Below are 144,179 nucleotides of genomic sequence, written 5' to 3' on the forward strand. Positions count from 1 at the left end.
TGCGTTTTCATCTTGCACTGGGTTCTGCATGGTTTGTCACGCTTTGGGTGACCCGCCTCCCTGCTCCTCACTGCCTCATTTCCTACCATCCTCTTTCTCCTCCTCGCTCTGTTCCCACTGGACACCCTTCTGCTCCCAAATGCTCAGGAGGGCATGACCTGGGAAGGGGTGGCTCTCTGAGGCTGAGGCAGCCTCTGAAGTTGCTGGAAGCTGTCTGCTGACCACTCTCTCCATGGCTGAGCGGCAAGGCTCTCCTGGAAGGGGCTCTGGGTGGCACATGTCCATGTCCACTATTTTTTTCTCTCTTTAACTATTGGTTTAACATCTCATGGTAACACATCTTTGGGCCAAACTTTAGAATGTTGGCAATGAGGAAATGAGGCGGTGCAATAGGGGAGGAAAAGTTTGGGTTTGGGAGTCAATGCTTCATCTAATTGCTGTGTGGCCTTGAGCAAGTCACTGCACTTCTCTGAGCCTCAGCTCTGTTTGATGTGAAGCAAGGACAATAGTGTTTCGTTCCTGGTGCTGTTGTGAGGATGAAAAGGTTGGGGAAAGGCTCAGGACAGGGCCCCACACCCGGTAACCATTCAGAAAATGGTCCTGGTTATCAGCATATCAAAACTCAGAGTGAATAATGAATGTTTGTGGAAAGAAAACAAAAGGCTGCCTTTTCCCTGGAGTCAGTTTGTCTCCTCACACCTCCCAAAGCACTTCACGTGGATTTCTCACGGTCTGCTTTTGCTATAGCTGCTTGTTTTCTAGCCTAGAAATAGCTACTTCCCCACCTGTACAGTCCCAGGCTCTTGGTTGAAAGTGACAAACCAACTATAGACTCAAAGCGGCTTAAGAAAAAAAGTGTGTGTATGTGTGTGTGTGTGTGTGTGTGTGTGTGTGTGTGTGTGTGGTTTATGTAAGTGAAAAGTTTTCTTGTTTTTTTTAGTATGTTTTTTATTGATTCTTAGATAGAGAAGGAGGGAGAGAGATAGAGAGATAGAAACATCAGCTCTGACTGGGAATCAAACTGGCAACCTCCTGGTTCATGGGTTGATGCTCAACGGCTGAGCCACACCGGTTGGGCATAGGTGAGAAATGTTGAGAGAGGTTGAGCTTCAGGAATGGCTGGATCGTGTGTGTGTGGTTTATCTAAATGAAAAGTTTTGAGATGGGCTGAGCTTCAGGAATGGCTGGATCCAGATGTGTTCGCCAACAGTGAGCTCTGTCAGTTGGGGTCGCCCTCTGTGGTGGCAAAGACAACCCAGCTTTTCCTGGGCTTCCATTCTGCCAGGGCGGCAAGCCGAGTGGACAGAAGCTGATTTTCTTATGGAGCCCCAGCACAAGCTGGGGTTGACTCTGGTCGGCCAGATGTGGGCCACATGCCCATCCCAGAACTAATCCCTGGGGCCCAGGAAAGGAATATACTCACTGCCCAGCCTGATGCCTCTACCACTCTTATTGGGGCGATAGAGACCCACTCCCTCTTGAGTCACATGGAGACATAGTGGGGGAGAAGTGACACCCCAAAGGAAAGCCACGGTGCTGTTACCAGAGGTGGGGGGATGGACAGTGGTCAGGTACAAACAACACCCCTCAACATTCCCGCTGTTTCTGTCCACATGCCTGGTGCTCGATATGTGTTTGTCAAATGAATGAGTGGTTGTACAAGTAAACCACGAAAGAAAGAGTTCATCTGGTTTATGAGAAAGAACATGATCTTAGGGATACTTCATTCGGGGCAGGAAGACAGCTTCTGATTTTCCATGTCCTGCCCGTTTTCAGTCTAAGCTCACAGACTGGCATCATTTCAACTTCAAAGCCTTGATTCCACCTGTCCGAGCGCGGAGCGCGGCTGCCTCACAGGTCATGTCCCACGTGGTCCCTGCCAACCGCAGGCCCGGGCAGAGGAGGGGTGAACCCAGCCTGGCTCACTCTGCCCCGCGGGAAACGCACAGGAGTCCTCCACCCAGGGAGATGATGAGCAGGGGCTGCGGAAGGCGCTGTCACGCTCTCTCCTCCCCATCGGTGGCCCCAGCAGGCCACACGCTCACCCAGTTCCCCTTCTCATCAGGAGCTTCTGAAGATCCTCTTTACACTCAGTCACATGCAGAGTTTGTGCTGGGGATGCCTGGAGCCAGGTGGGCTCAGGAGCCTGGCAGACGGGCACACATGCTCGGTCAGAGGGGGCACTGGGACTCGCCTGTAGCCCACTGTGGCCCCGTGAAAATGAGAGAGCAGTGCAGATAAACCTTCGCATATTGTCAAATAGACTTTTAAAAAAATTTTAAAAATATTTTTATTTTTATTGATTTTAGGGAGGAAATGAGAGGGAGAGAGTTAGAAACATCAATGATGAGAGAGAACCATTGATCGGCTGCCTCCTGCACGCCCCCTACTGGGGATCGAGCCTGCAACCCAGGCATGTGCCCTGACTGGGAATCGAACCCGGGACCCTTCAGTCCGCAGGCCGATGCTCTATCCACTGAGCCAAACCAGCTAGGGCTCAAATAGACTTTTTAGAGAATTTTAGGCTCACAGCACAATTGAGTGGAAATCACAGAGAATTCACATGCACACCCTGCCTCTCCACGCACAGGCTCCCCCACATCAACTCCCCCCACCAGAGCGGCACATCTGTTACGTCTACAGTTGACATTAGGGTTTGCGCTTGGTGCTCTATAGTCTATGGGTTTGGGCAAATAAATAAAGACATAATCCACCATTCCAGTATCACCCAGTATCATTAAGGATTTTCAATGCCCTAAAAATCCTTTGTGTTCTGCCTAGTCCTCCTTCCCTCCCCTTGAACCCGTGGACACTACTGATCATCGTTTCGCCTTTTCTAGGCCTTTCCAATTTTTATTGCTTTTCCTAATAATATCCACGGTTTCAGCTGGATTGATAGCATCCACTCTGCAAGGTAGGTGCCCAGGCCAGTCTGGTTAAATATTTTGAATATTATTCCTGAAAATATCCTTTTTTTAAAAAATGCTGATGATAAATTTTAATTTTATGAAAACACCATGCAGGCCAAATAAAATAGGCTGCAGGCTGCATTTCGCTGGCAGGCCACCGGTTTGAGATGCCAGATGCGGGGAATAAGAAGAGTGAGGTTGGTCTGCAAGACCTATCCCAGCTCTGCCACTTCCTAGCTGTGTGACCCTGGGCTAGTCCCCTTGCCTCTCTGAATCCATCTGTCTAGGGAAGGGCTTGAGCATGTGATTAGGGAGGTGGGGACACACCCAGTGCCAATCTCTAAGGTTTGATGTCCTGGAATTTTCACAAGTTCCCTCCAATAGCAGTGTGCCCAACAAACCAAAACACAGATGTATTTCTCTTGAAAAGTTCAAAGATGATAAAAATATCAGTGATCCCTGGAAGTATATAGGGTTTCGGGGTAGAGAGAAGAGAGAGACTGGTGGATTGGGACTAGATGTCAGTCTGGCTGGGCAAAGGAACCAACTTCTCTGCATCCCAGAAACCCTCGTTACAACAACCATCTTGACGAGGGCTCGCACTGATTCTGGGCTTGGAGCCAGGCTCTGGAGCCAGGCTGCCGGGGGTCTAATCCCAGTTCTGCCAGGTACTAGCCGTGTGACTTGAGCAAGCAACATAACCTCTCTGTGCATCAGAGCTTCAGGGCTGCTGGGCTGTGTGATGGTGCCCCCTGAACCGGGCGGTGCGTGGCTGTCCCTGGTGGCCCCGAGGTCCTTGTTGGGAAGACAAAGATAATATCTATGAGGGTTAAATGAGTGTGAAGCAGTGCCTGGCACAAGGTAACGGCTTCCTAAGTGGCCACCAGGAGAAGTGTTAGTATCTCTGTGCCATGTGCTTGACCTGCACCTAGCACTAATGTAATCACCCCATTTTAAAGAAGAGGAAACTGAGGCTCAGAGAGGGTCAGTAACTCACCCAGGGTGACTCAGCTAGGGAGTGGCCGGCAACGACAACAACAATCAAAGCGATAATGTAACAAGATTGGAAACATCCAATACTGAGTTAGCGCCCAGTCGGCACATGCTGGGCCTGCTGCTTTAAGCGCATTAGCTGGAATCTGGCTCCAGCACCTTCTTACTGCTCCTTCCCCACAGCCCTGCTTCCACTCCACTTAGAGGGTCAGATCCAGGCAGGCCTGCAAGAGCCTGAGTCTAGTTCTCAGGGTTCATGGTTAGGTAGGTGGTGGGGCACCCTGGCCCTGTGACCAGAACCTCACCCCTTCTTCTCCTTTTATCCTCAGATTTCAAAGCACTTTACACTCACTCTAATTAGAGAAGACACCTTCTTGCACTCCTGAGAGGCAGGTATTTGTAATTAATTACCTGACCCTGTGAGGCTGCAGGGCATGTAGGCATCGGGACTGCACTCATGACTAATTCTAGGGTATACTCACAGGATGTGGCCAGGACAGCCTTGACCGCTACCTTCTCGCAGGCCCTCCCAGACTATCTGATCCAAAGTGGTTCCCTCCTCTGTCTCATGCACCTGCTCCGTGTAGTGCTTATCAGGTTTTTAAAAATTGGGTATTTATCTAATAGTATATAGACTTAAAAGAATAGCAGCAGCTACGTTTATAGAACAGCCACTCTGTGCTGGTTCTGCACTTTGCTTGTGTTGACCTCATGGGGCACAGAGAGGTTAGGTAACTTCTTCAAGGTCACATTGCTAGTGAGGAAGTGGCATTTCATTGCTTACCTGTTTGTTCATTTGTCTGAGTATTTGGTGTTTGTCTCCCGACTCACCTATCCATCCAATCATCTATCCATCCGTATGGTCAACACACTTACTTAACAAACACTACATGCCTGGCTGGGCTTTAGGACCTGAGCACACAGAAGTGCCCCTGTTACTTGTGGCGTCTCGGTGCCTGGTACCATGTCTAGCACGGAACAGGCACTCAATGAATACTTGAAGACTGAATGAACTCAGGATCCTGTGCTTAGCCAGTGTGACAGCACGAGTCTCTGTGTAAACACAGGTGTCTCTTTCTGTGCCCCAGGGAGAAGGAAAACCACACTGTCGGCTCTTTCCTAATCACCATGCTCCCCACATCGCCACACCTTCGCTCAAGCTGTTTCTTCTGTGGCCTTTCCTTTCCCATCATTTCGACCCGGGGTTGGTAAACCACGGCCGGGCGGCCAAATCTGGCCCATCACCTGTTTTGTTTCTTTAAATATGATTTTATTGATTTTAGAGAGAGAGGAAGGGAGATAGAAGTATCGATGAGAGAGACACATTGATCGGCTCCTTCCTGCATGCCTCCTAACGGGGATCAAGCCCACAACCCAGGTATGTGCCCTTACCGGGAATCAAACCAGCAACCTCTTGGTTCATGAGCGGATGCTCAACCACTGAGCAACACCAGTTGGGATGACCGGTTTTTATATATAAAGTTTTATTGGAACACAGCCGCATCTGTTGGTTTAAGTATTACCTATGGCGGCTTTTGGACTCCAATAGCAGACTTGGGTAGCTGTGACAGAGACCGGTGGAGCCTAAATATTTACTGTGTGGCCCTTCACGGAGAAGGTTTGCTGACTCCTGATCTAGTTGACTTTTCTATGTCCTTTAGGAATGAATGGAGATGCCTCCTCCTCCAGGAACTAATCTGTGATCTACCAAGTGGGGTTAAAGGTCCCTACCATGTGTTCACACAGCCCCATGCTTCCCTCTAAAACTATGTTTCTCAACAAATCCTCACTCCAGGAGCCTTTTAAGATCCCCCCCCCCCAATTTTCCATCTCTCCTCCCCCAATGAAATTTGAATGCACAGATAAACTGTATACCTACTTATGTACTGTGGTCCTTTGTAATATCTATGACTTTTTTTCCCCCCATGCTAACATAACTATTTTTTTTAAAAAAATATATTTTTATTGATTTCAGAGAGGAAGAGAGAGGGGGAGAGAGATAGAAACATCAATGATGAGAGAGAATCATTGATCAGCTGCCTCCAGCATGTCCCTTACTGGGGATCGAGCCCACAACATGGGCATGTGCCCTGGCCAGAAATCGAACTGTGACCTCCTAGGTTCATAGGTCGACGCTCAACCACTGAGCCACGCCAGCTGGGCAACATAACTCTTATTACCTTGTATTTATTCAGTCGGCCAGAATGTACTGAGCATCCACTACATGCCAGCCCCTGTTTTGGACACAGAGGACAGATGGTGACTGTAACAGACACAGCCCCTGCATCTAATCATCTTCATGGGAATGGTCCTTCACCAGACCCTGAGCAACTTGGAGGCAGAGATCTGGCTAATTCAACTTTACGTAAGAATCGTCTCCCAGAGCCTGGCACATAGTAGGTGGTTAATGAATTCAACAACTTGTTCATGCGTGTAGTTATGGAAATGTAAAGGCGCCAGAGGGCCAGCACGATAGGAAAAAATAAAATTGCATTGGAATAGAAACAGAGATTATCAGGTTGATGGTCATGCTTTGGAGATTTTCAATGATGACTGCCAGTCACTCAGTTGGTCAACAAACATTGAGTCATTGCATCAGCTGGGCCAGTAGGCCATGGCTGGGCACCATCATGCCCAAGGCTCTGTGACATAGATGTCTCAAACTGCTAGTTCCGACTATGGATGTATATGTTGGTTGTTCTTGACAGTTGGTCACACACACAGAGAAACTAAATTGATTGGCAAACTTTAGAAATTGGGCGGTTGGGAACAATCTGACAGACCTGGGCCTGCATTCCTCGTTGGCAGGAATCAGACGGAGCTGAGCAGCAGCTGCCCTGTAGATGGGACACACACTCCCCATGTGTCCCAGCCTCCACCTCTCCCTGCTGTCTGCTTGACCTAGAGACAGGGGTCAGTTGCTGTTCAGCACCATGTGGTTTCTTTATACCCTTCACTCCTCTTAGGCTCCTAAAGGCTTTAGAGGTTTTGATCCCCAGGGTGTGGAGGCAGGAGGGTCACAGAGACCTGAGGGCGTGTCTATGACAGTGACAGAGTGTTGGCTCTCAGCCCCAGCTCCTGCCCTCCCCTGCTCTGCTCTGTATCTCCCTGCAGAGCTGTCTTTTCCCACTTCCCTTCCCTCTGGCTTCCCTGGGGGTCTGGCCTATGGGAGGCCGCATCGAGGCGGCGAGTGGAAGGGAGGGAAAGAGAGAAGCCCCTCTCTGTGCCTTGGGCACCAGACATGCTCCTAGGTGCCTGCACACTCTCCCTGGTTCTAGCCCTCACCCAGCTGGTTTCTGGGCGTCAGTGACACCACCGTGTCTCCTGTCCCGCCAACCCCAGGGATTGTAGCAGCTTCCTGCTCTGGATTGTCTCGCCCTTCTGCGGCGTCTCCACCACGTGTAACCAGTCCGCTTGTCGGACCCTCTGTTGAAGGATATGACTGTATGCCTGGAGGCAAGTGACTTCTTTCTGAGAGATATGCTCAAGGTCTGAGTCCTCTGGCACCGCTGAGGGGAAGGGACAGCACTGCTGATCGCCATGACCCCCACTGGCAGACTACGGGAGGCCCTGGCGGGGCAGGAGGAAAAGGCTCTTCTGGAGTTGCTGGCGTCAGACACTTGATGAGATGGGGCCATGGAGTGGGATCAATACAGCTGTGGCGGCACAGGGGAGGGGAGGCTGGAGCGTCCAGCTGGAGTCTTTTTCTGACGCTGGGAGAGCCCTGAACTGGGAGGCCAGAGATAAAACCTGGCACCTTCCCAGCACTCGATATAGAACTCATTAGGGGACTGGGGCTGGCCTTGGCTCTTGCCAAACTGAAGACGGGGACGGAAGGGGGAGGGAAAATTTTATGGGCATATCTGTTATATTATAAATGGTGTAGCCCAGTTTCATTCTTTCTTGAATTCAGGAATTTGCAACCTTGTGCTCATGGTGATCACATTGGTGGAGGATGACTAACTACTAAAAAACAAAAAGGAACTATGCTGAACGTTCCTTTCGCTTCCTTTTGATGGACAATTCAGGGAATTCTTCACTGGCCATGAATGCGCATGCTGGTGCATGTGTGTGTGCTCCACGTGTTTCTACAGAGCACCTTGCTGGGGCTGTTAGAAAATGAGTGTCTACCGTGTGAGTAACAGGGGCTCTGCAGGGCAGCTCAGTCTTTGGGAACAGACATCTCTTCAGCCCTCTGGTCATTATCTGTCCTCCCCACCAAGGGGACAGCAACACGCCTACTTCGCTCCCCTTGTACTTAGAAGCCTGACACATAGTAGGTGGGAAAGTATTAAGAAAAGTCTTGGTACACCATACACCAAAATAGACTCAAAATGGATTAAAGACTTGAATATAAAACCTGAAACCATAAAATGCCTAGATAGAAACATAGGTGGTAATTGCCTTGACATTGGTCTTAGTGATCATTTTTTTGAATTTGACAGCAAAAGCAAAGGCAACAGAAGTAAAAATAAACAAGTGGGATTATATCAAACTAAAAAGCTTCTGCGAAGCAATGGAAACTATCAACAAAATGAAAAGGTAGCCTACTGAATGGGAGAAAATATTTGTAAATTATGTATCTGATAAGGAACTAATATCCAAAATATATAAATATTAAAAATGGTGGCAGAGTAAGTGGAAGCTACACTGACACTCTCCCAGGACTAAACTAGAAATACAACTAAAATACAGAAAAACCATCCTGAAAAATCAACTGAAGACTAACTAGAGAGAACCCTGATAACCAAAGATATGGAAAGTGGAGACCACATAGAGACTGGTAGAAAGCGCGGAGACACAAAAGGGATGGTCAGGCTCCCACAGACAGCAGATGAAGGTCCGGAGGGATATCTTAGCTGTGGGGGGTTCCAACTGAGAACTCTGGGATCTAAACTCCAAGCCTGGTTCCCCAGCCCAGAGAAACAGAATTGATAAAGGTGCCCACATAACATCTGGCCGTGAAAAGCAGCAGGTTTGCTGTCTGCCAGCCAGATCCTGGAAATGCAGGCACCCTCTTAGAGGGCCAACACACAAAATTTCATTTGCAGCCACTCACCTTGGGTTCCAGCCAGAGGGAGGGCAGAGTGGACTGGAACTGTGTGAGGAGAGTCTGGGGTTGGAGCTTGCAGGGCAGCTACCCTGGTTTCCTGTGCTGAGTCATTCCCTCACACTATGGAACTTTTCTATCCAGGTGGTTTTTGCCCGGGGGGGGGGGGGGGGGAGGCAGTTGCCCCACCCTGTTGGAAGACCTTTTGTCCCACCCTGTGGTCAATAGCCTGAGGCTAATCAAAACTGAGTGTCAATTGGACTGAAGGAAGAGATGGATCTCTGGAGGCTTTGAGTCTTTGCCTGATTTCCTTCTGGGCCCGGGGCTAGGAAAAGCAGACCCTGGAGCACATCTTGGTCCTTTCCAAAGGCACTCAGCCCTATCAGAGGGAGCCACAAGCAGTGGATTGCTGATAGCCCCAAACAGGGTACTCAGGGTCAGACAGAACAGCGTCTGACATTGTCCTGCACTAGAGATTGGGAGTTATAGCAGATATACCTATACAAACCCAAACAGGCAGCCAAACTGGGGAGACAAAGAAAACAATCCCCAAATAAAATAACAAGAGAATTCTCCAGAAGGAGAGATAAATGAAATGGAGATAAGAAATTTATCTGATATAGAGTTCAGAATAATGATGACAAAGATGCTCAACAGCATGAGAAAAGATATAGTAACTATGAAAAAGACCATTTGGAAATAAAGAATAACCTAGCACTAATAAAGAACACCTTGGAAGGAATACACAGCAGATTAGGGGAAGCTGAGGATCAAATCAGTGAATTAGAAGACAGGGTAGAAAAAAAATCACTTAATCGAAGAACCAAAAAGAAAAAACAATTAAAAAACATGAGGACAGCTTAAGGGAGCTGTGGGACAACATGAAAATGTAACAATATTCACATAATAAGAATGCCAGAGGGAAAAGAAAGTGAGAAAGGGATAGGGAACATGTTTAAAGAAATAATGGCAGAAAACATCCCTAACCTGGTGAAGGAAAAAGTCAGAAATGTCCAGGAGGCACAGAGAGTCCGAAGCAAGAAGAACCTTAACAGGCCTATGTCCAGACACATCATAATTAAAATGCCAAAAAGTAAAGACAAAGAGAGAATCTTAAAGACAGCAAGAGAAAAGCAATTTGTTACCAACAAAGGAGTTCCCATAACTCTGTCAGCTGATTTCTCATCAGAAAATCTACAGGCCAGAAGGGAATGGCATGAAGTATTCTAGGTAATGAAAAGCAAGGATCTGAAACCAAGATTACTATATCCAGCAAGGCTATCATTCAAAATAGATGGTGAAATAAAGAGCTTCCAAGACAAAAAGGGCTAAAGAAGTTCATCACCACAATATCAGCACTGCAAGAAATGCTAAAGGGACTGCTATAATGAGAAGAAGAAATAGAGGGAGAGAGAAACATAGGCATAAAGAATTAAAATGGCAATAAATAAGTACCTATCAATTATAACCTTAAATATAAATGGATTAAATGCCCCAATCAAAAGACATGGGGTAGCTGAATGGATACAAAAACATGAACCAATTATATGCTATCTACAAGAGACCCACCTCAGAACAAAATACTCACACAGGTTGAGAGTGAAGGGATGGAAAAAATTTTCCATGCAAATGGAAACAAACAAACAAAAAAGCTGGGGTAGCAATACTCATATCTGACAAAATAGATTTCAAAATGAAGGCCATCACAAGAGACAACAAAGGTCAATATATAATAATAAAGGTATTGATCCAACAAGAGGATATAATCCTGGTAAATATATATGCACCCAATATAGGATCACCTAAATATATAAAAAACTTCTAGAAGACTTTAACAGGTTAGCAACAATACAGTCATGTTAGGGGACTTTAACACCCCACTGACTTCACTGGATAGATATTCCAGACAAAAAATTAACAAGGAAACAGCGACTCTAAAGGACATATTGAATCAGATGGATTTAATTTACTTCTATAGAACATTTCACCCCAAAGATGCAGAATATACATTCTTCTCAAGTGTACATGCGTCATTCACAAAGATAGACCACATATTAGGACACAAAACAAGTCTCTACAAGTTCAAGAAGATTGAAATCTTATCAAGCATCTTCTTGGATCGTAATAGAATAAATTAGAAATCAACTACAGTAAAAACACTCAGAAACATTCAAACACACATGGAGGCTAAATAGCATGTTATTAAACAATAAACAGGTTACCAATGAGATCAAGAAAGAAATAAAAGACTTCCTGGAAACAAATGAAAATGAACACATAACAACTCCAAATCTCTGGGACATAGCAAAAGCAGTCCTGAGAGGGAATTTCATAGCACTATGGGCCTACCTCAAAAAACAAGAAAAAATAATAACTATTTAACCTTACAACTGAAAGATTTAGAAAAAAACCAACAACAAGAAAAGCCCAGAGTAAGTACAAGGAATGAAATAATAAAGATTAGAGCAGAAATAAATGACATAGAGACTAAAAAAAAAAAAAAAATACAAAAATCAATGAAACCAAGAGCCGATTCTTTGAAAAAAATAAACAAGATTGATGATCTGTTAATTAGAATCATCAAGAAACAAAGAGAGAGGACCCAAATAAATAAAATCAGAAATTAAAGTGGAGAAGTAACAACGGACACCACAGAAATAGAAAGGATTGTAAGAAAAAACTATGAACAACTATATGTCAACAGGCTGGGCAGTGTGGATGAAACGGAAAAATTCCTAGAAGAATACAATCTTCCAAAACTGAATCAGGAAGAAGCAGAAAACCTGAATAGGCCAATGACAACTGATGAAATAGAAGCAGTAATTAAAAAAAAAACTCCCACTAAACAAAAGCCCTGGTCTGGATGGCTTCACACGGGAGTTTTACCAAACATTCAAAGAAGAACTAGTACCTATCTTCTTCAAACTAGTCAAAAAAAATTCAACAGGAAGGAACACTTCCAAGCTCTTTCTAATTCCAGCATTATCTTAATTCCAAAACCAGATAAAGACACCACAAAGAATGAGAATTACAGGCCAATATCCCTGATGAACATAGATGCTAAAATCCTCAACAAAGTATTAGCAAATAGGATTCAGTAATATATTGAAAAGATCATACACCATGACCAGGTGGGATTTATGACAGGGATGGAAGGCTGGTAAAATATTCACAAATCAATAAATGTGACATATCACATAAACAAATTGAAAGACAAAAATCACATGCTCATATCAATAGACAAAGAAAAACCATTCAAAAAAAAATTCAACACCCATTTTTTATAAAAACTCTCAGCAAAGTGGGAATAGAGGGACCATATCTCAACATAACAAAGGCCATATATGACAAACCAACAATGAACATGATACTCAATGAGCAAAAACAAAAATCATTTCCCCTAAGAACAGGAGCAAGACAAGGATGTCCGCTTTCACCACTCTTATTCAGCAAAGTACTAGCCACAGCAATCACACACGAAGAAATAAAAGGCATCCAAATTGGAGAGGAGGAAGTAAAACTGTCATTATTTGCAGATGACATGATATTGTATACAGAAAACCCTAAAGCAGTGGTTCTCAACCTTCTGGCCCTATAAATACAGTTTCTCATGTTGTGACCCAACCATAAAATTATTTTTGTTGCTACTTCATAACTGTAATGTTGCTGCTGTTATGAATCGTAATGTAAATATCTGATATGCAGGATGGTCTTAGCCAGTGGTTGGCAAACTGCGGCTCGCGAGCCACATGCAGCTCTTTGGCCCCTTGAGTGTGGCTCTTCCTAAGCCTTAGGAGTACCCTAATTAAGTTAATAACAGTGTACCTACCTATATAGTTTAAGTTTAAAAAATTTGGCTCTCAAAAGAAAGTTCAATCCTTGTACTGTTGATATTTGGCTCTGTTGACTAATGAATTTGCCGACCACTGTCTTAGGTGACCCCTGTGAAAGGGTCGTTCGACCGCCAAAGGGGTCGCAACCCACAGGTTGAGAACCGCTGCCCTAAAGACTCCACCAAAAAACTACTAGATTTAGTAAGTGAATTTGGCAATGTAGCAGGATACAAAATTAACATACAAAAATTGATGAAATCTATATACACCAATAATGAATTCTCAGAAAGAGAAACTAAAAAAGCAATCCCATTTACCATTGCAACAAAAAAATTAAGATACTTAGGAATAAACTTAACCAAGGAGGTAAAAGACATGTCCTCAGAAAACTACAGGATGTTGAAAAAAGAGATAAAGATATAAACAAGTGGAAGGATATACCGTGTTCATGGGTTGGTAGAATTAATATCATTAAAATGTCCATACAACCCAAAGAAATCTACAGATTCAATGCAATCCATATTAAAATACCCACAGCATATTTCACAGATCTAGAACACATACTCCAAAAATTTATGTGGAACCAAAATAGACCCTGAATAGCTGCGGCAATCTTGAGAAAGAAGGGCAAAGTTGGAGAAATCACAATACCAGATATCAAGTTATACGACAAAGCCACCATCATCAAAACAGCCTGGTACTGGCACAAGAACAGGCATATAAATTAATGGGACAGCACAGGGACCCCAGAAATTGACCCAAGCTATTATACTCAATTGATATTTGATAAAGGAGGCAAGAGCACACAATGGAGTTAAGACAGTCTCTTCAATATATGGTGCTGAGAAAATTGGACAGGTACATGCAAAAGAATGAAACTAGACCACCAACTCACACCATACACAAGATGAAAGTCTTAAATATAAGTAGTGAAACCCTAAAAATCCTAGAAGAAACCATAGGCAGCAAAATCTCAGGTATCTCTGGTAGCAATATATTTAAGGGTACATCTCCTAGGACAAAGTAGAAAATAAATGTGACTACATCAAAATAAAAAGCTTCTGCACAGCAAAAGAACCCATCAGCAAAATGAAAAGGGAGCCCACTGTATGGGAGAACATATTGGCAATGATACATCTGATAAAGGGTTAATATCCAAAATATATAAGGAACTCATACAACTTAACAAAATTAAGACGAACAATCCAATTAAAAATGTGCTAAGGACCTAAATAGACACTTCTCCATAGTAGACATACAGATGGCCAAGAGAGATATAAAAAAATTGCTAAAGTCACTGATCATCAGGGATTGCAAATTAAAACGACAATGAGGTATCACCTCACACCTGCCAGAATGGCTACCGTCAACAAATGACAAGTGCTGGCAAGGATGTGGAGAAAAGGGAACCCTAGTGCACTGCTGGTGGGAATGCAGACTAGTGCAGCCACTGTGGAGAACAGCATGGAGGTTCCTCAAAAATTAAAAATCGAACTGCCATTTGACCCAGTGATTCCACTGCTAGGACTATATCCTAAGAAACCTGAAACACCAATCAGAAAGGATGTATGCACCCCTATGTTCATAGCAGCACAATTTACAATAGCCCAGATCTGCAAACAGCCCAAGTGCCCATCAGTAGATGAGTGGATAAAAAGCCATGGTACATTTATACCATGGAATACTATGCAGCAGTAAAAAAGAAGAATCTCTTACTCTTTGAGACAGCATGGAGGGACCTGGAGAGTATTATGCTAAGCAAAATAAGCCAGTCAGAGAAAGACAAGTATCACATGATCTCACTCATATGTGGAATCTAGTGAACAAAATAAACTGATGAACAAAATTGATCCAGAGACAGAGAAGCATGGAACAGACTGTGGAATCTCAGAGGGAAGGTGGAGGAGGGTGGGTGGGTGGGAAGGGATCAACCAAAGAACTTGTAAGCATATATGCATAACCCATGGACACAGTCAATAGGGTGGTGGAGGCCTGGGGTAGAGGGTGGGGATGGGTTAGAAGGGGTCAGTGGGTGGGGGGGGGGGGGAGGAAGGGATATAAGTAATACTTTCAACAATAAAGATTTAATTTAAAAAAGAACTCATACAACTCAATAGCAAAAAAATCAAACATGCGATAAAGAAATGGGCAGAGGATCTGAATATTCTTCCAAAAAAGACACACATGACCAACAAGCACATGAAAAGATGCTCAACATCCCTAATCTACAGAGAAATGCAAATTAAAACCACAATGAGATATCGCCTCACACCTGTTAGAATGGCTACTATCAAAAAGTCAGCAAACAACAAACACTGGTGAGGATGTGGAGAAAAGGGAGCCCTCCCTGTACTGTATATTCGTGCAGCCACTATGAAAAACAGGACGGAGGTTTCTCAGAATAGGAAAAGGAGAACTATCAGATGACCCAGCAATTCCATTTCTGGGTATTCATCTGAAGAAATCCAAAACTAATTTGAAAAGAAGGATTATTCACCCGTATGTTCACTGCAGCATTATTTACAATAGCCAAGACATGGAAACAACCTAAGTGCCCACGTAGGGAAGATCAAGGAAATGAGATACACGCGCGCACACACACACACACACACACACAATGGAGTATTACTCAACCTTTAAAGAAATAAATCTTGCCCAGACAGTATGGCTCAGTGGTTGAGGGACGACCTATGAACCACGGGGTCACAGTTCAATTCCCAGTCAGGGCACATGCCTGGGTGCCCGGGTTGTGGGTTCGATTTCCAGTGGGGGTTGTGTAGGAGGCAGCCAATCAATGATTCTCTCAGTATTGATGTTTCTGTCTCTCTCCCTCTCCCTTCTTCTCTGAAATCAATAAAAATATTTTTAAATTAAATTAAAATTAAAAAATGAAGTCTTGCTATTTGCAACAATTTGGATAGAGCTTGAAAGCATCATGAAATAAGTCAGACAGAGAAAGACAAATACCATATAATCTCACTTACATGTAGAATCTAAAAAAAAAAACACACCAGAATAATGGAGCTCATAGATATAGAGAACATATTGGTGGTCCCCAGAGGTGAGGGTTGGGGATGGGCAAAATGGGTGAAGGGGATCAAAAAGTACAATTATTCAGTTATAAAATATGTAAGTTATGAGGGGTGTAATCTACAGTGTAGTGTTTATAGTTAATAACACTGCATTACATATTGGAAAGAGTAGATCTTAAAAGTTCTCAGACGCCCTAACTGGTTTGGCTCAGTGGAGAGAGCGTCGGCCTGAGGATTGGGGGGTCCCGGGTTCGATTCTGGTCAAGGGCATGTACCTTGGTTGCGGGCACATCCCCAGTGGGAGGTGTGCAGGAGGCGGCTGATCGATGTTTCTCTTTCATCGATGTTTCTGACTCTCTATCCCTCTCCCTTCCTCTCTGTATAAAGTCAATAAAATATATTTTTTTAAAAAAATAAAAAAGTTCTCAGACAAGGAAAAAATGTTTGTCACTATGTATGATGAGGGATGTTAATATGACTGTGCTGACCATGTCACAATATGTGCAAATCATTGTGTTGTACACTTGAAAATAATATGTTATATGTCAATTATACCTCAATAAAAATGAAATGAAATGAGAAGTCTTTTATAATTGGTTTGTTCCCCTGCAGAGTTCTGGTGTGACCTCTGGGATCTACCTCTGAGCATTTGCATATGCTGTTTCCTCTGCCTGCATAGCCCTTCCAGCCCTTTCAGCCCAGTTAATAACCCATTCCCATTCACATCTCAGCTCCAATGTCACCGCCTCAGGGAAGTCTTCCCTGATTTTCCAGACAAGATTTGGTGCCCTGTCACACATCCTTACATCATTCATTCATTTATTGTTTCTTTCCATCACTTAAACATTCAACCACTTATCCAACTCAGCTGTAGCCTTTGTTTCAGGCCCTGGGACACACCCTTGCCCTCGTGGAGTTCACCTTTGAGGATCATTCAATGAACAAGTAAACAGACAAAATAAATTTAGATTGACATGAAGTAAACCACCAGGTTTAAGTGGAAAGAGAGTGACTGGTGGGAGGCGGTGGGGGGCCTCCCTGAGTAGGTAATGTTTGAATCCAGATTTACGTCATGAAGGAGCTGGCTGTGGGAAGGTCTGGGGAAAGCACACCAAAGAGAGGGACTGGAAAGTGCAAAGGCCCTGAGGCAGGAACATGCCCAGCACAATTTAGAAACAGCCAGGAGGCCACTGTGTCTGGAGCACGGTGGGAAGAGGAGCTCAAGACAGGTAAGGTGGTGGCAGGTCGTGCAGGGCCTTTAGGCCACAACAAGGACGCTGCATTTGTCCTCTGGGAGCAGAGGACAGCCATTGGAGGGTTTTAACAAGCTCTTGTGTTTCTTCAGAGACCCAGTGTTCATCAGCACTTGTAAGCCTGCTTTTGCATGACTATGAATTAGAGTGGTGTCTGGTTTTCCACCCGATTGTGAGTTCCTAGGGGGGCAGCCATGTCCCTTCTGGCCCCTGATGTGTGTGTGTGTGTGTGTGTGTGTGTGTGTGTGTGTGTGTGACTTACAGAATGTGTAGGCCTCAGGTTGGATGTCCCCAAAAGCCAAATAAGGATTTAAGTCATTTGTTTGGGAGTTGGTCCCAGGAAGTAAGGGAGTGAGGACCTGAGACAGGGAAGGGAAGGCAGCCATCCAGGGTACATTATGAGCAGGTTACGGGCGCATCCCACTGGGAAATTCTGGGGCTCGTGTTGAACATGCCCCCGAGAGGCAAGGAACTGGGTTTTCATCCACCACCTCCCACCAGCCACTGGCGAGGGCTCCTGCCAGGGGATGAACTCAGGGGCACCTCCGGCTTGCCTTGCATGGGCTCAATGGGCTTTGATGGCCAGAGAGAGCCCTCAGCAAAGAGATGCAGGCACTGCCAACTGGGAGCCATTGGGTTGGCGAACAGAAGGGCGCAGTCTATACTTAAGTAAATGAATGACTGCTTACCGGTAGAGAGAAATGCCTCTGAACACGTTAGCGTGGGCGCCACTTCCTCTTGAATTTTCAGCGAATCCCCGGAATTGCTCAGGGGGGTGGCTTTTGCTCCAGTCTGCTGGTTTTTGTGTGGCTAGGATGGAAAGTTCTGGAAGCCTGCCCTGCCATCCCAGGAGGCTAGGGTTCACCACATCCTAGGAATTTGGGGAACAGAAATTTGGATTTTTCTCTAGGAAGCAGTTTCCTCAACAGTCTACAAGGCTTTATCAGCGTTCAGCCATCTCTTATTCGGGCAGGCAGCTCTGGTGGTGCGGGCCCTGCATTCCAGGAGCAAAGCCCTGCTCTCCTTCCCCCGCCTGGGAAAACTGGACCACATTCGGATGGCACCATGCCCTCCGCCCACCACCCGGAAACTGGTCTGGCTGGCCACAGGGTGGGTGGGGAGGAACGCAGAGCTGTTTGAACATGCCCCTGGCCACCTCAGGAGACGCGGGAGACGGTAGGGACTTCGCTGCAGAAACGGGATGAGATTATAGTTTCCCCTGGTGCAAATCCCTCGCCCCATGAATGGGCCTGTGCAGCCAGAGAGGGTGCGTGATATAAGACACAGTGGGGCAGAGGGACGCCTTTTAGTTGAAGAAATCAAAGAATCCTGCCCATTAGCTGGAGCCCATGAGGCCTCCCACCGCTGCTGGGCACTAGGTCAGTGGTGGGCATCACTCCTGTAGAGCAGGTTCCTTAACCGTGGCAGTGTTGATATTTGGGGCTGGTTATTTAATTCTCTGCTCTGTGAGGCTGTCCTGGGCAGTGTAGGATGTTTGACAGCATCCCTGGCCTCTACCCTCTATGTGCCAGGAGCAGGTCCCCTTTCCCAGCCATGACAATAAAAAATGTCTCCAGACATTACTTAATGTCCCGTAGGCTGCAAAATCACCCCTGATCGGGAACCACTGCATTGGACCCACAAATACTTACATAAGAGCTTACTTAGTTCCAAGCCCTGTGTTCAGTGATTTACATGCATTGAGTCTTCACAGCAAACTTACCAGGTTGGGGCTGGTGTGGCAGCTCCATATTGTCACGGCCCAGCTGCTACTGTTGTTCTCCCCTCCTTAGGTTGTTGGCTGGTCTCATGGTGCAAGATGCCTTGACCTCACATCCACATTCCAGCCAGTGGGAATAGGAAAGGGGAAAGGCTTAGCCCAGGTACAACCTGGAAGTTGTCCATATTGCTTGATCACATCCTATTGGTCAACATGTGGTCACATGGCCATACCGAACTACAAGGAAAGCTGGGAAATGTAGTCTTTATCCATAGAGCCCCATACTCAGTTATGGGTCCTTTACTATGGAATAAGGCAGGATACTAATTGACAATGCAGAGTCTCAACCACATCCTGTTTTATAGACGGGGAAACTAAGGTACAGGGTGGCTAAGTACTCCTCCGTGGACACACAGAAAATAAGGAAGTAAAGTAAGAAAATGTATATAAAGTGCTAGGCACCCCATAGGAGTGTAACGTGGTCCTTCTTGCCACACACCCTTTTAGTATCACCCATTGCAATTTATCGAGTCTCCTTTCATGGAAGATGCTGGAAGTTTTCCTGCACCTCCAGAACTCACGAGTCTCCTTTGACCCCTGAAACCCATTACCTTTAGGTCATCCAAAGTCACCCAAAGGTTTTCTGGATCATTGCTCAAGCAGAGCAAAGGACCTATGGTCCCTACTTCCATCCATGCCAAGATCCCCCTGAACTGTAAGGGAACAGGCCCAGAGAGGGGAAGGGACTTTCCCAAGGCCACACAGCAGACTCCAGGCAGAGCCAGGACTAGGACCTCAGAGGAGGAGCCCGGGAGAAACGCTGTCTTCCAGCTTCTGAAACCTGGGCTGCATCACTCCTCCACCTTCTCATTGCTATTACGGGCCCTTGTTTTAATCCCTTTACTGCTGCAGTTTACACTATGAAGACATTCGTTGTCTACCTGAAAGCCAGACTCTCTCGTTCTTAAAAGCAGAGCCCTGTTTTTTTTAGGAGTAGGAGGCAGTAGGGAGAGATGGGGAATGTAGGGAACTGGAGCATCCACTTGATTGCTGTTCAGGCAGAATATGGACTCAGTACAGTCAAATCTTCCAGTGTTTTAAGGGAGGTAGAAACCTGGGTTTTTATATAAAATCTTTTGATTTGTGAACATTGGCTCAAATTTTATTAAAATGCCATGCACGCCAAAGAAAACACATCTGCAGGCTTGTGGGCAGCCAGGAAAAACCCTCAATTGTTTACCTTCAAAAGAGGAGGCTGCAATAGCTACAAGAAGGGAAACAGAGGGGAGGCTGGGCTGGGGGCATCCTTGGCAACTGCAGAGTGCTTGGGGCTAGCAATCGCAGCCAGTCCCAGGTTCAAATCTCTGCTCATCCAGGTAACTGCTGTGTGACTGTAGGTGGGTTAGATTGCTTCTCTGTTTCCCAAACCATTTAGTGGATGTGAAGAGAGCACATGCTAATTCCTTTCCCTCACCTGGGAAGGGCTCACACTTAGAAGTTCAATTTGAATTAGACTTTCTCAAGTTCTTCCTTCTTTCCCTTTCTGCCTTCTTCTCCTTCTTTTTAAATTAAACAGAGGGAAATTTGAGGGCAGGATTAGGAGAATTGGCACCAGGCCTTGACTCTATTCCAACCTTGGAGTGAAACTTCCGGGAAGGGTCTCTTCCTCATGGGACCTCAGTTTCTCCCTCTGTAAAATGGGAAGGTCTGATTGGAGATTTAGATGCTCTTCTGAGCACCAAGGTCATGCAATTCTGTTCAGCCTTGGAGAGGGGGGATGGGGTGGGGCTAGTGGCCTTAGTGGTGATGGGAGGGGGTCACTGGGGCAGGAGGCTGAGTCAGAGGGCGCTCTTGGCTAGGAGTAAGAGAGGAGCATAGCTGCACACAGAGCCCAGTGACTAGCAAGCCACAGGAAGGCAGCAGCCGTGTCATCAGTGAGCCTGTAAACACCCTCCCAGTAGAGCTAGGTCCCTGCTTGTCTTGGATCCGGCCACAGGCCCATCCCAGGGATTTGGGGTCAAGGCTTTACTAAGTCATCCTGCCCAGAGCATGGAAACCCTGAGTCCCTCCTTCCGGTTTTCTGAGATCTGACCTCTGCTCACTTCCCCCTCACCGTCCTCCCTCTTACCAGGCCACAGTCTGGAGGTTTCTCAAACATGCAGTTCTCTGCCTGCCTCCAGGCCTTTGCACAAGCTGTTCCCTCTGCCTGAATGTTCTCTCCCTCTTCTCTAGGCCTCACCAAGGTAATGCTTCCTTATGGTTCAAATTTCAGCTTAAATATCACTTCCATGGAAAGGTCTGTCTGCCAGATGAACTCAGGCCCTTTTGTGGCCCTTGTCTTGTCAAAGAGCTCCAACTGCCTGTGAGCTGTGTTGATATGTGTGTGTTTGCTCAGTCTGTCTGCCCCTCTCTTGAGGGTCATATCTGTTACCAGAACCCATTCATTGAATGAATGAACAAATGAATGAAGCTCTCTGAAGGGCTCCAGCTAAATTTTGCAAACCCAGAGAGCTCAGTGTCCTCTCAAAGGGAGCAGGTCAAGCCATTCCTCAGTTCAGTCCTCTAGTATCTCCCCATTATACTTAGGAAAAAATCCCTAACTCCACTCTGGGCCTCACAGTGTCCCCCAGGATCTAGCCAGGCTGACTTCTCTGACCTTGCCTCCACCAGGCTGTGCATTCCAGCTCTAGCCACAGTGGCCTCCTTTCTGTTTCTTCACCACACCAGGCTTGTTCCTGCCTCGTGGGGTGCACTTTCTGTTCTCCTTGCCTAGAATGCTTGCCCCAGGCCTTCCCATCATTTATGTCTCAGCCATTCTCCCTCAGGTTACCCTGTATTATTCCTTCACAGCATATGTCGTTATCTGAATTTATCTAGTTTATTTACAAATGTTTGATTGACTTTCAGCTGAGTTCATGGCTGTGCAGAATAAAGACAGCTTTTACCAGCTTCCCTTGCAGCTAGATGCGGACATGTAACCAAGTTCTGGCCAATGAGTTATAATTGGGAGTGTGTGTGGCAGTTTCTGAAGATTCAGCTGTTGCCTTCCCTTTACTCATCCTCTTTTGTGGTTTTTTTCTGCTACCTGGTAGGCAGAGGTGGAGTCTGTGCTGTGACCTCTGTCTTGGATCATGAGGAGGAGGGCTGCAGTCTAGGAATGGCAAGGCGGGAATGGGAAGGAGCTGGGACACTGGGAGCTTTCTGGAGTCTTCAAACCAGCCCAGAACTGCCTACATCTGGAATTCATTCACAAGAGAAAATAAACTCCTCTTTTGTTTATTGCTGATTTCTTAAAATTAAGTTCACTATATTTTATTATGACTACATTTTTATGCCCTAAGCAGTACAAGCTACTATAAAATATCAACTAGAATATACGCTGGGTCTTTTATTTTAAAATGTGCTAGAACCCTAGCCAGTTTGACTCAGTGGACAGAGCATTGGACTGTGGACCATAGAGTTCTGGTTCAATTCTGGTCAAGGGCACATATCTCAGTTGCAGGATCCTCCCAGGCCTGGGCCCTGGTCGGGATGTGTGCAGGAAGCAACCAATCAATGCCTATCTTTCCCTCAAATCAATATTTCTCTCGTCTTTCCCTCTCTAAAAATCAATGAAAAAATATCCTCAGGTGAGGAAATATCCTATCTAATAACAGACAAACATGGTAATTAACCATACCTCTGCTACTCTTCCCATTGGCTAATCAGCAGGATATGCAAATTAACTGCCAACCAAGATGGCGGCCGGCAGCCATGCAGCTGAAGCGAACAGGAGGCTTGCTTGCTCCAGTGATGGAGGAAGCCAGGTTCCCCGCCTGCCTCGGTTTGCTCTAAGCTACACTCTAAGCAACAAAGTTGCAATTATAGGAGCTAAACAAGCTCCAGATACCTGCTTTCAGCCAGCAACGGCCTCAGAGCTGGAGCTGGGCCTCAGAGCTGGAGCCAGCTCTCAGCTCCAGTGACAGTCATAGAAGGTAAATAAATCCCAGAATAAAAAAAGAAAAGAAAGAAAAAAAAGGAGAGTTTGGGAGCTTCAGTTGCCTGCCAGCCTGAAAACAGCCCTCAGCCCCTCACACAGACTGGACAGGCACCCCTGAAGGGGGTGTGACCAGCTGCAAACAGCCATGAGCCCATCATCCAGGCTGGCCAGGCACCCCAGCGGGACCCCCACCCTGATACGGGACACACTTCAGGGCAAACCAGCCAGCCCCCACCCATGCACCAGGCCTCTATCCTATATAGTAAAAGGGTAATATGCAAACTGACCCTAACAGCAGAAAGACTGGAAATCACTGGTCACTATGACACACACTGACCACCAGGGGGCAGACGCTCAATGCAAGAGCTGGCCCTGGTGGTCAATGCGCTCTCACAGTGGGGAGCTCTGCTCAACCACAAGCCAGACTGATGGCTGCCAGTACAGCGGTGGTGGTGGGAGCGCCTCCTGCCTCCTCAGCAGTACTAAGGTCTGCTCCCCACTGGCAAGTGGGCATCCCCCAAGGGCTGCCGGGCTGCCAGAGGGATGTCTGATTGCCATCTGAGACCCAATCCCCCAGGGAGCAGGCCTAAGCCAGCAAGTGGTCATCCCCCGCGGGGGTCCCAGACTGTGAGAGGGCACCGGCCCGGCTGAGGGACTCCTCGCCCCAAGTGCACAAATTTTCGTGCACCAGGCCTCTAGTATATCTCTCTATATAAAAGCCGAATATGCAAATTGTCCCCTCAGGAGTTCAACCAGGAGACCGTGAGTTCGATCGCTTGTATATTTATAAAAGCCTAAGAGACTGTTAAGACTGAATGTGCACTGACCACCAGGGGGCAGATGCTCAACAAAGGCGCTGCCCCCTGGTGGTCAGTGTGCTCCCACAGACAACCTCCTGCAGCTGGCCAACCTCCCGTGGTCACCCTCCCTCCGTCCCCTCCCCCCGCCCCCCTTCTGCAGGCCAATCTCCTGCAGTCCCTCCCGATCAGCCCTGATCAGGACTGGGCACAGATCACCGGCCAGGCCGAAGAACCCCACCTGTGCACAAATTTGTGCACCAGGCTTCTAGTAAATAAATAAAATGTGCTCTATAGGCCTTTATCTATTCTGTCCAGAATTTTTGTTGGAGTGACCAGAAGAGCCCTGGGCCAGAGAGGGGAGGCTACTTGCTTGAGGTCACACAGCAGAAGAGAGACAGAGCTGGAGTTTGACCCTGTAGCACCCATCCTAACCCCCAACCTTAATTTCTCCCAAGTTCCTGGCTTAAGGTGTTTGCTGACTCCTCCAGTTCAGGCAGGACAATAGGCTGTGTGATCTACAGCGATTCTGCCTTTAAAGCCGAGAAGTCCTTCTTATATCTCAGGGCCCAGAGCATGCTGTACATGTGAGAGAAGACCCCAACTGTGGAATCCAGAGGGGCCTGCACCCCAGGTCTGCCACCAGCAGGCTGTGCACCTCAGGGAAGACCTCAGCCTCCATTTCCCTGTCTAGTAAGAGCAGCAGGCAGGTCAGGTGCTCTGCAGGTGACTGGGTGCTGTGTTTAGAGTGTCTGACATCTCAGAAAGCACAGGGTGCTACACCCCACAAAGTGGAAATTTCTGGAGCACAGGCAGTGTCATTGGTGCTAAGAGGAAATGGGCTACTTAGTGCAAACTTTGGAATCAGTTTGGATTCAAATCCTGGCCCCACACTCAGCAACTGCGTGACCCTAAGTGAGTCAATTCCCTGGCTGTTACTTTCCTTAGTGTCCTCATTGGGAAATGGGGATTCATTCATTCATTCATTCATTCATTCATTCATTCCACACACATGTGCTGAGCCCCTCTCATGCCAGACTGAATGCTCCTAGATGCTGCAGATTTGGAAGTGAAGAAATTGAACCAAGTCCTTCTTCTCATGGGGCTGACAGAGTGGGGGAGCCAGACAGCAGAGAAACAGACACACATGTAGCATGTAGGACAGTGATGGTGAACCTTTTGGGCTCGGTGTGTCAGCATTTTGAAAAACCCTAACTTAACTCTGGTGCTGTGTCACATATAGAAATTTTTGATATTTGCAACCATAGTAAAACAAAGATTTATATTTTTGATATTTATTTTATATATTTAAATGCCATTTAACAAAGAAAAATCAACCAAAAAAAATGAGTTCGCGTGTCACCTCTGACACATGTGTCATAGGTTTGCCATCACTGATGTAGGATAAGGATGAGACCCACAAAGCCAACTAAAGCCGAGGAAGGACGGGAAATGGGAGGAGCTCTCTGAGACAGGGTGGTCAGGGAGGCCTTCCTGAGGAGGTGACATCAGGAGAGAGTCTTGGATGGTGTGAGAAGTGAGGTTCTGGGGCAGCTAAGCCTGGTTGCTCTCCCATTACCCTATAACTATTTCTGGGCCTCCTCCAGCTGAAATCTTTCTCAGAGCAGGAACACATGATGGCCAGCTCTATGTCCTGGGCATCAGACACCCTGGCTATCTTCTCCCCCTCCCGCCAGTGTCCAGGCCAGCAGCAAGGCTGCCTGTTCTGGCTCCGAAAGCTCTCTTGAATCCATTATTTCTCTCCATCCACCCCCAGTTCCTGCCTGGACTATTACAGTAGCTCTGTCTAGTCCCCTGTTGCTGCCTCACTCTGCTACTGCCTTTCTTTCCCACAGCATCTGCATTAGTTCACTCTGGCTGCTGTAACAAATTATGACAAACTTAGCAGCTTAAAATAACAAATTTATGTTCTTTTTAAAAATATATTTTTATTGCTTTCAGAGAAGAAGGGAGAGGGAGAGAGAGATTGAAACATCAATGATGAGAGAGAATCAATAATCAGCCTCCTACACATCCCCTATTGAGGATCAAGCCTGCAACCTGGGCATGTGCCCTGGCCAGGAATCAAACTGGAACCTCCTAGTTCATAGGTCGACTCTCAACCACTGACCCAAATGGGTCGGGCATACATTTATTTTCTTATTAGAGTCCCGGTGCATGAAATTCGTGCACTTGGCAGGGGAGGGGGGAAAGGGAAGAGGGGAGAGGGAGGAAGGGAGGGGGGGAGGTGGTCTCTCAGTCAGGCCTGTGCCCTCTCACAGTCTGGGAGCCCTCGGGGAATGTTGGACTGATGGCTTAGGCCCGCTCCCCAGCAGTCAGACATCCTTAGTGCTGCCGTGGAGGCAGGAGAGGCTCCCACCACCACCGCTGCACTGCCCGGCTTCTGTCTGAGCGGAGCTCCCCCTGTGCGAGCACACTGACCACCAGGGGGCAGCTCCTGCATTGAGCATCTGCCCCCTGGTGGTCAGTGGGCGTCATAGCGACTGGTCTTGTTCTGTGGTTCAGTCAATTTGCATATTAGCCTTTTATTATATAGGACTAGAGGCCCGGTGCACAAAAATTTGTGCACTCGGGGGGGAAGGGGGGTCCCTCAGCCCGGCCTGTGTCCTCTCGCAGTCTGGGACCCCTCGGGAGATAACGACCTGCTGGCTTAGGCCCGCTCCCAGGTGGCAGAGGGCAGGCCCAATCCCTAGGTGCAGCCCTGGTCAGGTTCAGAGCAGGGCCGATTGGGGAGTTGGGGCGCCACCCCCTGTCATGCACAGAGCAGGGCGGATTGGGAGGTTGCGATGCCACCCTCAGTCACTCTCAGGGTAGGGCCCATTGGGGGGTTGGGGCACCGCCCCCTGTCATACTCAAGGCAGGGTCGATGGGGACGTGGCGGTGCCACCCCCTGTCATTCACAGAGCAGGGCCAATCAAGGGGTTGGGGAGCTGCCCCCTGTCACTCACAGAGCAGGGCCAATCAGGGGGTTGGGGTGCTGCCCCCTGTCACGCACAGAGCAGGGCCCATCAGGGGGCTGGGGAGCTCCCCCCTGTCATGCACAGAGCAGGGTGGATCAGGGGGTTGGGGCGCAGCCACTCTCATACTCAGGGTAGGGCCAATGGGGAGGTTATGGCTCTACCCCGTCACACACAGAGCAGGGCCCGTGGGGGTCGGGGGGTTGGGGCGCCGCACCCTGTCACACACAGAGCTGCAGGGTGATCAGGGGGTTGGGGAGCTCCCCCGTATCAGGCACAGAGCAGGGTTGATCAGGGGGTTGGGGTGCCTTCTCCTGTCACGAACAGAGCAGGGCAGATAGGGAGGTTGTGGCCCTGCCCTCTGTCACACACAGAGCCACAGGGCGATCAAGGGGTTTGGGCACTGCCTCCTGTCACACTGATCCCTGTGCTGGGAGGCCTCTCAGCTCCGCTGATCCCAGTGCTGGGAGGCATATTACCCTTTTACTATATAGGATAGAGGCCTGGTGCATGGGTGGGGGCTGGCTGGTTTGCCCTGAAGAGTGTCCTGGATCAGGGTGGGGCTCCCCACTGGGGTGCCTGGCCAGCCTGGGTCAGGGGATGATGGTTGTTTGCAGCTGGTCACACACCCTTCAGGGTAGGGGTCCCCACTGGGGTGCCTGGCCAGTCTGGGTGAGGGGCTGAGGGCTGTTTTCAGGCTGGGACTGAAGCTCCCAACTGCTTCTTTTTTTCTTTTTTCTTTTTTATTCTGGGCCAGCTTTAGCTCTGGCTCCAGCTCTGAGGCCTCTGCTGCTGAAAGCAGGTATCTGGTTTGTTTGGGTTCTATAATCGAAACAATGTATAACTCCAGCTCTGAGATCCCGGCCGGCCGGCTGAAAGCAGGTTTCTGGGGTTTTGTTTAGCTTCTATATTTGTAACAATGTTTCAAACTGCAAGCTCAGAGACCGGCAAGCCAGGCGGGGAACGTTGGTTTCCTCCATCACTGAAGCAAGCAAGCCTCATGTTAGTTTCAAGCTGCCTGGCTTCCGGCCGCCATCTTGGCTGGCAGTTAATTTGCATATTGCCCTGATTAGCCAATGGGAAGGATAGCGGTTGTACGCTAATTACCATGTTTCTCTTTTATTAGATAGGATAGTTCTGGAAGTCAGAAGTCTGATTCTCAAAATCAGTCTCACTTGGTTAAAGTCAAGGTGTTGCCCTTTTCAGCTTCCAGGGCTCCCCTGCATTCCTTGGCTTGTGGCCCCTTCCTCCATCCCTCTGGTCTGTTCTGTCTGTCTCTTTCTTGTCTCTGCCTTCCCTTTTTTTGTAATCAACCCTCCCTCTGCCAGCATCTTAGAAGGACTCACGTGATTACATTGAGCCCACTCAGAGAACCCAAGATAATTTTCCCACCTCAAGATCCTTAAGTAAAGTCACAGGTGCAGAGTTCCGTCTGCCATCTAAAGTAACACTGATAGGTTTGGGGAGTAAGATGTGGACATTTTTGGGGGGCATTATTCAACTGACCATAACATCCAAAGAGACCCTGTTTGAATCTAAGTCAGATCCTGTGCCTCTTGTGCTCAAAATCCTCCCATGATTCCCACTTTCCTCAGAGTACATGCAAAACCCTTGCAGTGGCCACACGGCCGTGCACATTGGTGAGTTATTACTTCTCCAATCTCCTTTCCTTCTCCTCTCCTCCTCCCTCACTTTACTCCAGCCACAGACCTTCTTGCTGTACCTCAACACTGCATGGAAGCTCCTGCCTCAGGGCCTTTGCACACACTGTTCCCTCTGCCTTGAATCTTTCACCCTGCCTCTTCCCAGGGCTGGTTCTTTCAGGTCTCCCCTCCTCAGAAAGGCCCTCTTGGACACCACCCTCTCTGTAATGGCCCTTCCCTCTCTCTACAGTCACATTTAGCACACTCTGAAATTATCTCGATCGTCTATTTGTTTTCTTGTGTATTGTCCACAGTTCAAAGGCTGTCATTCCTAACGTTCCAGCAGGTCTTTGATGTATCTCCTGCACCAAGGACAGGGCCTGGCACATAGTAGGTACTTAATGAATTCATGTATGGCCAATTTCAAATGTCCCTCAACACTGCTTTGAACAAAATACAAATTCTTTAAAGGCATTCTGATCTTCCTAGTGACTTTTTTGCCTGATCTATTTTCTCAGTTAATGATTAAAACACTATCTTCATATGTAAAAAGGTGTTGAGGCGTCATTTATACCAGGCAAATAAGGACTTAGAAGGGCCTGGAATAGAGTTAGTGTCTCCTAAGAACTGAAACCATCAGAAGTCACAGTGGGGTCTTCTGGTGAAGAACAGGGGCAATGAGTGGGCCACTGGGGGAGTGGTTCTCTCTCTCTCTCTCTCTCTCTCTCTCTCTCTCTCTCCCTCTCCCTCTCCCTCTCCCTCTCCCTCTCCCTCTCCCTCTCCCTCTCCCTCTCCCTCTCCCTCTCCCTCTGCAAAGCTTCTGGCTCAAGCTTGGCATTGGGCAGCTGCTCAGAAAGTGGGAGCTGCTATCTGGTTAAGAGGGTGGCCAGGTTAGGGTCCTGGCTCTGCCACCTGTTAGCAGGTGGCCTTGGGCAAGTGACTGCAGCTCTCTGAGCCTCAGTTTCTTCATCTGTAAAATGGAATAATAATAACGCTCATTCTCTTGGGGGGTGTCAGGAGGATTGAGACCATGCCCTGTACACACTAAGTGCTCAATAAATGGGAACTTGGAAGTTGAGGATGACAAAGACTCCTGGAAGAAAGTGGGAGCAAAAGAAAGGATGCTTTGCAAGTGCTATCAGGCTTCTCCAGAATGTGTGTCACCGCATTAATGGGGGACACGCTGGCACAACTGTCCACACCCGGAGGGCAGCTGGCTCAGCCCCTCAGTCCTGCGGGGTCATTTAATAATTAAGCTGGATAAGGGATGATGAGGTTGGACGGCCCGCAGTGACCAGGGCCTGGCCTTGTTTGGCTTTGGTGACGCGATGGCCCTGGGATCACGGCCTTCTTAAGCCCATAAACTGGGGGTTGGGCCCTGAGACAGGCAAGGCCAGGCCAAGGTCTATGCTGGTGACCTCATGCTGAGTCCTGCAGGGGCGGCTGCATGAAAGAGAGCGGAATGAGGGCTGTTTTGCACAGTCACTGCCCACTTGCACCGTTTCTTTCCTTCCCTACCCAACACCCTCTTGTGCTCACTTCCAGTTTACTGAGCACTTACTATGTGAAGGCTCTGCGAAAGCTCAGCATATAGATCAACTCCCACCAACCCATCATGAAGGGGGTGCTCTGTCTTCTCCCCACGCGAGTGAGGCTGCCATTGCCCAGGTAAGGAGTCGAAGGACCTGAGCGTGAGTCACCAGACCGTGAGGGCAGAGCCGCGTCCCGGCCCAGGCCTGGGGTCTCCCAAGCTTGCACCTAATCCCCTGCCCCACCCATGGTCTTGCCGCCTCTCCCTTCGCTGTTCCTCCTCTCTGGCTTTATCTCTCCTCCTGGTTTTCTCTGAACAACTTTTTATTTGTCTTCTCTATCTCTGTGTCTCTCAATTTCTGCCTCAATTTCTCTTTTTCATTGTTTCATCCCCTCTTCCTAGTTTTCTGTTTCCTTGTCTGTTTCTGTATTTCTCTTTTTTGCCTCTCTCTCTCTCTCTCTCTCTCTCTCTCTCTCTCTCTCTCTCTCTCTCTCTCCCTCTGTTTTTCTCTCCTCTTCTCCCCCCTTGCCCGTCTCCCTCTGGCCGCCCCGCCTCGCGGCCCTGTCTCCCTGCAGCCAGCCCTGTCCTGACGCCAGCACATTATGTCCCTGGTCAGACCCTGACGTCAGGCAGGGCCTGGCAGGCGGCCACGGGCAGCTGCCGGGCAGGCGGAGGGAGGGCACGCCTTCCCGGTCCCCATTGTGGTGGCCGCCTGCCCAGCCTCGCAGCTCACAGCTCAGGCTTCAATCCCCCAGGCCTGGCCGCAGCTGGCTGGAGCGTGGTGGTGACTTGGGGGCTGCCTGGCCTGTGAGCCTAGGGCTGCAGGTCACTCACCTCTCCCTCCCACCATCCTGATCCCACAAGAGAGCTCCTAGTTGGTCCCAGAGCGGGGACAGTACAGAGAGGGGACAAGGCCTGGAGCCAAGTTCTGGCTGTGTGACCGTGGGCAAGTCACCCAGCCTCTCTGAGCCTCATCTCTCCATAAAAAGAGGCCATCGAGGCACCTGCCTCTCAGGTCCACAGGGAGGGACCCTAGCTCAGTGTCCTCACAGGGGCCCGTGCAGCAGCCCGCATGGGGAAGGCTCAGAGAGGTGCGCGAGTCCGGGTGACGCACGACTGGGGGCCACAGCTGGTGTGGAGAGGGCAAGAACGTGCCATGCGGAGGGGCAAGAACAATAAAAGAGCGCCTCACCCAAAATGCAAACAGCGTCCCCGCCAGGAAACCCTCCCCAAGCCCAGTTGGTCTCAGGCCCCATGAGGGCTTGAAGAAGTGGTTAAAAAAATGTAATATTTCTTGTTTGGTTTGTTTGCTTTTCTCACCCCCCCCCGAAACCCTCCCCCGCCCCCCCCTCCACCACCACCATTTTCAAAGCAATGCAATTTTCTTGAAAGCCATTTTGAAGGGCACCTGAGCATCCTGGTTTAAAGACAGGCTGTGGGGCTACAAACCTGGGTCAAATGCAGCTGTGTGACCTCGGGCCCGTGGCTGCACCTACTGAGCCTCGGGTTCCTCATCCGTCAAAGGGGATAATGAATGTATCTGTCATCTGTCTTAGAGGATCAAGCAAAACAACGTCTGTAAAGCACAGTAGCCTTTTTCTCATCTTTTTTATTCTTCTAATTTATGTATGTATGTATGTATGTATGTATGTATGTATGTATGTTGTTGTTAGTTCTCACTCGAGGATATTTTTCCATTGATTTTTAGAGAGAGTGGAAGAGAGAGGGAAAGAGAGAAAAACATCGATGTGAGAGAAACACATCGATTGGTTGCCTCCTGCATGAACCCTGACCAGGGCCCCCGGCCAGGGAGGAGCCTGCATTCAAGTTGCGTGCCCTTGACCAGAATTGAACCCAGGACCCTTTGGTTTGCAGGCCGACACTCTATCCACTGAGCCAAACCAGCTAGGGCTGTTCTTCTAACTTTAAATACAGGAGATACAGAAAAATACAAAGAAGAAAACAAGGTCACCCAGAGAGAAGCATCCTAACATTTTCGTGGAAATTCGGCTCAGTTAATGTATTTAGATTGCGATCCTCCCATTGCCTGCTTTTTCATTTTTCATAGAAATAAAACCCAACTTGAAGTTTCATTTAAAAAATACCTTTGCTAATTTTATTTTTATTGTTTTTTGAATACACACACGTCGGAAAGGTTCGAAGGGTGTCCAGTGAGAAGAGAAGCTCTTTCCCTCCCCAGCCTCTGGCTCCCCTGCCCGGAAGCCAACACAGTGAGCAGTTCCTTGCGTGTCTTTCCTTTCTTTCCTGGCGTTTAATCATCTTTGGACACATGATTTCCAACCCCTCTATTCATTGTGGGTTTGTTTGTGTTTTTAATTCACTCAATTATAAAGCATGACATTCTAAAAAAAAAAAAAAAAAGGAAAGAAAAGAAAAATTAGAACAGACAAGCAAAAGAAAAGGAAACAGGCAGAATCACCTGCAATGTTACTACCCTTTTAACATTGTGGAGTAAATCCTCGCGGCCTATTTCCATAGCTTCGTGTAGGTGCGCATTCTTGAAGCACAAGTATCTTTCCTTCTCAGTGTTGATCAAAGTCTGTGATGATGTTTGTGCACTGATCTCTGATCATTATCTGTCTTTCCCGTTGTGCTCGGAGTTCCAGGAGGCTGGGGCGGTCCTGCGAGTGTCCCTACCCCCAGCAGTGTCAGCACACAGTAGGCCTGTAAGGAATGAATGAATGAGTGAATTGCCAAAAAGGGATCGCACAATATATCACACTGTCCCGTGACCTATTTTTTTTTCACTCAACGTATCGGCAACATCCCTCCACACTTCTAGCTCAGCAGCCAATCCTCATTTTCCATGTCTGCACGGAGGCACCACAATAAACGTCTTTTTGATGCTGGCCAGAAGCTTCTGCCCCTAACTGGGAAATTCTTTTTCAAACCAGATCTGTTAACAAATTCCACATGATCTGCCCGTGCCCCAGCCCTTTGGCCATTTACTTTTAGCCCGACACTTCACTGGTTTCGTGGGCCCATTGTTTTCTGGGACAAGTCAAGATTTACTGCCCGTCCCTGACATCATGTTTTTCCAGAGAAGCTTGAGAATGAAGAACTCATCCCACCCCCACCCCCACCCCCGTTTCCGCCTGTTAAGGGTTCTGTATATTTGCTGAAGTTGGGAAACTTGGTGTAACCCTTGCCTCCCTGGCTGCCTTGTCACAAATAGCTCACACCAAGCTCATTCCTACCTCAGGGCCTTTGCACTGGTTGCCTCCTGTGCCTGGAATATACTTCTCTCGTGCATTCTTCAGGCCTCTGCTCAAATGTCACCCCCTCAGAGAGGACTTGCTCAACCATTTTTCTGCATTAGCATCTCGAAGTCACTTATCCAGTTTTACATTTCTTCATAAAACATTTCTCAGCACCTGGTTTCGTATCCTATTACGTTGTCTTATGTTAGTATATTGGGGTTTTCTTATTTATTGTCCATCTCGCCCACTATGAGGGCACGAACTTGGTTTGTTTTCTTCCCACAGTATCCTCAGCACCTAACCCAGGGCCTGGGGTATTGCAGCTGCTCAGAAACTATTGGTTGAATCCATCCATGTTAGTTCCAGGGCTCTAAGGTTCCTCCTTCATTTGTCTATTGGCCCGGCCAGCACATTGAGCACCTACTGTGTGCCAGGACCCATCTGAAGGATGTGGTCAGTGGTCCAGGAAACGCATCTACACCAGATAACGGCATCCGATGACTTGCTGGCTGCAGGCGGCCCGGAGAGAACAGGGCTTAGGGCCTGAGGGACATGGGTTCCCAGCTCTAACTCAGCATTTGCCTAGCTGGGTAACTGCAAGGGAGACACACATGAGGATGATTGCCTTGTCATCTTTACTTCTCCCTGCTATTCTTTCACCATAAGTGGAAGAGAAATAAAAAAGTGAGGCCAGAAACCTTTTTGGATTTCTCCCACAAGCCCAGCGTCTTTACTTGGGCACTAAGCTTTGCCCTACTTTCTGGCTGCTCCATACCTTGCATACCTCCTTCAGGGAAGCTCCTATCTTAGTAGCTATACCTTCCAAAGGAAGATGCCAGAAAACTCGCTTTCCCAGCCTCCCTTGCAGGTTGGTGCAAGCGTGGGATTTGGGCTTCATCGACTAGACATGCTGCCAGAGATGTGCAATCAGACAAGAAGCACAGGACAAGAGCTGGGGAGGAGCGTGGGCCCGGCCCTGGACGGTGCAGTGGGAGGGGGCCTCTGGGAAAGGGCAGGCTCGCGGGGGCAGCTCGCCCATAAATCCTGGGTCTCATGCTAAGAACCACCCCATAACCTTGGAAACTAGCCAAGTGGTGGCCTCTACTGCTTGCAACTCAGACCCCCCTGACTGACAGTAGATCATTCTAGGTTCTTCAGCTTCATGGCCAATTATTTCTTAACATTCTCTTTTATTCAAGAACTATTAGAAAATGACTATCCATGATTCCACCTTGGTGACTGGAGGCAAAGGTTTTGAATGTTAGAATTGTTACCCTGGCTCCACCATGGAGCCCCACTTCCCCTGCTTTGGGGAAGGGGGGCATGCATGTCACTTTGGAAAGCAGTTAGGTTACAAGCATGAACGGGTATTAGGGATGCTCATGTTCTTTGACCTTCAAATCCCTTTTCTGGAATTCTGTAGTGAGGAAATAATCAGAAATAATGAAAATGCACAAAGATGTTCACAACAGAGTTATTTATAGTGAGGAGTCAGAAGCGACCTAAATGCCCACTGACCAAGGAATGGTTTCGTTAATTAAGTGATAATCCCCAAAGAATGTGTGTGACGATTCCCCTGGCAAAGTATCAGTGCAATGCTCAGGATTAGGGCCACCTTGGAGTGACTGTGAAATCAAAGTAACAGGAGCTGAAATAAAATAGAAGTTGGCTTTTCTCTTACGTAAAGGAAACGTGCAGGCGGCACTCCAGGCTAGTGGATGACTTCATAAACTACTCAGGGATTCAGGTTCCTTTTCTCTTGTTGCTCCACCATAGCCCAAAATAGCCTCTTAGGTTCTGGCCATTACCTCTGCATTCCAGCCAGCAAGGAGGGTGGGAAGAAGAGCAGGTATCCTCTCCCTGAGGACACTACTTAGAAGTTACTTATATTCCACTGGCCAGAATTTAGTCACATGAACACACCAGCTGCAAGGGAGTGTGGGAAATGTAGTTTTTGGTGTGGTTTTTTTTTTCCAGGGTGAGCACATGCTTAAACAAATGGGCATGGGATTTCTGTTACTAAAGAAGAGGGAAAGATGAGAGAGTTGGGGAGAAGCAGGGGTCTCTACCACAATAGGCAACAATTAAAAATAATGTCGAAGAGGATTTTGTAGTAACATGAAAATATGATCTTGTATAGTTTGGGAAAAGTGGGATTTGAAATTGTATATGAAGTGTAATTGCAACTGTGTAACAAAATTTCAAAGCCGAGGAAGCTACTCAGAGGACAAAACTGCTAGCAAGTTGGCCTTAGTGGGCAGTCCAGTAACAAATTTCATTTTTTTTCTCTTTCTTCTATATTTTCCAAATTGTCGATAGTTGAGCAAACTTAACTCCCCAAAAGAAAGTCTCTGTGCAGATCACAGAATCTACTGGAGCTATAATTTGTGCCATGCAAGTTCTGTCCTCAATTGTGCCAAGGCAGCCAGATGGGGATAGACAAAATGAAATTATCTCTAGGCTCAGGCATGATTGTGAATGAAGTCCAAGGAACCCACAGAAAGCGACTAGAAAAAGAGAGATCTGGGTTATTACAGGTTCGAGCCTCGGCTTTGCTGAAATGCCAGCAACGTGACCTTGGTCGGACCACTAACGTCCCTGTCCCTGCATCTGCAGAGTGGAAGGACGGACAGCATCCATCTCCAGGTGTGAGGAGGGTGGGAGGAGGTGGCGAGGGTAAGACGCGTACACAGATCCAGCGCAAAACCGGAGGTTCTCAGCTGGGAGTGGTTTTGTCCCCCAGGGGACATTTGGCAATGTCTAGAGACATTTTTGGTTGTCAACTAAGGGCGGGGGTTTGGGGGTGCTACTGGCATCTAGTGGATGAGGCCATGGATGCTGCTAAACACTCTACAGTGCAGGCCAGACAACCCCACCTCCCAAACATGCACAAAGCAAAGAATTATCTGGTCTCAAATTTCAATGCGTCTGAGTTGAGAAAACCTGCTCTAAATACACATCGGTTGTTACCACGATCAGGCTTGCTTCCTGGCTTTTGCACAGTAGCGGTCACCTGGCCACACATCTGTGGACACGTGTACTCATGTAAGATGTATTTCCAGAGTCGCGTTAGCACCCCTACTCTGCACTCAGATGCTTTGGCTCTTGAATGCCCCCAGCGGTCTTCTCCAGCTTGTCTCAAGTTCTTAACTAGGAGGCTGACATGCCTGTACCCAGGGGAGCTGTGGGAAGGAGCAGGACAGCCATCAGCCCCCAGTCCAGTGGCAATGCTGCTGCTGCCAGCACGGCGCTTACGGCGCTGCAGGCACTCTACTTAGATCACTCCATGCTCTGGAACCCCCCAGGGCAGGCGCTGCCATCGCCCCCGTGTCACATGGGGAAACAGGCTGCGAGGCAGTACTGGAGCCTGAACGCCCCAAACCAGACGTTCTCCCCACACCTCACTGCTCTGGTGGAGGCTGCACGTCAGAATCACAGGGGGAGCGCTGAAGAAGCCAGAGTCCCAGGTGCTCCCCTGGCCCAGTAAGGCAGCCTTGGTTCTGGAATCAAACAGATCTTGGCTTGAATCTTGGCTCCTCCACCTCCTGGCTGTGTGACTTGGGGCCACTGATGTTATCTCTCTGAGCCTCAGGTTTGTCCTCTGAAAAAAGAGCAGCATTAGTTACTATCTCAGGCGGTGGCCAGGAGGATTTAGTGAATGCCCTGCATTGCAGGCTGAGCATGGGGCCTGGTGTACAGTAAGCACACGTGTGTGTGCGCGCTCTTAAATTGATTCTGATGTGCCCAGCTAGTTGTCCATCCATCCACCCATTCATCCATCCATCCATCCATCCATCCACCCATCTATCCAATCATCCAACCATCCACATTCATCATCAATCCACCTACCCTCTCACCCCTCCACCATTTATTCATCTAACAAACACCTGCCAAGTATTTCCTTTTCGGAAACCCTATGCTGGACTCAGAGGCACTTGAAATAAATAAGACGTGGTCCTTGACACCAGAGAGCTCCCTGAACAGTGAGGGAGGCAAACATGATGGAGGACAGGGACTCATTCATTCATTTCTTCCGCACATATTCCCTGCTGCCGCCGATGCGTCAAGCTGTGTTAGGCCCCGGGGAGCAAATATGAAGGCGCAAGGTCCTCGGGCTCCCATTCTAACGAGACAGAAGTAAATACGAACCAGCCAGGAAGTGCGTGTTCCGTCATCATCTCACTCCGTCAGCACCTCTGCTGATGCCTCCCACCGCCTGGGCGCTGGGGACCCCGAGATGGAGGGGACTTGGCCTTACCCACCGGGAGCACAGTCCAGTGGAGGAGCAAGCCCCGAGGGGAGTTTCAGCAGGATGTGATATGAGCTGCAATTAGCGAGAGGGCGGGGGTCCATAGAAGCAAGGAAGGTGGCCAAGGGAGCTTTCTGGAGGAGGCGGGGCCTGGTCAGAGCCTGAAGGTGGGCCTCACAACTGGTTTGCATCCCTTCCCTTCCCCAACGTGAAGGTCAGACTCAGGGGCCTCCATGACACTCCCCACCCCCCAGCCAGCCCTTGTGAGGATAGGACTCCAACCCTGTCTCAGGGCAAGGCCCTGGGCAGCCGGCCGGGTGAACCTTGGAGACCATCCCACAGTGACCAAGGTCCACTGGTGACATTGAGGTTGTTTGTACAAATGTGCTCCGTTGTTCCAGGCAGTCTTGTTCACAGAAAACAACAACCCCCTGGCACACTCATGGTGGGGCGCAGAGGGGGGCCGAGCGTGTCTACCGTGCCCAGTGCCCCGGGCGTGAGGACACTGGTGCCCATGGGAGGGGACGGAGATAAAGGCAGAGCCTGGCCCGGAGATGGGGGCAGGGCCCCATCAGGTAGGCCCTCCTGGGCTTTGGGAAGAACTCGGGTTTGATTCAAATGGGGAGCATTTGAGTTGGGTTCAAAGGGATTAAAACACAAGATTCCAAACTGCCAGATAGCTTATGCATTCATTCAACCAGTATCTGAGCACCTACTCTGTTCCAGGCACCATTCCAGGCACCTGGGAAGCCGGGGTAAACATAACAGATATAGGCTCTTCCTTCCTCTGAGCAGCGGGGACACAGACCCTAAATCAATGACTCACACAAGGAAACAGACAGCTATAAGCGCGATCAGGGAAGGTTTCTTTAAGGTGCTATGTAAACAGCTGGTTTAGTATTTCATCCAGCCAGTATTCATTGAGCACCATGTCAGGTACTGTGCTGGGTTCAGGGATGAGTAATACAGACCCCACCCCTGCCCTCAAGCAGCTGGCATTCCAGTGGAGAAGACAAACCTATAAATAATCAGCAACCGCACAGTGGGGTAGGCGGAGGGGCTGTGGAAGCAGGGAAGGCTTCCTGGAGGAAGCGGGCGAGCAGGAGTGAGGTGAGAAAGTGTGCAGGTGAGGGCAGGCGGGGTATCTCCGCTTGGTTATCTGCTGGGCCGAGGAAGGAGTGGGGGGAGGAGGTGGTGCAGCCGGGAGAGAAGGTCAAGACCCATTGGAAGGAGACCCAGGAGTGGACACTGCCCTCGGAGGAGCCTCGGAGGGCATCTGCAGGGCTCCCGCGGTCTCGCCATCTCTGCCCGGCTGCCTCCTCCTTCGGTCTCTCCCTGTGTCTTTGCCAGAGTCTGAGCCTCAGATTCTCTCACTGTCTCTCTCAGCCTCTCCGTTCCTCTTGGACTCTCTTTCTCGGCTCTGGTCCTCCTCGCGAGATGTCAGTAAGAGACAAGGATACTAGGAAAAATCCCGGGCGGGTGGGCAGGAAGCGAGGTCAGGGGCACAAGGACAGCTGAGCACAGGGACAGGCGGTGACTAAATGTTCTGTTTTGGAAAGACAGCTCTGGTCAGGGGCGAAGGTGGCTGACCACGAAACCTGATAACCTGGCCAAACTGTGCTCTCGCCAGCCCTCTCGCCAGCAGCCCCATGACCCCTGGAGGCTGCACAGAATTTTTCCACAGGGAGGGGGACTGGGGTAAAATGGCCCAGGGGTGGCTTCTCCTCTAGCCAACGGGACCAACAGGAAGGGACGGAAATAAAGAACAGTGAATTCTCAAGCGAGCCCTCCGTGTGATTTAGAATAGGAAAGCCCTGCTTATCTCTACATGCTTCTCAGAGGTTTAACAATTTATTAAGCACCGCCTGTGAGCCAGGCACTGTGCTGGTACTCACTGCTGAGTCTCAAGTAGAGCATTGTGGTTTGAGACCATGCACGCTGGAGCCAGGCAGCCTGAGTCTGAACCCTGGTTTTGTAAACTACTAGCTCTGTGACCCTGTATAACTTACTAAACCGCTTTCTTCATGCATAAATTGGGAAGAAAATAGCGCCTGTCTCATACATTTGAGATCCAGATTAGTATTAGCTCATACAGGTCAAGTGCCTGGACTGGTGCATGGCACAAAATAAGTACTCAACAAAACTCAAGCTATTATCATGTGAGCCCTGTGATGGAAGAACCAATGCTAAGGAGGCAGAGGAAGCCAGGAAATCCCTGCTTCATCGCCTCCTAGCTCCGTGGCCTTGATCAAGTCTCACAATCTCTCTGAGCATCAACTTCTTACAGTGAAGATGGTCTTGGTGCTCACCTCACCACGCGGTTGAGAGGTTCTGTGTACATGTTGGTGGAAAGCATTGAGGTCACAGGTGCAGAAAATAAGGCCCAAAGATGGTCCTTAGGTTCATTTCCTGTGTCCAGCAGGCTCGGGGTCCCCAGAACACCTATGATGTGCGGGGTCCTGTGCTCTTTCTGTCCTGAAAGACAGTAGCGAACAGTTGCAGAAGAAGGGAACCCCCTTGGCACCCAGCTTTGGTTATCACAGGCATTATCAACCCATTTCACAGAGGTGGAAACTGAGGTTTGGGGAGGGAAAGAGGCTGATCAAGGTAAAAGGTTCACGAGCACCTTATCCTCTGAGCTGCTCTTGATCTGAACTCTGATGACAACGTCACCACTTCCTCTGCCGTCAGAGGCAACTAGAGGCTCCTTCTCTCTCACACACTCAGCTGCATGCCCCTGCCTCAGTGTCCCCAGCACCAGCCCTGGGGCTGGCCTCAGAAATGTTGGCACTGGACAGAATTCACAAGCCCAAAGAGCTGTGCTGTTCCTGAATGACCTCTCTCCAGCCTCAGCCTCAGCCTCAGCCTGTTTCCTTATCCTCTGTCAGCCAGTTGGAGAACTCCTCTTGGCCCTCAAACCCCTGAGCACTCCCCTCGCTACTAAGGCAAGAAGCAGGTGACAAGCACAGGCAGCGTGGAGGAAGGGACAGAATGAGGTCTGGAGCCCCAGAACCCTGGGTCCTCATGCGTGGCTGTGTGACTTTGGGCGTGGGCACTTCTCTCTGAGCCTCAGTTGCCTCGTGTGTAGAATGGGTGCAATCATCATAATACCCACCCCTTCAGTTGATGTGCAGAATGGAAAGAGCAGGGTACAGCCCTAGCCATGGGCAGATGCTCAGCAAGTGACAACTGCCCCTACTATGCGAGCCCTCTCCCTCTACCCCAATCCCTTAAGGCCAGTTTGGCTCCTCACGGTCAATGGTGAGCTTCTCAGGAGACAGTAGAGTGGTTAAGAGCATGACTGTCTGAGGTCAAATCCTGTCTTTGCCACTTATGATCCAGACAAGTGACTTAACCTCTCTGGGTCTTAGTTTTTCCATTCATGAGACAGATGTAATAATAGTTCCCATATTTCAAATTGTTGTGATGACCAAATGAGTGCACACATGCAAAGGCTAGAACCTTGCCAGGCACACGGTGAGGGCTACAGAATGTCTGCTGCTCTTCAGGGATTGGGGAGAGAAGACCTGGTGGCTTCTTACAATTTACAAGGGACTCGGGGCCAAGGATGAAACGGGAGACCTGCGGAGAAACCCCGATCTGAACCAGGAGGGATTTCCGAAAGCAAGGTCCGTCGTATTGGGGAAGGTCTTTGCGCAGGTCCCACGTGGCTCGGGGGGGGGGGGGGGGAGGGGGGCGCGGCTCCACATCCGTCCTCCATGGGAGCCGGCATCGTGCCCGGGCATCTCGAGCATGGAGATGCTCAGCCTGGAACCGGAGTCATCGTGATTTTTTATTTTTATCACACGTGGTCCAGCAGTGTGTCCTGTCAGCTCCACCTCCAAAACACATCCAGAAGGTAGGGTCATGGCCTTCTCCCCACCTTCCCAGTCACCCCCGGTGCCCAGTCACCATCATCCTTTGCCTGGACCATTGCAGTCACCTCATCTCTGGTTGTCCCCTTCCCTCTTTGCCCCTGGCAGTCCATTTCCCACACAGAGTTGGATGTTCTTTCAGAACCGAGATGACCATGCTCTCCTCCGCTCAGGACCTTCCATGGCTCCCATCTACCCCAGAGAAAAGCCCAGGTCCTTCCAGTGATGCCCAAGATGCTGCACGATCTGCCCCCTGGTCTCTACCCTCACTTCCTCCCAGGTGACCCTCCCTCAGGCTGCCCAGCCATCACACATCATCACACATGCCAGGCAGAATCCAGCCTCGGGGCCTTTGCACTTGCTGTTCCTCTGCCAGGAATGCTCTTCCTCCAATTACCCCCATTGCTCAATCCCTCATGTCTGTCAAGTCTGTCCTCAAATATTTGCTCGACAACGTCTCCCCTGGCTCCCGCATTTAAATCTGTGCCTCTCCGAGGCTCTCCATCTCGCTCCTGGCTTATTCGTTTATTTTTTAAAAATATGTTTTTATTGATTTCTAGAGCGAGAGGAAGGGAGAGGGACAGAGAGAGAGAAACATCAGTAGAGAAACATTATCAATTAGCTGCCTCTTGCATGCCCCGATCGAGCCCACAACCTGAGCATGTGCCCTGACCAGGAATTGAACCAGTGACCTTTGGGTCAACATGTGCCCTGACTGGGAATCGAACCAGTGACCTCTAGGTCAACATGTGCCTTGACCGGGAATCTAACCTGGGTCGATGCTCAACCATTGAGCCCCAGCAGCTGGGCCTGGTTTATTTTTCTCCTTAGTACTTAACTGCCATCTGAAACACAATATATTTAATTTACCTATTAATGTTTACCTACCTCTCCGCCCCCAACTCCAAACATGTCAGCTTCATGAGGACTTCCGTTGGGAAGCCAGAGCGAGGAGCAGGTTTTGGATGCGTTCAGTGGGAGTTGCTCTGAGAGCTGGCTACGGCTGGCACAATTCCAGGGACTCGGGGCCCAGCAGAGTGACACATGGAGCTCTGACTTCTTAACATTCTTAATTCAAATGCCGGGACTGCCACGAATTCACCAGGAACTTTATACTTGTGAGTGGCAGCACTCCCCAGCCTCAGTTTCCCCACATGTAAATGGAATGATGATCCCTCCCTCCCAAGGCTCAGTGAGCTAATGCCTCTGAAGCGCCTGGCACCCAGTAGGCACTCAATCAGAGCCTGTTCCTCCCGTGGCCAACCCCTCCTCCCCCCATGCTAGCTGTCCCCCAGGGGACGGTGCTGTGAGCCTTATTTTTAACTGTGGCTCCAGCGGGCTGGACAGCAGCTCTGAAGGCTGTAGGAAGACCACCAGGTGAGCAACACCCCCCAGTCAAAACCCCAGCTGACCACGGCTTGAAAACACCAGGGGAGGCCGCCCTGCGTCCATGCTCTGCCCGGTAACCCTTTGTGCCCAATCGTGTCATGTCACCCGACGCTGTTTATAAACTTAGCGCTGACCTTTCCCGAGCAGGCCAGTGGGGGTGGGGCTCAGCCCAGTCTCCTCAGCCCCACCAGGAACTGTTGGTGGCCCACATTCACACAAAGTCGGGGGTCTGGCCTCTAGCCAGACTTTGCCCACTCGTTTCAACACCTCCGAGTGCTTGCAGCTGACCAGCCCTGGGGTATTTTTAAACCCTGGCCTTGGCCAACCTCTTTGTTACATTCCGGTCGGTCAGGGATTGGATTGAGTGCACGCGGCAGTTAGGGTAGCTGGGCAGTTCCACAGCAACCATTTAAGCCACTTCCAGAGCCTGTGGGCCTACTGTGTGCCCGACCCTATAGAAGGCACGGAGCCCCAGGGGGCTTAATTCACAGAGCCTGTCCTCAAGATGGCCTCAATCTGGTGGGGACACCATGGCAAGAGTTAGAATGGAGGCTAAGATGGCAATGACAACTCAAATCTCTGCAGGACCCAGCGGTAAATGAATGAAGAGAGTCTGGTGTGAGGCAGCAGGGAGGGGTGGGGACTGTGGTGAACTGGGCCAGCTCGTGCCCTGCCTGAAGGGGGTGACTGCCGCTCAGCCTGACCTCTGTCATCATGAGAGAATCGGGCCCAGTGTGCCCAGAGCTTCTGACTGTTCAAGAGAGGCTGCAAATCTAGGTTTATGTGGGATTTCATGCAAAAATCCCTTGACTTTTAAATTTTGGCAACACATTTTTTTTTTAAATGTTAAAAACATTCCGAGAGCCAAATGAAACCCATTTGTGGGCTGGACTCAGCCCACAGAGCCAAGGTGATGGAGGCGAACAGTTTGTGCTTTCTGAGGCAAACAGATGCATTACAACATGTTCAACAAATACCGGCTGAGCACCTACTGTGGGCTCCTCCTCCTAGTCTAGGGGAACAGCAGGGAGCGAGATGGACAATCCTTCTGTCTCCATGTTGCCTACATCCAGTGGTGTGGTGGAGCTGGCTCACACTGGTTCACGGATTCTGCAAACTGGCTGTTCTACACAGCCATCATTTAGAAATTAAATTGTACAAACTTACAAGTGAATAATTATAATAAAAATGAAGGTAACAACTACTCAAAACTCATCACTTTCTATTTTACTATTGTCTATATTCTAGAGGTTATTGACATCTACTATATCATATTGTATCACAGACCATATTACAAGGTGAAAATAGTACAGAATTGTGTGCCGCTGCCCATCTCTTCCCAATCTCACGTTCAATGAGTCATGTTGGCGGCTTGAAATCGGCCTTGGTGGGAGTGTTTACACCACGGAAATTGGCAAATGTAAACATCAGAACTCCCCCTTGCCGAGAGCCAGTGGTTAAACATTTAGCAGCAAACTTTAGCATAAAACAAATGTACTGATAAGATGTAATAGTCAGATAGAAATGATTGCAATGAAGGAAAATAGTCAGTCGAGGGTAGGGTGATGGAGGGGAGCATTTTAGATGGGCAGGTCATAGATATCTTCTCTGAGCAGATGATAGTTGAGCAGAGACCTGAATGAAGTGAAAGAGTGAGCCAGAAAGATATCCGACAGAAGAAGGTTCGGGCAAAGGGAACAGCAAGTTTCTGCCTAGGGACAAGAGCAAGCTTGCTGGTTCAGGAACAGGGAGGAGGCAAGTGTGACAAGAGCAGAGTGAGTGAGGGCAGGAGGTGGGCAAAGGTCAGATCATACAAGGTCTTATAGGCCACATTTGAGGAGGAGGGATTTTATTCTACTATGAATGGGGAGTCCTAGAGGGTTTTGAGCAGGAGTATGATATGGCTTACTATTTTTTCAAATTTTTTTCTCTGACCATGATGAGTGGAGTGGAGCAAAGCCAGAAACCAAGAGACTAGGGAGGGACAACTGGCACAGTCCAGGCAGATGAAGATGGTGGCCACCTGCACTGTAATGGTAGTTGGAAGGGAGGATGGTCAAGGGAATATTCTGGAACCTTTGGTTTCTGGGTATCCATCACATGGAAGGGCCAGGAGGTCACTTCCCAGGACTAAGGGATGAGCAAGTTGAACACAGCATGGTGGGGATTTGGGTGTGTGTGGTGAATGAGTAACCATCCTCTAGGGAGAGGCTTGGAGGACATGGGGTCTGGCCCTGGGACTTGGGCCAGCCCAGTTCCCTCTGACAGTCTGAGGTCAAAGGCATGTTGTTCTGCCATCTACTTGCAATATGATCTTGGGCAAATCCTGTATCTTTCTGAGCCTCAATTTCCTTGTCTGTACAAAGGGATAATATTGGCACTTATACCAGTGTCACTCACTGCCTCCTGGAATTGTTGGGACAAAAGGAGATAAAACAAATCAGTAATTTAGCCCAGTGTCTGGTTCATGCTATACTCCTAATAAATGCCAGCTGTCAATCATTAGTTACAAAGTTATTAATTATGGAGCCCTTACTGTATGCCAGACTTTATGCTGCATGCACTACCGCATTTAAGCTTCATGCCTTCCCTGTGAGTGATGGCTAGCATTACCAGCTCCATTTCACAGACAGGGACTGGCCTCTGAGAGTGGGCCCGGCTTGCCCACGGTAAAATTGCTAGTAGGGGACACAGCTGGGTCTGACCTCAAAACCTGTTCTAGCATTCATTCTGGATTCTGCCTCCTGTGCAATGAATCAGCTCCAGAATTTTGGGAAACAGCAGTCCACATGACCCCCAGCATCTGCCCACACCAGTGGGGGCCCCTGCCTTTCCCAGAGCCAGTCAAATGAGGGTACACCCTTGGTCTGGGGTGTTGACAGGACACAGATGGTGGCTGCCTCAGGGCAGCAAAGGGTCTGGAGAAGCAGAGCATCCTAGGCCAGCCTTGGGCCTTCCTCTTGAATCAGGAGTCCAGCAGGCACTCATGTCCCATCAGTAAACGAGCCCCAAAATAGCTCTTTGGGCCCGTCCAGGGCAACAGGACCAGGACGTCCTGTTCCCACTGGCTCTGGCCAGAGAGTAACCATGTACTTGGCCTTCCCCAGTGCAGTCTGTTGGGAGGGTGGGCAGAGCTCCTCCTGCCTGAGGACTCATGGGAACGAGCTAGGTCCCCAGGCACCAATGCCTGACCTGGGACAGTGAAGCTTCCTGAATATGCTGCTGGTGCAGATGACTGTAGGTGGAACTGGGCCAATGCCTTTTATCTTAGTAGACAGCGCCCCCTCCTCCCGTCCCCCCCCCCCCGCCCCCCGAGAGGTTAAGAACTTGGGCGCTGGAGTCTGACAGATGTGGGTTCAAATTCCAGCTTGGCCCTTTCCTAGCTGCGTGACTTTGGATAAGTCACTTCCCAGCTGAGTCTTGGTTTTCTCACCTGGAAAATGGGGGTAAATATCTCAAAGGGTTGCAGACTCAGTGAGTTTATGCAGACAAAGAACAGTTTGTAGACTTTGCAGATTTATGCCTCTGCAGTGTGAGCCCCACCAGGGCAGGGACCTTTGTCTGTGTTTACTGATGAACTCCAAGGCACGACTATTTGTTGAGTAAATGGATGGATGGATGGATGGATGGATGGATGGATGGATGGATGGATGGATGGAAATGCCAGGCACATAGCAAGTGCATATCTCATTGTCTTCATGGGCATTTGAAAAAGAGAAACCTGGGCATCAGATGTGACTCACAAACAGAGGAGAAAGTTAGAGTGAGTCAAGGGAAAGGAAACCAAATGCCACACACAAAGCACGGGAGCAACCTGCAAGGGAGCTGAGGCCGCCCAAAGCTGGGCATCGTGGGGACGGGAGATGCTGGAGGCACCTGCCTCTTAGCACCGTATCCTGGCGGGCAGCAGCTCTTCACCTGCGGCCAACTGGGTTGTCACCGTGAGCAGGGACGTGGGGACTCCCGGGCTTCTACCCCTAAGGAGCTGATTGGAAGGGGAAGAAGTTGGGTGACTCAAAGCTGCATATGTGTAATAATCAGCAGCAATGAGGATTCACCCTCCTAAGCCCTTGCCCATGCCCAGCACCGGCCTTTGCATGCGCTAATGTCCTGAATTCCCAAGACAACCCTAGGAGACGGGTACTCTCATTATTCCCACTTTACAGATAACAACACCAAGTCCAGAAAGGGGGTGTGGGCTGCCCAAGGTCACAGGGACAGTGGTCAAGCCCCTGCCCCAGCACTCCACACAGGTGACCACATCCAGCTCTCCAGGTGCACAGGCTCCTGTTGCCCGGGGCCTTCCCGAGCTGTCCCTCCCTCGGAGCATCTGCCCTGTCTTGTTATTTTGCCAACATCAGCACTTCCTCCGGCCCCTCCTTGCACACCCTCCTCGGGGAGCTTCCCCTGCCTCCCCACAGGGCGCCTCCCCTACCTCCCCACACCTCCAGCTCCTGCTGTCTTTCCTGGGCTCTGACAGTTGTACACTGGTCTGTCCTGAGGATCTTGGGGGCAGGGGAGAGAGCTGCATTTCCTCTGGAACCCAGAGCCCAGCGCAGAGTGGGCTGTGTCGGAAATTGTTTATGGGGCAAGCACACCCATGGGTACCGCTGTGTGCCAGGAGCCAGGACCCTCAGAGCCTCACATCCAGAATCGCACCTGGGACCGGCGATGGGTGGAGGGGACGCTGTGATCACCAAGTCTCAGGCCACACTCTGGGCCCTCAGTGCTGCTCTGTGCTCTGTTCCCAGAGGCCAGGCAGCGGGGAAAGGCAGGCCTGGAAAAGAACCTGGACCCAGGGCCATTCTCTCAGCCCCCCGACCCCCGCCCCCCACCCCCACCTTAGCCTCTGGCTGTTCGGCAGCCCCCAGGGAAGCTCCCGGAGCCACTGGCCAGGCTTCCTTGGGAGTAACATGGAGGGAAGTCCTCTGTTGGTGCTAATCTTTGCCTAGAATTTACCTCTTCCCAACGTCAAACAGGCCCCGGTTCCTGGCCTTGTGGCCTGCATGGGCCTTGGCTCATGCAGAGATTTCAAACAGCTGCCCTTTGTCATCTCCTTGGATTTGAGGTCTGGGCATTTTTCGGTCTCTGCCTGAGGCTGTCCTGAGACTCCCCAAGCCACTGACAATAACAGCGTCCAATTATCAGACCTACCATGTGCCAGGCCCTTGGTGGGCACCAGCTCATTTAACCCTTAACAATCCCTCGAGGCGGATGCCAGGGCAGATTCAGATTTAGATCGACTGAGGTCTCTTGCCCAAAGTCACACCACCGTGAACCGGCGGCTTCAAAGCCACGCTGTGAACCCTGCGCCATGTGGCTTCTCTCCGTCAGCGGCTGGGTGGGGAGGTATTTCTGTTCTTCACGAGAAACTTCACCTCCTTCCGCCAGTTCACGGCCAGGGCAGATGCCCGAGACCTACACTTCCCATAGTTCCCAGTCTGCGGGCTCCTTCCTGGGATAGGGGCTGAGTTATTAATGGGCCAGAGCCCCTTCTCTCAGTCCTTGTGTGGGGTTCCAGGTGGGGACATCTTCCCGTCTTTCTCCCCCTCAAGTCTCCAAGGAAAAGGCCAGACGGGGTCTAAGGTGGACGTTTCGGGCCGAGTTCAGGCTTTGGGGTCTGAGATTCCACACGCCCAGGGAAAGGGTGGAGTGGCCCAACTCGAATTTGGCTGGTTCTTATCAGCTCCAGAGGCAGGCAGTGAAATCAAAGGAGGACAGGGCTGTTTGTTGACTTTTTTCCTCCTTTTTGGCAAAAGGAATCAAAACAAAGTCTCTGCCCTGCCCACATCCTCTCCCTTTCTCCCTCTTTTCCTCTTCTTCCTCAGGAGCCTGGCAACCCCAAACCCTAAAGGTGAGAGGGCGGGTTTTTGTTACCTCCACACTATTGCCGCCATTTCCCTGGTGTGACTGTACTGAGGCCTGGGCCGTGCGTGTCGTGGGAACGGTGGCACAGATTCCGGCGAGTGAAGAATGGCAGCTCTTATTCTCTCCCTTGACAGAGGAAGAAACTGAGGCACTGAGAGGGGAGCTCACGCTCCAGAGACCATTCAAGGTTCTTTGACTCCCAAGGCCATGCTCTTCACCCTTCCTCAAGCTACATCCCTCCTCCGGAATTGTATCTCCACCAAGAAAAATAAAAGAGTGCAAAGGCGACTAACCGCAGAACTCCAGCTTCAAATGTCCCCTGAGCTCAGCGGCTCCAAACTCCAATGACTTCAGTGCCCAGGCAAGACACAGAAATGACAGAAGGCAGTCAGGTGGGAGGCAGTAGGGAGTGGTGGGGTCTGTGGTGAATTGGAATGCCCCTGAGTTTCGAACCACCACCAGCCCATAGCTGCCTTGGGAAATGAGGGCCCAGTGCTGCCAGGGTTTTCAAGCAAGCTAAAAATACAGATGTTTTCTGTGATAGCCCTGGATTTTTTTTTTTTTATGTGGTGGAAGATAGGAGTCTATTTTTATGTTAGTGATAAATAAAATAAATGGACAGTGTGCTAGGCTGGTCTCCTAGATTAAATATTCCATTTTCCCAGTGAGTTGAAATGCCACTTTTATCATAATCCTCCCTACTGTTCTTCTATTTCATACTTTTCTTTGTCGACTCCAAGATGATCTTATCCAATTAAAAAAATCCCGCAGGTCACTACCTGGAATTACATTACGTTTATATATGTTGGCAGAATTGTCCTTTTAAGGATGTAAAGTTTTCCCATGTATTTACTCTCATCTTATGTTCATGCCCTTAAGGGACATATTTTCTCTTTCTTCCAAAGTCTATTGATTTTTAAATGACGGTGAAATTCCAAACTATTGGAACTGCGGGGGGGGGGGGGGCCAAGTAACACCTCTTATGGGCGGCGTTTGGCCTCAGGGCTCTCCCGTGTCCCCTGAGACTCAGGTGGCCTCACCCTGAGGTGGAGATGGAACACGCTGACATTCGTAGAAAACTAACTCTGTCCCAGGCAGGGAGATCTCCAGAGCCAGAGAAGCCAGGACAGGCTGGGCTGAGGAACTGCGGGTGGAGGCACGGTCTTCCTACAGAGGCTCCAGCTGGCTCATTCCTGACCAGCGCGTTAAAGCAACAATGGAAACTAATCTATTTGTTTGTGTGGTTTTCTTTTAAAGCAAATTTAAAATAAATAATAAGAAAACACAGTCAGTTGTCAAGTTATATCTATCGAGGCCTCCTAGTGCCAGGAGCTGCTCAAGGAGTTGTGGGCGAGAAGCCCAGAAACAGATGGGAAACCAAGGTACATCCTGGTGATGATCGGCCAATGACGAGATGAATAGGAGACGGGATAAAGAGGGGCCGGAGGACCCCTGTAGCCAGGGGCTTGGAGAGACCCTCTTGGCAGAGCTGACATTTTGCTAAGACCCGAACGATGGGAAACTGACAGCCGTGGGACCCCTGTCTCAGTGGCAACCGCGACACCCAGCAACAGCACGGTGACATTTGGGCGTGTATCCTACCAAACTCGACTGCCCACTTACATGCTTATATTTACATGTCTGCTCATTTAATTCCTATTTTACGTGCTTGCATTTTCTAAAATACAAAAGTGGCCACGTGGAGTTTCGTAACCACCTTCTTTTCCTACTCGAAGCCTCCGTTTCCCCATCTGTAAACTGGAGATGATCCTCGTAGCTGCTCCAGAGGGTAAAGATGATCCCCAAGTAGGTGGCCGATGGGACATGATTGATCCAGAGGTTAGCCATGATTAGCATGCTTATTGAATCACTTTTCAGTGGCAGCCCTGAGAGGCGGTGGTTACCGTTTCCGTTTTGCGGGGAGACTTTAAGGCTGAGACTGAGCCAGCTCCGAGAGGGCAGCGTTATTCCCCGGCCCCAGGCTCTGCACCGTGAAACCTCAAGCACCTCGAGCCAGCACTCCTTCCTCCTGGGAGAGGAAACCGAGGCTGAAAGCAGGGGCTTCTTTGGGGTTGTTGTTTTTCCCTCTCTGTGATGCCGTTCATTATTGTGAACATCGCACTTATCTGATGTCACAGGTTTTAGGAACCCAAACCACAGACACAAATACACTGTGTTATTCTTTGAAGGATTGTGCAGTGAGATAAGAAAGCTTGGTGCTGGGGGATATGGCGTGCGAGGACACAGGGCTTGTTTTTGCAAAATTAGGAGCGTCAGGGTTTGTTCTTGGGTTCAAAGTCGTCAGCATCTCTGGTGGGAGCTCAGTCACCGTCACCCAGGCCACACTGTGTGCATGGGGCCCTCACACCTCCCACAGTGCTGTCCGGAGCAGCAGGCGGCGAGCACAGCGGGAAGCGGACCCAGCACCAGCGCACAGCTCCCCGTGTCCTGAGAATCCTGCAGAAACGCTGGGCTGCTGGGCTGCCTGGGAGCGGAGCATGCTGGTACTGCCCAACTTCTGCTAGGTTCTGAGGGAACCCTCAAATCCTGTTTGGTTTTCCTGTGGCCTTTTGAGAATGTCACCCGAGCACCTGAATCCCCGCTCTGACCTAAGTGTCATGAAGCCTGTGAAAGCCCGCTTCCTGCTTCTGTCCTGGCCCCATCCAGACTGTTATCCACACGCTGCCAGAGGGATCCTGTGAAAACCTAGGTAATGTCACCTCCCTCCTCTGCTCAAACCCTTCCTTGGCTCCCACTTTCTTCAGGGTCAAAGCCAAGTCCTGACTGTGTGGCCTATCAGGCCTCTGCCTTACCAGTTCTTTCCCTCTCTCCTGCACCCCCACCTCCTTCATCTCTCCCACTCAGTGCACTGGCCTCCACCGAGACGCTTTTGTCTCAAGGCCTTTGCTCTCGCTGCTCCGGTATGTCCTTCACTGCAATGTCTAAATATCAGAGAAGCCATCCCTGACCCCACAAAATGGTGTCTCTTTCCCAAAATAACTCTCCCCTTGCCCTGCTTTATTTTTCTCCATTGCTCTTTGTCACCACCTGACATGTTTCCAGACACCAGAGAAACATAGAAGTCCTCAGGAACCTAGGTCCAATGACAATAAACAAAAGAATACAAGGTTTGGGGTGTTTTGTTACACAGCACTATTGTCACCACAGCTGACTGATGCATGTAGTGAGAATGGAGATGAGATTACAGTGAGCTCCGGAGAGAAGAGAATGGAATAAAAAAGTCCTGGTTAATAGGGGTGTGGCAGACACTGTCGATGGCCCAACCACAGACATTATCAACTGTTCTTTCTGGCTGAGATAATCCTCTTTTATTTAGGGGCATCAGTCTATATGCTCAAAGAAGGGGCCCCCTCCCTGGACTGAGGAGGTAAGACAGGTCTCAGGACCGAAGCCCACACATTGGTGATGGTAGAGTAGAGAAGGAGAAGAGCACATGTCCTCGATGATGTCTCTGAGCCACACGTATTATCCACCCTTGAACTACTTGTGGAAGACACTGCTCAGTGCCTACTCAATGCCCACTATCCCTTGTTTAATTGTTTACAGAGCCCTGATTTTATTTGGAATGGCCATGGGCCAGCTAAAAGCACTCACTCTCCTAGACTCCCTGACAGCTAGGAGTAGCCATGTGATCCAGGTAGAATCAATGAAAATGAAACCAAACTTGCCCAGCAGAAATCTCAGGAAAGCTTTTTGAAAACAGATAAACATGGCGGGCACACTGCTCACCCCATACCCCCTTTTCCTGCTCATAATGTGGACAGGAACTGGTGGTGAAGTGGCCATTTTGCAACCATGACCAACCATGAGAACAAAAGCCACATGTTCTTGATGGCTGAGCAAAAAGTGGGAAAGACCCTGGGCCCCTGGTGGCATCACTGAGCCATCATCCTAGTGGCTCTTGATGCCTGGATTTCTAGGAGCAGGAGACAACATAAACCTGCCAATGGTCAGGTTTTGTTACTTGCAGCTGAATGCATGCCTGATGGGCCCGCCACATGGTCTCTGCATTTTTGAACATATAAGAAGATGCATTTCCTTAATGATTAAGCCATTTTGCTTTGGGTTTTCCTGTGCTTGCCCTTGAAAGCAGCCTAATGAATACCTGTGCTTTGTAGGGAGCTGACTTCTGATGAGCTGAGTTTTGCAGTGAGTTGACTTCTGATAAACCTGATCTTGGACTTGAGTGAAATGGGGGACAGAGGGTCATTCTTGCTCTTCTTGGAAAATCAGAGGGTGAAAGAGAAGCAGTCTGATTCCCTGAGCATGTTTTTGCCAAGACCAAAAGGACCAAGAACTCAGGCTCTACTTCCACTTTAAATATGTCTGAAGAGTCCTGGCTAACCTGTTTGTTTGTTTGTTTGTTTGTTTGTTTGTTTGTTTGTTTTTGAAGGAGAAAGCTAAGGTTTAAGGAGGCAAATTTACCACGTAAGGCACTCAGCCAGAGTCAGGTCTGCCTGAGTCTGGGACCATCTTTTTTCCCTCTCCTTTCTGGGTCCCTGTCTTCTCATCAGTAGAATGAGATTATTCAAGATCAAAGCTTTTCAAACATTTTGCTTCAAAGTAGGCAAAACCCCTTTTCAGCTGAACCTTTACTTGCTGTCCAACCTATAAAAAAAAAAAAAGATAAAAGAGAAACAGCTCAGAGTGGAGGGTCAAGAGGCCTGCCGTTTCCTCCCGAGCCCCATGGCCTGCAGGCACCGCCTTGCAATCCTGGGCTTGAGGGCAGGCTTTTAGGAAACACCAGCTTAGATTCTCCTGAGGCTTTTGGAGAGAGCTCTGAAACCAAGAGGGGAGTCTCTGATCTTTCCAACATTATTAAAATGTTCCTCAGAGGACAGAACCAAAACAAAACCAAACAAAAGCTTTCCAACCGCGCAAAAGAACAAGGACAGGGCAGTTACTTCCCTTCCATCTCCGGCTTGCTCTTCCCACCCTTCACCCCTCCACCCAACAGCCCCACTGCCACCAGGGCCTTGTGTCTCCCCCAGAGATGGTCTGTGTGTCACACACACACTCACACACACACACACTCACACACACACACACTCACACACACACTCACACACACACTCACACACACACTCACACTCACACTCACACACACTCACACTCACACTCTCACACACACACACTCACACACACACACTCACTCACACACACACACACTCTCACACACACACACTCACTCACACACACACACATACTCACTCACACACACACACACACACTCACACACACACTCACACACACACACACTCACACACACTCACACACACACACTCACACACACACTCACACTCACACACACTCACACTCACACTCTCACACACACACACACTCACACACACACACTCACTCACACACACACACTCTCACACACACACACTCACTCACACACACACACATACTCACTCACACACACACACACACACTCACACACACACACACACTCTCACACACACACACTCACTCACACACACACACACGCGCGCGCACACACACACACACTCAGACACACACACACTCACACACACACTCTCACACACACACTCACTCACACACACACACACACACACACACACACTCACTCACTCACACACACACACACACACTCACACACACACACATACACACACACTGTAGCATTCCATAATCACTGTTTCGCATCTTGTTTTTCTCGGTTAACATTATATCCTAGAGGTTTTTCCATGTCCAGTACTCAGAAATCTGCTTCGTTCGCTTCAGGGGCTGTGTGACATTGGAATACTACTTGATTTATTTGGTGAAAAAGGTCCCTATTCTTGGATACTCAAGTTGCTTCCAGTCTTTTGCTTAAAAAAAAAACCCTGCAATGAAGGTCCTTATGTATGTATCTTGGTGCACATGTGTTCTTTCAGATGGTTGGTTCCCCCCCCCCCAACCCCTTCTCTCTCTGCTTTTTGGCCTATTTTTTTTTTTTGCCTATTTGCATTTTCAAATTTTTATTCCATGAGCATGTCCCACTTGTGTAATAATTAAAAGGATATGTTTACAGGCCCAGGCCTCCAACTTCAGCCAAGTTAGATAAACAGCCCCACGCATAAGCACAATTCAGAAAGAAAAAAACCGGCCTCTGTTGCCGAGGCCCGTCTGGCTGGGAGGCTGCATTTCTGCAGAGTCATGTGCCAAGGCCCAGCCAGCCTGCTGGGACACGTCCTGGAGAGCAGGGTCTGGGTTCCAGTCCAGGCGGTGCATCAACTTGCCAGATGACTCCAGGTAAGTCACAGAGCCTGGCTGGACTGTCAGGAGAGCGTTTCCCCGGCCAGGCTCTGAGTGAAGTAGGATAGGGTGGCTGGGGAGGCCGTGTTAGACGAGGCGAAAATGACCCGGGGTGATGAAGCACTTGCCAGCCTCCTCACGTCCATCCAGCCCAGGAGTCAGTCCTGGTTCCTCCCACCTCCCCTGCAAATATCAGTTCACCCACAAGTACGATGGACTCAACCTTCCAAGCACAGTTGACCCTTGCCCTGGCTGATGTGGCTCGGTGGTTTGAGCATCAGCCTGCACACCAAAGGGTCAGGGGTTCGATTACTGGTCAAGGGCACATACCTGGGTTGCAGGTTTGATCACTGGCCCTGGTCGGGGTGCATTCAAGAGGCAACCAATCAATGTCTCTGTCTCTCTCTTTCTCTCTCTCTCTCTCTCTCCCTCTTCCCCTCCCTCCTTTCCACTCTCTCTAAAAATATCAATGGAAAATATCCTTGAGTGAGGATTAACAAACAAACAAAACACAGTTGACCCTTGAACAATGCAGGAGTTAGGGATGCCTACCCTCTGCGCAGTAAAAAATCCAATTATAACTTTTGACTCCCTGAAAATTTAATGACTAAACACCTACTGATAACATAAAGTCGATTAACACATATTTTGTATGTCATGTGTGTCATAGACTGTATTCTTACAATAAAGTAAGTGAGAGAAAAGAAATGGCATTAAGGAAATCATAAGGAAAGGAAAATACATGGACAGTACTGTACATATTTATTGAAAAAGTCCATGCATCAGTGGACCTACTCCATTCAAACCCATGTTCTCCAAGGGTCGGTTGTATATCTCTGTCTCTCACCAAATTCTCGCCATGGCGCAGCCTTCAAGGCCCTCTGTGATTGGCAGTCCCCTCCTCTCCCATGTCATCTCCCCTCCCCACCCCTCCTGGCACTCTGTGCCCTATCGCACCAGGCTCACCCCCAACCTCAGGGCCTTTGTACGTGCCCTGCTCCTGCACTTGGATTCTTTTCCTTCCCAGCAGGTCCAGGACCAGGTTGAGGCAAATGAGATGCCCAGGATGAAAACTGTAAGAAGACATGCACTCTCAAGGGCCAGTCTACACTGGAACAAGGCTGAGACCAAGAACCCCCTCACATTTTGTACCTGGGTCACTGGCTTCTCGCCCTTATCCTGCTCTGTTTCCCAGAATTGGATCTTATCATTTGGGTCTTGCTTAATCAATCCCCTCCTCAGAGAGACCTCCCTGATCATCTTAGCTCAGGGTGTCTCTGTCACTATATAGCCCATCCCTTTAATTTATTTTCATTATTCTTCTTAAAAAATTATTTGTTTTGTGCCCATCTCTGCCCACTAGGTTATAAGTTCTATGAGAATAGGGACTGTATCTGCCTTGTTCTCAGATATTCCCCCAGCACCCAGCAGAGTGCCACATTCAGGAGACAGTAAATATCCCTGGGATGGATGGATGGATGGATGGGTGAATGAATGAATGAATGAATGAATCAGCTAGTTAGTGGCAAAGCCAGGATTTGAACCCAGGTTTGCCTGTCTGTGAAGTCAGCCCTCCTATTCCTGACTGAGAACTGAAAGGTTGAGATGCAATCAGCGGGGAACCCTGGAGGGTGGCTTGTGTCACAGCCTGTCCTGATGGGAACCCTGCGTCCCAAGGACAGACTCCTGAGGAAACTTCTGGGAGGGGGAGGAGCTTGGCCACAACCACAGGGGCTGCTCTCAGCCTCGGGCCTTCCTGGGCCAGCTGTGCCCGCCCCCCTCATTCTAGTTTTTATTTTTAGCGGCGAGTTTTTGGGCACAGCGGACTCTCCTTAGGAAAAGTCCAACAAGAGGATGAGAGAGGCGGTTTTGAAATCCGGTGGGAAAGTAGGTCAGGCTGGGCTGCTGGCTGGAGTCCAGGCGATAAGCTTAATAACGTGAGTAGCCGTATCCATGACACAATTCATAACTGAGAGGAAACAGCAATTAAGGGGCAATTGTGCAACGTGGGACAAGCCTCCTTCTCAGCTCATAAAAGCAGGAGGAGGAAGAGGCGACGCTGTCATTCTGGGGCCACTGGGGCCCAGGCAGGCAGCCTGCGAGGATTGGGGGCTAACTCTCTACATGGAGGGGCTTTGCCCCCATCTCTCCCCCCCCCCTCAGGCCTCAGGGAACTGGGAGGGTGTGTAAGGCAGAGACTCTCTCCTCAAACACCTACTGAGTACCCAGCTGGGCTCAGGAGGAGCTGGGAGCCGTAAAGCTGGCTTTGCTGCGGTTGGGAGATTTGGTCGCAGCTGCACTGTTTTGATGCTGCCTTGTCAAAATGGAAAACCGCTTTGATTACCGGGTGAATTGTACAACAGACACGCCTGGTCCTCAGTCCACCTCCCCGCCCCCTTCCAGTTACTATGGATTTTCAGTTTCTCCTTTATTCATTCTCTATGATTTGATCTTTCCATCAGCACCCTTTGCTTTATAATCAGTTAAAACACACACACACACACACACACACACACACACACACACACACATAAACGCACGCACGCACACACCATTAAATCCACATTGGCACCTCTTCTCTTCCTTGAACAAGCCAGGCATGCACTGGCCCCAAGGCCTTTACAGTTGCTGTGCCCTCTGCCTAGAATGCTCTTCCCCTCGGTATCCACATGGTGCAGCCTTCACTCCTGCAGGTCTTCACTCAGCTGTCGCCTTCCCAGTGAAGTCTTAGCTGACCCACCTTTTAAACATGGCAAACCCATCTGGGCCCTCGCTCTACCTCTCCTGCTGTATTTTTATCTACATCCCTTACACCAAGTGATCCTCTCCACCTGCTTCTCACTTATTTCCCTGTCTGCTCGGCCCCACCAGCGTGTTAACACCAACAGCAAAGGGGGTTTCGCCCATCGTGTTCTCCGCTGCATCTCCAGTGCCGGGAACTGTGCCTGGAACATTGTAGGCGCTCGGGGAAAAATGGTGAATGGATGAATGGGTGCATGAATAAATGTTTACTAGTACTACCAGCTGATAAAAAGGCTGGCTGTTTGCTGGATTGGTTTGAGGGCTGCCTCAGAATGTCCACGGGTCAAGACCTTCTTAGACGCTGGTGGGATCATTGGAAGTTGGGGTAACAAGAGCTGGTTTATTGGCCCAAGTATTGCAGCTGGCCCCTGTCCTGATTGGTCAGTGCTCAGTCTGGACAGCATATCTCCTCCTCCCTGGGAGTTCCTGGACACCTCAGTTAAGATTTTAAATGCACTGACTGAACCCACCCATGAACATTCCCATGCAAGGGAGCAAAGCTCTGCATGCAAAAGGGGTTCCTTGTGGGACCTTTCACAGTAGTGCGCATACACACACACACTCGCACGCTCACATGCTCACACTTACACTCAGTCAGACCTGACCTCGAGATTCAGACCCAGGGGCACACTCACACACTCATGCAATTAAACTTACACACTCATTTTGTCCTTTACGCACCCAGACACACACATGCTCAAACTGGTTTATATACTCAGTGATGACGCTGCCCCCCTGCCCGGACACCGGACACACACAGATGCCTACTTACTCACACCCATACACAAACATGTCCGCGTGCGCACACTCACTTGCCTTCTGAAAGCCCTACTTTCACTCACTCATCCTTAGGCATGCAGTCCACCCATACACACGGACACAGTGGACACCCCCCCACACCCCAGCCACATCACCTGCCCTTCCTGCAAGCCGAGCCCCAGGGAACCAGCCCTCAGCTGTGTTCTGAGGAGTGGGGACAGAATGTTTGCCCTGACCCCGGTCCACCCTAAATCTCAACTCTGACCTCGGGCAGCCTCAAAGCCGCCTGATGTGGGCAAACTGGGGAGGGCCTGCTTCGTCAGCTGCGGGTGCATGATGCTCACATCAGCCCTGACTGTGCCGCCTCGGGGCACGTCTGCCTGGCTCATCAGTGCCCAGGGCACCCGCCCACTTCCTCCCCATCAGAGGGCAGGCCAGCGCTGGCACCCAGGACAGAGGCAGGAAGCAAGCTGTCCCAGCTGCGTGGCCAGCTGAGGAGCCCAGGACTTGCCGGTGGCTCTGTGACCCAGGTCCACTGGGGCTGGGCTGCCTGTCCCCAAACCCACAGGGGCACTGTGACGTGGACTGGTTCCCAGACCCAGAAATGACGGTAACAGTGACTAATATTTACTGAGCGCCTACTGTGTGCCAAGCACGGCTCTAACTCATCATGACTCTTCTTTAATCTTCAAACCAACTCTACGGGTGGGTGCCACCCCATCCTAGGTGTATAAATAAAGACACACAGAAAGGTTAGGGGACTGGCTCAAGGAACAGGATTTGACCCGGTGACCTGGCTGCAGACCCCTACTCGCAGTCACCCCCTCTCCAGCTTGTTTGTTTGTTGCTTGTTTTGGTGAGTCTCTGATGGTCTTGACTTCTGCACCTCTCACCTCTCTGAATCCTGGCAACAATCTCATGAGCAGGGTGCCAGTATTAGCCCCGTTTAACAGATGAGGAAACTGAGGTTTACATGACTGGCCTGAGACGGACAGCAAGAAAGAGGCAGAGCTGTTTGGACCTGAGTCCCAGGGCTCTTTCTGCAATGCCTGGTCATCTCCCTCCTGTGCCAGAGGTTTTGGCAGGACCAGAGATGGTGAAAAGGGAGCCGGTGGGCTTTTGGTGGCCCCAGAGCAGTCAGAAAAATAATCAGACATTATGCCAATAAAACAACAAACATCGTACTTCTTAAAACAAGTGGGAAATAGTGAACATACAATAGAATACGCAGCCTCACAACAACCTTGCAAAGCAGATGCTGTTTAATTCCATTTTACAGATGAAGAAACGGAGTCCTTAAATGCCATCCCCATGCTCAAAATTTCTAACATACATCGCCTGCCAGGAGTCTCACCTGAACTCAGGGTTGAATATCCAGCTGTGGCTCCACATGCCTAATGGGCAACTCAAGAGCTCCAGGTAAGAAACTGAACTTCTTCTCCGCCCTGCGTGACCCCGCCCCTCCGGCAGCTTCATTGCGAACACACCACCTCTGCCTTCCCAGGGCCGCAGGCCAAAAGCCTTCCAGTCCTCACTGACTCCTCTCTTCCTCACCCATGGGCTGCAGAAGGATCCTATCACTTCACTCCCTCTCCCCGCTCCAAAGCCCCACCCTGGTGTGAGTCACCAAACGCTTGCTTGGATGATTGCCGTGTCTTTCAAACCGTGTCCCCCATCCTGCCATCCCTCCCTACCCGGAGGAAGCCAGGTCGTGTTTCTCCCCTGCTTCACACCCTCCTGTGGCTCCGGGTCACCCAGAGTAAAAGATGAGGTCTTGGCAGTGGTCCACAGGCCCCGTGTGGCCGCCCCATCTTCACCCCCTGACCTCTCCCCTCCATCCACACTGGCATGCTCCCCAATCCTGGAACACACCAGCCACACAACAGCCCCAGAGCCTTTGCACTTGCTGTTCCCTCTGCCTGGAACTCTCTTCCCAGAGATAACAAAGGGGCTCCTCTTCACCAGCCTCAGGTCTTGGCTCAGATATGAATGCACCCAGGGGCTCCATGGCCAGCCTGTTTAAATGAATAAACTGCTTCATGAGCACTCTTGGCCCCACTTCTCTCCATGGCAGCATCACCACTGTGCCCACAGGGCAGGACTGTTTCTGGGGTGTCCATGGCAGCATCTTCAACATCTTCATGTCCTGCTCAGAGTGCTTGCTCAATAAACGTTTGTTGAATGCATGAGTGGGGGTCTGCAAGGGGTTAGCTGACCTCCCCAGGCTGCCAGGTTAGGACATGGTGGAGCCAGGATTTGAACCCACAGGTCTGCGTCCCAAGCTGTGTCCTTAACCTCCTAGGCTAGGGCCTGGTTCCAGGTCAGCACCCCAGAGATGGTGGCTGTCACTGTCAGTGAGTTTTAGGGTGACATATCCATCCTTCCCCCCTGAAAGGGAAGGCTGGGGAGGGGGGACAGATGGGAGAAGGCAGGCCTGCTGTGGCCTCCAGCCAGTAGGAGGTGATTCATCAACCAGGTGACATTCCATCCCCTTCCCCTGAGGACTTTGGCCCAAGATAAAGGGAAGGCCCTGCTTCTGGGAACAAGAAGACAAACCAGCAAAAAGGTGTCCAGGCCAGTGCCTGGGGGGTTGCATGTTTGGGCTGGAGAGCCACAGGGTCCAGTCATGAAGTGGGGCAACCCAGTTTGGGCGGCCAGATTGGCCCCTGAGTCTCCCTGCTGGGGCCAGAGGCTCATCCCGAGTCCTGTTATGGGGAGAACGGAGCAGTGAGCCCCTCCATCTTCCCCGCGTGCTTTTCCGTGGGTCAGAACGTGTGCCCATCGGCAAACGCTTCTGGAAAAGGAACATCAAGGGCCGTGCACTCTGACCAGATGAGCTATATTTGATTTCTACTTTAATTTTTAAAAATTCCAACTATACAAATAATACTCGAATAGAGTTCTGCTGCAGAAGGCTCAAGCGACACACTGTCTACTGTTAGTTTATTGCATCTCTATGGTTGCGTTTGGCTGCAAGTAACAAGTAACTGACTTGGGTGGCTTTGCCAGCTGGCGGCTCCATTTTTCCTGAATAGAAAGGCGTCCAGCTTCCCCGTCCCTTTGGTGTGTGACGTTCAAACTCACTGCTATCGCCGGCCTCACTGCCTGGCATTGTATGCTCAGCCCAGACAGGAGGGCAGGGAACCGGCCAGCCTCGGACCCTCTTAGATCAAGGACATGTGGCTTTCCCAGAGCTCCACGGGTATTCTTCTATTTACATCTTATTGACCAGAATCAGGTCACGTGGCCACCCCATTGGAACTATGTGCCCGCAAGTGGGGCTGGGGAGGCAGCTATTTTATTTGGGCCCATTGGCATCCCATTCAAAATCAGAATCCTGTTAGTGAGGGAAAAAGGCGATGGGTGATGGGCAAATACTTACGGCTCTGCCTCCGATTTGTTTTTTGTTAGCTGAATGGAAACGGACTGTAAATGCGGTGTTGGCCTTGCTTTTGTTATTCACCTGATAATGTGCATTTAGAGATTCCCTTGGTCATTTTGACCCCCTGCATGGTATTCCATGGGACGGCTGTACCACAGTTTACTTACCTAATCCCCTGCTCGTGGACATTTAGCTTCCTCTATGCCAAACAAGGCCTCAGGGAACGTCTCACGCAGCCGCTAAGCCCACGTGCACTGCGACAGAACTGGAACTGCGGGTAGACGTGCACGTCTATTTGAATTGCTGGCAAGTGTTCCCAAATCAACACTAGGGCTTGGCCAGTGTACACTTCCTCCCTCTGTGTATGGGAGGACCTGCTCCCTCCACACTCATGGGCTAGGGTATTATTGCCACTTAAATTTTGCTGGGGGGGAGGGGGAGTGGAATTGTGATGGGGGAATCATTATTTTTGTTATAGTTTGCATTTCCTTGATTAGAATGGGGGAGAAGCCATTTATCATTTATGTATTGGCTATGGGTATTTTCTGATGTTAATTTACCTTTTTATTTTATTTTTTAATATATCCTTATTGATTTCAGAGAGGAAGGGAGAGAAAGATAGAAACATCAATGATGAGAGAGAATCATTGATTGGCTGCCTCCTGCATGTCCCCCACTGGGGATCGAGCCGGCAATCCAGGCATGTGCCCTTGACTGGAATTGAACCTGGGACCCTTTAGTCTGCAAGCTGACATTCTATCCACTGAGCCAAACCAGCTAGGGCTGTGGTCAGCAAACTGCGGCTTGTGAGCCACATGCGGCTCTTTGGCCCCTTGAGTGTGGCTCTTCCACAAAATACCACGTGTGGGTGCGCACGTACAGTGCGATTGAAACTTCGTGGCCCATGCGCAGAAGTCGGTATTTTGTGGAAGAGCCACACTCAAGGGGCCAAAGAGCCAGGGTTTGCCGAGCCACAGTTTGCCAACCATGGAGCAAGGGCTCATTTACCTTTTTAAATGATCCGGCCATTATTTTCTATTGAGTTGCTTTATCCTTTCTGATTGGCATGAGTCCTTTTCTATTCAGGGTATAAATCCTTTTTTTAAAAAAATCAATTTTATTGAGGTCTAATTTATGCACAAGAAACTGCATGTGCCTACAGAGGGCTCCTCAGTCTTGGTACCAGTGGCATTTGGGGCGGATAACTCTTCCTCTGGGAGCCGTGTGTGCATCACAGGGTGTTTAGCAGCATCCTGGCCCCCACCCAGGTGCCGTAGCCCCTCCCCTCCCAGTCACAACCACCACAGGTGACTCAGGGCACTGGTGACTGTCTCCTGGGGGCAAATCACCCCCAGTTTTGAGCCTCTGATTTAAAGTACACAGCTGTTGAACTTTGAGAGATGTGTGCACCCAAACCTACTACTACCTTCAAGATCTTTGTATTTAGGTGGCAAATACTTCCCCAGTCTGAGGCTTGGCTTCAAATCCAAGACCTGCCCCTTCTTATGGGAGTGACCTTAGTAGGGTCACTTCATTACTCTGTGACATGAGGATAATTCTGACCAGGCAGTGAGGTTGTGAGGCTGGAAGGGAATCGCGAACGTGGCTGGCACGTAGTAGGTGTTCAGTAATGCTAGCTCCCCATCCTTCCTCCTATGCACATATTCACTTAGTCAATAAATACTTACTGAGCACCAACCATGTGCCAGGCCCTGTGCTCGGCTCTGGATGCCATGAAGAACAAGACAGGGCCCAGTGCTCAATTGGAGGACACGGAGAGTAAATGAGTAAACAAATGAATAAACAAAAATAACATCTTATAATGATGCTGATCAGTGCTGAACCGTCAATCAGAGGCTGCCGTGTGGTAGACACCTGGGGTGGCTCGTTGGGGAGAGTAAGGAGGTGACATCTAGGTGCAGCAGCAGGGAAGGGAGATTGAGGCAGAGGGAACAGAAAGCAGAAAGGTAGCGAACACCTTTGCAGAACAGCAGGAAGTGCGGATGGCTGGGACAGAGCAATGGGGGCAGAGGCGAGACTCAAGGTCAGGGAGGATAAAGAGGTCGGAGGAGACCATGCAGGGCCTTGGCCACCAGGATAGTTCTATTCTAACATGCATTGGATAGGTATGTATTTTTTTAAATATGTTTTAATTGATTTCAGAGAGGGGAAGAAAGAGGGAGAGATAGAAACATCAATGATGAAAGAGAATCATTGGTCGGCTGCCTCCTGCATGCCCCCTACTAGAGATCAAGCCTGCAACCCAGGCATGTGCCCTGACCCAGAATCAAACCATGACCTCCTGGTTCATTGGGTCAATGCTCAACCACTGAGCCACACCAGCCAGGCAACTGGACAGTTCTTAGCTGGAGAGAGACAGCTCTTCATTCACCAAGCTCTGAGGCCTCACTCCCCACCTAACCCTGGAGAAGACACACTGGACTATGGTCTGCCCCGCTCTCCTGGCCTGTGCCTGGCTGTCCCCTGTCAATGACACTAATAACCAGCTATGGGACCTAAGGCCTCAAAGCCTCTTCACATTCATTTTCCTACTTGAGTCTCATACCAACCCTGAGAAGCCAACCTGGACTGTGGGCACCCATTTCACAGACAGGGAAGCTGAGGTGAAGACACAGAGCTGGAAATTGTGAAGCTGGGACTTGAACCTAGGGTTCTCTCAGCTAAGCCTGCTTCTCCTGGATCCCAGGTCACAGCCCTCAGGATAGAGAGTGAGAAGAGCATTTTCTCTCCCTGCTTAAGACACCCTTGACTCTGGGACTCAAGTCTGCAGTGCTCCTATCAGGCCTTCCCACAGCGAGCTCCTGGCTGCTCACAGGGGAGACCAGCCTCACCCTACCCCCCTCAGGAGAGTAGCTAAGGGCCCAGGAGGCCTAGCTCTGGGCCCAAAGCCAGATAAAATTGGGGGGGGGGCAGGAAGTGCGGTGGGCCCAGAGCCAGGTGGGCCCGGGATTCCAGACCTGCCCCACCAGTGGGCCTTCCTTCTGGCTGTGGACTCTGCCCCAGGACTCCTCAGCTCTCCCACCAGGCAAGATCTTGCAGCCTTAGCCCCAGTGTCTCTTGGGATTTTGCTGGGCGGGGCCCGGCCAGCCTCACCGCCCCCATCACCTGGACCAGGCTGTGAACCCCAGGATTTTATGTGTAATAGGAAGTCAGAAAATGTGTGGGGAGCAGAACTGGGGCCTGCCTCGGTTTCTCCAGATTACACTCTGGCCTCTGCCATCCATTCTCACTCACTCTGTGCCAGGCGGGCTGCTAGACGCTGTGGATGCGACAATGACTACCAAACATCCGTAGGGAGCTCACAGTCCGGCTGGGCTGATGGGCAGTAACCAGATGACACTGTGCTCAATGCCGAGGGTGAGTGTGGCAGGGACTGCCAGTGTCCACCAGCCTCCACAGCAGTGGTTCTCAACCTCCCCAATGCCGGGGCCCTTTCATACAGTCCCTCATGTTGTGGTGACCCCCAATTTCATTGTTACAAGTTGAACATAATGAAAGCACAGTGATTCATCACAAAAACAATATGTCATTATAGATGTGTTTTCCGATGGTCTTAGGCGGCCCCTGTGAAAGGGTCGTTCGACCCCCAGGCGGGGAACCGCTGCTCCACAACCTTTTTCCTCACCAAGTGGGAATGCTGGAGTGTTAGCAGGACACATGCTGCCCAGCTAGTGATACATTTCCCAGCTTCCTTTGCTGTTAGGTGTGATCACATGACTAAGTTCTAGCCGATGGGATCAGTGGAAGTGATGTGAAACCACCCATGCCCTTAAAAAGAACGACCCTTTCTCTCTTCCTGCGGACTGGAAAGTCCATGTGATGGAGGGGCTTGAGGAGCCATGGTGGACTTCCCTGGAAGCTGTGAAGTGAGGATGACAGAGCAGCTAGATAGAAGGAACTGGGATTTCTAGAATAACCCTGCGGAACTAAACCACCAGTCAGCCTTGAGCCTTCCGTGCTGGAAATAAAATGCTGTCCCATTGAACCACTGTGGGTCTCTGTTACAGCAGCTCAGATGGTGGCCTGACTTGTGTGGGGGAGTAAACACATGTTAGGAGAGCCCAGAGGTGTTTAACCTGGCCTGGTGGGGGTAAGTGTGGAGGGCTCCCCAGAGGAGGCAACTTGGAAATGGAGGCTTGACCATGAGAAGGGGGACTTTTCTAGACAGTTTCCAGGCAGCGGCATAACATATCGAGTCACATGGAAATCTAGAGACAAGTGAGAACATGGGGTTTTTGTGGCACCTCAAGAAGCTAGGGATGGCTGCAGTGTGGAGAGTAACGGGGTGCAGGAGAAGACGGGCTAGATGGTGGCAGCAGCCACCTCCAAAGACCCGGCAAAGCCATGTTAAACCCTCTAGAGTTTGCACTGACGGTAAAGGGCAGTCCTGGGAGGTTGAAGCAGGAGGGTGAGGTGATCAGAGCTGCTTCTTAGAAAGACCTTTCTGGCTACAGGATGGAGAAGGAATTTTTAAATTTATTTTTTTAGAAGTTGAGGCTCTGCTCTGTGCCAGGTGCTGAGGATTATCAGTGAACAAAACAGACTTAGTTCCTATCCTTACCGAGTTTGCAGCCTGATGGGATGAGGCTTGAGTCAAATAAGCACACAAATAAATAGGGAGTGTGATAAGGGTGATACAAGGCTGTGATAAGGGAAGGCGCGAAGGCCGGGAGGGGCTGTAAAGTGGGGGTTGACCTGGAGGGGGGAATGAGAGAGGCTTCCCTGAGAAAGGTGAGGGGGGAACCGCAGTGGGAAGAGTTCCGGGCACAGGGAAAGCCCAGGTAACATCAGGGAGAACCAGGAGGTTCGGGTGGAAGAGGGTGGTAGAGATGGAGAAACACAGGCATAGATGTCGAAGGGAAGCAGGGAACCTTGGGGTCCAGCAGGGTTCTGACTTGAGCAAGGTGAGCCACGACAGAGGAGGCCGAGGATGGGGAGATAATTGGAACAGAAGACCCTGAGTACAAACGTGGTGTGTTGGATTTCAGCTCCCCTGAGCCATCCAAACGGAGACGGTGAGCCGGTGGTTTGATATAGAGGTCTGGCATGCAGAGGGACCCCTGGCCAATCGTAGTTGTCCTACCATGCATGGACTCCCAGACCAGAGCGCTCCAAATCCTGGCCTCTGGGGGACCTAAGGCATGCCAGGAACTATGCCGATGGTAGATGCGGTGGCTGCTCAGTCACATCTTTGTTAGCAGGGTCCAGTTTTGTTGGGTGTGCATCTACCTCAGGTGTCCACTCCCCGCTCTATCCTCAGAGTAAGTTGTAATGTGTCTAAGCCAATTGTGGTCATTCTCGTTTCCCTGGCAGGTGGTTGGCTTGGAATTAGGCATGTGATGTAATTGTGGCCAATGGGAAGTCCTCAAGGGGGCTTCTGGGGACCACATTCTCCCTCCTAAAAGGAGATGCGTGGGCGGAGCTACCTCTCCTGTCTTTACTTGATACCCTCTGTGTGTGAGGGCTGGCGCTGCAGCAGCCACCTTGAAATCACGAGGACAGGCATCCATAAATTGCTGAGAAAGGCAGAGCAGGAAAATGGAAAGAATGTGAATTTTTGTTTACCTCTTCATGCCTTTGAATTAAACAGCCTTACTAGATTAAATTACAATTCCCCTTCCTTTTCTTCTCTTTTCCTTTTTACTTGTCTGAAGGTGACCGTGATGGCTGAATTAGTCATGCTGCAAATTTATCTCCAAAGGTTTGTTTAGCCCATCAGAAGCACCTTTCCGCTCGACATAAAGAAAAAAGACAATGAAATGTGCACTGCCGCCCACCCTTTTTGCCGCCTTTAGTCAGTGGTTCTATTCTTGTGGGTGAGCACATTCTGAGAAAAATCTTCATGTGCATGGTCTCACTTAATGCTCTCACTCACCCTCTGAGATTGATATTATTATTACAGCCATTTTTTGCAAATGAAGAAATGGAGGCCCCGGTCCGGTAAGTGAATTTCCCAAGATCACAGAGATAGCAAGTGACCGAGCTGGCATTTGAGTCAAGGCTGGTCTGACTGGCGAGTGCATCAGACCTAAAGCCACAATCTCCTTTTAAAAGTCTTTCCCTTAACACGTTTTTCGTAGGAAACCAGAGCCCTGTTCTCATTTTTCCCTGGAAAACCGTTATTATGGTTGGGGGGAGACTTAGAGTGGGCTGCGTTTCTTTGCGCACAGTGAATGGCTTTGATTATATGTTTCTGGCTTCTTCTCTGAGAAAGGCTGCCATTGGTTATACAATATAATCAAATCATTTCTTATGTAAACAGCCGCCTGGCCCAGAGTCCACGGTGGTTCCATCAGCGGGAAGGTGAAAATGAAACTGTGCTCCCAGCTCCGGAAAGCAATCTGCGATTCAGCAGGAAGAGATCAAGGGTTAATGACATGGAGTTGGGCAAAGGCTGCCGCTGTGGCTCTGAGCATTATCAGGAGGCGGGAAACAAAGAATGGTTGTTAAATCGGTTTGTTACAAAAGTTATTTCCTAATGTAATTCATGAAACACTTGCCAGAACATTAGGCACATCCTTCGAAAGCACAAGGGAACTTAAAAAAGAAAGAAAGAAAAAGTGGCTTCTAAAGTCAACGATGGAACTCTTAGAAAGGGTTATTGCCCTTCATATACAAAGAGCTCTTGCAAAACAATAGGAAAAGGCACTCACCTTATTATAAATTGGCTATTCAGAAGTGAAGAAGTACAAAAGGCAGGCAAACATGAAGACAAGATCCACCTTGTAAGCATGATTACAAGATCCAGTAATCAAGGAAATGCAAATAAAAGCTACAATGACATATCATTTCCCAACTATCAGATTGGCAGAGAATGGCGGTGTGCGCCATGATGTTCAATGGGCAGAAATTTTAAAGCAACTCAGAAATTTAACCTTGGGGCATTTCTCCTAAGGATATAGCAGGCCAAGCAGTCTCTATGGACAACCGTGTTCACCGAAGTGTTGTTTATAATAGTAAAACACCGGGAGGGGGAAACCCAAGGGCTAAGCTACAGAGGATTCATTAAATAAACAATGGCAAGCTTCCATAATAAAATACTAGATTAAAAACAGATTGTATTAAATAAATATAAAACCTTTTATCAAGTTGTATTTAGAAAACTAATTTAAAATGGCAATATAGAGAGATGTCACGACACACAAAAACACTTTCATGAGTATGATCCAGTTTGCACTATGTTGGGTGCGCACATGCGTGTATATTATACTAAAGGATGTGTACCCCGATGTCAGCAGTGTTTATTTCTGGGTGGCGGAATTTTCAGGAATTTTTACTTTCCTGTAAGTCAGTTTCTCAAACTGGGCACTCCTGACATTTTGTGCCAGGTAATTTTTTTTCTCTCGGGGGACTGTCATAGTCACTGTTGGATATTTAGCAGCATCCCTGGCCTCTGCCCACCAGATGCCAGCAGCATCCCTGCCCCTCTGCCAGTCACAACAACTCAAAACCGCTCCAGACTTCGCCATGTCTCCTGGGGACGAAACCACCCTCCGTGGAGAACCACTGCTTTAAACATTTTTCTGCATTACTTAAATATTTTAACAACAAGCCTGTATTGTTATCATAATCAGAAAAAACAAACACATTAAAAAATATTCAGCGAAGTCATTAGTGGCTTCATGTATTGGCCGTGGGTTCTGAATGGAATGCAATCAGAGAGCAGGAAAATCTGTTCTCTTCTTGCCTTCGACACAAGGTTCTGGAGAATTATCTCTGTGTCTGGCAACGTTTTTCCTGGCCTACTCTTTGCGCAAAGAACAACTTATTTTTCCCTCTGAGTCTTAATATCATTAAACTTCCAAAGTGGACGCTTTGACTCTCTTGTCCCTCTCTCTTCCCCGGGCGACTGACTGCTCCGTACAGGGAACAGTCACCTTGCCCTCGGCAGCCCTCCTTCGAGGGGAGCGACTGGCTGTCCTCCTGGCCCCAAACCTAAGCCTATTCTCTAAATCTCACCCTCCGGCCATGGCTAGTGGCTCAAGGATGAGCAGTTCGGTAACCAGTTCGGTCCATTGAGTCTAGAGGCGACTCCACATGTTGGGGCTTCTGGAAAAGAGGCATTTCAAGGACTCCTCAGAGGCCACTGAGACCTCTGCATCTGCACAGAGCGAGGCTGGAATTGCTGTCCCACTTTTAACACCACGAAGAAAGCCAGCCGGAGGGGGAGATCAACACGCAGAATCTCCGCGCTGGTGAGACACCAGGGCAAGGGTGGGGCCCTGATCAAACCAGGCCCGAAGCTCACATTCTGCTGCATTTTTTGTTCATGGAGCCAATAAATCTCCTTTATAGTTCAGCCCGTTCGAGCTGAGTTTCTATGACTTGCAGCCCCAAACTAACTGATACAACTCCCTTTGATGACAGAAATCCCTCCCAAATTTCTGCTTTCATGTCATTTCAGCAAATATGTATTGGTCACTTCTTACGATCCTGGAGGGGCAAAGATAACATAATCCCTTCCCTGACAAGCAAGCAGCCTGGCTGGGGAGCGGGGGCTGGGAATGGAGAGAGGACAACACATAGGCAGTGGATCTCTGCTGTGATCACAGGGACACAGGGACACAGGGACACAGGGACACGGTCCAGACATGGGGGTGGGAAGAGGAAATCCTGAAGGGGAGTGAGGAGAGGGAGCAGGATGTGTGGACAGATGGAGCAGCCTGGACACGAGAGAGCAGTATGGGCTCAGGGAAGGGAACCACCACAACGAAGAGTAGAGCTGTTGAGGGAGGCAGGTATGACCCCAGAGGACTTCAGGGGGCGCTGCATAAAGGGGACCCAGGCAGGGGTTGGGCCCCCAGAGAGAGCCCCGCAGCGTGGAGCATGAACTCTTGCCTCCCCTGTCCCTTGATGCAACCCAGCTGTTAGCAGAGAAGGTGGAGGGCTGGGGAGAGAACACTTGTCAGAGCCCAGCTTTTCCATTCCAAGGACAGAGAAACGAAGGTATAAGTACAGATGACACTTTGTGGCTAACATTCTTCAACAACCTTCATTCCGCACAAGCACTACTCTAGCAGAGGGCAAAGATCAACCTGGGCTCATGGCCTGGCGGGGAGACAGATAATCACCTCATGATTCTAAAAAATATAAACGCCAACCATGCTTTGGGGTCTTCGGGAGGTCAGGGAAGGATTCCTAGAGAAGGTAGCACTAGAGCTGAGCGCTGAAAGCTGAGAAGAAGTTCCCTTGGCAAAGGCAGGAAGAAAGGGATTTTAGGTAGAGGGAACAGTTTGTGCAAAGGCCCTGTGGCAGGAAGGCATGTGTGAAGATGAAGGATTGATATGAACAAGTCCTTTGCATTTACACTATGCTTTTCATGGGTCCTGGAAATAAGCATGTGTTCTTATCATGCTGTCAGGTCTTATTGTCACCATTTTACAGATGAATAAACTGAGGCCTAGAGAATCAAAGTGACCTGTTCAAGGACACACAGCCAGGAAGCAGTAAAATGGGGATTGAGAACATATTCCTCATCCTACCCTGGCATGGCTCTCTAGGGGGTCAACCAGCAGCTTTCTGTCTGACGGCATTTTTCTTCTTTAAGAACTCAGCAGTATTCAAAGTGTGGTCCAAGCGTCCCTGGGCGCCCCCCGGGCCCTTTCAAGGATGTTCACAAGATAATTTGCCTTTTTTTACTCACATTCTCACATGAGTATAGAGTTTGAAAAGTTCATCGACAGGTATTTTAGATTCAAATTGCAACTGAGCTTTAAGAAACTCCCATTGGCGAGTTTCGGTTTAGCATTGAAGGTTACCCACAACTGTGCCCCTTCGAGAAGCCGAGTTTCCGGCAGATACTTCAACCAAAACAGAATATCACAAGGGACCGAAGGCAGAAGCAGACATGAGCATCCGTCCGCAAGGCCAGCCACTGAGAAAGTTGCAAAAATAGAAAAACAGCGCCTCTGCCACTTTCCTCGCTACATTTTCTTGATTTGAAATTTAGCCATTTATTTCAAAAATATGTTAATTTTGTTACATGTACTGAATTTGTTCTGATTTCTAAGTTAGTAAAATAAATATTTTATAAATTTCTTAGTATTAATTTCTCTTGGGAGCATCAATCATTTTTTTTAATGTAATGGAATCCTGAGACCAAATGTCGGGGATTGCTGCAGTAAGTGGCATTTCCTCCCACTTCTCCCCTGCCCTTCGTTTTTCTCCTTTCCCCCATGCCCCTCCCCCACGTAAGGTGGCCTGGGCCAGTCTGTGCCCAGTGTCTCTGGGAAGGGATGGGACACCAAGTCCAGCAATCCCAGGAGGCCTCCTGGCTCCAGATTTTCAAAAGCAGAGGCGAGCAGGAAGAATTCCTATTCATGAAACAGCGTCTCACAGAGCAAGGCTCCCCCATCCAGAAGTAGAGGCAGGGTTCCGGCATGGGGGTGACAGGGGTGTCCCCAGGCCTGAGCCCAAAGAGGCTAGAACTGCGGGAAGGAAAGGCAGTAGCCGGGATCCTGGAAAGGCAGCCTCCAGCCAGCCCCTGGGAGTGGCTGGGAAACAGCCACAGGACCCCGGACACAGGCTACAGGAAGGGGACAGCCATGGCACCATATGGGGCAGCACAGATGGAAACCAGCCTGCCCCAGACCCTGGTCCCGGCTCTCACTCGTGTCCCTAATCCCTTGGCCTCACAAAAACTGGGAACCGTGGAGATGCAGAGAAAAGTCCGCGGAGAAATGAGAATCAGCCACCATTGGAAGTTTCCACCAGCCTGGCAGAATGACGGCACAAAATGGAAATTAAGTTCAATTTGTAGGAAAAAACAACAACAGAAAACAAAACCCGCACAGCTCCGTCTGCGGCCTGGGACTCATACCCACTGCGTGTAAGCCTCACCTGTGTGGAATGTGACCCCTGGCCAGCCCTCTTTCTTGGGCATGAGAGAGGTTGAGTCAGTTGCCCGCGGCTGCACAGCGGAAGGGGCAGGCTGGGATTTGCACTCAGACCCTGACTCCAGCCCCCTTGATCTTGATCACCAAGCTCGGCTGCTAGTGAGGTTGCTGGTCCCCAAGGCCTGGGCAGCTTCTGCCAGAGTGTTGGGCTCGGAGTCTGAGGCTGGGCCTGGCTTACAGCCCCTGGGGTTGGAGGTTTGGACTCCAGGGTCCTCAAATGGGCAGAGGGCTGGGTGGAGTGTGTAGGATGTACAGGAGCTGAGCCAGGCCCTCTTGCCCAGGCCCTGCCCCAGGTGCCCCCTCTGCCTGCTGAGTACCCAGGAGGGCAGGTAGGGCTGGCAAGACAGGTTCTTCCAGGTTCTCTGCCTGAGCCGGTGCTTCCCGCACCCTCATGCTCTTCCTGGAGAGGAAGACCCACAGATGCTCCAGAAACTGGCCCAGAAGAAGCCGAGAAATTGGCCCAGGGTCACACAGGGCGTGTGGGGGAGCCATGCCACACCTGAGAGAGCCTGGCGGGGAAGCGGAGGCCCAGGGGCAGAACGGGGCCCCTGCCCCTGCCCCTGCCCCCCAGTAGAGGGCCCTGCGAGGTATATGGAGCCAGGTCCAAAGGGGTCTTGACCTAGGCTACTTGGTCATTGTCCTTGATGCCCCCCCTTTTCCAAACCACCATAGCTATCAGTTTTATGCCCTAAGTCTCTCTTAGATCAGACCACATCTCCCCACCTCCATGGCCGTGCCCCAGGCCAGCCCCCGTCTTCCACCCCCTAAACCAGGGGTGGGCAAACTTTTTGACTCGAGGGCCACAATGGGTTCTTAAACTGGACTCAGAAGAAGGAGCTGCGGCCGTGTTTCCCGACGTTGCCATGTTAACACTGCTGCTGGTGAAGGAGCGGAGGGGAGAGCAAGAGAACCCTCTGCTCTTTCGGCTCCGTGGGCCGGACAGAACAGCCGAACGGGCTGGATCCGGCCCGCGGGCCGTAGTTTGTCCACGGCTGCTAAACTGTGGCAGTAGCCTGCTCTCTACTCTACCTGTTTCCACCCTTTCCCACCAACAGGCTCTTCTCCCCATGCAGCCAGAGAGATCCTGACAGAACCCAAGTCATATCCTGTCCTTCCTCTGCCTACAACCTTCCATGGCTCTCAACTCACTTTAAGAAAAACTCAAACTCCTCACCATGGCCACCGGCCCTGCCCAGCCCTCCTGTCTTATTACCACTGGCCACCAACGCCTGCCCCCTCCGACTGTGGTTCCAGCCGGATGAGACCATCTTGCAGTGTCTTAATGCCCCATGCTCTGCCCAGAGTCACGCCTGACTCTCTTCAGTATCTCCGGCACCTGCACATTCCCTGGACGTGGGGCATGTTTATTGAGTGACTAACCAACCGCCAGGATGAGCAGGACAGAGAGGCAGAGATGGGGTGAGGCGTGTGAAATGTACACTGAGCCTCTACTCCGTGAACAGAGCAGAACTGTGCCTGGGCTGGTGGAGCTGCCTGTCCCTGGGCCGGGGTGCGGGTTGGGGGAGGGGAGGACTAGCCTGGCAATTACAAGATGGTATCATCAGGTCGCGACGGCAGATTAGGAGAGCACCTGGACAGCTCGGACCCCGCCCGAAGCTGGGAAGGCTCCTCATAGGTGGCGTCGAAAGGACCTGAAGTACAGATAGGAGTGAGCAGGATGAGGGTGGAGGGCCGGTAAGGGGTGTTCCCGAAAAAGAACGGAGTGCACAAGCCCAGTGGTTCCCACCCGGGAGGACTCTGCTCTCCTGGGGGGAATTCAGCAATGCCCGGAGACATTTTTGCTGGTCATGAGCGGGGAGAGGTGTAGTAGAGGAAGCCGGGGGTACTGAAAATGCCCTACAGTGAACAGGACAGCTCCTGCGACAGGGAATGTTCAGTCCGAGGCTGAGTGACCCTGGGCTAGCAGGAGAGCTCAGTATGAGAGGCTGGGAAGAGGCTCAGACAGCAACGGCCTCATCCAGGGATTTGCATGGGGATTGGGGGCAGGGTTTCCAGCCAGAGAGAGGGTTGAGGCTGGGAGGACCTTGCTCACATCAGGGTCCAAAGAGCCACCTTTGGCCACAGTGTGGACTGCACTCTCAGGGTGCCAGGGTGGAAGGGGAGGAAAGACAGGCTGTCCGTTAGCTCCAGGGAGTCAGGAAGGCCTCCCTGAGGTGGTGACATTTGAGCCACGGGTGAGGCGGTTGTGTGATCTGGGAGCGAAGAAATCTAGGTGAAGGGCACAGCAAGTGCAAAGGCCCTGAGGTGGGAACTAGCGGATGGGTCCTGGAAACGGAGGGGAGGCCTTCATGGCTGAAGTGCGGAGATCGCCGAGAGATACTGCCTGGGGCCTTGGAGACAGTGACAGGACTCTTAGGACCCTAAGAGTGAAGGGTCCACTGGAGGGTTTTCACCAGGGCAGGGACGTGGCCTGCCTCAGGTTCTAACAGGGCCCTCTGAACGGTTTATCGAGGCGGGGACAGAAGCAGGGAGACCCAGGGAGATGAGGACAGTTATTCAGGAAGAGTGGGGCGAGGTTTGATGGGGGAAAGGAGAGGAACGGAGAGCTGCTCGGGAGCTCCTAGCTTGCGAACAGGCCTGGACACAGATCCCATGGTGTTTCTTTTCACGTTGTGGCTCCTGCGGGTTGAGGGCTCTGCTGTCTGTGCCTCCTACCCTCCCCACGGGTGTGTGTGACCCAAACACCGCGGCCCAGGACACTTGCTGCTGGGATTCCCCCAATGCTCCCTCCCAGGGTGCACTGCTCCCTCCTATTAAAAGGGGAACCCAGCCACTTGCTCCTCCAGGTCAGAAGACGGTGTCACTGAAAACGTCCCATGTTCCAAAGGCGGGTCTCAGAAGCCTGGGTTTCTATTGTCTGACGGACCTGGGTTCGAATCCTGCCCCTGCCACAGCCCAGCGGGGTGGCCGTGGGCAGGTCCTTCATCCTCAGAGCCTCGGGCTCCTCACCTGTCAGTGGGCAGTGTGCGACATAGCTAGGGTGCTCAATAGTTGTCACTTAACGTTATTATGACTACATTATCATCATCATCATCATTATTATTCAGACACAGAAAAAAATCATTTTAGCTCCCATCCCCAGCTGGAAGGGCTGGTCTTGGCTTCAAATCGCCCTTGACATGTGAGCCGCCGCAGCCACAAACAGCCCCATGCAAAGCTCCCCGGGGACAACCCCAGGGATGCTGCCGTCACAACGCCAGCTTGGGGAAAGCTGTGCTTGCGAGGTGCTGTCGTGGAGAGGGGAGGGCTCTGGAGTGAGCACTGAACTGGCTCCCTCATTCAGATGCTACGGACCCGACCCGGGCAAGTTCCTGAGCCCCTCAGAGCCTCAGGGTCCTCACCTGCCAATGGGAAACCTCGAAGACTTTCCCAGGTCGCTGGGAGGTGGAATTGCCCGCCTCTGCTCTTCTCTTGAGACACGGGAGGTGACGATCCTGCCTTCTGGGGACAGCACCCCAGCCCCTTTGAGGGACGAGGGCCTCTCGGTGCCAGGCACGTGCCACTCTCGTCTCAGATCCTCACATCAGCTCTTCCCCGTCCTCCCCATTGCAGAGGAAGACGCAGAGGATTGACCAGGTGCAGCCACAGTGCCAAGGCCAGGCCAAGATGGGTGCCCTTCCAGACCAGTCTCCCTCTCAGCCCCCCGGGACAGTCACCGGGTCCCCACACCCCAAACCAGGAAGTGGGGCCAGATGGTGGCAGATCCACGATGTCTGTTGCATAACTGAGCGAGGGCAAAAGACGTTGTTTGTAATTAAACGAGGGAACCAGGACAGCAGCAGCCCCCGCAACAGCTGGGACGGCTCGGGAAGGGGAGGCTGCCCTGTAGCAGCCTGCAGATTCTGGCTGGAGTGCGGGGGCAGGAAGCCTGCAGAGGTGCCAGCCCTTGTGTGCCTTCTCCACACAACCTCAGTTCCATCTGTGCCAGCTGCATGGCCTTGGGCACTTCCCCGCCTCTCTCTGTGCCTCGGTTTCCCAGCCAGCAGCAAGGGTAGGGTTTGGCCCAGTTCCATCTTGCTGGTTCCCACCTCAGGGCCTTTGCACTTGTGGGTTTCCCCGCCTGGAAGGTGCTTCCTGAGCCTAGATCTTCCCAGAGAGGCCCTTCTCCTCCTTCAGGACACCGCTGAGATGCCTCCTCCTCCAGAGGCCTCCCATCCACCGAGCCACAGCCTGATGATCGTGTTCTATCTTCCCGTAGCACTCACCAGCGAAATCATCTTGTTCATCTCTGTGTTGACTCACGTGTTGCCCGTCCCAGTCCTGGAACGTCAGCTCCCAGAAGACAAGGGAGTCTGTCACATTCACTGCTGTGTTCACAGCGCCCAGCTCAGCGCCCAGCACACAGTAGGTGCTCAATGAGTATTTGTTAAATAAACAAAGGCCCCTTTGTCCCCTTGTATCTCTCTTTGTTCCACAGCTGTGAGGCCACTTTACAGATGAGGAAGACTGAGGCAGGTGAAAAGGGACATACCTTGCCAGGGACGGCCTCCACAGATAAAGCTCTTACTACATGATACCGCTGAGCCTTATAGCATAATCCACAGTTCCGGGGCCCCGAGGCTGGGCTGCCTACGTTCAGATCTCAGCTCCGCCACGCCGAGGCTGGGTGACCTGAGACGAGTGACTGCACCTCCCCATGCCTCGGTTTCCTCATCTGTAAAAAGGGGATGGTTATACTTCATTCCATGGTTATTACTGCCAGAGTCAAATAAGTTCATACACAGAGCATTGAGGCGAGGGGGGCCCAATCAAGGTCAGATAGAGTTGTCCATGAGAATTAAGGAGGTGCAATGATGGTCCCATTTCACAGATGGGGAAACAGACACAGAGAGGTGAAGCAATTAAGCAATGGAACTGGGTATGGAGCCCATGCCCAACTCTAAAGGCCGCCTTCGTGCAAAGAAGGTAACACGGGGTAGGGGGAGGGGAATCTAGGCCTCAGGACTCTCGGGTAATGGAAGAACAATCACTGCTAGAGGGGAGGGCCCTCCTCAGGGGAGGCGGGATTGGAAATGACTCCATCACGGCCTCCCTGGGGATGGCTGTGCCGGGCCAGCCCCCGGTCCCTGCTGAGGAGCCCCTCGCCACCATTCTCAGTCCATGGGGTTCGAGGAGAGCTGACTTCACCCCTAGCCTCAAGGATGGTCACATGAACCTTGTCACAGAACCCTATGGTCATAGAATCCGCTGGTCACAGAACCTGGCCATGGCCCACTGGGTTTGGTTCAGAGATGGCCACACAACCTAACCTCAGCCAATAAGAACCCGTCCTGGGACTCTCATAGGAAAAGTTGAGAAAAAGCACTCACTCTTCCTGGGTTGCTAGGCTGATAGTAAATAGTAGTAACAAAGTAATAGCTAATATTTTGGAGCATTGGGTGTGTTCGGTGCTATTTAGTGGTTCACACAGATCAATTAACTCAATCTTCCGGAGACATGGAAAACTGATGTCATTCAAGCACCTGGATCCAGCTATGCCTGAAGCAAGACACCACTGCAATTCTTTCTTCCCTTTTTTTTTTTTTTTTACATGACCCAATAAATTCTCTTTTGCTTAAACCAGTTTGTTTGAGTTGGGTTTCTATCCCTTGGAACTGAGAGAGCCCTGACTAATCCACCTGCCTTTGGACATTATCTGAGCTTCTATCTCTCCATCATTACTGTAGCCATCCGTGGTGGCACACCCATTAACTGTTTTATGCCTGTCACTGACTCACAGGTTTCCACTGTAGTTCTGGGTCTGTCCTGCCCATACAGAGGCCCCGGGTCAGCCCCCTTTCCCACGCGCCCCCAGCAGGAGAGTGGGTGTGCGGGGGCGGGGGGGTGCACACCCTGTTCCAGGAAGATGCTCCGCAGGGCTTGCTTTATTAACAGTGTGATGACTGTTAATAAAGTCCCAGTTCCCATGCCAGGCCAGCTGCTTTGCATAGACAGTGACCTCATCCAGTCCTCCCGACAAGGCCATGAAGCAGGCCTTGTCACCGTCATTTTGAAGATGAGGAGCATGAGGCCTGGAGAAGCAAGGCCTGAGTCACAGAGGGCCTGAGCAGAGAGTCCGCACTCCCCAAGGAGCTGTGCCCCTTCCAGGACACAGCCCCTGGACCCGAGCATTAGTCCTCAAGGTCAACTTGGCTTATAATGCATGTGTTGAACCTGTATGTACGGAGAATACATATATGTAGGTATTATACAGGTACGGAATCTATACATGTGTAGAATGTGTGTAATATATGGGTAGATTCTTGTATAGTTTATGTGGAACTATGTAAAGGTAGAATATATGTGTGTATATATAGACTCTATCTGTGTAGAATATGTGTATATGTGTTTATAATATACATGTAGGGTCTGTGTGTATGTGAAGTACATGTGTACTATATCCTATATAATAAAAGGCTAATATGCAAATTGTCCCCTCAGGAGTTCAACCAACCGGAAGTTTGACTGTGCATTATGACGTGCGCTGACCACCAGGGGGCGGCACGGAATGAAGGAAGGCTCTGGCCAGCAGCCCGCAGCCAGGGGAAGAAAGGCCCCGATTGGCCCTGATCATCGGCCAGGCCTAGGGACCCTACCTGTGCACAAATTTCATGCACCAGGCTGCTGGTAAAATGTGTAGAATCTACATGTATGTAGAGTGTGTGTGTCTCCTATATGAATAGAATCTTCTTGATTTCACCCATCCTGTCTCTCTAAGCAGAAAGTAGGTTGGGCAATGAGAGAAAACACTGACCACTTTTTCCCACCACTATTACTACTGCCCTGGGCCAGCCACTAACCTCTCCACTGGCTATCGCGGTCCCCTCCTCCCTGGCTTCCCTGCTTCTACCCACAGTCCTCTCTTCTCCTTGGGCCAGAGGATCCTGTTAGAACCTAGATCGGATCAGGGTCTCCTTCACTCCGAACCCTCCAAGGCTCTCCCCTCACTCAGAGTAAAGCCCACGCCCTCGTAGCAGCCACATGGTCCTGCCTGGTCTGGCCCCTCATAGCCTCCCCGACTCATCCTTCCCCTCCTTCCACCCAGCCACAGTGGCCTCTATCATGCCAGACAATCTCCAGCCTCCAGGTCTTTATTCTGAAGTTCCTCCACCTCAGATATGACTTCACCCGAGTGTCAGCTGAAACATCACCTCCCCAGAGAGGCCTTCCCTGACCACCTTGTCAAAAACACTGCCCTGGTTCCTTCTCACTTCTCACGCTGCCGTGCTGTCCTCAAGATCCTCCCGGCAGCCTTCTGTGCTGGGTGCATTGCCTACTGGCCCACTGCCCGTCTCTCCCGCTAGAAATTCAACTCCACGCGCAGAGACCGTGTCGCCCCCACAGCCTAGCACAGTGCCTGGAACACAGTAGGTGCTCAGCCGTGGCCGATGAGTGAAGGACTGTTAGCCGGTCACAAACGCAGCCAGGAGCCAGGTCAGCCTCCTCCTCGCCACATCTCCTCAGGCCACACAGGATTTTCAGGGCCTCACCTGGTCTCTCCCCGCCACTGTCTTCTCTCCACAGCCCCTCCCTGACCTCACCCCCAGCAAAAGCTCAAACTTCCTCCGGGGGCTACTTGGTGCTGCCCGACTGTGGTTGTATCCCTTCCGGTCCTGGGAGCAGAGAGCGCCATTTCAAAGGCGCCCGGCCCCAGCCCTCGTCCTGGATCACTGCCATGGTTCTCATGCTCAGTGTCTGTCTCATCCTCACTCTGCAGAGGTGAGGCAGTGGGAAGGGAGGGGGAGGAAAGCGGCCCTACCCTGCACGCACATGCGCCAGCTTCCAGAAACTTCCCGGATGGACTCCGGAGCTGACCTGAACCGCAGGCTCCTGCTCTATTTCCTTCTCGTTTGGGGCTAGAAGCGAACACACGGAACCGTCCTCTGCTTGCATTTAGTTGTTTATTTTTAAAAGGAGCAAAAAGGGAAGTGTCAGAGCAACCCCCACTCCAGGGCGGTTCACGCTGAGCCCCAGGAGGAAATTCTGCCGGTGGGGCAGTCCCTCCTGCTCTGTGGGGACAGGGTGTTCCAGGTAGCTGAGCGTCTGGATAAGGGAGGATGACCTCCTTAACTGGGGCACGGAAAAAGCGTGGTCTGCGGCTGACCCTGACCAACCCAGGAGCTCTGTTAGGACAGCATGTTCTATTGTAGCAGCTTTATTGAGATATAATCCACACAGCATACAATTCACCCCCTGAAAGTGCACATTCAGAGTGGCGCAACCATCACCACGGTCCACCTACCTCCCCCAATACCCCGCACCCCCTAGAAGGCACCTCCCGCTTCCCTTCACCCCTGGCAACTACTGATCTACCCCCTGTATCTACAGCTTTGCCGATTCTGGACATGAATGGAAATGGGATCCTACATTCTCTGGCCTTTCTTGTCTGGCTTTCTTCAGGGCTCATCCACGATGCAGCGTGTATGAGTACTTCGCTCCCTTTCATTGTTGAAGAGCAGCCCATGGTAGATAGACCACGTTTGGACCATCCACGCATCGGTTGATGGACGTTTGGGCTGTTTCCACTTTTCGGCTGTCATGAAGAAGGCCGCCGCGAACATCCATGTGCGAGTTCTGTGTGAACGTGTTTCTGTTTTCTCTGGTATCCACCTAGGAGTGGAATTGCTGGGTCACTTGGTGACTATGTTTAACCTTTTGGGGAACCGCCAGGCTGTTTTTTCCAAAGTGGCTGCCCCACTGGACAATCCCACCAGCAGCATAGGGTTCTAATCGCTCCACAGCCTCGCCAGCGCTTGCTGCTGTACATCCTTTCCTTTCGTAGCCATCCTCGAAGGCGTGGGGTGGTAGGCCAATGCTTCTTCTTAATTAGTCAGAAACGCTGGAAAGCTGGGAATGTTGATATAAAGGTCTGGGTTTCTGGCTCCTCCGGAGGACAGTGGCTCCGTGACACGACTGTGGAGCATTCGCCACGGAAGCTGAGGCACGGCCACCCCGCAGGTCACTGCGGTCTGTGCAGCCGCCTCCTTGGTGAACGGCCTGGGCCCCTCCTCCACTTAGGTCTGTGATGCTCTTTGAGCCCAGCTGATGTTCGCACAGGCCATGAACCTTCATCCTTTGACCTTTCTGGAACGCTCAAGCCGACCAGGAGGTGAACTGCAAATGCGTTTGGTTTTTTTGTTTGTTTGTTTGTTTTAAATATATTTTGCCCTAACCGGTGTGGCTCGGTGGATAGAGTGTCGGCCTGCGGACTCAAGGGTCCCAGGTTCGATTCCGGTCGAGGGCATGTGCCTTGGTTGCGGGCATATCCCCAGTGGGGGGTGTGCAGGAGGCGGCTGATCGATGTTTCTCTCTCATCAATGTTTCTAGCTCTCTATCCCTCTCCCTTCCTCTCTGTAGAAAATCAATAAAATATATTTTTTTAAAAAAAAAATAAATATATTTTTATTGATTTCAAAGAGCAAAGGAGATGGAGAGATTGAAACATCAATGATGAGAGAACCGTTGATCAGCTGCCTCCTGCACGCCCCCCTACTGGGGATTGAGCCCGCAACCTGGGCATGTGCCCTTGACCGGAATCGAACCTGGGACCCTTCAGTCCGCAGACCAATGCTCTATCCACTGAGCCCAACCAGCTAGGGCTGCAAATGTGCTTTAACTCAGTATTCCACACTAACACTCTGTATCCTCACCATGGCCCGGAGCGATGCGCTGCCCCTGTATCTGAATGAGGAAACCGAGGCTTCCGGAGAAGAGGGGCCTGTGCTAGGTCGCATGCTGCTGAGGGCCAGGCTGAGACCTGCCACCAGAGGCCCGACCCCATAGCCCGGTGTCGCCTGGGATATCACGAGCCCCGCAAGGCCCTTTGGTCTTTCTCCTCACATCCTGACCCCCTAACTTTGCAGGGGAATGCCCTAGGTTAAGGTCGTCTCCTTGAAACAACTGTGTTTGAGTAAAAAAGCCTGGAAAGGCCAGAGTGTCTCTGCCCAAGAATCTCACACAGTTCTGCTCTGTACAGATGTGGGCATCTCAATGTCACTGGTCAAGTCCTTGGTCAACTGACTGTATTCACTGGACCCCGGGTTCCAGGGGCAAGAACCTTACCTGTTTGTTCACTTCCATGCCCCCTGTGAAAAGCACCTGCTGACACACAGTATATACTACAGGAATATCTGTTTGATGAATGAAGGAACTGATAATACATTTGAAACAGAATTCCCAATTTTTCTCTTCCTAACCATTTTTTTTTTCCCTACAAAGGTGTTTGTTACGTGTTTAACTAAACAGGACTGAATTTCTATACCAGCCTGCTTGGGTTCAAATCGTGGCTCTTCCCCTGATTAGCAAGTTACTCCGCCTCTTTGTGCCTCCTTGTCCTCATGGGGAAATGGGGGCAGCATGGCACCTGCCTTAAAGTTAGTGCAGGACACTGTCAGGGAGGTAGCTATTGTCATCGTCATCATTATTGCTGTTTCCATCTGTGAACCGGGCCAGGGGCTTCCAGCACCAAGGTGACAGGAGGTGCTGCCTCAGGGTGACTCAGGTTCCGGGCTGCACCGCGGAGGGTTCACAGAAAGGGCCACAGTGTCCCCTGAGAAGTGACAAGGAAGCGCCTGGCCGGTGAGCGTGAAGGGAAGTGAATGAATGGTGGTTAGCACGAGCTGGAAAATGCACGCTCGCTGGAGTTGCTCAATCCATCCGGTGGCGGTGAAGCCCGATTTCCTGGGAGAGCCCGGCGCAGGTCCCGGGTGCGAGGAAGGTGCTCGGGGCACAGTGTGCAGGTGCCGGGGCAGGCAGGAGGCTCAGGTCTGAATGCTGGAGGTGCTGGGGGGACTCCCACGTACCTTCCGCACCCCAGCAGGAGGCCTGGAGCCAATGACATGGGGTCTTTGGAAGGCGGAGTGAAGGAACGCCGCCTGGGCTATTTCTGGCTTAATGCGGGTGTCCCTCAGCCTCCTGCCTTCCGAGGACCCGTCTTCTTTCACTTTCACTTTCAAGGAGAAAGACACTTTTCTCCCAAGATGGGGACCCTGGCACCTCCCCCACCTCTACATGTTCTCAGGATGGCATGCTTCTCCTCGCCGCTCCTTTGCCTGCTTCGGCTGAGTCCTTTATTTCCACCCCAGTCTCACCCCTTGAGGCTGCCAGTCTCACTCTGCACCTGCCACCCACACTGGGTCAGCCCGAGTTCCTCTTTCCCTCCCCCCACGTAATAATAACAATGGCAATAATAGTAATAGCTCACGTTTGTTGAGCACTTACCGTGTGCCTGGCATTCTGCGCGTTGTTTTATAGGAAATAACTGATTTAATCCTCAAAACAATCTGTGAAATAGGTGGCCCCACTCACACCCCGAGTTCACAGATGGGGAAACCAAGTCCCAGAGAGGCCAAGTCTGAACTTGACAGAGGAGCTGGCTGGTGGTCTCCTGGGAGTCCTCCTGCCTGAGCCCTGAGTACATTCTCAGGCCGCAGAATATGTCTGGCAGCCAGATGAGGACCCTGGCAGTGAGAGCGAGTCCCTCTCCATTGCTCAGAAGGCAGGTAGGAAATGTCAAGGGCAATTTGAGACAACAACTTATCCATGAGCTTTGGCACATTGGTCCGGTGCTCTCAGCTGTAAGGAATAAAAACCCAACCTATACAACCTATAGAGGCTTTAAATATAAGGACACAGTATCTCTCACACCATTGGAAGTAATACGGAATCAGGGATTGGTTAATTCAACAGCTTAGTGACATCAACAAGGACCCAGGTGCTGGGACTTGAGCTTTGCTCTCCAACTGGCTCTCCTCCTTGGCTCAGGATGGCTGCCACTGCTCCAAACATCACGACTTCTCCCCACCAATATTAGAAAGAGAAGAGCCTGTTTCTTTTTCCCCCCCCTTTACTTAAGAAGTTTCATGCATCATTTTTTAAACTGTTGGTATCATTAAGAACTCTATGTAATGTTTTATAAATGTTCTTTTATATTACAGTGAGAGCATTGAGCTTGAGACATACCCTTTTGACAATTTTTAAGTGCACAATACAATACTGTTAACTACAGACACGACACAGCAGATCTGGAGGACTTCGTTCATCTTGCATAATTAAAACGTAATACCTGTCGAATAGCAACTCCCCATTTCCCATTGAGAGCCACCATTCTATTTATTTCAGTTTCACTATTTGAAATCTGTCGTTTGTCCTTCTGTGACTGGCTTATTTCACTGGGCATAATGATCAAGCAATCCCACTTCTGGCTATTTATGCAAAAGAACTGAAATCAGAATCTCAAAGAGCTATCTGTACTCCCGGGTTTCATTGCAGCACTATTTACAGTAGACCAGATGTGGAAACAACCTAAATGTCCACGACAGAGGAATGAAGAAAGAAAATGTGGTATTTACATACAATGCAATATTAGCCAACCTTAAAAAGAAAGGAAATCCTGTCTTGCCCTAAGAGCAATAAGCCCCTGTCTCTTTTGAAGAGCCAAGGAACAGTCCCCAGATTTCCCAGCAGGTATCATTGGCCAGAATTGAATTCCATGGGCGTGCTAAACCAATCACTGTCAGAGGGGAAGGGACCACTGTGATTGGCTAAACACAATTAGGACCCACCCCTCAGAGCTTGGCTGTTGCCCCCTTCCCTGTGTCTATGGGGTGGTGTGTGTGGCAGAGGACGGGGGTGTAGGGGAGTGTCTGACTACAATGGGGTCTGTTAAAAATGGGAAGTAGGAGGAATGGCCAAAACGAGGAACAGCTCATTACCTCATTACCGCTGTCAGCACATCTACCACTGGGCCCTCCGAACTGCCTCCATTGCTGTGCCTTTGCCCTCATTCTCCTTATAAATTCTGTAAGCTCGCCATGTTCCTCCCATAAATTCCCTCTCTGCTTCCATCAGCCAGACCTCTCGCTGAGACACTCGAATTTCCTAAAGCATTTCCCTCAGTCCTGTTATCACCACAGTATCACTGCTGGTATTTATTGAGCACTTGCTACGTGCTAGGCCCTGTGCAAAGCGCGCACCTACAGCAGGGGACCTCAGCCAGGGCGCTCTGTCCTGCAGGGATCACTTGGTAATGTCTGATGGTATCTGTGGCTGTCGCAATCCAGGGCGGGGAGTCGACTTGCATCTAGTGGATAAAGGAGAGAGGGATGCTGCAAAGCACAGGACCGTCCCGCAACAGAGAATGACCCGGCCCCAAGGCCAGTAGTAGGGAGGGTGAGAAACTGCCTGGAGTTTGAGGGAGTCCTCCTGATTAGGGTACTTCACAGGGAAGTTCCGGTCCAGAGGGACCTTCGTGTCCGGGTTGAAAGGCCTGGCCTTAGGTACTCAGAAGAGGATGGCGAGAAGCATCCTGGGTGTGCCAAGGCCCGTGCTCAGCCTCCGGGGGGCAGGAGGCCCAGCCTCAGCCCTCAGGAGTTGGAGCCCATTTTACTTCCTTAGGTTATTCTGTTTGCCTCCTGCCTTGTCCCCAAACTTGCTTGAGGCAGCCTGAACCAGTGGTCATTACTCAGATTAGAAAAGAAAAAAACACATCAGCTCCATGGGTAGATACTCAAAGTAGTGCCTCCCGAGGAAAGTCACACCGGGCCATGGAGGGAAGGCAAGAGGTATGTGTATTCAGGAGAAAGCTCATGAACTGCAGGAATTCTAGTAGCTGCAAGCAATGGAAACCCAACTCAAAGGGGGTCAGAAAGGGAGGATGAGAGAAAAATGTCCTGGCTTATGTAACTAAGAATTTCAGGGCTACATCTGCTTCAGGCATGGCTGGATCCAGGAGCAACAATGATGTGTTTAGGATGTGGGCCGTCTGCCTCTCTCAGCTCTGCTTCGCCCTGTGTTGGCTGTATTTACAGGCAGTCTTTGCTCCTAGTGGGACACAGTAGCCATGGCTGCTCCTGGCTGACATCCCACTAGCTCAGCCATCTCAAGGTGAAATGTCTTTTATTCTATAGAACTGACTTCCGTTGGCATTGGGTGGATCGTGTGCCCATCCCCAGCCCATGTAGCCAGGGGCCTGGAAAGCTCTCGTCAGCTGGTCTAGTCCAGGCATCTACCCCTGGGCATGGGGTCGGCTCACCTGATCACCATGGACCAAAGGGTGGTGACACCCCAGGGAAAATCAGCGTATATTCTCCAGAAGACGGGGAAATGGGCCCTGGGTGGGCCCAGAGCTCTGCAAATACAGCACCTTCCACAGTTCATCCACCGAATCCAACCAGGACCTGCTTTGAGCCTGGCGTCGAGCCCAGAAATGAATCTGGCACCTTTCTGCCCGTAGGGAGGAGGGGAAGATAGAAATAAGTGTAATTCATAGCACCCTGTGACATGTCCTGGGAGAGAGAAACCAACAAAAGGCTACAGACATTAGCGGTGAGGCCTTTACACTCATCCCTGAGGTGGGGTGAGAAAGGCACCCTGCTGGCAGGAATGGCGCCGGAGCTAAGGAGGTGGGAAGGGACAGGGTGTGTTTGAGGAACCCAGGGGTCGTCTGCTTGGTTGACCGCATGGGGAACAAGGCTGCGGAGGTCCGGTAGTTGGTGCAGGGTTGGGCTAACCCAGCCAAGGTGTTTAGACTTTATCCAGGTGGCAGCAGGGAGCCATCGATGGTTCTAGAGCAAAGCAGAGATGGGATCTAGAGGTGTGTTTTCAATCAACGAGTGTGGAAGAAGAAGGGCTGGAACAGGGAGCGGCTAGGAGGATTATTGTGCGGCTGTTGCAATTGTCCTGGGGCAGGTGCTGGGTGTCTGAACCAGGACAAGGCAGTGGGAGGTGGCAGGTGGCAGCTTTCCTTGTTCACCTGCTTCTAAAACACCTCAACTCAGCACACTCTGAGCCAAGCACAGCTTCTACCCCCCAGATCTGCTCCTCCCCCCACACCCCCAGGATGGAAGATGGTACCATCAGCCTCTCGATTACTGGACCAGAGACCCCAGAACTGTCCTGGACTCCTCTGCTTTCCTGTGACCTCCACTGCACGCCCCACAGGTAACACTGTGGCTTCAACTTTCAAAATACACCCTCCATGTGACTTCCCCCACCTCCGTGCCCACCACCCTGGGCCAGGTCACTGCCCACCCCCCTCGAACTCTCCATCCAGGGTGTTCTCTCCAAAGCAGCCAGAGGGCTCCTCGAAAAAGACACTGTCTGTTCTGTGACATGAATTAGAAAGCAGCTCCTGCACTGTCCTGCTCAGGGCCCTCCTGTGGGTCTTCCTCACAGTTAGAAGGAAACCCAAAATCCCCGCCCTGGCCAGGATCCCTGTGCACCTGGACGCTTGACCCCTTTGTCCTCACCTCTGTCACTCAGCTCACTCAGCTCCACACTGGCTTCCTCACCCTCCGCTAACAGGTCAAGCCATTCCCTACTCAAAGTCCCCGGGGGCCAAGGCACACAGTAGGAGCTCAACACATGTGGGCTGAATGGAGGCCTGGGAGACAGCGGCCTAAACCCTGGCAGCAGGGCGAGGAGAGAGTGCGGCTCCTGTGGGTAGACACCAAAGTTACCTAGTTATGCTGAACAAAGCTCCCTCCCCCGCCCCCCGTGTCCTAGCTGGTTACTGAGGAGGGACCATGGGCACCCCAGCCCCAGCCCCCACATCTGCTGAGCAGCCCTGGCGCCTGCCTGCTGCCTGTCCCCAGCCAGCCTGGGAGTCAGGAGCTAAGGAGGAAGGAAGCGAGGGGACAGAGGAGGCTTGTTTTTTGCCTGGGCCCCATCCCCTCTGCAGCTCCTGGCCCTTCTCCGAAAGTCAGGGACACAGGCAGCCGAGGGGGGCGCAGAGCTGACGACCAGGTGGCAGGGGACTGACACAAGGGCCTTGGCGAGGTCAGGACACTGCCCTTAGCCTCTGAGACCCAAGCCTCTCCTTTCACGCTCCCTTGGAAGACTGGGGATCACAGAGCTGCCTTCTGACACACATGCTGGACCGCCAGGTAGACTGGCACCCGCTAGAGCAGCGGTTCTCAACCTTCCTAATGCCGCGACCCTTTAGTACAGCTCCTCATGCTGTGGTGACCCCCAACCATAAAATTATTTTCGTTGCTACTCCATAACTGTCATGTTGCTACTGTGAGGAATCGTAATGTAAATATCTGGTATGCAGGATGTATTTTCATTGTCACAAATGGAACATAATTAAAGCACAGTGATTCATCACAAAAACAATATGTCATTATATATGTGTTTTCCGATGGTCTTAGGCGACCCCTGTGAAAGGGTCGTTCGACCGCCAAAGGGGTCGCGACCCACAGGTTGAGAACCGCTGCACTAGAGGGTCCTATTTGCTGCTGCCAACAGGGGGACAGGGATCCTGGACAGTGGAGGTGGTTTTAGTTCATCCTGGGGAACGTCCCGACAGTGCGGCCCATTAAAGCCTCTGGATCAGCCACGGCCGGGGGGACACCAAGTCACTGATCCGTCGTGGGGCACAAACCACAGCGCATAGCACCTGCCAGCGCACCCGTCTCCCAGCCAGGACGACTGAAGACGGAAGAGCTAGGCCCAGGGAGCCCGAAGCCAATCTGGACGCAGAGGACACGTGCAGAAAGGGCATGGGGGTCCTGGTTCCCACGTGGCTGGCCGGGTTTGGTGCTTCCAGTTGCCCAGCTCCAAGCCCGTGCCGCGGGTCACGGTGTAGCTGTACTCACGTCCCACCTACTACGTGTCAGGCCGTGTTCCAGCCTTTTACCTGCATCACCGGGTGGCGTTCATTCAACAACAAGTCGCTGAGCACTGACAATGTGCAGGACACTATTCTTGGCGTTAGTAGTGAGCAAAGCACCCCAAAGGTCCTGCTTGCATGGAGTGACACTCACGTGCGGCAGCATATAAACAGGCCATGCAGTGTGTTGGGAGGGCTGGGTGTTTCGGGGAGAGGTAAAGCAGAGAGAGAATGTGTTATGGGAAGGAGTATCAGTGGCATCTTATAATTTAGGCACATTATCATTATCTCTACTTTGCAGGTGAGGAGGCTGGGGTACAGAGAGGCTCTGTGACTTGCCCAAGGTCACATAGCTGTTAAGTGGCAGAGACAGGACTTGAACCTAAGCCCTCTGGCTCCGGAGTCCTGATTCCTGCGAGGAGGAGGACAGCAGGTCCTCTGTCTTTAGCACAGCCCCCCACCCCACAGCCTCAGGACAGAAAGGGACTCGGGGAGGGCCCGGCAGCCAAGGCCGAGGAGGATGACAGCTGGCTTTGGCATTGAACCAGCCCCCAACTCCCAGCCTTGGAAGGCATGTCTCCTCCCCAGGCCTCAGTTTCCACCTCTGTAAAATGGGGAGCTGAAATTCCTGCCTGGAATGGGGCACCTGCCTGGACTGAGGTCATGGCTGTGGGACTGTTTCTCTAAATGGACCTGGTAGCTCCCCAACAGCTGTCACGATTGTCCTGCAATCCACTGTCTATGTGCAGCCAGAGAGAGCTCCACAAAACACAGCCAGACCTTGCCACTTCCCGATGCAAACCCTCCAGAGACTCCATCTCTCTCAGAACGAAGTTCCAACGCCACACCCTGGCCCTCAGGCGACCCTCCACGTCCTGTCCCCTCGCTGCCCTGGCCTCCTGGCTGCCCCTGCACATCCCGGCTCGGCCCTGCCACCAGCTTGTGCGCTTCTCCCCGCTCTGCCTAAAACCCCTTTCCTCACAAATGGGCAACGAATGGGACCCAGCCTGCTCTGCTGTCCCCAGGTGTCAAGAAGCTCCAGGACAGACCCAGATGAAGATGGAAACATGTGCGGACGAGGGCGGACTCACTCAACACACTGGCGCACACAGCCCACCATACACGGAGGTGGAGGCACATGCAGATACACCGGGGAGATACACAGACAGACACAATAGATGCCGCAAGCCGCAAGCCTGCTCAGACACACCACTACAGTGTGCAAGACATGCGTGGGCACACTCAGAGACAGTGTTGGACACGCATCCCCTTCCATACACACACATGCCCACACACACACACACACACACACACACACACACACACACACACACCCTCCTTCAGGGGCCCGGAACAGCCCTGCGCCAAGTGTCCTGGGACAGGGACTGCCTGCAGCCAGCCATGGCGGGAAGGTGTCCCGGAGAACAATGCCTCCCCTCCCTGCCACCTGCACAGACACAAGGAGCCATTGTCAACCTGGTGCATGCCACAGGGCAGCCTCTCAACAGGCTCTCCTGGCGGCTGTGCCTGTGTGTGGGGGCGGAAGCCTGGCGGCTCCCCAGGCCCACCTGCTCCCACCCACTCACCCCAGGACCCTACCTCCAGAGCCTCCTGCCTGGTCCTGCAGACCCTGAGGGCTTAACACCCGGCCCACCCTCCCTCCCCAACTCCTTGGGGCTGACGAACTCTTCCCAAGGCACAGCCAGGGATGACAAGGGGCAGGGCTTGGTAGTCAGAAGTGTGGCCCGTAGATCCCAACACACTCGCTGTGTGACCTCAGGCAAGTCACTTTGCCCTCTGAGCCTCAGTGACCTCATCTATAAAATAGGATCGTGCTATCAGCTTCTCACAGGGTTGGTGGGATGGTAAACTGAGTCAGAGCATACAAAATGCCAAGGGTGCAGCCCCGAGATCCTGGAGAGGCCTAGGATCCACTGCCAGTCCTGTCGCCTCCTTGTCGCAAGGCCTTGGGAAATTGATGTCCCCTCACTGCACCGCAGCCTTCTCACCTGGCAAGGGATGATCCCTGTCCCTTCCTCCCAGGGGTCTCCATTCTGTGAAACCCATACACACAGCTCAGGGTGCATCTGGCCCACAGTAGGCACTCAATCACTGCTGGCCGTGATCATTATCTTACACGGACTGGGGCTTCTTTATTCATTCCGCCCTTCTTTGCATTCATCTGCCCAATGTTTTCTGCATACCTACTATGTGCCGCAACAGGTGCTGAGCATCTCACCCTGAAGTTGCTCTGTCCCACTATGACACTGTGGACCCCTGATTGATGTTTGTTGACAGACTGAATGAGAGAAGGCTATTTGGTGATTATCATCACTTCCAGGCACCCCAAGGACAGCTCAGAGTGGTCAGGTGGCCAGGGTCAGCCTCTTAGTGGGTTGCTGCATCAGGCCAAGACCCTTTGTCTGTAAAGTGGGAACAGGCCACTGATCCCTGTTCCATTAGCAAGGACAGAGCAGCAGGGCGGAGCAAGGGAGAGTGCTGCCACCCTGCCAGAGGCACCCCCATCTTTTCAGGGTCTCTGCTCAAATAGAATCTCCCCCAGGCACCTGTCCCCCCCTGGTAACTCCAGAGCCACACTGACTAGTTTCATCAGAGCACTCACAGCCCCACCTGACTTCAGAGGATGCACTGAGTGGCTTGTCTGGCTCAATGTCTCCTCCTAACCCGGATTTCTCAGCCTCAGCGTCACTGACACTCGGGGCCAGACCAGGCTCTGGGGTGAAGGGCTGTCCTGTGGCCCGTGGGTTAGTTTAGCAGCAGCCTCTGCCCACTAGATGCCACTAGCCTCCCCTCCCCCACCCCCAGCTGTAACACCACAAACACCTCCGACCACTGCCAAATGTCCCTGGGGGACAAAATAGTATTTGGCTGAGAACAGCTGGCTGAGATAATGAACTCAAGGAGGGCAGAGATTTTTATCTGAGTGGTTTCCTGCTGTTTGCCCCAGTGTATACAGTAAGCATTCAAAGCATATTTGTCAAGTGAATCCTGAGCAGATGAATCCCATGGACACAGGCTGTGCCCCTTTCCTGGAATATTCTTCAGCCTCTTTGTCTGGTGAACTCCTACTCATACTTCAGGACCTTAGTAGGCAACATGGATGAGGAAAGTGGGCTGAGCAGGAAGGGGGCAAAGATGAGAGTCCCTACTCTGTGTCACTGTGAAAGGGGCAGCCGTGACCCACTCCAGCTCCTATGCCTGCAGGAACGGGGGCCAGGATAGCCAGATCTTCCCGTTTTTTCAAGTGAAGCCAGAGAAATAAATTTTATGTGAAATCTCCTGGTATTTCGAATGTTTCACATTTTTAAAAAATACTTCACGAGCCAAATCAAACAGACCCCTGGCCTGGATTCGGCCTATGGGTGGCTGGTTGGCAAGGTCTGCTTTAAGAGGTTTAATGGGTACAGTCTCCTTTGAGTCTGATAAAGTGTTTGAAGCAGTTCTCCCTGGTGGCTCGCTCGCTCACCCTCACTGTAGCAGTGTGGGCAGGGTCTGCATGTAGCAAGGAGGTTCTGATGGACAGATGCAAAGCCCCCAGCACTAGGCCCAGCCTATCCTCGGCCAACCACAGGCCCAGCTCAACCCAGAGACTGTGAAAGGCCAGTTTGTGGCTCCAGAATGCCCACGTCAGGCCCAGGGGAGAGCAGCCCTCATGCCGAGGCTGTTTACCCCAGACTCCTTGGGGGTAAAAACAGGGAAACCAAGGCAGGCCTGGGCCCAGTGGCCTCGAGGGCAGCTCGGAGGAGCCAGGAGGCAGACTCCTCTGGAAAGTCCCTCCTAAGGAACTGGTTGGGTGCCAGAGAGAGAGGACACCCGGGGTCTCCTAGTCTCTGAGGCTCTGGCAGCATCCAGCAGCTCCTCGGGCCTCTGCCCTTCCTGGGACAGAACTTTCCAGAAACAGAAGTTGAAAAAGCCCCTCTCTGCACCCCTGGGCTCCCTTGATGGGAACTGTGGGGTTGCAGAAGAGGGGCACGAACCCCGCTCTCAAGGCCCCATGTTGGCTGGAGACCCCCGAAACCAGAGCCAGCTGCCTCCACTGTTCATAACCCTCTGGAGGATCTGAAGGGCCCCACCAGCCATTTCCCTCAGCCAGACCCGAAACCAGCCAGGCCCAGGTCACCACCCACCACCCACCACCACCCAGGAGGCCGAGGCCCACAGACCAGGCTTCAGAGCCTGGTGAGCTGTGTGAGCCCAGACAGGTCACCTGGCTCTCCAGCCCTGGTTCTACGTCTGCAAAAGGCCCCCTTCTGTTGCAGAGTCAACACACACTCGGCACATGGTTGGTGCTGGGAGGGGAGAAAAGATAGTGACATTTAGAGTGCAAGTGCTCTGTGCTGGCACCGAACAGTCTGCACTCTTCATCCTCACCACACACCCCTGCACCTCTTCACTCAGCAAACATTTGGTGAGCACCTACTGTGTGCCAGGCTCTGAAGATGTAACAGAGAATAACAGAACTGAACTCGAACACTTTGGAGCTTAGAATCGAGGGGGTGGGGAGTAAATAAACTCCCAAAATAATAATGTCAAGTAGTGTGTGTATGTGGGGGGTCGGGGGGACGGGATTAGTGCAGGGTAAACAGACAAAGAGTAATATGAGCAATTTAAAAGAGGAGGTCAGAGCTGGACTCCTGGGAACATTGAAACAGAGACCCGAATAGGGTGAAGGAGGGGTATCTGTGGGAAATATGTTGCAGGCAGAGGAAACAACAAGTGCAAAGGCCCTGAAGCAGGGGAGAGAGAGAATAAACAATGAGGTTGTAGGGGGAAGAGGAGGGCAGAAAATGTAGGGCCCTCCACAGGGAGGACTTCGGTTTTTCTGCCAAGTGAGGTTGGAGCCCTGTGGAGATTTTGAGCAGAGGAGGGTCATGACCTGGCTTCCTATTATTATCCCCTCTTTAGAGATGAGGAAACTGAGGACCAGAGAGGTAAAGTCACTTGCCTAAGGTCACACAGCCATTGAATGACAGAGGTGGGACTGGAACCCATATCCATGTGACTCCAAGGTCAGAATTTTAATTCCTCGAATGCCCCTGGTTCTGGCACGATCAGGAGGACGGATCGGGCGGGGAGAGCAGGGACCTCTCAGCGCTGCTCTTTGCAGCTCCTGTCTCTGCCTGGCATGCCGCATCTTTTCCTCACTCGCCCTCGGCCATCCTGTAACTGCCTGGGGCTGGGTGAGCCCCTAACATGGGAGACCCGCCCCTCCCCTGTGCAGACTGGATTTTCAGTGACGGATAAAAGGGGCCATTCAAGGACCCCCAGCACTAACAGAGGGTGACAGGCCAGGGCGTGGAGCCTCTGGGGCAGCTGGGGCTGTCTCTAATTTAGAGTGGCCAGGGCAAGTCCCATGCCTGCTTCAAGGACAATCACTTTCTTTTTCTTGTAAAAGGAAGAGAAATTGTCAGCCGTTTGGTTTCACTCTGAGCTTGTGGATGTCTTTCCAGTAACTGAAGGGTGAGGGGCTGGGCTGCTGCTGGGAGACTGCCTGTGGAGGCTCTGAGGGCCGTGGTTGATGCCACCTGACCCCCCTTACATCACCCCTGCTCCGCACCCCTCCGGCCTCCTCCAATAATTGTGGTGTTTGGTTTCCCTTGACACCGAATGTGAAACTCCCCTGGAGGTAATGCAGAAGGGAATCGTGTCAATCTCTGAACTGTGGTTGAATGAAGGTATTCTTAGGCGCCTGCTTGTGAGGGTGGTGAACTCCTGATGCTAAAAGCAGAATTGCTTTTCAGTAAATGTGATTACTCAAAAGGAAGTTGTCACCGCCACCGCCACCTCGAGCCTCATCTAACTGCCACCCTGTCTGTCAGGCCCAGGGCAGGGGGGGATCTTTCTGTGGCTCCCAAGGATCCTACCAAGCCCCGCCCCCGGGGGTGGGGGGGCAACTCTGGGTGTCCCAGCAGACCCTGACCCACTGAAGCTGAAATTCGCATGCCCACAGCCTGCCCAGGCATCATATCTCAAGGTACCAGCCACCTGCTGACTCAGCACTGGGTCTCCACCCTGGAGTGGTCTTGGCTGGGCTGAGCTGGAGCTGAGGGTGGGGCCGAGGGCAGAAGGGAGAGCTGGTGGTTGACTCTTTTTCTTGAGAACTAGTGTCTATCTTGGCAACTCGTTTATTTTAACCCCTGTTTCCTCTTCTCTAAAATGAGAGGAGGCATAATGACACCCTAATGTAAAGCGCTAAACATAGCAATTGGCCATGGTAGATGCTTAATAAATGGTAAAGTTATTAATAGTGAAAATGACACTGGATTCAAATCAGACAGACCAGAGCTCAGATCACAGCTCCAGAGTCTACTCCTTGCATAACCTTGGACAAGTCTGTTCACCTCTCTGAGCCTCAGCTTCTCCTGTAGGGACACTAATGGTAACTACTGTGCAGGATTGGTGAGAGAATTCAGTGGGTTGAGACACGTAAGTCATCAGGCACACAGTAGGTATGCAGTACCCATGAGTTCCATTCCTTCCCTTTATTGCCTTAGAGAGGCTGGCCCCTGGGCTATTGATCCACCGGAACAGCCCAGACCACAGGTAATAGCTGTGTTCTTCCTTCACTGAGAAATGTCCCTGAAAGTACGTCCCAGAGTCCAGAGGGCAGACGAGGACCAACCAGGCCACCTCGATGCAGCCCATTCGGTACACACTTCTCTGTGAGAAAGGACTCAAAGTAAAACCACAGGATGGCCGATCACAGTCCCAGCCTAGAGGGATCAAAGGACACCTTGCCTGGTCCCTTCGTCCACCTCCACGGCCCTGAAAAGTAACAAGCACATGAGTGAGCACTGAGCTGTGTGTCTCATGGGTCATCTCATTGAGTCCTCTCATTGTGGAAACGGGGGCTTAGGGCAGTGAGAGGCCTGGTAAACTGAGATTTGAACCCAGGCTGCCCCATTGTCAGGCCACATACTTAGCCACTGCACTATGTCGATGCTTGAGATTCAGATTGTGCCTCCATGTTACCAAAGATACAATTCTATTCAGACACATCTGGGTAGAAAAAAAACTGTATTTGTGTTCTTCTTTTTTTTTTAAATCCTCACCCCTGAGGATATTTTTCCATTGATTTTTTAGAGATAGTGGAAGAGAGAGGGAAAGACAGAGAAATATCCATGTGAAAGAAACACATCGATTGGTTGCCTCCTGCATGTGCCCTGCCCAAGGCCCGGGCCTGGAAGAAGCCTACACCCGAGGTATGTGCCCTTGACCAGAATCGAACCTGGGACCCTTCAGTCCACAGGCCGACTCTCTACCCACTGAGCCAAACCGTCTAGGGCTGTGTCTGTGTTCTTTATTAATTTTTTCTATTTTGACATTATTATAGATTCATAAACATTGGAAGCAGTAAACAGAGAGGTCCCATGTATCCTCCCCCCAGTTTCCCCCCAATGATAACATCTTGCAAAACTTGAGTGCGATGTCACAACCGGGATGCTGACACTGATACGGCCAAGGCATTTCCATCTCCACCAGGATCCCTCCTGCTGCCCTTTCCGAGCCAAACCTCCTTCCCACCCCGCACTCCGTCCCTGACCCTTGGCAACCACTAATGGGTTCTCCATCTCTATAATTGTGTGAGTTTAAGAATGTTATATAAAAGGAATTTGGTGGGATTGAGTTTTTCACTCAGCACAATTCCCTAAAGATCCATCCAAATTGTTGCATGGGTCAGTATTCAGTTCCTTTTTATTGCTGAGTAGCATTCCATTGTATGGATGTGCCATCGTTTCTCTATTCGCTATGAAAGGGCATCTGAGGTGCTTCCAGGTTCTGTCTGTTATGAATCAAACTGCTATGCACCCTGGTGGACGGGATTTGGTGTGAAGACTAGTTTCCATTTCTACGTCCAGGAGTGTGATTTCTGGGTCATATGGTAGTTTTTAAGAAATTGCCTGTTTTCCAGGACATGGTACCATGTTACATTCCCACCCGGAACGTCTGAGTGATCAGTTTCTCCAGTCCTCGCCAGCATTTCGCGTTCTCCTTATTCTTTTGGTTTTAGTCACTCTGATTGGTGTGCACTAGCAATATCTCGCTGTGGTTTTAATTTGCATTTCCCTAATGGTCAGACACTGAGCCTCTTTTCGTGCGCTTATTTGCATCTGTGCCTCCTCTTCAGTGAAATGTCTGGTCTGGCCTTTTGCTCATTTTCTGAGTGGGTTTTCTTTTTTAATTGCTGGGTTTTGAGAGTTCTCCATCCGTTCTAGACACCAGCCCTTTGTCAGATATGTTGTTTGTGAATATTTTCTCCCCGCCTGTAGCTTGTCTTCTCATCCTGGTGAAGGGCCTTTCACAAAGCAGACGGTTTTAATTTTGGTGAGGCACAATTTATCAACTTTGCCTTCTATGATTCATGCTTTTGGTGTTCAAGTCTAATAATTCTTTGCCTATATGTGATGTGAGGTAATTCTGTTTCTCTTTTCGTATGGATGTCCAATCGCGACGGCACGGTTTATTGAAAAGGTTGTCCTTTTTCCATTGAACTGCTTTCACCTTGTCAAAAACCAGCTGGGCATGTTTGTGTGGGCCTCTATCTGGGTCTTCTGTTCTATCCCATTGATTTATGTCTATCGCTTGGCCAATACTACACAGTCTTAATCACTGTGTAGTAAATCTTAATATTGAATTGAATGATTCCTCCTGCTTTGTAGAAAAGTGTACGTCGCATTTAAGTCATTGGTAAGTGGGGTGGCAGAGTTCTGCTCCCTTAGAAACAATAAGGCACAGATGGCCAAGGGCCCACCAAGGAGTCATGCTTCTCCTCCGAAAAGCAGAGTTGTAGAAAGGAACTACCCGGTCAGGCAATTACCCAACTGCCTTTGCATCTGGGTGGAAACACGTGACGAGTTCTGGAATGTGGGGGGATATGTATGCATGTATGTCACTCTGGGTGCGTGGGTGCCTCTCCACCATCCCTCCTCTCTTTGGCTGGATGTGATGCCCAGGGTGACCTTAAAAGCTACCAGTTGAAGATGGCAGCGCCCCCATCAGTCAGGAAGCCTGAGTGACCATGCCAAGCAGGGCTTCTCCTCCCCATGCATCCCAAAGATTAAAAATGTCTGCATTTACAAGTGAAGTGTTAGAACACTGTTACGTTTTAAAAGTAAAAATAAACCGTACAACATATAAACTATCCATCCACGTACAGTTGAAGCCATTTCATATACCCCTGGCATGGTCGCAGTCTGGGAAATACATAGTCTACGCCCTGAGTTAGATACTCACCCCACTCCTCCGTCTACAGCCAGAAAAACAGAGCCCAGAGAGGGAAGGGATTTGCCCAAGGTCACACATTAAATCCGGGCTGAACCCAAGTCATTCCACTGGCTAAGTATCACCTCGTTCCATGAACCTTTGATTCTTTCTCTTAAAGGATGGGCAAGTCTGAGCGTGTGTCACCCGAGACTCCAAATGGACGATTATAAAGACAAATCATAATTAACAATCCCTTATGAGGCGGGTCAGAGAGCTTCCGGGGCAGGGTGGCGCCTCTGAGCACTGTTTGGAGAGAAGTAATTTTAAGACTTCCCGCCTTTCATGGGGGCGGGGGGGGGGGGGGGGGGGGAGGGGAAGCAACTGAAAACAAGCCTAATAAACATGGTTCGCGTAACTGTGGCCCATGGAAAGAAGCGCTCACCTCCAGAGCCGCTCAGCCTCTAGGATGTGGGATTTGTCTGTGTGCTAAGGTTAAAGAAAAAAAAAAAGCCAGGAGGGATTTATGGCAAAAAATAACATCAACAACAATAATCCCTTGTGGAACTGAGTGGGTCAATTCCTTGCAGTGCTGAGCTGAGTGGGTCAAAAGGCATCTGAAATAGCAACTTTGGAGGAGGGAGGAGGGAGGAGGGAGGAGGGAGGAGACTCACTAAACCCCGGTGGCAAGCGTGCTGTGCCACTGCGCGTCCTTTAGCCATTGACATTGCCATTCTGTGCCTCAATTTCCCCATCTATGAAATGGGGATTATAACAGCCCCTACCACCTAGGGCTGTTTGAAACCGTCGTCTCCAAAAAAGAACAACGGCCTCTCGAGAAGACTCTGGCGTCCACCCAGGCGGGAGTCTCTGTGCCTTGGCCGTCGTGCCCCACATCACCCACTGTGGACCACAGGAATCCCCAGGCCCGACCTGACAGGCTAAGCCTCCAAGTTAAGTTGCAGTAAAGTTGTGTTGTTGACTCTCCAGCAGCTTCCCGCCTTGGGCTGTAGTGGGGCCAAGCAAAGGAGGGAGAACAAAGGCTTTTGTTTGCCCAGCCTCAGAGGAGGGTGAGAAGCAGCGACCTCTGCCTGGTCCTGGGGAAGCCCCCAGAGCTGTCTGCGCAGGCTTGGAGCCAGAGGGGGCAAGTCAGAACAGCCGAGTGGGAGATCCAGGGCCCAGAGGCGGGAAGTGATGCTGGGAGAAATGTTCTCCAAACACCCATCCATTCATTCATTCATCCATCACCCATCCATCCATCCATCCATCCATCCATCCATCCATCCATCCCACGAGCACATATTGAGCATTATGGGGGGCCAGGCCCAAAGTTGGACATGGGAAACAGCTGTGAAAAAAGTCCCTGTCCTCAAGGAGCTGGTCGTCTCAGCAGGGAGATGGGCAATAAACAACTCTATAAATATTAATATAATGACTGAGAAGTGCTAGCCAGAAAAATAAATCAAGATAGGAAGCGAGAATGCCGTGGTCAAGGAAGGCAAGAAAGAAGCCACGGGCCAGGTGTGGTGGGGGAAGAGCAAATGCAAAGGCCCTGAGGCAGGACTGAGATTGACATGTTGGCGCAAGAGCCTAGAGACCAGGCAAGTCATCATGAAGGGAGAGAAGGGGGGCGAAGGGGAATTAGAGGGCAAAGTTGGAAGGGCCCCGGGAGCAGGGAGCTCCAGGTCCAGTTCTGGTTCTGAGTAGTTAGGAGATGGTTCCTTCCCTCTCCGGACCTCAGCGTTCCCATCTGTGTAATGAAGGCCTAGATGAGGTTGTCCTTTCCCATCCGGGGCTCTGTCATTTTACAAAGATGGCCTTGCTCTTTCTTGCCTTGGGATCTAGAAGAGCAGGGTCTAGACTGCAAGGATGAAAAATACAGGCTCTGGGGTCAAGGCATTTGATCTCTTTGAGCCTCTGCGTTCTCAGCCATAAAATGGGAATAATAATACCCCCTCCTACCAGGAGTGGATGGGATGGCGCAGGGAAAGCGTCCATTGCTGGCACCTTCCCTGGCAGCTGTTCTATTATAATTAGGTAAGACAGTGACTGTAGACTCTGCTGACCCTCCAGCTCAGAGATGAAGAGTGTGAAGCCTCAGATGCCCCCCTGAGCTACTACAGGCCTTGGCTGGCAGGGGAAGGCTGCCACAGCCCTGGGGGCTGGGTGTCCAGTGCTGGGTCCTAATTATGAGGGGATTGCTGGAAAGGAGCATGGACAAAGCCCTTGAGCAGCTCAGAGGCCTCCGCCCTGGTCAGGCAGCTCAGCGGCAGCACAGAGCTCCTCTGGGGACAGGCAGCAGAGGTTCCCACCCGGCTACACCACAGCCAGTGCTCTGGCCTTGGGCTGTCCTCTTCCCTCACTGGGCCTCAGTCTCCAAGTCAGAAGCATTGCTCAGATTCTCGTCCCATCTCATCAGACCCATTCCTACCTCAGGGCCTTTGCACTGGTTGAGCTGGCCCCCTGGTATGTTCTTTCCAAAGCCAGCTCCTTCTCCTCTTCAGGACTCAGCTCACATGTCAGCTCAGAAAGGCCAACTCCGACCACCCAATCCACTATAACCCCAGGTCCCCATTCGTTCCTTGTCTTGACGCCTGGCTCACTTATCTTCAGAACACTTCTTAAAACTCCCTGAAATGATCTGCTCGTTTCTTTGTTTACTTTTTTATTGCCTGATTCCTCCACGATGACGTCAGCCCCACAAGGAGAGAGGCTGCCCAGCTTATCGTATCTCAGGCAGCCAGCACATAGCAGATGCTCAGTAACTATTTGATGAATGCATAGTGAGGTCTTAATGATTCCTTTCTTTTTCTTTTAATGGTTTTCCCACTTAAAAATTAATTTTAATTAGACAATTAACACATTATTATACTCTTTACATTTTTCCTTACCGTTAAGTTTATGGTTAAAGTTCCCTTTGACCTCCATCCTGGACACTCCCTACGGTGACCATGTAACAGATTTGGCTTGCATCCTTCCAGACTCATTTCTGTGCACTGACACACATAGAAATGCATAATGCTGTTGTTGATATTGTGTGTGTGCATGTGTGTGTGTTGATATAAATGGTGGATCAAGACAGGGCTTAGAGTTGAAGTGACATAAACAACTGAGTAATTGGGATGGTTACATTTTACCTGTCAACTTGGCTAGGCTATGGTGCCCAGTTGCTTGGTCAGACACTAGTCTACATGTTACCTTGACGGTATTCTGTAGATGTGAATAACACCTACTCTCAGTTGACTTTAAATACAGGAAATTAGGTGGATGGGCTTCGTCTAATCAGTTGAAGGCCTTGAGAGCAAAAACAAGTTTCCTGGGGAAGAAATTCTGCCTCAGGATTATAACACAGAAACCCTGCCTGCGTTTGCAGCCTGCTGGCCGCCCCACAGATTCCAGACCTGCCAGCCTCCACAATTCCTAAAATATATATCAGTAGAAATAAATTTATCATATTGATTTTGTTTCCCGGGAGAACCTTGGCTGATACAAGAATGTAAACACACAAGCAGTCTATTAAATGTACTTTGGGGAGTTAAGGGAAGGACAAGAAATCCAATAGACAAAAAGGGCAAAGATTTGAGAGGCATTTCACAAAAGGACATACCAAATGGCCAACATGCCAAGGTGCTTAACATTATTGATCATCAGTGCAAATCCAAACCACAATGGGACTCCGCTAGGCACCCACTAGGATGGCTAAAATGAAAAGGATGGAAAATACCCAGAGTTGACGAGAAGGTGATCCGGAAGAAACTCTCATACGTGGCCGGTAGGAACGCAAAATGATGCAGGCACTTTGGAAAAGCTGACAGTTTATTTTTTTTTTATTGCTTAAAGTATTACAAAGGGTATTACATATGTGTCCATTATTTCCCCCCGCCCTAGACAGTCCCCTAGCCTCCCCTATCCCCCAGTGTCTTATGTCCATTGGTTATGCTTATATGCATGCATACAAGTCCTTTAGTTGATCTCTTACCCCCCTACCTCCTGCCCCCCAACCCTCCCCGGCCTTCCCGCTGCAGTTTGACAATCTGTTTGAGGCAGCTCTGCCTCTGTATCTATTATTGTTCAAAAGTTTATAATGGTCTCTATTATCCATGAATGAGTGAGATCATGTGGTATTTTTCCTTCATTGACTGGCTTATTTCACTTAGCATAATGCTCTCCAGTTCCATCCATGACGTTGCAAATGGTAAGAGTTCCTTCCTTTTTAGAGCAGCGTAGTATTCCATCGTGTAGATATACCACAGTTTTCTAATCCATTCATCTACTGATGGGCACTTAGGCTGTTTCCAGATCTTAGCTATGGTGAATTGTGCTGCTATGAACATAGGGGTGCATATATCTTTTCTGATTGGTGAGACAGTTTCTAATAAAGTGAGATGTGCACTTACCATATAAGCCAGCCATAGGTCTATACTTCACAGAAATGCAGACAGATGATCACCAAAAGACATGCACAAGAAGGTTCCTAGCAGCCCTGTTTCATAAATAGCCCCTAATCGAAAGTACACGCATGCCCATCAGGAGGAGAGGGAGTGAATGAACTGAGTCAGATTCAGACAATGGAATATGGCCCAGCAATGGGGATGAATGGGCCTCATGGTTCGCAAAGAAATTAACATCTCACAGAAAGGGGCCAGACACAGACATACAGTGTTTGATTCCATTTCTGTAAAGTACTAGAAACAGACACACTACCCTTGGTTACCCTTGGGGAAGTCGTGACTAGAAGAGGGCACAATGGGAGCGTCCGGGAGACGGGAATGTTGTTTCTTTGTGTGGGGCTGGTTACACGGGGTGCTCACTTACGAAGATTTATCAAGTTACCGTGTATGACCTGTGCGTTTTTCTGTAGGTATGCTGTTCTTGAATGAAAAGTTCAAATTGAAATAGGGGACTTAGGGAGCTGGGAAAGTTGGAGAACCAGGTTTCAAGATCAGCAGGGAGAGTGCCCCAAATCATTCCACAGGCCTGGGTTAGGTAAGACATCTCTACCGGCCACTGGACTGGCCCTGCTTCCAAGGTGTGTCTGATTTAGTGGAGCCTGGATCATGGGACCAACCACTAGCTGCAAGGGAGGCTGGAAAGAGTGAGCATCGAGCAGGTTCAATATCTATGGTGGAGGTGGGCAGACCTCAGGCCACTGCAAAAAAAGCTTAACCCTTCCTCAGTCGAGGGATATTTAGGTTGTTTCCAATGACCACCTTTGCACATACTCCTGGTGCCTGACGTTTCTCTAAGGAAGACTCCAAACAATGGAATTGCTGAGTTCTAGAAAATGTGAATTTACAGTTTTACTGGACACTGTAAAATTGTCTTTCTAAGAGGCTATTCCAATTTATACTCCCACCAGCCATATATGAGTGTGGCCATTTCCCCAGTTTCCTGAACACTTTACATGATCATTCTTTTATTTCGGTCAACCTGAGCGGTGGACAATGGTATCTAATCATTTTTTTAATTTGCATTTGTCTGGTTACCAGCAAGGTTGGACGTCTTGCCTGTTTATTTGCCATACATATTTCATTTTCTGTAAATTGCCTGTTCCCATCTACTACCCCGTTATTCTAATAGGTTGGGTTTTGTTTTTTTCTTATTGTTCTACAGGGATTTTTATATATGATAGAAATAAATCATTTGTCTACGTTTATGCTGCAAATATTTTACCCAGGTTGTCACCTCTCTTTTATCTTTAGAGTGGCCACATGCTGTTCCCCGGGCTCATGCCTTTTCTGAGACTGGGAAGTAGATTTTGAGGGGAAGGGGGTGGGGAGAAAGAGGAAAGGGGATCTCTGGCCTTACCCCATTTTGTTCCCACTCGCCCCGAGTACATTTTGTAACATCCCTACCAGTCATCCTTTCATTTCCTTGTTCTTGTCACCAATAGAAAATAGTATTCGAGCCCCAACCATAGGACTTTTTTTTTTTTTTAACTTTCACTTTGCAATTTTCTTCAGGTAAGAAGTTTACAGAACTTGGTGTGGAGAAGAGTAACTCCCAGGGCGCTTAGCACTCTCAGTGTCCCTGGTGGGGAGACAGCCAGGCTGAGCAGGGTGCATTCATTTATTGACCTTGTGAATAAAGAAATTAGATTAATTACAGGAATTTGCAAATTCTTTCAGAAGCTGCCAATAGTGGGCAAATGGGATGAATGGTATAAAGGCATGTGGTAAGCAAATGGCCTGGAGGTGAAACTCAGAGATGGTCGAAATTACCCTTGAAAATCCTTTATGTCACTTATAAAAGAGCAAAAGAACATGGTTTGGTGACTACAAATATGAGGGTAATGCATAAAATCAGGGGTTGGCAAACTACAGTCTTTGGGCCAAACCTGGCCCTCCACTTGTTTTTGTAAATAAAGGTTTATTAGCACACAGCCACACCTATTGGTTTCACATTTTCCACGGTTAGAAGAAAAAATTGAGTAGTTGCAACAGAGGCCATATGGCCCACAAAGCCTAAACTATTTATTATCTGTTCTTTTAAAGAAAAGGTATACTGGCCCTTGAACTAAATAACAAAGATATAATGAAGTTAAAATTTTATATATTTTTAAAAATACATAAAATAGAAAGATGAAAAAAAAGATTTAAAATATTATTTGGCCCACCATGTATGGTTGAATCTTTCTAAGCTAAATGCATATAAGGTTCATAACATGATTAAGAGTGGAACTTTGGGTTCAGACATTTATTTTTTTAAAATATATTTCTATTGATTTCAGAGAGGAAGGGAGAGGGAGAGAGAGATAGAAACATCAATGGTGAGAGAGAATCATTGATTGGCTGCCTCTTGCACATCCCCCACTGGGGATCGAGCCTGCAACCCGGACATGTGCCCTTGACCGGAATCGAACCCGGGACCCTTCAGTCCACAGGCTGATGCTCTATCCACTGGGCCAAACAAGCTAGGGCCAGACATTTAATTGTTTTTAAAATTTTGCTGCTGCCTAGATCAGTCCACTTAGCAAGTTACTTTATGCCTCTCAACCTCCACTTTCTCATCTGTAAAATGAAGTACTGACCTCATAGGGTTGTATGAATATTGAGTGAGTAAGAAAGGCTCTTAGAACAGTGCCTGCACCCTGGCCAGGCAGCTCCATTGGTTGGAGCATCATCCCATACACCGAAGATTGCAGGTTCGACTCCCAGTCAGGGTACATACCTAGGCTGCAGGTTTGATCCCCGGTCAGGGGCACATACCGGAGACAACCAATTGATGTCTCTCTCTCTCTCTCTCTCTCTCTCTCTCTCTCTCTCTCTCTCTCTCTTTCTCTCTTCAATCAATAAAAATATATCCTCAGATGAGGATTTAAAAAATGAAACCAGGGTCTGCCTGGCACACAGTGAGTGCCACATAATTATTTTCGTTATTATTACCATCCTTGCTGCACACACAGGTCTAGATGGGTGCCCTGACTATGCAGTATTGCTTCCCGGCCTTGTGGCCACGAGCTCATGACTTCCCCTCGCCGAGACTCAGTCTTCCCATCCATAAATGGCAGCACAAGGCTGTCTATCACCTGGAATTGCTGGAAGGGCTGTGCTTAGCATAGCATCTGGCACAGGGTAGGCATTTAACACATGTTAGCTGTTATTGCCACTGTTCCCATTCTTCCGACTTCCTTTCTGACCCCGAAGCCTCCTCACTGTCTGGAATTCAGCCCTCCTCCCGCTGTGAAAGGCAGGTCATGACTCTGGGCCCGCTGTGTACCAGCACTGACTGTTTCCACCCAGCGGTTGTTTACTTAACTGTCCCCTTAAGTAACTCCCCTGCCATCAAAGGGCTGTTTACAAACCCCACAATTAGGCTTCCTGGAACAACAAATAAACACAAACCTAATTAGGCGTGTTTCTCCTGGCTCAAGGCACAGTGATCTAAAGGCTTGGGCACAGCAGCCACCAGTTAAATAAACAGTTGTGGGATGTATGGAGGAATGGATATATAGAGGGGTACATGGATGCGCGGATACATGGAATGGGTAAGTATGTGGATGGGTGAATGGATGGGTGGATGGATAAGTGATCAATTGATGGAAGAATTTATGGATGGGTGGATGTATAGATGATGTTTAAATTGATGGATAGATGAATGAATGGAAGGATGGAAATATAGAAGGTGGGAGGAGTAAATAAATAGGCAAGGGAATAGAAGGTTAGGTAGATGGAAAGATGGATGGATGGATGGTTGGATGGATGGATAGATGGATGGATGGGTGGATGGATGGGTGGATGGATGGGTGAAGAGAAGAGCCAGATAGGATAATGGAAGGAAGGATGGATAAACATTTGGATGGATGGGAGGATGGCTGGTAAGTGAGTGGATAGACAGATGAATGGATGGGTGAGTGGAAGTTAGTGAAATGCTGGAGGGAGAGGGTGGTGTGACCTGAAGTTCTAAGCCCTTTCTGACATCTGGGCCCTGCCCTGTTCATTGCGATTCGATGTTACCACCCAGTAGAAGTGACTCCAGCCTTGTGGTGTCAGAATAACCTTGGGTTTGAATTCAGCCCCTGCCACATCCTAGCTTCGTGACCCTGAGCAAATCCTGTCCCTCTCTGGGCCTCAGTCTCCTCTGTAAAACAAACGCTAGTCACTGTCCTCACTTCACAGGGTTCCTGGGAGGTTAATGGGTTAAGTGCCGGGCGGGGAACGGTTCTCTGTTCCCAAGTGTAAATTCCCGTGCAGCGGCTGTTGCCGGATTTCCCACATCCTGTGTTCTGGGGATTCACCTCCATAGAGGGGCCGAGGACCAGCCTGTGCTGGTGGCAAGGCCCTCCCACAGGGAGGCCGTCCCCTGAAGAGAAGGGCTGGTTCCCGCTGTGGGAGGCCACTTTGACACAAAACCCAAGCCTTGGATCACCTCCCTGCCCAGCTCCCTGGATCCCAGCCTCAGGGCTCCACTCAGCTCTCCAGATCTGGGGGTGAGAATGGAGCCTGGCATGCAGACCGCCTCATTCCAATCCCCCCTCCCACTTGCCAGCTGGGAACCTTGCGTGCGTGCGTGCGTTACTCACCACTCTGTGCCTCGGAGAAATAAACGTCCCTACCTCATAAGATCATTGTGAGGGTTGAATGAGTTAATACAATAAAAGGTTTAGTACAGTGCCTGGCACACGGTAAGCATGGCTAGTTACTATTATTATTGCATCATCATAATAATAGTAATTACTATTATTGTTATTACTATTACCTCTCCCACTACCCCTTTAGCTTCTGGCCAGAGGACGCCTACGTTTCCCAGAAGGAGATGCCCTCAGGCTGGGCTTGAAGGAACAGAAGGGCTCCAAGCGGAGGGCACCGCCTGGGCAAAGGCACAGAGTGGGAAAGCTCTCCTGGGAGCAAAGGGCTGGAGCGTCCCTGGCCAGGGGGAGGTGTGACTTCCAGTGGCAGAGGTTGGGCGGGGTGAGGTGAGTCAGTGTTTGGCTCTGCCAGGCCCTTGAAGAGCTGTTTCCCATCAAGCGGCGGGCGGGGCGGCTGCGGCTCCCTCTGGCCGGGGTGAGGGTCTGAGTCAGCCGCAGTCAGGTAAGTGGAGGAGGATGTGGGGCTTTCCCACCTGCATAGAAGCCGTGTGAGCAGGACAGGGCAGGGCAGCCTCCCACGGCAGGCAGGCGGGCAGGCGAGGCCGCTGCAGCAGGTACAGCCTGGGTGCTGCCTGCCTCCACAGCTGACCCCAGGCCCCAAGTCCAGAGCGACGCCTGGTTGCCTCTCCTCTACCTGAGACGTGGGGCAGGGCCCAGGACCCCAGCCAAGGGCCTTTCCTAGGGGAGGAAAGCTTTGGGGTCCAATGAGACCTGGGGAGGCAGGGAACGCCTCCTTGAACAGAAGCTATTTGAACCAAGGCCTGAAGGGGGCGAGGAAGTGAGCAGTGGGTGATATCTGGGGAAAGTGTCCTGGGCAGGTGCAAAGGCCCTGAGGTGGAGGCCTGGAGTTTTAGATGACGGTAGGAGACTGTCGTGGCCAGAACCAAGAGGGGGTGAATGGGGAGGTGAGGGCAGGGCAGTGCTGGTGGACGGCAGGGGGTCACATTGTGCTGGCCAGGGTAGGAGCAGTAGAGGTGGAGAGAAAAAGGTATCAGTCAACAAGCCCTTCTTGGAGACCTACTATGTGTGAGCCCTGTGCGGGAACTGTGGATACAGCGATCGTGCAGGCTGAGACTTTGCTTGCAGTCCAGGAAACAGGAGGCAAATGAATGCAATTTTGGTGTGATTGGTGCTCAACGCCAAGTGTGAGTTGAGGGCACCTACTCCGCACAGGCCCTATCCACAGACTTTCTATGAAGTAACTCAACTTGTGAGAGAAGAACTATATGAACCCCCATTTTACAGGCGAGGAAACTGAGGCCCTCCTGGGGAGGCTAAGCAGCATGCCCCAAATTAAGAGCCCAGTAAGCAGCAGGCCGGGTTTCACACCCAAGTCTGAAGGGCTGCAGGCCTGGGCCCCCACCTGACTACTCCGGTCGCCTGGTGGTCCTATGTAATCCAAGAGGGCGTCCTGCAGAGCTGAGGCTTGGCCGGGGTTCCCGGCCACGTGCACAGAGCGGGCATTCTAGCCCTGGACAAGGCCTGAGCCAAGGCCTGGAGGGGAGACTGACCCTCTTAGCCAGTGTCTCCCAAACCTCACTTGAAAGTCGTCCTTAAATCCATTCATACTTTTTACTAAGTAAATTGATGTTTTCGTTTGCTGGGTTGGTTTTTGTTTTGTTTTTATAGTTGATATACAATATTATTTGAGTTGCAGGTGTCTAACACAGCGATTCCACATGTATATGCCTTATGAAGTGATCACCACAATGAGTCTAGCAACCACCTTTCACCGTATAAAGTTATTATGATATTGTCGACACTATTCCCTATGTTGTACATTACATCCCTGTGACTGATTTATTTTATAACTGGAAGTTTGTGCCTCTTATCTCCCTAAACCTTTCTCGCCCATCCCCCAACCTTCCTCCCCTCTGGCAACATCAGTTTGTCCTCTGTATCTAGGAATCTGTTTCTGTTTTGTTTTGTTTGTTCATTTGTTTTGGTTTTTAGATTCCGTACATGTAAGTGAAATCAGACCGCATTTGTCCTTCTCCGTCTGACTTATTTCACTCAGCATAATGCCTCCTACGTCCATCCATGCTGTCACAAACACAAGGTTTCACTCCTTGTGGCTGAATAATATTCCATGGTACAGATGTACTACATCTCCTTTATCCATTGGTCCATTGATGGACACCTAGGTTGCTTCCAGATCTTAGCTTTTGTAAGTAATGCTGCAATTAACATAGGGATGCATATCTTTTCAAGTTTGTGTTTAGAATAGGTGCCCAGCAGTGGAATTGCTGCGTCATATGTAGTTCTATTTTTAATCTTTTTTTAAGGAACCTCCATACTGTTTTCCATAGTGGTTACATGCTTGGTTGGCTTTTAAAGAATAATTTACTGAGGTGAAATTCACATAACATCAAATTAACCACTTTAAAGCAAACAGTTCAATGGCATTTGGTATATTCACAATGTTGTGCAATCCCCTCCTCTAACTAGTTGGAAAACATTTTCACCACCCTAAAAGAAGACCCCCATTAAGCAGTTGCTTCCTGTTCCTCCGTCCCCTCCACCCTGCCCTTCCCTGCCCTCGGCAACCACCAATCTGCTTTCTGTTTCTATAGATTTTTCTATTCTGGATATTTCATAGAAATGAAATCATACAACAGGTGCCCTTCTGTGCCTGAATTCTCTCACTGATCATCATGTTTGGAGGTTCATTTTGGTTGTAGCATATGTCAGCAAAATGATTTTTAAAAGAAAATTTATATTACTATCAGAAGGAAAAAAAAGTGTTCATTTCTACAGATGGAAAGTAACGTTAAAACAGTGCTCCAAAACAGCAGGATGGAATTCTAGCTGGACGCTGCGGCCTGCTGAGCTTGGGGAGAGGTTGAAGGCCTGCCAGCGCCCACAGGCGGCTCTCCGTGGGCTCATCAAGGAATCACAGGGAACTCAGAAGGAGGGACGTCCTCCTCGGCGCCATCTGTTGTAGCTCATCGCGTGTTCGAGGCTTCTGAGATTTCCAGGGTAGATGTGAGGTGCGTGTGGCCCATGAGGGTGAGTCTCCCCAGTCCTTGGTAGGTGGGATCGGAGGGAAGGGCCAAGGATGGGGGGAAGCCACTGCCCCCACCCAGGCATAATCCGGAGAATTCCACGCTACTTGACGTCTCCCCGTTTCCAGACGCTTTTGCATCCATTAGACGGCACAGCGGACACCTGGTGAATCTCTGTACTCTCCCTCCTGTTCTCCTGATGTATTTGCCCGGGTCTACGCCAGTACTGTTCGATTTTCTGTGCCTCTGTCATATATGCCAATGTCTAGACGAGCGGTTCTCAACCTGTGAGTCGCGACCCCTTTGGCGGTCGAACGACCCTTTCACAGGGGTCGCCTAAGACCATCCTGCATATCAGATATTTACATGACGATTCATAACAGTAGCAACATTACAGTTATGAAGTCGCAACGAAAATAATTTTGTGGTTGGGTCACAACATGAGGAACTGTATTAAAGGGCCGTGGCATTAGGAAGGTTGAGAACCACTGCGGGGTAGAGGTGTTTTCTTTGGGGGGCGGGGGGGGGCGGGGAGTCAAAAACATTGATGGATATTACAGTGGTTTGTGGCCTTCCAAAGGATCACAGTGTGTGACCAGATATACAATGTATTTGTGGCATTAAAATGTCATGGCAAGCAGGTGATTAGGACAAAAATGCTTTAAAAGCCTCCACAGAGAGGTGAAATGAACTCTAGATGAATGAATCCTCCGATCTGCTTTCTGTTCAATGGATGTTGGTTCTCCTTTTTCAGAATTGCCATGGCTATTATTGACTCTTTACTGTGACTCTAGATAGAACTTGCCTTTAACAGACAGGCCTAGAGATGTCAAGTGACAGACTGAGAGTCACAAAGGGCTTCCAGCTTCATGGCCCGTTTCCAAGACTTAGAGGAACCCAGGGCAGTGTTGACAGGGGAGGGGGGGGGCGGGGGGGGGCGGAACGGACGGCAGGCATCCTGGGAGGAGGGGGTTCTTTCCACAACCCCCAACACCCCAATGTGTCTGCTTGTCAAAAGCTTGAAATGCCCTTAAAAGTAACAGTTGGCTACATTCCCCCCCTGTACACTATTTAAGTAGTTTTCTTTTAAATCAATTCACTTTTTAAATTTTTATTTAGACTTAGTTTTAAAGGAAACATTTAATCCCTGCTGTAAATGAGAAGGCAGGATTAAGGGTGAGGTCTTTGCTGGTGGTGCCCCGCCCATCGCCCCTCCCACAGACCAAATTCCAGCTGCCAGCACCTTCCCTTTTCCTGTGGGCTCTGCCCATCTGCGGGAGCTGGGAGAGCTGGGAATTAACACTCCAGGGAGCGCCCTCAACCACGATGGCAGGAGCAGGTGAATCCAGCCCTCAGCTCCCTCGCCACCCCATCTTCCCCCCCACACCCCCCCAGCGTGGATAATCCAGAGCTGCTTGGTCCACACCAGAGGTCCGAAGCAGATTGAGCTCCAGGTGCCCAGGTGGCCACTTGCCTGATAACTCTCTGCATTGGGGTCCCTTCCTTCCTGGTCTCACTTCCCTGCTTCCCTACCAGTGTTTCCTGGGGTCACCTCCCAAGTAAACAACTTGCTTTCAATTTTTCAACTCTCTTAGGCAGCAGTTCTCAACCTGTGGGTCGCGACCATCGGAAAACACATATAGCATATCAGATATTTACGTTATGATTCATAACAGTAGCAAAATTACAGTTATGAAGTAGCAACGAAAATAATTCTATGGTTGGGGGTCACCACAACATGAGGAACTGTATTAAAGGGTCGCGGCATTAGGAAGGTTGAGAACCACTGCTAGGGATCTGCCTCTAGAGGAACCCAACCTAAGGCTCTTCTTATAAATTGAAGAATTTATTCAGCAAATTATACAAAAAAAAGTGAAACAAAGCCAGACACCACTGTTGCTGATGGCTTGGCCTTGGGATCTGCTGTTTCTTAGGAAGAAGGGTGGGAGGAGGCTGGTGAAGACACACAAGTCCCCGTGGGGCTGTCCCTGCCTTTGGCACAGCCGGGAGGAGGATGACAGGGAGCTGCCAGGACTAGCCATGGAGGGAGGTGATGGGAGTCTACGCAGGTTCCCGGACCCCACACATTCCTCCAGCCCCGTCCATACTAGCCCACGGTCCTGAGAAACACTCCCGACAGGCCAGCTCCAGGGGGATAGCCCCCCCCCCAAGCTGGGCAGCTGGCAGGACACAAGCCTGGTGGGCCCAGGAGGCAGCACTCAGCTTTGGCCTGGACACAGGGGTGGGATGAGAGCCAAGAGGCAGACGTTTGGCTCCACCATGAAGGAGCTCAGAGGGCCATTCATCTGACACAGGGGCCGATGGGCTCAACTCTGCTGTGAGTCCCTCTGAGAAGGGAGAGTTCGTGCACTCACTCATTCACTCATTCATTCAACAAATGTTTATTGAGTACGTACTGTGTGCTGGGCACTGTGCCAGACACTGGGGAACAGAGAAAACCACACCAAAATCCCTCATGGTACTGACATCCCTCATGCTACTGATTTTTGTACAGACAGGAAATAAGCGAACATACAAATAAACTCTGAAATGAAAGTCACTGGTACTACAACGAAAATAAACAGAACGATGGGGTAAAAGCAGAAGGGGCTTTTGGTAGTACGTCCTGGAGTGCCTCTGAGGAGGGGTCATTTAAACTCAACACTGAAAGTTGAGAAGGAGCCGGTGATGCAAAGAGCTAGAGAAAGAGCGTTCTGGGAAGAGGAAACAGCAAGTGCAAAGGCCCAGGGGTAGGAATGAGCTTGGGGTATGGGAGGAAGAAAGGCAGGCTGGTGTGCAGAGGGGGAGCGGCGGGGAGGGTGTAGGAGGTCAGGTGAAGCAGACACCAGGACCAAGTCAGAGCGAAGAGATGCCTTTAGTGTCTGTGGGATCAGTGAGTCGCTAAAGGAAGGCACCCAGGGGCACTGATGGGGAGCAAAGGGGGGAGCTGAAGGCACTGGGTTGGGGAGGCTTTTTCTCTTGGTGTCTCTGTTCGTGGGCGGGAAGGCCAAGGAGGATGCCCTTGGTTTGCACGGGGCCAGCCCAGAATGTATGTGGGCCACTTCATCAGAACGGACCTGGCTATTTCAACCAATGGAATTGGCAAACCCTGTGCTGGCATCTCATCCTGGCATCTCCTTTGTGAGGTGCTATTTTTGAGAACCTATGCACCAGGGTCCCTGCAACCCGATCAGAGGCTGCCAAACATTTCCCAGAAAGACCCTCGTGGAGACAAAACATACGGTATGGTGAGTGCTCCAGGAAAGGCTGGTCATCCAACTTGGCTTTTGAAGGATAAAGAGGAGCTCGCTAGAGAGAAACTACCACCAACCAAAAGGGCAGACACTGTTCCTCTTGTTCGTCACTGTGTCCCAGCGCCTGAGACAGAGCCTGGCACATAGTAGGTGTTTAGTCAATATTTGTTCATTAAATATTTATTCAATCGAAGCTCCCCACACTGGTTATTCAAGTCACTGCCTTCGTGATTTTTGTGCAATCTGCTTGCTAATCATACTATTACTTTACATTTTTCTTCAAGTCAACTTATCTTTTTATTTAAATAAATTTACTTTAAGAGGAAACATTTGATGTTATCTCTAGATTTGAAAACAAAGAGTAAAGAACACTTGCCACAAATCAAAGATCAGCAGAAAAATCATCACAATAAAAACCTAACAGCGTTATTAAAGTCTATCTGTTAAGAGAACAAAAAAGCCAAGCCACAGACGGGGAGAAAATATTTGCAAATCACACAGCTGGCAAAGGGCTGACTTGTATCCAGACTATATAACCAACTATCCAAACCCGTGAAGAAGAAAACTATTCCATATTTTTAAATGGACAAACAGTTTGAACAGGGACTACACCAAAGAAAATTATACAGATGGCAAATAAACACATAAAAAGATGCTCAACATTATTATTCGCTAGGGAAATACAAATTAATACCATAATAACACACCAGTATACACCTATTAGAATGGCTAAAATAAAAAAACATAACAAAACACACCTGACAATATGACTAAACCAAGTGCTGGCAAAGATGGGAAGCAACGGAAAATCGCACATTGCTGGTGGGAATGCAAATTGGTCCAGGCGCTTTGGAAACTGTTCAGCAACAGTTCAGCGGTTCCCAAAGCAATGAAGTCAAATATGTATGTGTTTACCATAGGACCCAGCAAATTCTACTCCTCGAAACTTCCCCGAGATAAATAAAAATGTATGTTCACACAAAAAGCTATTCGCAAATATTTGTCATGGCTTCGCTTATAGTTAAAAACTGGAGGCAGCCCAAATAGCCCTCAAGTAGTGAAAAGGTAGGCAAGCTGTGGTACATCCATACAATGGAATACTGTTCAGCAGTGACGAAAGTGTACTGATAGCAGGGAGACGCAACAGGCGGCACACTGTATGTAGGATTCCACTGAGGTGACTTTCTAGGAAAGGCAAATTTATAGGGACAGAAAACAGACCAGATAGAAAGTTCAAGAACCAGTGAAACTGATCTGGCAATAGAAGTCAGGAGAGCGGTGCCCCTCGGAGGTGAGGTCACCAGAGGGGCTCCTTTGTGGAACATTCTGTCTGTTCATTTGGGTGCTGATTATGGTTGTGAAAATCCATCAAGCTGCGCACTTCGTGTGTGTGTGTGTGTGTGTGTGTGTGTGTGTGTGCCTAAGACACAGTTTTTGAAAGTCTAGCTAGATGCAACTGTGTGCCAAAGGTATGGAGCCTGAGACCTGCTCTTTTCCGCAAAGGGAGATTGGCAAGTATTCAGTTTTAGAGACAGGTTAGCAGCAAACAGACTGTCCTTAGGTAAAGGGAGGACTGCAAAGGATTTGCAAAGGGAAGAATCTGACCTAATGTGATTTGAGGCTCTGTGCACCCTATAAAATGATGTTGAGTGGCCCCAATGGTACCCGTCGGCAATTAGGAGAACACTCGAGTGTCTGCGACACCACGCCAGCAGGGCACAGCAGGGGTAAGGGCACGGAGGTACAAAGGCTCAGCTCCAAAGCAGAGGAGCAGCATTTAGCTGGAGCAGTTAAGGAGGAGCTGGCTTCAGTTGTGCCTTTTTCATTTCTGTCCCTTGGCACCCAACACAAGCCTGGCACATGGTAGCCTCTGCTAACTGGTCACTCCTCCAAGCTTTGGCATTGTTCCCTCTGCTGGAGGGGTCTTCCCCTTCTCCCACCTTGACCACCTGACCAGCTCCTAAGTTCATCTGGGAGCGGGGGTCCTTCTTTGCCCTGTTAGTTGAATGTCTCTTGGCATTGCTGCTTTGGGGTCATTACACATACTATTTCCTCTGCCTGGAATCTTCAACGCCCCCTCCCCCCTCCAAGCCTTGGGTCAGTCAGGACCTTTTGCATGCAAGTGACAGAAAACCAGCCCAAACCGTTTTCAGCCCAAAATGGGAAATATAGTGACTCATGAAAAGAAAAGGTCCACAGGGTGCCTGATCTCAGCTATGACCGGACCCAGGGGTTCAAGCCCTTCCAACTTCGTGCGGCTTCCTCTCTGGCAGCTTTTCCCCGGGCCGGCCCCTGGTGGGCCAGGCTTTCGGTTGCTCACTCTCAGTCCAACGTAAACATTGCATCTCCTTCACAAATAAGTCCCAGCCACCAAGGTCCCAGGACTGACTTCCATTGGGCAGGCTTAGGCACATGCCCATCCCTGGGCCAATCCCTAGAGCCAGACCTGGTCCTGTGCCCAACCCTGGAGATCGGGTCTTGGGGCACCTCCCCCAAACCTCATGGACTGAGATGGGGGAGGAAGAGGAGGCTCTCCAGTAGGAAATTGGGGTGCTGTTACCTAAAGATGGAAGGTGGATACCGGTCGGTTCGTAAGCTTCCACATTGGCGCACCCCAGCCTGAGTGTGCCCTCAGGCCAGCCCTGCCCGTCTCTGGGCCTCATGATCCTGCTCTGGACAATGGACAGAGGGCTTTTGAATTCCAACATGCCAGCCTTCTGGGACAGCTTCCAGAACCGGTGGCTGCCCCCTCGATCCCAGGAGCGTTCCGGTACTTCTGGAGATGGAGTGGAGCGTCATCCAGGCCCCCCCCCCAGCCCCTGGCCTGGGAGCACGCTTAGAAGATGACAATTGGGCTCCCTTTGGTCGAAATTCCACTCCCGTGGGGGCCTTGCCAAGGAAAACAAGCCCAAGAACCGGGCGTTAAAGGTGAGCATATTTGACAAGTTTCAAGATGACAAATTATTTACACAGGTGTGGGAACCGTCCCCTTGCACCCTGCTTTATTTTCTTTCTCTTCCTCCCCTTTCCAAATTCTTTCCCCCAAGGGCACTGACAGATGTGCCAAGGGAGGGGGTGGCTGGTTGGGGGAATCTGCTTGGTATGAGTCCATAAACCAGAGGCAATGGGGAGGGGGGGGCGCGTGGAACAACAGAAAAGAGAGTGTCTGGTCTCCTTTCACCCCCTTCTTGCTCTCAACCCCCATCACCTGAGAGGTAAGAGGCCGAGGTCCTGGGAATTTCAAAGCTACCTGAGTCCTTCAAGAGAACAAGCCCAGTGGGGGAACGCAGCTCCTAGGCCCTGTGACCCTAGCTAACATGCTGACCTTGGAGCCAGCAAGGAAAGATGGAGAAAGCAGTCATTTCTCAAGCACCTACTGTGTGCCTGATACTGAGCTGGGCGCTGGGAATAGTTACATTGTGAATAAAACAAACAAAAGTCCCTGCCCTGGTGGCCAGAGCAAAACGAGAGAAGAGATGGGTCAGAGGTCAGCTCTGGGCTTCTCCCTCAGGACAAACCTACAAGGTGGGTATGATCACCCCTGTTTCCCCAAGGACAAAACAGGTCCACAAAAGAGCAGTGGCTTGTCCGGGGTCACAGAGCAGAGCCAGACCCCAGCCCCTCCAGCTGGCCTCGAGCCCGCGCTCCTGAGGGAAGAGGGCAGGGACAAGGAATGTCCAGGCCTTTCCCCTCCGGCCCGGCCCACGGGGTTAGGGGTACCTGGGGACAAGCCCTCTGCTTCCTGTGGGAAGAAAGTGAGACTGATTTAGCTGCTGAGTCACGAGGGTACAACAGGCTCCCAGACCACAATGGGCTCTGCCTCAGTTTACCCACCTGTAAAAGAATGGGTTTAATAACATGTCTGCCTCCAATGCCAACTTCAGAGGGTGCTGTGAGGGTTAATTACTGCCTGGCAATTCCGGGAGCCTTGATGAAAGGTGGTGGGAAGTGGGCGCTGTTAACCTGGGCAGGTAATTTACTCCCAGCCTGGGGGAGGGTGGAGAGAGGTCACACCTGGTTCTAGTCAACCCCAGGCCAGCTCATTTCCAGATGTGTAGGGGCCTAACATACCACAAACATCCGGCTTTAACCATCATCGTGGCCCCAAGACCCCCAGCCCCCGACGGGACTAGGGCTGTGAGCAGTCCAAGCCGCAAGCTGGGGTTCAAATCCCACCTCTGCCACTCCCCTGGCCCGGAGACCTGGGCAACGGTCCTCCCTCTCAGGCCTCGGTCTGTGCAGTAGGGCTCAGAAGCTGGCCTGCCCCACAGGGACTGGTTATTTCTCACGCCTACACAGACCTCTAGCACCCCAAATCAGGCTCCAGCTGCCTCCGACCCCTGGAAACCAACCCTTCCCCTTTGCCCTCTCTTGTGGCTCCTGGGTCTTGATTTATTACACACACACACACACACACACACACACACACACGCGCGCGCGCGCGCGCGCGTGTGCGTGCACCCCAGCTCTTGGTCCAGCTGTGAACATACAGCTGGGTCCCAGTGACCCCAGATGTTTTGCTTCACCCAGGGCTCAGCCCTGGGCTGGGGCAGGGAGAACAGAGATAGAGACTGAAGCCACAGCCCCTCTTTCTCCTTTTAAACCCTCCAGGAGGTAGCATCATGCCCACCTCATGGGGGAGGGGGGTGGGGGGGCACTAAGGCTCTGAGATGCAGATGCTAAAGCCCTGAGCTAGTAAGAGGCAGGACGGTGCCCTGACCGGTTTGGCTCAGTGGATAGAGCATCGGCCTGCGGACTCAAGGGTCCCAGGTTCGATTCCGGTCAAGGGCATGTACCTTGGTTGCGGGCACATCCCCAGTGGGGAGTGTGCGGAGGCAGCTGGTCGATGTTTCTCTTTCATCGATGTTTCTAACTCTCTATCCCTCTCCCTTCCTCTCTGAAAAAAATCAATAAAATATATTAAAAAAAAAAAGAGGCAGGAAGGTCCACACTTGGGCCTGACCAGTGGCCCAAAGCCTTCTGATCCTCACCCCTCACCCCTCCCCTGCCCCCGAGGAGGGACTTGGAGTCCCACCTGCAGCCTCAGCACAGGGGCTGGCCCTCCCCGAGATCCAAGATCCGGGCAATGCAGCCTTCCACTGTGAGTGGGCAGCTCCCAGGCCTCAGGCCCCCGTGGGAAGAGGACAGGCCTAGTTCAGTCACCAGGTAGCACTACTTTCTGGAAGAGCCTGGGGTTTAGAGAGCTGGCTCAGGGCTGGGGTCCTGTACCCCCTTGCCAAATTCACCCGCTATCCCTCCCTGTCCCCCTCACTCCCTCTGCTCCAGCTGCACTGACCACCAGATCCTCAAACATACCCAGGTCCCATCGCCTGGTGTTTGCACATGCAGTTCCCTCTGCCTGAAGCACTGTCCCCCACTCCTCTGCACCCCGACTTCCCTTTGTCCTTGGGTCTCTATTCACGTCTCGTCTCCTTGATAAGGGGCCTCCCAGCCTCTTTCCATCATACCCTCGGCTTCATGTCCCTCCGAGCCCTGATCACTCAGGGAACTGAGCTCAAACTTCCGTTCCCTCAGCCAGAACACCAGCTCTGTGAGAACGCAGGTTTGGTTTCATCTGTTCGGCTCTGTTCACAATTGTGTCATCAGGACCTGACAGAGTGCCCAGGACACAGTGGTGCTCAATAAGTGTTTGTTGATATAACGAAGAAGTTTTTAGAAGATATGAATAATTCCTAACGTGAGGGGAGGGGTGGCTGTTCCAGAGGAAATGGCACCCAAAGGACTGAGACATTTCCCCCGGGTCCTAGAGCGTGTCGCCAGGCCCTCAGCATCACAACAACAACAATCATATTTATCGGCACCGCCTGTGCTAAGCGCTGCTCACGGGTCATCTCGCCTAATCCTCACAGTGACCCCGTGAGGTCAGTCCTGTGATTATCTTCATTTTCCAGATAAGGAAACTGTAGCTTGGAGAAGGGACAGGACTTACTCCGGGTCCCAGTGACCACACCTACCCCCTCCTTCCAGAGCTTCCAGTCCCCTAGAGACAACCCCAACCCCTGGATTCCTGGCGCAGCCCAGAGAGGTTGTGTGCCCTGCGGACAACCCCAGCTGGTCAGCAGCCCGGAGGGATGATCCCTGGCTCCCTGGCAGCCACTCAGCCCGTCGGGAGGGAGGGCAGGCTTGGCGGCCGTCCTGTCCCAGGGACGCCGGGCAGCCAGGAGTTTCTCCCCGGACTTACTGTACATGATTCAGTGCCAGCCCCAGTTGTGAAATCTGGGAATCTTGTGGGCAAGGCCAGGCCCAGGGGATGGCTGTCTGGGAAACGGAGGCTGGGAAGGGGTTAAGGGGGGCAGTGCCCCCCCCCTACCCCCGCCTCAGGCAGAGGCTCAGGGCCAGGCCAGCAGAGAGCACACCATTAGTACTGGGCTGGCCACCGCCTGTGGCCTGTCTCTGACATCACAGCTGCGTCAGTCCAGCCTGCCCCAGTCCCCCACTTCCTTCCCTCCCTTGGGCCTGCATCCCTAACCACCTCCTCAGTCTGTCATCTCCTGAGAACCCAGCAGCACCCAACCTTGTCTCCTGGGAAGGACGGGGTAAGCAGGAAGAGGGAGATAACACATTGTTTTGCATACAGCAGGCACTTAAATGATAGCCGTGATGGCTTTGAGCCAAACCATAATCCTATGAGCTAGACAGGGAAAGTAGGGAGCTATCATAACCACTATAGAGAACAGACCGAGGATCTGAGAAGGGCAGGACTTGCCCAAGGCACACAGCTGCACGGTCAGGACCGCCTGAAAGGCTGACACTTTGATCTCCCTCGGTTTCCCCGAAGAAGCAGGTGGACCTCTGGCTGCCCTGTCGGGTTACAGTGAAGGTCCCAACGCTGGGAGTTGTCTTCCTCATCTCACCTAAGTTTGTTTAAATCAAATGCATGTTTGTTTGACCTAAGGGATGACCAAAGAATTTTGCAGGGACTATTCATAGATCAGTGATGCTTACTTACTAAGTTAAATAAGTCCTACATGTGAGATCTTTAAAAAATTCACTGAGCACCTATCCTGCTCCAGGCACCATTTTCAGATATTAGTCTCACCGACTCCTCACAGAAACGACGTGAGGGTGGCAAGGTTATTCCCCATCCACAGAGGAGGAAACTGAGGCACAGGGAGGGGACGCCTGAGCCACACAACTGGTAATTAGCAGTGATAATAGCTGGCATTCATAAAGTGCGTATTCCATATGCTGAGTATATATTCACATCATCTCACTGGCTTCACTAATCGCCCTAGGAGATAAATGCTATTATTCTCCCCATTTCACAGATGAGGAAAGTAAGGCCCAGAGGGGTTAAGTAACTTGCTCAGATAGCACACCTACTAAGTGACAGAGTTAGGATTTGAACCCAGGCCACCTGGCCTATGTTTCAACCCAGGCCCAGAGCCAGGACTGGACACACAGTAGGTGCTTAGGTAACACAAGTGCTATTATAATCACCTCCACTGTTTTCCCTGCTTACATCCGGACCTCTACAGTCCATTCTCCACTTGTAGCCAGAGGGATCTTATGAAAACTCAAGTTAGATCATGACCCTCCTCTGCGTAGAGCCCTCCATGGCTCCCACCTCATGCAGAGAAAAAGCCTAAGTCCTCAAGGCCCTTCATGTTCTGCCCCCATCTCCTCCCTGCCCTCACCTCCTCCCCACTCCCTCCCTCACACACTTTGCTCCAGCCACAGGGGCCTCCTCCTTGCTGTACTTCACCTCAGGGCCTTTGCACTGACTGTTCCCACTGCCTGGCAGACTCTTCCTATGGATGGCTCCCTGACTCATCTCCTACAGATTGTTGCTCAGATGTCACCTGCAGAGTGAGGCTGTCGTGACCCTCCTATCTAAATCCCCATCTCCTTTCCCTGCTCTGTGTCTCTCTGTAGCACTGATCCTTTCAAATATAATCTACAACTTATTTATCTTGTTTATTACCTCTCACCCCACAAACGTGTGAACTCCATGGGGGCAGAGACCTTTGACTGTCTCGTGAACCACTGCATCCCCAGCACCCGACATGCAGGAAGTGCTCAATAAATATTTATTGAGTGAATAAGTTCTTCTCTGCCACGGAATAATCTGGTGAGGGCTTAGCTGGAACAGAGCTTATGACGTCCGCTCCAGGGTCCAGATAGAAGAGTGACCTGCTCAGGGTCACCCAGCTCCCAAGAGGCAGGTTGATCTGGCTCCAAAGTCTGCGATCTTTTTCTCTATTCCAGACTGTCCCCCTGGGGTTTAGGCCCCACACCAGCCGCATTACCACTGCTGGGACCCCTCCTTGGCTCCACTCAAACCGGAGGCTCAGAGAGGTAAAGTAAGTTGTCCAAGGTCACACAGCAAGTAAGGGTATGAATTCAGGTCTTTCCACCTCTGCGTTTTGGGCATTTTTTGCTAAAGCAGTCTGTTTCTCTCCCCTCCTCCTTCCTCTTTTCAGCCAATGTGTTTGCAGCTGAACTATCAAGCCTGCTGCGTGCAGCCTTGACATACACCATATCTCTGGGCCTGGCCCCACCCCCCACCCTGGCTGAGCTGAGAGCACACAGCCTGGTCCCACATGCCTCAGGGATGAGCTATGAAGAGTGCCCAGCTGACACATCTCAGAGCAGATGTGGTCGGCCTCCCACAGGCCCAACTGGCCCCGGCCAAGTCTCGGCACAGCCCCCAGCCCCCAGCCCCCAGGGCGTGTTGGGCCTTGTGGGGTAAGGAGAGAGGTAAACAGTGACCCTGAAGAGTTCACATTCGGCAGAGGTTAGGGGGCTTGGGGTTGGAACCGGGGCCAAGGCTATGAAGGAAAAAGAGACTGGCTCGGGGGTTGAAAGCTCAGTGTCACCAGGGGCCAGGCAGGAATGTTAAATGAGTGAAGTGGGCCAGGGTAAGATGACAAATAGTTACCATTCCTTGGCCTCAATTTCAGAGAGAGACAAGAGGGAGTGGTGGGGACTGGCGTACGTGCCTTGTAGGAAGCCGAGTCTGGCCTCTTAGAAGTGGGGAGCCTGTGCAATCCGATCTTCAGATCCCCTGATTTTCTAAGGGGAGCCAGAAACACTGTTTTTTGTTGTTGTTTTTTATGTAAAAGCTACAGATTTTAAATGTTGGCTCCATTCATTAAAAAATTCCGTGTGGGCCAAATCAAGCCCACGTGAGGGCCGGGTCCTGTGCGCTGGGCCTCCCGTGTGCAACCTCTGCCTGGCCAGATGGAGCAGCCGGACGAGGAATAGATCACAGCCTGATCCTGAGTCAGGATCTGAGGGGCGGGATGGTGGCCAGAACCCAGCACCAGCAGCTCCAAGGGACTGTAGAGAAGGTTCCTGTCATCTGGTCCCCCTCCTCCACCCCACGGCATGGGCCTCCTCCAACCCCCTGCTGCTCCAGCTGGCTGTGGAACGGAAGGGGCCTGAGGGCGGGGGGGGGGGGGGAATGGGCGGGGCCTGAGGTCTCCTTCCCACATGGGACACAGCTGTGGATGTGTTTGCCATGTCCCTGTAATCTCAGGAAGGAGGTGACTCTTTCTGTGCCCCGGGTCATCCCCCAAAGCCCTGCCTCAGCAGCCTGCTCACATCCCTGCCGCATCCCACGTGCTCCAAGCTACCACAAGCATCACTTTGAATCTTACCACATCCCTTTGTGACCAGTTTCCAGATGAGGAAACTGAGGCTCAGGGAAGGAGAACAGCTGGCTCAGGGCCCTGCAACGGGCACCATTGACCATCCACGCTTGACCATCCGTTCCTGCTCGAACCCAGCCCGTCATCCAAGGTTTGGCCTCCGCTGTCTCTGGTTTATTTAACAAGCAGCCAGACCCTAGGCCAGGCGCTCAGAAATGAACAGGGAGGGTTTGTCTCAGATTGCACCCACTCCCAGGGAATCTCATTTTCCCCAAAGTCATGGGCCCCTGTCCACATCCGATCGGTTTGTCTCCGTCCTGGCATCTCCTTTTTCTGACCGCAGTTCGCGTGCTTCCCAGATGCCTCCTCCTGGACGGCCCCCAGGCATCCTTCGAGTCAAAGCACCTGAAGTGAATTCAGCAGCTTTCTCCCAAACTGCTCCTCTGCCTCTATTTCCCTTCTCAGGGAAGACCCACCATCTGCCCCACGGCCAGAGCCAGAAGCCTGAGCATCATCCATTCGGCGGCCCCCTTCCACACCTTCAACCCAATTGGCACCAAGGCCAGGGAGTTTCATCGGCAATTTCCTTCTAATCCGTCTGTCTCTCGCCTCTTCCCAGGGGACTGTACCTGCCTTCTCACCAGTTGCTCTGCATTAGCAGCCCCTCATCCCCAAACATAGCTTCCCACAGCAGCTGGGTGCCATTTACTCTTCCCGGCGGCTCTCAGATGGGGCTCCCCATCACCTTCAGAAGGAGGTCGAAAAACCTTGGCCAGCCTTCACAACCCTGCGCAGGGCAGTGACCTCTCCTCTACACATTCCAGCCAGCCTGGACTACCCTCACTTCTCCAGTATGCCATGTTCTCTCTCACCCCTCGGCCTCTGCACAGGCGTTCCCTCTGCCTGCAGTGTTCTCCCCTCCCCCACCCCCACCTCGGGTCTGACTTCTGCACGGATGCCCTTCAGGACTCGACTTCAGTGTCATGAGCTTCCTAAGCCTCTGCTGGCCCCCTAAGTCTGGTGCCCCTTGGGTCCTACAGCCCCCTGTGTGTGAGTCAGGCTGCAGGAGACCCTCCAGGTATTTTACACACAAAGGCTGGAACACAGGGAAGTGGGCACAAAATCACCATAAGGACTGAAGAGGCTCCAGGAAAACATACAGGACTGGCCGGCCGGGGAAGCCACCACCTCAGCCAGTCAGGGTGGTGGGGAACTGTCAGCTTTGAGAACACACCATCGCAGCAGTGACCCAGAGATCAGGAAAATACGGTCATGGCCATGTTCATCAGCAGAAAGAAAGCCAAGGCAAAACCACTTTCTGAATCGCACAGGAGGGCATCTGATTGGCGGGACCAAAGGAGCATACAGAGCCCTAGCTGCAAAGGAGGCTGGGAAATGCGACGTGTGGTTTTCCGGCCTCTGCAGACTTCAGCTAGAAAATGCAAATGGATGCTGAGTGCCTGTGGACGCTAAACATGATGTCTCAGGATTCCCCGCCACAGCCCCAATCAGCCTGTGTTGGCTGTATCCTGTTTACTTGTCTGTCTTTCCTACCTGTTCCTTTGAGAAACAAGATAGTCCTTAGATCAGCCGTGGGCAAACTACAGCTCGCGGGCCGGATCCGGCCCATTTGAAATGAATAAAACTAAAAAAAAAAAAAAAGACCATACCCTTTTATGTAATGATGTTTACTTTGAATTTATATTAGTTCACACAAACACTCCATCCATGCTTTTGTTCCGGCCTCCGGTCCAGTTTAAGAACCCATTGTGGCCCTCGAGTCAAAAATTTGCCCACCCCTGCCTTAGACACACTTGGCTCGCCAGCATTTATTGAGCACTTACTATGTGCTAAGCGCTGGGCTATGTGCTTTACACACTTGTTCACATATTTACAACCCAATAGGGTATGAATTATTGCTGTCCCTATTTTATGCATGAAGAGGGGGCTCAGAAAGGTAATTTTCCAACGTTACCCAGCCAGTAAGTATTAGAGATGGAATTAAAAATGAAATCTGTTTGATTTCAAGCTACAAATATTTGCCAGTATGAGAGACAGCTTTGTCTTCGCATAAGGATCTTCTCACAGGCTCCCAGAAAAATCGAAGGAATGCTGTGCAATGAGCAAATGAATACACATTTGCTTGAGGAGTAGAAAAATACTGACTGGGCTGCACTGGGACTCCTCATCTAGGGCCCGTAGGTGGCCAGAAGGCTCAATGACTGCCGCCCTCTTAAAACTGGTGTCTATGCGCAATTTTCTGGAGATCTGGTACATTGCTTTCAAAATCCAAAAACTTGATAAACTGCTGCTCCTGAAAGGGATGCGGGGATCTTTCTGCCATCCTGACCTCAGTTCAGACCTTATGACATGGCATGCATTCACTCGTGCATCCATCCACTCCCCCATCCACCCATTCATCCATTCTTCCATCAATCCATCCATTCACTCACTCATCCACCCACCTGTCCATCAGTTCATCCATGCATGCATCCATCCTCCCATCCACCCATCCATCTACTCATTCTCCATCCATCCACTCATCGTCCATTCACTGGTCCATTCATCCATCCACTTTCCCATCTATTCATCCATCCAACGATCCATAAATTTGTTCATTCATTCATTCATGGAATCACCAATCCATCTATCCATGTATCCCTTTCTGTGTTTATTATTAGCTATCTATTAATTCATTATTTATTTACTTGTTTACTCATTTAATTATGTTTACCTATTCATTCACCCATTGATAATCCACGGTATTCAGCCATGAAATCATCCACACCATCCATCTCAGAATTTATCATCCATCATCTACTTATTTATTCAACCATCCATCCCTTATCCACCTACCCACTAATTTTTTTACTCATCTATCCATCCATCTATTCATTTGATTTTTCATCATTTCAGTCATTGATTCATCTATCTTTTCATTTATCGCTTCATCCATCCATAAACAATTCCTTCATCCATCCACCCATGTACCCAGCCATTAAATCATCCATCTGACCACCCACCCACCCATCAAATCATCTCCCAAACTTCCACCCAGTAAACTCTCCATCCACTCATTGTGTTCCCTGTACCAAACCCAAGAGATGAATCACAGCTGGTCCCTCCCTTGAGAAGCTGACAATCTAGTGACGGGAACAGATTGTTAGAACTCAAGGTAGAAAATATTGAGAGAGAAGTCAAAGGAGCTCCCGGCGGGTGCCTTCACAGGAGGGAACTCAGGTCCATCTGGCTCTTTGGAGGAGGCAGCCTCCAAATCAGGATTCGAAAAAAAAAAACAGGAAAACAGTGGGCAGGAAAGACAAGAGAACAGTGAACAATTTCACTTATGTCTCTCAGAGGTAACTCACAGAACACCCATTTCACCTAGAAGCTCACTGTTCTTGTTAAGACATTAAAGGCACTGAGAAGTCCTGCAACAAGTGTTAACACTGTTAACCACCGTCATCGGACCCTAGAACACTGTTCCCCACATTCCTCCTACTAGCATTCCAGAGAACTTGCATCCTTCAGAACCCCATTTGGAAAAGGCTAGTCTGGTCCAAACTCCATGCTTCCACAAATAAGAAAACAACGTTCCACAAAACGGTCTCTGCCCTCAAAAATGTTTCCATCGGGAGATAAGATGGGACACACAATAGATGCCTAAGACTCTTGTTTTTATTCCCCAGAGCTGAGCACAGTGCCTGGCACACAGTGGGTGTTCAGTAAGATTTTACCCAAAGGAGTGGTTATTGTTGAGGGGTCACTCCAAAGCAACTCCTGGTGCTTAAGCTTTCCCCATGCGACCTCACCTCCCAGCCTCAGTTTTTCAGTCTGGGAAATGGGCAGACAGTAAGGTCATCTCGGCAGGACGGATGCAGGAAGCACGTGCTTACACTCAGCTTTTGTTGCAGGTTCTGCCTCAGGATGTAGCTCTGTCACTTTCTCACCCCGGCTGGTTGAGTTTTCAGCCGGCAACAGAGACCTGGGCTCGTCTGCTGAGGCTGGTACCTGGAACCCGCCTGAGTAATCCCCACGGCATCCCTGCCCAGCCCAATGGAACATGAACTGGAAATTCCCTATAACATTTGATAATTAAATGATTCCTCCCTTCTCGTCCTCCTTTTCGGGGCCTCCCGCTCTCCCTTACTCAGCTCTGCGCCTCCAGAAACTTCTGCAAAGGAGTCCAACTGGTTTGGGGAGGGCTGGGCAGCTACTTCCCCTTCCCACCGCCCACCTGGCCACCCTCAGCCATGGCCGGTGCCCAGGCTGTGCAGCCTGCTGGGAGGTGTGGGCTGTGCAGTTCTAGAACATGGAGCCAGATGCCCACGCCAGATAAAGGGGCCACTAAGTACCTCCTCGGCCCAAGCCCAGCCCTTGTGCAATGCAGATCTTTGTTCCATGGAGACAGCCACAGGGATGAACGGATGTGCTTATCTGATGGGGCCACGAGGCCTCCCGATCATTCCAAGGGCTGTTTTGGTGTTTTTTTTAAATCGGTCTTTGGGCTCCTCTCGGCCATGCAACTGTGCCTGATCTTCCCCCACATGGACACGTCCTCCTCCTCCTCCTCCCACTCAGTCAGTCAACATTTATTAGGCACTTCCTGTGTGCCCAGCCCTGTGCTGGGTGCTGGGGACACAAATAAATAAGACAAAGTCCTGGCCCCTTAGACCTCACAGTCTGGTGGGGAGGGGGGCAGATACCTAAAAAGATAATGGTCAGAATAACATGGGTGAGTGTCAGAATCAGTATGCTGAGGGAAAGAAGCCCAGAAAAGAAGAGCATGCGCTATGATTCCACTTACAGAAAGTTCTAGAGGACGCAAACTACTCTACAGTAACAGAAAGCCGATGGCCGTTACCCGACGGTGGGAGTGTGGAGGTAGGAGGCAGGAAGGGGGACTGACAAAAGGGCATAAGGAAACCTTTGGAGATGATGGATGTGTTTACCGTCTTGGTGGTCCTGGCGGCTTCATGAGTGCAGACATATCAAGACTATCAAAGTGCACAAGAAAATATGTGCCGACGACCGTATGTCTGCTACACCTCAGTAAAGCTGTTTTTAAAAAATAAAGATAATTGCAAAACAGTGTGATCAGAGCAGCCAAGGGGAAACTCAGGAAGGGCACAGGGAGAGGATTGGGAGGGTAGTCAGGGAAGGCTTCCTGGAAAAGGAGGCTATTGAGCAAAGGTTTAAAGATGAAAATGAGCTGCATACGGTCAGAAGAAAAGTGAGTGGGTTAAGTTCCAGGTGGCTGAGCTCAAATCCTGACTCCTCTGCTTCTGCGCTGTGTGGCTTTGGGTAAGAGACTCTCCCTCTCTGAGATTCCGTTTCCTCATCTGTAAAATGGATCCCATAACAGTACTTATCTCACAGGGCTGGTGGAGATTTAAATGGTGGAAAGCGCTTGGCATCCAGTGGTCACAGTAACAACAAAAGCCCTGAGGCGAGAAGTGGTGGTGAGCTGAACAACGGTGAGGAAGTCCGAATGACTTCATCAGAGAGGGAGGGAGAAGCCTCGGGGGCCAGGGCTGCAAGGATGTCTGGGCCATGGTAGGACGAGAGCTCTCCCCTAAGGACGGGGAGCCAAGAAACAGCCAAGAGCTGGGAAGCTTCTTCTTCTGGACTGTCCTTTTATTGAGGTCACTCTAATTTTTTTTTTAATTTACTGTTGGGAAACTGAGACTTGAACAGGGATGGATTACGTCGTGGTCCCGTGGAATCACAGAGTTTAAAGGGAAATAATCTCTCATTCATCTAAACCCTGTGAACCTGTAAGCAGAGGAAGGGCTGTTATCTGGAACTGTCTGCATGGCTCCCATGATGGGTAACTTCGCTATCTCAAAACTTGGGCAGTTCTTGCTGTAGGGCCCAATTAAAAGAGGCCTCCCAGGTTGGCCCCAGCTCTTCCCTCTGGCCCTGCACAGACACCAACTACTCCCCTGGCTAGAGTCGCAATAAGAGGAGCTCAGTGGCCAGGGGAGGAAGTGGAAAGAGGTCTGAGTTATGACAGACTTCCTGGGTGCTGCCGCCAGCTCCCTGCCACAAGGCCCTGGGACATACCCTTTCCTTCTCTGGGCTTCAGTTTCCCGTCTCTAAATGAGAGGCTCATTGCTCCCATGTCCTTCCAGCTCTTAGAAGCAGATTTGGCCCTGCCAAGGCACCTGGTGGGGGCTGAGGCTGGGGCTGGCACAGGGGTTTACCAGTCCCACCCATCCACTCTCATCTGGGGGGCCAGGGTCGACCTCAGGGCAGGCGGGCCAGGCCCTGTCTGGGGATAAAGGCAGGCGCCCCAGGGTGCAGCCAGTTTAATAACAGGCTCCAGGTTCCAGGGGGTTTGAACCCAAGAGAATAGGTTCAAACACAAATTGAGCAGCCCACGTTCCTGTCTGTAGCTCTGAAAGCCAATGGTTCTCACCCCCAGCGGGCCTGGCCCCCCGCCCCACCTCTCTCCAAACCTATTCACCCGGGGCCGGGGGGGGGAGGGGGGGGCAGGGTGCATCTGTGTGCCTCCATGTGCCAAGTTTCTCACTGTGCTCAGAATAAGAGCCGCACTCCTCGCCCTGCTGTCTGGCCCGGCCCGTATGCGACCTGCCTCCTACCCCCTCTTCATTCACTCTTCTACCCAGGCCTCCCGGATGCTGCCTCCGGGCCTTTGCCCTTGCTGTTCCTCCCGACCAGAACTCTCTTGCTCCAGATGGTGCCATCGTGGCTCATCCTTCAGGCCTCAGCTCCAAAGTCATCTTCTCAGAAAGGCTCTCCCTGACCCCATCTTATGGCTCTCTCTGGCCCTACTTTTTAAAAAATCTTTATTGGTTGAAAGTATTACATAGATGCTCCGTTTTCCTCCATTAACCTTCTCTGGCCTGCCCCCATCCCCCCTCCACACGCTCACCATCCCATTGTTTGTGTCCATAGATTATGCCTATATGCATACAAGTTCATTGGTTGATCTCTTCCCACTCTCTCGTCCTACTTTATTTTCCTCTACCAAAGGCTTCCTTGGGATGTCTCATCGCCTGGTTGGGCATCAGTCTCTCCTTGGATTTGGAGATTTAGATGGCAGCACCTAGGACTGGCTCAGCTCTGGGTGTGATGTCACCAGGCCTAGGCTGGGCACAGCCTGGCCCCCACATATTAGTGTAGATTAAATGAACAAGTTAAAAAGGATGTCGAAAATTATGAGCCCACTCTGGGGCCCATCAATACCTCATCTACATAAACCCTCCCACCTCCACACAGACAGGCTGGAGGCACACCTGTATGCATAGTCACTGCACCCCTGTATACACCTGCACACGTGTGTACACACACACACCACCACCACCACCATAGCACCCAGTCCTCCACATTAGCCGTTGGCACCCAAACTTCTCAACTTTCCCTCCTTTCACCAGATGCCAGCTGGCCCAGTGCCAGCTCCGCTTCCCCCACCCGCCTGCCTGCCCTGGGCACCAGACTCATAAAGGATGAGGAAGGGCCCAAGGTGAGCTGGCAGGATGCCATCTGAACGCGGCCTCTGGGGCCTCGCCTCCCCCTGCCTGCCAGACACCTGTGTAATGAGTGTCATTACTGGGGACCCACAGGGCAGGCCCTGGCTCGCCCGAGCCACCCAGGCTGTGAACCATGCTGGGGATGGGGTGCAGGAAGCGTGGGGGCTAGTGGGTGGTGGAGACGTCTCTGCCCTTCCCACCCCAAAGCTCAGAAATGGGTTTTCTGGGTCAGCAAAGATGGCCTCCCATCCACACAGACTCCCAAACCTCAGGTCCCTAGCATAGTCCAAGCTGGGCTCAAGTGACAAAGGAGAAACACTTGAGTACCGACTGTATGCCCACTTGGTGCTAAGAGCTGGTATTGTCACTTCCCACTCAGACACCATCTCATCCACTCACCTGACATCTGATTGCTTTTAGCTATCTCCCCCATTCAAACACAGCATGGAGAACATTTATTGAGCACCTACTGTGTACGAGACTCTGTGCTAGACACATTATATGTATTAGTTCATATGTCCTTACAACAACCCTATGAGGTGGGTACTATCATTACTCCATTTTATAGATAAGGCTCAGAGAGATAAAGCAACTTGCAAAAATCACACAGTCCGTGAGTGGTGGGCGAAGAGCTAACCCTGACCACCTGGCTCTGGTAATTGCTCACTACTCCATAACACCTCTTCTGTCAGAGCAGAGCAATTTTTTAAAAATATTTTTTTATTGATTTCAGAGAAGAAGGGAAAGGGAGAGAGAGATAGAAACATTGATGAGAGCGAACCATTGATCAGCTGCCTCCTGCACACCCCCCACTGGGGATCGAACCTGGGCATGTGCCCTGACTGGGAATCGAACCGTGAGACTCCCAAACCTCAGGTCCCTAGCATAGTCCTGCTGGTTCATCAGCTGATGCTCAACCACTGAGCCACACTGGCCGGGCAGAGCAGAGTCTTTTGTCACCGCTGTATCCCTGGTCCCCAGACTAGTGCCTAGCACATAGTAGGTGCTCAAAATATAGTGAATGAATAAATGATTCAATGAAAAGATGATCTCACTGAGTTGTCACAATATCCTTCCAGATGGTATTTACAGACAAGGACCAAGGTACAGAGAGATGAAGAGACTTGCCCTGGGCTAGGGTGAACATGTACCTCTCTTGGTGTCCTCAGGATCCATCCCAGACTTGGCACACAGTAGGTATTCAGAATGAAATTCTAGCTCCTCCCCTTGGCTCTCAGGCCTCCTGGAATTGGGATCCTGACAGCATCACCCAGTCACCTCTCCCTTCTCCTAACTCCTGAGCAGTGGTAAATTTCCCAAATGTGCCCTGCTCTCACTTACCTTGGGGCTTCCCTACATGCTGTTCCCTCTACCAGGAACACGCTTCCAGCACCTCTCACCCAACCTCAGCTTAGAGGGCACCTCCTCTGCCAGGAAACTATGCTGCTGACCCATGAGCCGTCAACAACTCAGCCCATGTCCTTACTTCCCTTTGTGTAGGAGCAGTTGTCCTGAACTGGCTGTCCAACCACCGTGGTTTTACCCCCACCCTGCCACTGACCTTCCGCGTGAACTTGGCCTGGACCACTGTTAGCTCATCTGTCAATGGGTAGAAAATGTGAATGTCATCGTAAGTGAAAGTTTGCTGTTCATCAAAGTGGGTCGCGTCAGTCCCCTTCCTAATCAAATCCTACCAGTGGCACTCAGGCCACCAGTCCCTGTTCTGACCGCTACTGACCTCTCCAACATCATCCCTGGCCACTTCCCCCTCTTACACTCCACTCCAGCCACCTGGCCTCTTGCATTTTCTGGAACATTCCAAGCATAAACCCACCACAGGGCTTTTGCTCTTGCTGTTCTCCCAGGTGCTAGAAATCCTTTTCCCAGGAGTCTGTTCCTTCTCCTGCTTCAGATGTCTCTCCATGTCGCCTCCTCTGAGAAGCCCTCTCTGACTCATGAAGCCCCCAGATACCCCTGTCTATTTCTGTCATGGGGTTTCTCTCTGGCTGAAATTATTTTATCTATTCATGTGTTTGTTCACTGATCTCCTGTCTCCTCCACAAGAAAGTTCCCTGCTACGTCCCCTGGAGTCTGCTATACAGTAGGTGCTCAAGCCCTGGCTGTGGGATGAAGGGAAGATCAGCACAGTTGTGCCTCACCCCTGCCCACGCCCGGGCCCCAGCCTGAAGTTCAGGGGCTGGGAACCGGGAGGCCCCACTCCCGCTGCCGGCAGGGGCCCCCTCTGAGCCCCAGAGCCTGTCTGGTTCCCAGCCCCATAAAAACCACCGCCCTCACTTTGCCCTTGGGCAGCAAAGGGTGAAGGAGGCAGGCATGGGGCCCAGAGGCTGACCCCAACCAGACTTCGGAGACCTGGGCTGGGAGAAGGTGCAGGGCAGACTCTGAAAGTCCACGTTCACGGTGCGCTGTCTGCCTAACAGCACACACACAGCCCTCACAGCTGCTCTGTAAGGTCAGGTTCGTCCTTTATTAGTGAGACAATGAGGCACAGTGGGGTGCAGCCATGTGCCCCAGGCCACGCAGTCAGAAAACGGCACAGTCGGGATTTGAACCCAGCTCTGCCTGACTCCAAAGCCTGCATGTCTGGTCAGGGCACAGATATTATGTGCGCGCTAGCTATGTGCCAGGCTCTGGTTCAGAGCACAGGTCCTGGAAGCAGACTAGTACTGAGACTTCAGGCAGGGTACTCAGCCTCCTGGGCCTCCGCTTTCCCAGCTGTGCAACAGGCCACACGGCCACTCCTCTGTCAGGCTGTTGAGGGAATGAAAGGAGATCATCTGAGGTCAAATAGAGAGGCTTGGATTCAGTGCTGTCCCACACTGCGGCACGCCCTGTTCCCCCTCTCTGAGCCTCAGTTTCTCCATCTGGCACATGCTACTTCCTAGGGTTGTTGTGAGGCTAGGATAAGATATTTGCCCCTACGCCTCACATGCAGTAAGTGCCTAATTAGTGCTCACTGTTCTGTACTCCGGTCCCCTGGGCCTCACTTTCCCCATCTATAACCCCAAAGGGCCTCTTCTAGGTCACTGGGGCAAAGGTCTAGGGGTCCTAGAGTGGCCCTGGCAGGGTGAGAGGTCCAGGGATGGGGGAGGGCAGCACAGTGGTCAGGATCAGGAAGCTGCAGGAGGCAGGGGTGACTCACCAGCCAGCCAGGCTGGGGGGCTGGGTCACGGCCCCCCACGCGCCCCTCTGGGCCCTGCCTTACGCCCAAAAGTGCTGTGTCATGCTCTGTCATGTGGCTTCGGGTCATTAATACCCGAGTTCTGGGAAGCTTGGGCTGAGTTCCCGGAAGGGGTGAGCCAGTTCAGTAAACAGATTGGCTGGTTGGTCGTCACAGCTGAGCCGGGCGGGCCTGCAGCTCGGGAGGCGGGAGGTGGAAACTGGTGGCCAAAGGGGGGACACAGGAACTGCCCTCATCTCTGTGAGGGGCTGGTCCCTCCCAGGACAGCCAGACTCAGGCTCTGCAGACAAAGGAAACTGAGGCACAGAAAGGACAAGGCACTTGTCAGAGGTCCCACAATGGGTCAGGGATCAAACCCAGAATTCTGGGCTCATCATCGGTGCTCTCAGCATCTCTGATGGGCAGGAGGCTGCATCAACGTCACCCCAAATCCTAATCTACATTCTTAGGTCCATTTATTGGATTAAGGGAGAAACAGCTGGAAGGCAATTTGGGAAGGCTGCAAGTATAGAAGGATAGTAGGCTGTCCTGTGGTTGGTCTAATAATAATAATAATAATAATAATAATAGCACCTTCTAGCATTTTCTGAGTACCTACTATGTGCCCTTAGGCAAAAATAAGGGCTACTTAGGCGCTGTTCTAAGCGCCTTATGTTAATTCCCTCATTTAATATGCAGCCACTTTCCCACAAATAATCACAGCCATCATTTTTAAAGCACCTACTAAGTGCCAGGCACTGAGCAGAGCAATTGATATGCACCATCTCTGACCCTCACATGGACCCCATCAGGTGGGCATTGTCCTCGCCACCATTTATCAGATGAGGAAATAGGGGCCTGAGAAGGCAAGCAGCTGTGTCATTTGGTGGAAGGAGAGTGGCTCCAGAGTCCAATGGACCCGGGGATTCAAACCTTGGCTTCGCCCCTTCCAGCTGTAAAACCTCACACAAGTAACTCAACCTCTTGGAGCCTCAGTTTACCCCTCCGATAGGCGGGGATGAGTGTGGCACTCAGGTCACAGGAAGCCAGATCTACTGGGAGCACATGAGTGTCATTACTGAGCAGTGGGTCACGCATGGACTGTAGGTCTGGGTTCCAATCCCACTCTGCTGCTTCCTGGCTGTGTGAACTTGGACATGTTGCTTCGCCTCTCTGGGCCTTCGTGTCCTCTGTAAAACAGGCACCATCATCACACCTCCCTTCTGTAGTCGACAGGAGGAGTAAATGAGCTGACGCCCCAGAAGCCCTCTGTGCAGGGCTGGGCTTTCTGTAGGCACTCAACACGGGTGTCTTGTCCTTGAATGTCTTCTAAGATGATTCCACTGGAATGAGAGGAAAGGGCCCTAAGCGGTGGACAGGGGGACGAGGACCCACATTCTTTGCTGCCCTTCCACACCCACAAGCAATTAGAAAGAGGAGGTCAGCTGGCCATTCTTCTTCATACTTCACATGACAGCCCTCATCTTTGCTCTCTGGCTCCTCCAGGTCCCTCCGTTATCACCCACCCCAGTCCCAGTCCCCTTGGTCCAAACTCTGAGACCCCATTCTTCCCACCTTCACACTCCGCACCCACTGGACCCTCCACTGGCATGCCCTCCCTTACCCTAACCCATCTGCCTGGTCTATATTTCACCCATCCTTCGCCACTCAGAGTCCAAACTACCTCCTCCAGGGAGCCTGCCCTGATCCTCCCCTGAAAGTGAATTCTCCTGGACTCTCTCTAAGCCTCACTTGCCCTTTTCTGTCATTACACATCGGCTATTTTTGCATGTCACCTCAAATTTTGGCTGCGGTAAGGTGGAAAATTTGTAAGAGAGATTTGGGGGGCGGGGGGGGGGGCAGGAATTGCATTGCCTCTAAAACACTTAAAGAAACCTGCTAAATTGAAATGAATAAATCTTCCATTAATCCACCCCACTTCATGATTCAGTATTAAGTTTCTAATTTAGTATTTATGAAAACTTCCATGTCATTCGAACACAGTCTGCAAACGGGATCGTTCCTTGTTGGGCAAACACTCCCTGGTGTACATGCGGACTGCCAAGAACCCGGAGTCGGTGGTAAAATAAAATGAGCTGCATGCTGCCAAACAACTTCGGAAGTGAAGTTATTAATATTATTAACGTCCTTTTGTGACTTTTTTCCAGCCCTGCTTTCAATCCAGCCTCTTCGCTTCTTTCCCAGCACCCCTCCCCCGCCCCCATCATCACGTGTCCTTCTCCTCTCCCTGGTTCCATCTCTTCTTATCTCCCTCCATAGTCCCACTCCACACCCTTGCCCACACTCCCCCACCTCCTCTTTCTTGAGGGAATCTGACCCTTCTTCAGAGCTCAGTCCAAGCTCCGCCTCCCTCAGGGTGCCCTGCCCCGCCTGGACCCAGGAAAATGGGCCCTCGCGAGGGCAGCTAAACTTCTGACTCTCGGGGACCCTTCTCGTCAGCAGAATGAGAGGGCTGGAGTGGAACAGAGGTGTCAAACTCATGGCCCTCGAACCCATACTGGCCAGTATATTTATAGATTTGCCCCAACATTTAAAAATCAACCCAGGCCCTGGCCAGTGTGACCCAGTGGTTAGAGTGTTGGCCCATGGACCGAGAGGTCTGGGGTTTGATTCCCAGTCAAGGGTTCACTCCCCACCCCTGCTTGGGCCAAAGCCAGGGAGGCATCCTCAACTTCTCTCCCTCTCTCCAGATCAGTCCAGCAAATCCTGCTGAGTTCACCTTCCAAATAAATCCAGAATCCACCCGCTGCTCTACCTCCACTCCCCTCCCGTCTGGAACCCCACAGCTCTCTCCCCATGCACAGCCAGAGGTGTCCTGTTAGACCTGTAGTTCCCAATGGGGGGTGATTTGCACCCCAGTGTACATTTGGCACAGTCTGGAAATATGTTTAGTTGTCACAACTAGTGTGTGTGTGTGTGTGTGTGTGTGTGTGTGTGTGTGCTGGTTGTGTATTGATACACAGCAAATGACCCCAAAACGTAACAGCTGAAAACAACAAATGTTTATTAGCTCATGGTTGCTGTGGGTGAGGAATGGGGGAATGGTCCAGTTGGGTAGTTCTGGCTCAAGGTTTCTCCCAAGTTCAAAATGAAGGTGTCAAACTGGGGCAGCAGTCATCTCAAAGCTCCAAGCTTGCTCATGTGGCCGCTGGCAGGCCTCAGGTTCTCACTAGCTGGGAGAAGAGGTATCAGTTTCTTGCTACAGAGAGTCTTTCCAAAGTCTTGCTCACGACATGACAGCTTGCTGCTGGCATCGTGGGGCTGGGCCAGAGATGCTGCTCCTCTCCCCCGCTGCACAGGAAGGCTCCCACGAGAGAGAACCATCCGGCCCAAGTGTCGACAGGGCAAAGGTTGAGAAATTCTGTTTGAACCTAATTCAGACCCCGTCTCTCCTCTGCTCGGGACTCATGGGCTCCCACATTACTTCCAATCAAATCCAAACTCCTCCTGCTGCTGCCCACAGGGCCCTGGGTGATCTGGGCCCCGCGGGCCTCTCTGACCTGTCTCTTCCCGCCCTTCCCCTGCTTACTCAGCCAGATTGCTCTCCTTATCTTTCCCCAACCATGCAAGATTTTCCCCACCTCAGAGTGCTTGCATCTGCTGCTCCCACCATCCGGAACACCCTCCTCAGGGCCAGCCCCCTCACTTTTCTCTGGCCTCCTGGCCCCTCTGTGACAGCCTGAATTACACTGCCGCCCTCACACTCCTCGCTCCCTTTTGCCATTGGTTTCCCTACCAGACATACTCCATCTTTTATTCACTTGTTCTCTGTCTCCTCTGCTAAAACAGAAGTGCCATGAAGGCAAGAGTTTGTCCGAGTTGGTCACTGCTGTCTCATAGTAGATGCTCAATAAAGATTTAATGAGTGAGCTTGTGGCCTGGTCTCGCAGGCCTCCTGCATTTGAATTTTAGAATTGCAGCGGCCTCGTCGACTGAGGGCCGGGGATCCCTTTGTCCCGGAGGGAATGATTCGACAGTTCCAGGATGCCGTGGTCTTAATCACCCACAGAACTTCCATTCCAGGCCAGAGAGCTACCAAAGGTCACGCAGAATAAAGACTAACCTTAGGGAAACTTGACTGGGAACCTGTCTTGCGATGCGGGGGGGAGGGAAAGTGACAGTACACTGATTTTCTCTTTGACCCAACACATTTATCATATCATTACACAAATGCTTGGGATGAACAAAGTGAAGTGACATATTGAAATACACTTGATATCTTTAACTACATTTAAACGACCCTGCCTGACCGCACAGGCATGTGACCAACCCATCATCATGAAGACAGTCGTTTCTACAAAAGTATTCAGTCTGCACTGTGGCCGGCTCTTCCAGAACCTTCTAAACCAGAGGTGTCCACAGAGCTGAATTTTGTTTGTTGTTTTCAGTTTGGTTCGTTGGACAACTTTTAAAAATTAGGACTTCTCACATAGGGCCTCGGATTTCTGGCTTCTTTGGATAAATTGAGAGATCTGGGCCGCGTGCCGGCTAAGAGGCGGCGTCCCCTGAGAGGGGCCTGTTCGCTCCAGTTCACCACAGTCACACCCAGCCCACCTCACTCAGCATGTCGCCTCCTGGCCCCAAGATGTCTGAGTTTTTGACTCCTTGTTCTAAAGCTTGCCAAGGAGGACACTGACTGGGGTCTGAGGCCCAGGGAGCTTAACCAACTCTCCCCGGGAACACAGCACGCAGAACGGGGCTGCAGCCTGGGACTCAGGACGCCCAGTCCTGCTCAGCACACGAAGCACCTCCTCCCAGAAGCCCCCGAGCCCCCCTCAACCCTCCAGGAGCCGGAGCCGCTGAGCCCCGGATCACCAGGAGGCCGGCCCGAGTGTCAGGCAGCGGCTGGGGAAGGCCCCGTCCTGTTTAGGTTTTGTGGTCTCGTGAGTAACCGAGTGGAAAAAAACAAGCTTGAAAAGATAACAATTACAACGAAATTAAATCAAATCAGGCCCGTGACTCATTTATGGAGCCGTAAAAACAGAAAACAAAAACAAGCTGGTTCTGGAGAAGGCAGGCCAGCGTGAGGAGGGAGAAGTCGGGGGAGGGGAAGTAAAGCCACAGCAGCAGTCTCCCGGGACTGTCAATTACCCCAACAATGAGGCAATGATGCCAGGCCCGGAGCCCCCAGGGCCCAGGGCGGGCTGCGAGACCCTGGGCCCCAGGGAGGGGCTGGAGACCCTGGATGCCCGGGAAGAGCTGGTCTTGTCCTCCCAACACCCTGTGAGCATTGGCGTGCCTCTCTACAGACAAGGAAACAGGCTCGGTGGGACCGGGTGACAAGCCACCGGTCACACTGCCCGGAAATGGAGGGTGTGATTCAAACCTGGTCCCTATGCCTGCATGAGGTTCAGTCCTGGCATCCAGAAAGCCAGCGCCTGAGCCCAGCCCCAGTCCAGGAGCGACAAAGAAGCCCGCGTCCTGGAAGCTTCCCTGATGTTTCAGGAGTCCCAAAGGCCAGACACCCGACAGCTGCCCCTGTCTAGCCTCACTGCCCCTTCTGTGCGACAACCGGCCCCCCAGGCAGCGCTAAGGAAGGCCTGGAGCTCAGTGGGTCTGACCCACAGAGCTTCAAAGCGTCGGTTTCCCAGAAGCTCTGCCCCAGGGATGTAAGAGGAGCCAGAGGTAGAGTATGAGGGCGCCCACCGCACAGGCCTGCGATTCCCCAGTGGTCGCCTGGACCCAGGACCCAGGACCCAGGACCCAGGACCCAGGACCCAGGACCCAAGGACAAAACTGCACGGGCAGCAGGGAGCTGGGCCTGGGATCTGGGCCTGGCAAGAAAGCAGGAGCCAGGCTGGTGAGGGGAGAATAGGAGAGAGCCAGGAGCGAAGAGGCGCTGGAAAGCGGCTGCCAAAGCAACCATTCACTGCAATGGGTATGAGTGCTTACTATGGGCAGGACATGGTGCTTAGCACCATTCATTCATTCATTCATTCATTCATTCGTTCGTTCATTCCACAAGTCTTTATTGAGCACTTTCGTGTGCCAGTGCCATGCTGGGGGTTGGGAACACGACAATGACCAAGAGACACAAAAATGGAGCGGCCATCCTGCAGGGAGCAGACAGACAAACCAGCAGTACCCAGGATGCATCAAGAAGTGGTAAGAGCTACAGAGACGAATTAAATGCAAAAGGGAGTTCCAGGGATCAAAGGCCTCGTTGAGCTGTGACATTTGAGCAGAGACCTGAGGAGGAGTGACAGCAAGCCATATTTGGGGAAGGTATTCCAGGCAGAGGGAACAGCAAGTGCTAAGGCCCTGAGGTAGGAGCATGCCTGGCATGTTTGAGGAAGAGCAAGAGGCGGAGAGTGGCAGGAGCAGAGTAAACCCTCCCCTAAACCAGCGGGGAAGTGACTTGCCCAGAGTCACACAGCCAGGAAATGGCAGCAGGGGAACGGAGCGCAAGTCAGGCTGCGCGGAAGTGAGGAGTGTGTGCAACAAGGCTGCACGTCCCAGGGGTGACTCCCAGAGAACATGGGTCACCTGCTTTGGTCACAGCCATCCATGTTATGATTGTGCAACCTGGGGCCCTGCAGGGAGCCTCAGGCTAGGCCTTGCTCTGCCTCCCAAGTCCTCCAGGGTCTAGGGGTCACTGGGTAACCAAGAATCCAGGGAGCTCATTCAAGCAAAGTGTGAATGACTGCAAGCAGTCCCCAGCTTATCCCTATCCCTGGTTGACCTTTAACCAGATCATAGAAGTTTTGCAGCCTCAGTTTCTCCATCTGTCAAATAATGAGTCCACTTTCTTAGGCGGTCTCCAACTGCAGTCGAGGACTCTTGGGTCCAGAGAAAGGCATGGCTTCCCGAGGTCACACAGTCAGGGAGGCCTCAGGAGTGTCCAGGGGACCCTAGAATGCATCCATGAGCACATGTACCAAGTGCTCACTGTGCTCAGGGCCATGCCAAGTGCTTCTTCTCATTAATTATTTCATCCTCACAGCTCCCTGAAGGGTACGTACCACCAGAGCACCACTGACAGAGCTGAGACCCAAGGTGTCGGGGACGCTGCTCTAACAGAGGTGCAGCCGGTGAGTCCTTCAGGGAACTGTCACCTCCATGCTCAGCAGCTCCAGATCATAATCCTGGGCACCGGGGCTGGGAGAAGCCGGAGTTTCCTGAGTCACCAACATTGCCTCCTCCAGACAGTGGGCAGGATTGCCTATTAGTGATTCTGTGACCTCTGGAAGAGGCCTGGGGGCAAACCTGGAGCCTCCCAAGGCCAGCAGGAAGGCTGGGAAGGCGCTTGGGAGGAATGGGGGTGAGGGCGCTGCAGTCAAGGACCAGGCCAAGGCCTCGAGCCAGGAGAGAGAGGCTAAGACTTGGGGGACAGTGAGATCCCCCCACCACTCACATGGCACTCTAGAAAGCCTCTCTGACACACAAAGTGCTCTCCTACTAACGCCGTACATTCCACCACTCACCACAGCCACGACACCCCGCTGGTCGCTGGCTGCACTTTGTAAAATGTCCTCCATGAAAGAAAGTTGAGGGGCGGGCCGTGATGTTGATTAAGCACCTACTATGTGCCAGACCTCTCACCCAAGGTCACCAGCAAGGGAGGGGCTGAGGCAAAATTCAAACTCAGATCTACCTGAGTCTCAAACAGGGTTCCTCCCACTACGGGCTCTGACTTGCCCACTCAGCATCTATGAAGAAAGGAAACAAGAGTTGGGAAGATCGGTAAGGGGCAGGGAAGGAGGAATAAGACCCACAGAGTGTTTTATCAAGACCCAGCCTTGGGAGAGGCATTGGGCAAAGACTTCAGTTTCTAGTCTGTGACCTCAGGGTGCTGATCTGCCCTTCCTCCCAGTTGTGATGGGTTAATCCAGGCATTGGCAACCTTTTTCTCTAAAGAGCCAGACAGCAAATATTTTCACTTTGGGGGAGTCTTGTGGCCTCTCTCACAACTACTCCACAATGCAGTTGTAGGGCAAAGGCAGTTATAGATGAGATCTAAATGAGTGGGAATGGTGTGTGCCAATAAAACTTTATTTACAAAAAACAGACTATGGGCCAGATTTGGCCACCGGGCCATAGTTTGCCAGCCCCTGGGTTAATGAATGCCAAACAAAGCACCTGGAACATAGTAGGTGCTCAATAATAATGAATTAGTAAAATGATTCTGGGTCTCACTTTTTCCACCTGCTAAAAAGAAATCATTATAATTAGCTATTTCGCTAATGCTGTCCTTGTTGCATGGAGCTTCAGGGAGCCAGGCATGGCCCTCACATCATTCCTCCTTATAAAACCTATGAGATAGGGCTGTCGATGGTCCCATTTTACAGGAACTGGGCTAAATACTTAAGGTCATTGGCTGGAATATGACAATGCTGAGAATGGAACCCAGGTCTTCGAAAGCCAGGCCTGGGGCTCTCTGAACTGCTCAGGGTCCCAAGGTTGCCCCAAAGTGTGGACACTGAGACCAGGACCCTGGGGCCCACCCTCGGCCTGGCCACAGGGCCTGGCCCCAGACTGAACGCAGTCCCAGAAGTCAATCCTCCCTTCTCTTGGCCTCGGCTCCATCCCTCAAGCCAGGGGTCTGCGCCTACACCCTGTCTTGCACAGTAGGTCAAATATACAAGAGAAGGGGAGAGACACTGAGACACAGAGAGACAGGAAAAAGATGGGGGCAGAGGGATCCAAGAAGACTAAGAGAGACACAAGGAGAGATGGAACTCAAGAAGAGTGACTCATCCCCCATATTTTCTGCCTCCCTGGGAGCGCCTCACAGGCCCCACCATGCTCTCCGCCACCACCGACTACCCCTAAGGAAAGAATGATCCATCCACCATGCAGTCCTGGCTTGGAAGCCTGGCTCAGGTGCTGACTGCTGTGTGACATTAGACAGATGACTCTCCCTCTCTGAGCCTCATTCTCCCCAACTGTGAAACAAAGGTTTCGCTCACTCAGACAGCCTTGATGGCTGCTGGATGAGATGGAACAGGGGGTGTGGTACCAGCAGGCACCCAAGAACCTTTCTGTACTGAGGAAGGGGGTGAGAACACACTTTCTGAGCTTAGGGACTATTTCCTCGAGGGGTCCTTATTCATTTATTCATTCTTTCAACAAACATTTATTGAGCACCTACTGTGTGTCAGATGCTGTGCTGGGTACAAGGGACACAGCAGTGAACAAAGTAGGCGAAAGCCCCTGCCTTGGTGGAGAGAGACAAGCAACCCACAGGCAAATCCATACAAGGGCAGCCAGTGGTGAGAAAAGCAATGAGGAGAATAAATGGGGGCTCTGAGGGCAGGCAGTTTCGTCAGTTTTATCACACCAGATCTCCTCAGCCACCCAGGAGATAGGTACTCTTCTTGCCCCCCTTGCCCAGATAAGGAAATACATTCAGAGAGGTGAAGTAACTTGCCCAGGGTCACACAGCTGTAAAGGGACAGAGCCAGAATTCGAATGGGTCCCACAGTCCTGGGAACAAACAGAAGGGTATAATCCAAGACTGAATGAGTGGAGACTACCCCTGCAAGATACCAGTGCAGGGGCTTGAGTGGGGACAGTCAGGCAAAGAATAAGACTTGTGCCTGAGACCTCAGCAGCCAACAGGTTAAAGACGGGGGATCTGGGTCCTTGAGTTCATGGCGGGGCCCCAGCTCTGGCTCCCACCCCCAAAAGGCCCCAGATAAGGTGACGGCCACACCCAGGCTCAGCCTCTGGCCCACGCCGCCTGCTGGGAACACACAGTCCTCAGGACTAGGAGGCTCAAAATAGAAAGCTCGAGAACTGGGTTGGAGCCTGGAATGCCCGGGCAGGCAGGCAGGCCGGACTCCTGACCAGCCGGAGTGCTGCCCGACCCTGGGGCTGGCGGGTGTGGCAGAATCCACAGGGCCTTGGTCCCATCTGTCGTTCTCCAGAAGCAATTTCTAAAACGCCAGCACCAGGATCTAATGGACCCAGACTCCTCTCTCGGCCGTCTCAGACGAGCTGTGTGGCCTTGGGCTGGTCACCTACCCTGCGGGAACTCAGTGTCCTCATCTGCCAACAACTCACAGAGGTGTGCATTCAGTTCGTCACCACATGTTTGTTGCGCACCTATTATGCTCCAGGCACTGTGCTGGGCACAGGGGATACAACAGAGAACAAAACAGACCACGATCCCTGCCTCTGCGGATAAGTAAAATCCGCAGTGTGTCAGAAGGTGATCAGCCGGGGAGCGAAGGGCAGGGAAGGGGAGGGAACCGGAATACTGCTCGGAGAGTGGCTGAGGGGGTCA

Source organism: Myotis nattereri, assembly GCF_964212035.1.
Source record: "Myotis nattereri genome assembly, chromosome: 8".
NCBI lineage: Eukaryota > Metazoa > Chordata > Mammalia > Chiroptera > Vespertilionidae > Myotis > Myotis nattereri.